Source organism: Labeo rohita, chromosome 2, assembly GCF_022985175.1.
Source record: "Labeo rohita strain BAU-BD-2019 chromosome 2, IGBB_LRoh.1.0, whole genome shotgun sequence".
NCBI lineage: Eukaryota > Metazoa > Chordata > Actinopteri > Cypriniformes > Cyprinidae > Labeo > Labeo rohita.
In genome coordinates this window covers 35,030,398-35,146,402 of record NC_066870.1, presented here as the reverse complement: position 1 = coordinate 35,146,402, position 116,005 = coordinate 35,030,398, and the positions used below count along the sequence as shown (strand labels likewise).

Sequence of the window (116,005 nt, the reverse complement as noted above, 5' to 3'; positions counted from 1 at the left end):
AGGACGGTGATACATTTTGCTGGGTCGACTGGAAGACACAATAGCCCTGTGACGTCGGCTAATATATACACACACATACTGTAGTCTAAAATAAAATAAAAGACAATAAAATAAATAAATACATATATTTTTTTTAACCAAATGTTTGTATAGAATTCATTCTAGGCTATTTAAAATATTTGTGTGTGTGTGTGTGTGTGTATGTGTATATATATATATATATATATATATATATATAATTCATTAATGTATTTAATATAGTTTATGCAGTAATAATTAATTCTTTTTTTTTTTATTTTAATATATCGAATGATTTATTTATTTATTTACCGATCAGTTATATGTGTTAAATATAAAAAATAATTTATTACCCTATCAATTATATGTATTAAATATAATATTTATAAATTATTTAATACACAATACTATATGTATTTATGTAATTAATTTAATTTAAATATATGTTATGTTTATTTATTTATTATATGTATTATATTTATATTTTATATATTACTGAATGTTTGTGTGTGTATGTATGTATGTATGTATATATCAATTATGTTTTAAAAATATTTTTTATAAATGTTATTAATATATATAGTTTAAATGTTTTATATAATATGCAATTATTTTATTAATTATTATGAATTATTTTTATATAATTTTTATATAAAATGAATGTTTCTATTTATTTATATATATTTGTATAAAATTCAGTATATTTAAAATATTTTATTTTACTGAAAATGTGTGTATATATGCATAGTTATATATATTTATTAATTGTACATTAAATATATTAATTATAAATGTATTTAATAGATAATAATAATGTTTTATATATTATGCAATTATTGTATTATTTTATTATTATTTAAATTTAATATATAATGAATGAGTATATAATGATATAATTAATTTATTTATTACCCTATCAGTTATGTGTATTAAATATAATATTTATAAATTATTTAATACACAATACTATATGTATTTATATATTTATGTAATTAATTTAATTTAAATATATATAATGAATGTTTATTTATTTATTTATTATAGGTATTATATTTTATATATTACTGAATGTTTGTGTGTGTATGTATGTATGTATCAATTATGTTTAAAAAATATTTTTTTATAAATGTTATTAATACATATAGTTTAAATGTTTTATACAATATGCAATTATTTTATTAATTATCATGAATTATTTTATATGATTTTTATATAAAATTAATGTTTCTATTTATTTATTTATTATTTTATAATGTAATACTACACACAGTTATAGTAAGTTTAAATATGTAATAAATATGGTAACACTTTACAATAAGTTCATTGGTTAACTACATTAGTTAAGATGAACTAAGAATAAACAATACTTCTGCATTTATTAATTACTTAATGTTAATTTCACTATTTACTAATGCATTATTAAAAAGTTGTGTTTGTTAACGTTAGTTAATGCACTGTGAACTAACATTAACGAAACATTAATACATAGTGTAATAAATGTATTGTTCATTGTTCGTTCATGTTAGTTAATACGTTAATGTTAACAAATGAGACCTTACTGTAAAGTGTTACCATATATATAAAAAGATATGTTTAGATTATTGCTATACTTTTAAATAGAGAATTTGTATATGTAATTTACATTGTTACATATAAAAATGTAAGGTATATAAACTTTATATATAAAATGTAATTTACATTTTATTTTTGTTTCATTTCTTTTCCTTTTTATTATTTTATTGATTTATTTATGTGCTAATATTTTGTGAGTTGCATTTTTTTTTTAACAGAAAACTTAACACTCAGCCGAGCTTAACACTGCAGGCCGTTCTCTGACATGCTCAGTTGTTGTGCAGAGCAGCTGTTCAGCCCCTCCCCCTCCTGTCAGAGTCTGCGGTCACGTGACTCACTTCCTGCATAAACAAAGCTTGCCTGGGCTTCATTCTGCCACTGGGTTGGACGGCAAAAATCCCTTTTAAAATGGCGCAAGCTGGAGTTTTCCTGGAGCACGACCAGTTCAACTGTTCCATATGTCTGGATGTCTTAAAGGACCCTGTGACGATTCCATGCGGACACAGCTATTGTAAAGGCTGCATTAAAGGCTACTGGGACCAGGACGACTATCTGGGGATTTATGGCTGTCCTCAGTGCAGGCAGAGCTTCGCTCCCAGACCCGTGCTGGGCAGAAACACAATGCTAGCTGATGTGGTGGAAAAACTGAAGAAGACGGGGCTGCACGCTGGACCCACCACACCGTCCGATCCCACCCAAGCCGAACCCGGGGATGTGGAGTGTGATGTTTGCTCTGGGACGAAAAACAAAGCCTTTAAATCCTGCCTGGTCTGTCTGGCGTCTTACTGCGAGACCCACCTTCAGCCCCACTACGAGTCTCCTGCCTTTCAGAAACACAAGCTGGTTTCTCCTTCGAAGAAGATACAAGAACAGATCTGCTCTCGACATGATAAACTCCTAGAGGTGTTTTGCCGCACGGATCAGCAGTGTATTTGTTACCTTTGTTTAACGGACGAACACAAAGGACACGACACTGTTCTAGCTACAGCGGAGATGAATGAGAAAAAGGTAATGTGGAAGACTGTTTCTAGAGTGTGAGTTTTGTGTTTTTTGAGTCAGTAGGACCATGACGTGTTATGTAACCTGTGTTTTTTCCCAGAATGCTCTGGCGGAGATGCAGAGGATTTCCCAGCAGAGGATTCAGGAGAGAGAGAAGGAGCTGGCCGACCTGAGACAGGCTACACAGATACTCACTGTGAGTGTGTGTTGCTCCTAAGAAACTTTACTGAAGTTTGCAACAAGGTCAATCAGTATCAGATTTTGTAAACATTTAGCTTTTCGATAATACTTTGTTAATTGGGGGCAGAAACCATAGCTGGCTGTATATATTTGTAATATATTTTAAAATATTTTAGATATTTTTTAAAATGTTTTTTAAAGAGGTCTCTTCTGCTCACCTAGCCTGCATTTATTTGTTCCAAAGTACAGCAAAAACAGTAAAATGTAAAATATTTTAACTGTTTTCCATTTAAACGTATTTTAAAATGTAATTTATTCCTGTGATCTCAAAGCAAATCATTCTAATATTCTGATTTGCTGCTCATTTTGTAACATTATAATTATTACATTATACATTGACATTATACATATGTATGTATATATATATATATATATATATATATATATATGTGTGTGTGTATATCATATATTATTTATCAAGGATGCATTAAATTGATCAAAAGTGACAATAAATGATGTTTTATTAACAAGGTTCGGGAGGAGCGCGTCAGATACCTAGCCTAATTAACACAACAGGAGTCCACTCAAGTCAATCAACGCTATGCATTCAAATACAGCTGACTTACCTCTATCCTTTTGACGGTTTATCAGCATCCCTCCACCACCCCATCTCCTCACTCCGAGTTCTCACTACACCTAAGGGGGGTTCTCTGGGTTCGGGCCATTCCCGAGCTCGGAGCCCTTCCCCGGACAGCACGCCAAACATGCATTACTATACTCCGGCTAATTACATGTAAGCGTGAACTCGTGAAAGACATTTATAATGTTACGAAGGATTTCTATTTTTTTTTAAATGCTGTTCTTTTTCCTTTTTGTTCATCAGATTTCTAATTTCTAATGTATTAAATTAGATATTAACACTTTAATTAAAGATGCATTAAACTGAACAAAAGTGACAAAGAGATTTATAATGTTACGAAAGATTTCTGTTTTTCGCTTTCTGTCCATCAAATTTCTAATATATTAAATTTGAGATTAGAAATTAACACTTTTATTAATTAGGGATGCATTAAATATACATTTATAATGTTACAAAAGATTTCTGTTTTCAAAAATGCTGTTTTTTTACTTTCTGTTTATCAAAATTCTAATATATTAAATTTAAAATTAGAAATTAACACTTACGAAAGATTTCTTTTTTTTTTTAATTACTTTCTGTTCATGGAAGAGTCCTGAAAAAATGTATCATGGTTTCCACAAAAATGTAAATAATAATAAATGTTTCTTGAGCAGCAAATCAGCATATTAGAATGATTTCTGCAGGATCGTGTGACACTAAAGACTGGAGTAATGACGCTAAAAAGTCAGATTTATATCACAGAAATAAATTACATTTTAAAATAAATTACAGTAGAAAACTATTTTAAATGATAATAATATTTAACCATATTAACATTTTAATCTAAGTCAAGACCTAGAGCAAGACCTCCTAGATCTAGACTAGACTAAACTAAAAGATTCAGATCTAAAGTAGACCACTTTAGTCCTAAATCCAGACCAAACTAAAATAATATTTAAAAATGCTAAACGTATTGCAATATTTATTTAAAATACTTTACCTCATTTTTAATAGTTTTATTTATTTTTTATCAAAAGCATTTTTTAAAAACAAAAAATGTCATATAAATCGACCCTTTTGCATTATAAACCAAATAATACACTCAAAATTCTATGCAAGTATCATACATATTTGTTCCATCTTTGACCCTGACCAAGGTCTCAGTTCTACACTATGGTCTCAAAGCGCAGGCTGTGTAAAAATTTCTGAATAGCTGTTTTTGCACTTTAGTTTCAGTAAATGTTCTCCTTGGATCAAGTTCAAAGTTTGAGCACGTTTGCGTAGTACATCAAACTCCAACTTCAAAAGAGCAATAAAAATCCTGTTTTCCGCCGCATGACCTCTTTAAAGCCAAGGTCACGCTTTATCATTTGGCTTTTGTCTCCTCTCAGCTCTCCGCACAGACGGCCCTCGAGGAGAGCGAGCGCATCTTCACAGAGCTGGTGTGCTCCATAGAGCGCCGGCGCACTGAAGTCAAGGAGCTGATCCGGGGTCAGGAGAGGGCGGCAGTGAGCCAAGCTGAAGCACTCCTTCAACAACTGGAGCAGGAGATAACAGAGCTGAAGAAAAGACACGGTGAATTAGGGGAGCTCTCGCAAACCGAGGACCATATCGCCTTCCTTCAGGTAATGCTGCTGGTTGTTCACAAATTTCTTTTTTCATTTAAAGTCTTAGGAGTGTCTTGGAGTTAAGTGCCTTGATCAAGGACACAGTGGTGATTAGATGATGAAGCACTTTTTTTGTAGTTTGAACCTAATCAGTGTTTTGGTGAACAGCTCAGATTTTCAACCACTTAAGAAGCTTTCACTCCATTGTCAAATTTAATTGTTAGACCGTACAGCTTCAATGTTAGAAGAAATAGTCCACCAAAGGAAGAAAACTGTCATTATTTTCTCACCTTCATGTTGTTTCAAACCTGTATGACCTTACTTCTTGATGCACAAAAGAAAAAGATCTTTTGTGAAACACAAAAGATGATATTTTGCACTGATTTTTCCACATCAAGAAAGCATATAGCAACCAAGGATAGTAAGGCACCATAAAAGCAGACTATTTTACTTTTGCTTCATGAAAGATTTTCTGGTAACACTTTACTTAAAGCATTTATTTATAATGAATTATAAAAGTAGTTTTAACTTATTAATAATGCCTTGCATTGTAGGATCCTATAAATAATTGTACTTGCGGTTATAATACATTATAATACTTACCTGTTCATTTTTACACGTTTAGAAAGTGCATTTATTATAATATTATGTTATTTTATAAACATTATAATGCATTTTAACTTTGGTTACAATTACTTATGCAGAGATCCATTTCATTAAAATGTACATTGTGATCATGATTTGCAATGCATTATACATAAAGACTTTTAAGCATAGGTTTTTGTGTTGTTGTTGCATTAAAAAATGGCTTTCTCAGAATTGCTGTTATATTGCTGTTAAGTTTATATCTGATAATTTTGAAAAAAAAAAAAAAAGCAACGTTACCTTAAAATTGCAAGATATAAACTCGGAAATGTAAGAAATTAAGTCAGCACTATCTGTTATAAGCTCACAGTTTTTTAGGTAAAAGGTCTAAATTAGAAGATGTAACGCAAAATTGTGAAATATAAACTTAAAATTGCAGTAAGAATTGTTATAAATGTACAATTCTGCATTAAAGTGAGTCACAAATGTGAGATATAAACTTTGAATTGCAAGAAATAATGTAAAAAAGACTGAACTGCACCTCAATAATGCAAAAAAAAAATGAGTCAGAGTTGTTATAAAAATGCAATTCTGAGAAAAAAAGTATAAATTATGAGATTTAACTTAATATTGTGAGGTACAGAATCGTTTTTTCCTCCATGACTGAAACAAGCTCTTTTGCACTTATTAAAAATGTTCACTTTTGGGTGACCAATTCCTTCAGATGTGACTCAAAATTGTGAGATATAACCTCGGAAATATAAGATATAAAATGAGAATTGTGAGCTGTGCACTTGCAGTTGTAAGGAAGAAGGTGTTACCACAAAACTGCAAGGTATAAACTTGGAGAATTTTATGTTTTGAACGCAATATTCTGAGAAAAAAGGGAACTTTTGGGTGACCACTTTCTGATGTAAGCATATGGTAAAGAAAGTCTCGTAGCAGACACGAAGTCTGAACCCACATTTGTCCTTTGGATTGCTTGGCCATCCTGCTCTTTATTGAGTTTCACATGGTGAACTTTAATTCAAAACTTCAAAGGACTCAAAGAGAGACACGGAATTGAGATTGCATCAGTTTCTGCTTTAATCTACCTTTGTGAACTGATACCAGTATCAGGAATAGTATTTTGCTTTCATACTGGTTTTGATTCATTAAAGTTTCAAGTCAGACCCTTTGCCTACAGCTAACAGTTGCTATTCAGTAATTCTGTCTTGTACTGTTGTTCTTGTGCAGAACTGCAGGTCTCTGTGTGCTCAGCCAGTGCCTGTTGACTTGCCAAACATTACGTCTGACCCAAACTTTGGATCCATGATGACGGCGCTGACAGAGTTCCAGGCCCTCCTCGAGGACGTCTGCCAGGGAGGATTTGTCAATATCTCAGAAAAAGGTGAACAGGCTTGCATTCGGAGACCTTTCAAGCCATTAAGGGCTAAATCAATATTTCATTGTACTGTGAAATTGCTCTGAATACCTGATCTAACCGTCCCGTTCTGCTTTCCAGTGAACCATGTTACTATTATTCAGAGCACCAGACCAAATGAGTCAGAGGCAAATGCAGGTAAGAGTCCATAAAATTAAAAATGCATTAAATGAAGTCTTGCATATAACATCTGTTTTGAAACCTAGCGAGCAACGTGTACATGAAGAATCTTTTAGTGAGCACTTCTTTAAAAAACCTGATTTTCTTCAAAAAAAAAAAATAAATAAATCTAAAGAACTTTTTTTCACAATAAAGAGACTTTTTTGGAATGAAAAAGTTCCATGAATGTTTTAGAATATTATTTTTAAGAGTGTTTGAAACACAATTCAAACTACTAATATTGTAATGTGCATAAAAATACATTGCACATTGTATTTTGTTATTAGATTGAACTGTTTGTATCTATACTTTTTAGTTTGTATCTATACTTTTTAAGTCAGGAGTGCACTTACTGTACTCTTCATATGTTTTGGTCTGTAATGTTTTAAAATGTTTTTAAAAGAAATGTCTTTTGCTCACCAAGGCTGCATTTACTTGTTAAAAATACAGTAAAAATAGTAATTTTGTGAAATGTTATTGCAATTTAAAATAGCTGTTTTTTTTTACTTTATTATACTTTAAAATGTAATTTATTTCTGTGATGCAAAGCTGAATTTTCAGCATCATCACTCCAGTCTTCAGTGTCACATGATCTTTCAGAAATCATTCTAATATGCTGATTTACTGCTTAAGAAACCTTTTTATATTATTGTCAATGCTGAAAACAGTTGTGCTATATTTTTTCAGGATTCTTTGAGAAATCTAAAATGCTATTAATGTGTCTTTGCGTGATGAAATTATGAATTTCCTAAAAATAAAAATAAATAATTATATATATATATATATATATATATATATATATATATTCCCCGAACTTACAATCAAATCAAACAACTCAATCTTGCTGAGAAAAACAAACTTTGCTCTCAGACATGACAAACAAACCCTCAAAAACACACACACTGCAACACAGTTTTACACACTGATGAGATCAATTCAAAACAATACTATTAAAACTGGTAATAAGTGTTGCTTGGAAAAAAAATTCACATGATGAACACAACAAATGTATGCATTTGCAAGTGTTTTAATCCTTAATTTATTGTACTGTAGAGTACAGCACAAAACAGCAAACAACAACAAAAATAATTATTCTGCCCTAGCATCCTGTCTGTGGTCTGGGACAGGCCAAAGAACCTCCTCAACATCACAGACTAAACTGGCCCTGGACAGGCAGCCAAACAGGGATGCTGATTTAAAAAGGACCGGATGAGATTCACAGTTACATTATAGTGGTCTGACAAAAAAAAACAAAAAACAAAAAAAACACAAGATAAAAAATACAAAGTCATTGTGAAATAGAAAAGAAAAATAAATATGGGCAAAAGCGAGATACAAATGAGAAAGTCCACTGTCAGAATTTCTCTTGTGTCGTCCTCTGTCTGTATGCTTTCCAGTTCAAGGTTCATGAGATGTTGAGATGTACGTTTGAGCAATTTCAGAGAACTGCTTTATCATTGGTTGATCTGTAGTCTCAACATTAGTGAAAGTCAATATTCACTTGAACAATTCATGGCAAATTTACAAAAAGTAGAACAGAAATGTGTAGAATATGCTTGACAGTTTATGACAACTAGATCAAAAATTTAGCATTTACTGTAAAGACATATACGGTGAGCTAATGACTTGATGTTTTGAGGGGTAAGACTATAGCACAGAGAACTATATACATGTAATACACTTTGAGCAACATGACAGTAGCAACTGATAATGTAGGAAACCGCAGACTAATCAGTTGCATAATCAGTTGCATGAACGTACCAATGCAAACGGTTCAAAAAAATTACACATTTTATGATGTGACTAGATGATTTAATACATGAGTCAGACAAAACTCTACAGACAAAATCCCTACATTACTCAGTGCTTACACCACGTGGTCATTTAGAAAGCACTAGCATTCAGTACTGTTCACTCAAGTCTGCAAAGACTGAGGTCAATTAGCATACAATTACCCAAGTGGAAACACTAGAAGTTTAAATTTATCACACACCAATCAGAATGGAGATGGAAATAAAAGGGCCAAAGTCAGCTTACAGTTTTTATCAGTCGCTTTGGTGCAGATCAGAAATGAAATTCTCAGAACTACTTGTTCAACCTCCACACCATCTAGTCACTTGTGCACATCATAAAATGTTTCTCCTTTTTTTGAACAAGTTGTGTTTGCTTTGGTACGTTTATGCCACTGATTAGTCTGCGGTTTCCTACATTATCAGTTGCTATTGTCATGTTGCTCAAAATATATTACATGTATATAGTTCTCTGTGCTATAGTCTTACCCCTCAAAACATCAAGTCATTAGCTCAACGTATATGTCTTTGCAGTAAATGCAACATTTTTGATCTAGTTGTCATAAACTGTCAAGCATATTTTCTACACATTTCTATTAGACTTTTTGTAAATTTGTCATGAATTATTCAAGTGAATATTGACTTTCACTAATGTAGAGACTACAGATCAACCAATGATAAAGCAGTTCTCTGATATTGCTCAAACGTACATCTCAACATCTCATGAACCTTCAACTGGAAAGCATACAGACAGAGGACGACACAAGAATTACAAATTCTGACAGTGCACTTTCTAATTTAGATTTCCGGCTTTGCCCATATTTCTTTTTCTTTTTATTTCACAATGACTTTGTAATGTTTTTTTGTCAGACCACAATCAATTCAATCAATATCCATACAGTAATGTGTAATTGTGTACAGTAATGTGACATCATTTATTTACCATGTTTAGGTCGTATTATATCAAAAGAATATGCCAAGAGTGAGGGTCAGAAAGACAGACAGAGGTCTACTTCAGTCATGACGTTTATGAAAGGGCGTTTCTGAACATAGGCCTGTCTGTCAGGAACATCAGTTTCAGGGCAGCTGCTACATCGCATTTACGTTAGTCATATTTAGGTTTTAGCCATACCTTAGCTTTTCCATCTCCACTTATGAATCTGCAATGTTTCCAGATGTTTTTATACACTTTTCGAATTTATGCATACAAACAACTGGATGGAAACATGAATAGGCCTACTGTTACATTATGTTGAGAATTTATATTATGCTGATTTAATTTAATTTTCATATTGTTCATTCTGTTAAAAAAATGTTTTATAAAAATAAATTGAATAAATAAATATTTTAAACAATTCAAGTTTGTACACGTTTTGAAACATTTGATAAAACTTAAATTTAAAATGAAAATGTAATCATTTTTTAAAAATATAAAGGACAAAATATGTTTGCAGTTACATATTAACAAGATCGTAGTCATTTATATTTAATAAAAACAAGAGTAACACAAAAAAATCTAACTTGTATTGTTGTGTTACTTTTGACCCTACTATGTGTTACTTCCGTCCCAACCAACGGGGTCGAAAGTAAAAATGTGTAACTTCTGTTCAAACTGAAATTATACTGAAGTGTTTCTACATGTGTACAAAATATCACCTGGTATTAATAGACCACACTTCTGAGTTATAGGCCGCAGCAAAAATATATGTCTACAACAATATTATGTTTTTCTGAAAAATAGTACTTTTGTCCCTGCTCTCCTCCAGTGATCCCAAGATTTTAAGTGACAGTGTATATATGCGTGTATGTATGTATATATAAAAATTTGAAACAGAGCCCTAATATGTAGATGATGTGTCAGTTGAATCGAATAAAATATTGTTAACACTTTATTGATGTTTTTAAACTACATGCTCTCAGTGCTAACAGGATGAATTGTTTGTTTCATAGCTTCAGCACCAGTCCTTGGTCAGCCTGTACAGACTCCTTTTACCATTAGCGTCCCGACAATTAGTGTGTTTCCATTCTCATCTTTTGGTGAGTATCAGGAAAGCTTTCAGCTTTTATTGTACAAACTGTAAAAAAAAAAAACATTTGTGTTAATATAAGTGAATTTCCTGTATTGATGTTTTAAAAGTTTTTTATTCATGTTTTGAAATATGCATTTCATTGTGTTTTAGTGTTGAATTAAAAATACCTCTACTTTTAATGTAAATTGTACTAGTACTAATCTTTCACTAATTTTATGGATATTTCTGTTAACCCTAAGATACAACAAAATGCAATGCAGAATTTAAAATACAGATAAAACGCCTGAAAAAATCAATACAGAAAATTACTTCATAACAATAAATACATTGTGCCTTAATTTTACAGATTTTTTTTTAAAGTGTCAAATGTTGACCATCTCTGAGCCCTTTATTTATGCATAGAGTAAATCATTGTTTTCTCATATTTTCTTTGCTTTTCAGGATCCAGATCAGCAGGTCCTCGTCAGAGAATGCCGCCGCGTAGAAGACGAAGGTAGCCTTAAGATCATCCTGAGAAACGCCTGAGAATTCACTCAAGAGGCCAAAGTTGGTTTCTGATAGTATTTTTTGGAACGTGTAAATTTTCAAACTAAAAAATACTGTACAGCTATATCACCCACAAACTCTTATTACTAAATAAGACAAATGTAAATGCAGATGCGTTTCAGTGTCTACCGTCCAAGTCTCAATGGTTTCAACTTTAAACTTATCTAACAATTACAGATGTGCTTGGAGTGAAACTTACAATATTGTGTGATCAAAACTTTTAAACTAATTACCTGTTGATTAAGCTATAATTATAGTATTTTCTTAAGTATTAATCATAGCATTATATAGAGTGTTATACTGGTGTAATTTATCAGTGCTTTACTCACTGGTGCTGTTTGTCTATTACAGAATTATTAAGGATGTTCATTTTAGCTTCATACTGTATGTTTGAATTGTATTTGTGTGTATTGAACGTTGTTTAATTGCAATTGTATTTTTAAAATTAGGGTGTTAAATACTTATTTTTCATATCATGAAAAATAAAGTTTCTTCCACACAGTTTGATAGCTCTGGTGGTCTACTGTGTAACCAAATGAATTTCACACACTCAAAAAAACTTTCATCATGGTTTACATATATATATATATATATACACACTGCTCTCCAAAAGTTTGGAAACGCCCTAGAAAAGTGGGGTTTCGGACAATATTGGCATGAATCCTTTTTAATTTGTCATAATTTCATTCAACTGATAAGGGACAACACAAACTACGAAAACATATTTTATTACATAAACAGTTTATATATAGAAAAAACTTACATTTTTGACTCATCAAAAAATCCACCATTAGCAGCTATTACAGCTCTACATAATCTGGGCCTAAATTCATTGTATTCTAAATTTAATTGGCAATCAATTGTTGAAGCTATTAAGGTGTGCTGACCCAAAAATCTTTTAAAAACCTGGGCCAAGTGACTTTGACATGTATATATTGCCATTATTATGTAATCAAAATGAAATTTATTATTGCTGGTCTTCAATGATAACGTCAAGTTAATGTATTTGCACCAAAAAAATGATTAGGATTTATGCTGATATCGTTCAAAACCACACTTTTCCAAACTTTTGGAGGGCAGTATATATATGTTTATGTATGTATATTTTTGAGTTGAGTTAATTACAAAGTTTTAGACATCTGACATGAATACAGAGATGACTATCACATGGTGGCTTACAAAGCAGGTTTATTTACACTAAAGCCGCTTTGTTTATTCTAAAGCAACTGTAAATATCACGTGACGTTAAACAACCCACAGTCATAATTACAGGCAGAGTTTATTTTTCCTGTGCAAATTGATTTTGCCTTTCATAACGATTTTGTGTAAATCTATGTAGCTCCAGATGTTCAATGACTGTTTCCCAGAAATTCTTCCTTTTAGTTGCTCAAATAATCAAGAACGTATGAAAAAAAAAAATGCTTTAATAAATATGAAATGCTGACAAAATAATCATAAAATTATGATTATTCTAAAAGTTAGAATTATGACAAAAAATGTAGTCATTAATTTAATTACTAAGCCATAATATAATACTAAGCCATAATAAAGCCATAATCAGCACCTAGAGACGACCTCTACAGCACTAAATGTCAGCGGAGACCACATAGACTAGATGAGCCCCAGAGACGGATGCCCCAGTGAAGACCTCGTCACCTACACGGCTGTCGGCATAGGACCACGGGACCTGGTGAGTCCTCTGTGTCTGGCCAGAGGAGAACTGGCCCCCCGACTGAGCCTGGTTTCTCCCAAGGTTTTTTTCTCCATTTGTCACCGATGGAGTTTTGGTTCTTTGCCGCTGTCGCCTCTGGCTTGCTTAGTTGCAGGGTTAGGGTCAATTCAGGAATGAACTCAACAATTCCAATTCAAAGAAGGAAATGGAATTGGAATTGGAATTCAACAACAATTACAGGAAACAGAGTTGGAATTGAATTGGAATTACAGGAAGTGGAATTTAATTCAGGGAAATTCCACTGAATTCCGTTTATTGCTGTTTCTGAGCATTTATTTGTGATTGCATTTAGAGACATAGATTTGAACTTTATTTATGATGCTTTACAAATACCAAGTAATGTATGAAATAGAGTTGATCAAATGCAAGTAAATAAAAATGAGAACTGTACAGTATGAATTAATAACTGAATGACAGTGGTGTTAAGTTTCCGGATGTACTATACATTCAATATATGATTACCACATAATATATGTCTCAACTCACAAAAAAAAGAGTCATGTTCATTCATGTGTTTCATTCACTTTTTATTGCTTTGAATTATCATCATTTCCTGAAAATTGTCATCGCTAAGATTGCATCTCTCAGGCCTAAATATCTCAAGTGGAATTGCATGCAATTCCAATTCCATTCCAGGAAGTGAATTGGAATTTACCATTCATTCTCAATTCAATTCATGAATGGCCCCAACCCTGCTTAGTTGGGGACACTTTCTCTTCACACGATATTGTATTTTATTTTATTGTATTTGATTAACTACCTTTACCTGAAAATTGAGTGTTTACTGTTGCCCTTTGCATTGTTGATGTACTATTTCCTATTTGATACTGTACAGCCGCCTTGTCACAATTCTGTATTGTTAAAGGCGGTATATAAATAAAGGTGATTTGATTTGATTAATGATATACACTCTCAGAAAAAAAGGTACAGTTCTGTGGCTGGGGCATCAAAAGTGAAAAGGTACATTTTTGTACCTTACCTACACCTAAACAGTACATATTAGTACCTTAAAGGTACATTTTAGTACTTTGGAAGTACATATTTGTACATTTTCACTTTGTACCTTAGGGTACCGCCCCACTGGCAGAACTGTACCTTTTCTTCCAACAGTGTATGTGATTCATGACTGGAATAGGCAAAATGGTTCACATTTGCATTGTTTGTGGTCTAACATGACCACCACATGAATATGGAATACAAAAACACTGAATTTTAAACATAAAATGTTTAAATAATGAGAAACAATAGTTGTATCTTCTGAAAGCAGAGACTTTCCTTGTTCTTTCAGTGCTTAAAACTCACAACGTGCTTCTGAAAATCATGAAGTAGATGAAAAAGCTCCATGTGAAGCTCATATAGGCGGAGCGTGTGTAAGAGTGGGAAAGGCCCAGGGGACTGAAGGCGGAAATGCCACTAAACTGGACAAAAATACCATTGCAGAAACGAAATAAATCTGTAAGGGCTCTACACTGCGACCATTTCAGTCGCATTTGCATTGGCTTGCTGACTGACTTCCGGACTCCTGCGAATTTTCATATCATAAACTACAAAGTGCAGGTGTGCCTACAGTGTAAGTAAGAGACTCATTTCACAGTGTATAAAGTTTCATGGATAGTTTTTTTTTTTTTTTTTTTTTTTTATTTTTGAGAATGCTTAAACTCGCGATAGATCAAAGTTAGTGATAATGTCGCTATATATCATTTGCATATAATTTATTCGCTCTTTGAATAATCAAATGAACGTTATAATCAATTTCTAATGTTTTTATTAAATTGTGATTCCGTTACATACAAATGTATTTCTCGTTAAAGCCTACATGTCTGGTTTTTGACTTAAAAGACGGGTTTATGGTGTTTGCAGGTAATAGATTTGGCTGCTTTTAGCCTGACCCTGGAGTTGATTTACCCTCACGCTGTTATTTTCTTGCATAAAAGCAAAAAAAAAAAAAAAACGTGTCCTCCAAACACAAGTGTTTGTGATTGGTTGCTCTAGGCTGTTTCGGCCTGAAACCCGATAAGCTTCCTTAGAGCAATACGTTCACGCCCAGTTTATACACAAATACCACTGTTTCGTTTTCTAGCTTTGTCCTGCCTTGGTGACCACCTTCACTCTCCTCTAACCGTGCACGTGTAAGAGAAAATGGCAGGAACGAATATCTCTGTGGATAAAGACCAGTTCTCTTGCTCAGTGTGTTTGGACGTGCTCAGGGAGCCGGTCACCATCCCCTGCGGACACAGTTATTGTATGGAGTGCATTAGAGGTTACTGGAGGAAATGCGAGTTGAAAGAGGAATACAGCTGCCCTCAGTGCCGACGCACCTTCAGCCCCAGACCTGCGCTGTATAAAAACACTATACTGGCTGAAATAGTAGAGAAACTAAAGAAAACCAGCATTCAAGATGCTGGTGGGAAAGCAGCGGATGCTGAATGTGACGTCTGCACCGGGAAGAAACATCGAGCTGTTAGGTTTTGTGTGAAATGCCAGGCTTTTTATTGTGAGATGCACCTGAAAGTTCACAATGAAAGAAATCGCGGCAGGACGCATCCTCTTGCTGAAGTGACAAAACAACCGCAAAAAAGGATGTGTTCGCGCCACAATAAGTGTCGGGATGTTTACTGCCGCACAGACCAACAATGTATTTGTAGTTTGTGCTTAAAAGACGGGCACAAGGGGCACAGCGTGGTGTCCGTGAAGGAGGAGAGGATGGAAATACAGGTAACAAAAACTGTAGCCAAATCTGTGAATTTCACAATGTAGCGTTCAAAGATGGCAGAATTCTCACATGCGTGGTTTTCAAACAGAAACATCTTGAGGAAGCGTTGAAGAAGTCAAAACAGAGGTGTAAGGAACGAGAGAAGGAACTCCGAGACATTGTAAAATACGTCAAGGTAGGCCTGCTGTCATTGTGTTGAAAGCATCACAACATGAGTTGACAGATTTCATGTTCCGGTTTGTTAACGTTGCGGTCTAGACCAAAAAATATTTAAATTTACTTAATCGGAATGAGGAAGTGCTTTTCCGACAAAGTAAATTTAAATATTTTTTGGTCCAACCCTGTCCCACACACACACACAAGTAAAAAGTTGTGTAATAAGTTGTGTAATTGTGTAATAAGTAATTTAGTAATTCTGTGTTTTATTGAAACCCACAATAATATCTTAAATATTAGTAAGCTTAATATATATAAAATCATAATTTATTGGGTACTTTCACTTAACTACATATAATGACTGGATCGCTCATTGCGTTCTAAACTGCCGTTAGGCAGTGAAGCCACCGGAAGTGTTCGATCCGCCATCTTACTTTTCCCTACCGACAAAGAGCACCATTGACTCACAGCTAAACCGCTGACCTAAAATCACCCGATTTTAAGCGTATCAGTCACTAGTTACAGACTAGTTTTTATAATATGTGTATGTAAATTAATTTTTACTTAAAACGTTATCTGCGATGTTTATCGTCTTTTCGGGCAGGATAACCGATGTTTTGAAATCGTTCAGGTGGGTTTGTCAGCTGCGCACTTACCGACACAGTTAACTGATCCAACACAAAATATATTTCTTTATGTAAGCAATTATGTAGGACATATTGAACATGAACTGACCTGATTTTGCCCAATTTCGTCAATGAAAATAGTCTGAAACAAAGCTGAGCCGCATCTCTATTCAAACACAGCTGTGTTTTGTTTATGAATGAACGTGCCTTTTAAACGAAGCTGAGTCATTGATTCAGTGATAAAATTAGTGACTTATTACCGCCATCTGCTGACAGTTTAATTTTTAAAGTTTCATTTTCATTTTATCTTTTATTTTATTTAAATCACTTGATATTTCTATATTCAGAATGTTATATTTGACATTTTTGTATTAACGTTTATTAACATTTATCTCAACATGAATAGTATGTATGCTGAATTAACAAACGTTTAAATCATTACCTGCTTCAAAATGATGTTAACGAAATAATTGTTGAAACATGCATTTAGCCTGTACGAATAAAAACACTATAACAAAACAGCATAAACAGTGATTTAGTGTGAGGCATATTATATATATACACAGCATAAATGTTTATTCAGATTTCAGAATGAGCATTTTGTCATTTGTAAACATGGTGAACGTCCGATGTTTGTCATGTTCATGATGTTCCCTACTGTAATGTATATTTTTAATAAGCAGAGGGAATTCCGGACATTAAACAAATGAACGTGTACATGCGTAGGACGTTTGCATTGTGAGAATGTACAGTGAGACGTCGGATATGAAAACGCTGACTTGTTAGGTGATGTTTTCTCATTAAAATCGTATAATTTTCTATTCATTCAATAGAATGTTTGCGAGTACTAGGGAATGGCAATATGGCGGCGCGGTGGCTTCACTTCTATGACGTCATGAGCTATCCAGTTCTCTATTATAGATCAGTGGGTACTTTCAATTGGGAGGTGGCTGTCCCAAACCCTAACCCCTAAATTTCAAATTATGAAAATGATCATAAAATTATGAATTTTTTTTTTTCCATTGTTGTTTTTAAAAGTATCTTTTTGATTCTTTTAAAGGGGTCATCGGATGCTAAGTTCACTTTTACATGTTGTTTAATGTGTGTTGGCAGTGTATGTACAAATCTACCCTATAATGATAAAAATCCATGCTGTGGTTTTTAATGGACGACTTGCACTGAGCCTCGTGATGTACTTCCGTTTTGAAATCGTAGGGCTCAGTTATTTCCGGTTATGTACATTTTCAATGCGCTGTAATCATGTAGTTGACTTAAATGTCTATTAAAATGAGATTTCGCGGGATGATTTCCAATTTGCAAATTTTCGGAGACGGGAGAAAACATATTCTGATAATTATTGCGTATAGAATTTTCCAAACTCAACGGAACGTGAAGTTTTAATGCAACATAAACCGATCTGAGAAAGCAGTGACTGGTAATCATACGTGATTGTTCACCACAGGGTGTCAGTGCTCTATAGTGACCTAATCGCGACGCTGCAGTTTGTGAAATCTGATGAATAAGATCATAATGAACCTTTATTTATCAGTATTAAATATGTTAGTCACTATTCTGTCATCATTTCACTGTATGTAGTCTAATGCCAAAATATGAGTATTCAATCATCGCATTGTCAGCGTGTTACTGTTAAAAATTATTTTAAGGTTTAACATCGTTAAATAAGGCAGTTACCGCACATTCATTCAGCCATTTTAAACAATAATAAGAGCGCCAAGGCACACAAACAAATTAGCCATGGTTTTACTACAAATAAAACCAAAAATTGCAATTGAAGTTAAACCATATAACAACAAATTCATCAGGTATGAATTATGATCAGTAAAAGAAAAATGCTGTCCATGAGAATGCGGCAGATTAGTGGGGACATGTATTTATTTATTATTCAGAATGCACATACCGAAGGGAAATATATTTGTAGTAACCTTTCAGCAGGTTGAATATGATTCATTTTAACGCAGAGAATATTATTAATTGTTTTTTTAAAGAAATACCAGCCCTAAAATGTAGTAATAATCTGCGTCCTCATGAGAAACTGTCTGTATGTAGGTGCGCTGAACGCTAACCGGAACCTCCCGAGCCCTAACAAGTAGAACGCGGAAGTAGTTGTGCAAGTAGTCCATTAATCTGTGAAAATAATATCCCCTTTTTCAAATCGAGCCATTCTCAGATGCCTGTCGGTGTGACGTCACACCCACAGAGGCCGCTCCCACCATAGTTGATTGACATGAGCGTCTTACCTCAGATCAGCTGTAACAGTCCGCCCTCTTTGTTTCAATGCCAAAGCAGGGATGTAAGTTAGACAAGAATATCTCTGATTGAGCGATTGAGGTGTTGTGTTGCTGGATGTAATAATGAACACAGTGTTCGTCATTTACTCCGACATCTGAGCCGCTGAAGATGCAGTAGATTACGTTTGTTTGTGAAGGGAACGCGCCTCCCGATCTACATATACCCGTCTATGTTCATGCAAATCATTCGTGATCCAGCTTCACTTACAGCTGAAGTGAATATAAGGGTTTTTTTTTTTATGAATCTTTACGATCGATCGTCTTTCCTAATAATGTGCTAGTTAGCAAGTTTTGCGGCTAAATGCGGCTAAAGTAAACAGGCTCGTCCCTCCACAGAGAGAAGAGAGGGGCGGGGCGAGCAGAGCTCATTTGCATTTAAAGCAGCCTCGACCAGAATGAGATGGTTTTTGCAGAGCTGATTTTGACAAGGTAAAAAGGGTGTTGTTTTACACAACCATTGGGAATTTTTAACCAAAGTATATTATAGACTTTTCATTAAGACCCTAAAGAATCATATCAACTTGTGGAAAATGGCCATCCAATGACCCCTTTAAAAAGTGAAGTTCAAAAAATAAATAAATAAAATTAGTGCGTACTGCGTAGTACAATTCGTGCCTTTCAGCCTGAGGTCGGCCAAACACATATTTGCTCACGTGAGGATGTTTTTATGCGTGTTAAGTACAAAGCCTGGTTTACTAACAAATTTACCATTCAAATGCATCGCGAATATGGACACATATAATTGGATTTATGCCTAATGAGAGAGGTAGGCTGCGTGAGAACAACGCATTTGCTTTCAGTTTTGCTTTAAATTAGCCTAATTCGTTTTGGCTTGTTTAGCAACTTACATATTTCATTCTTGTTTTGTTTCCCGAAAACCATTCAAAATAGCCTATAGGATAAGTATTGTGTTTATTGTTTGTACATTATAACATTTCGCTTTATTTACTGAAATTTATTAATAAAAAAAAATTATAAATGTAAAAATGTTGTGCTTATCTGTGTTTAATCTAAACTACAGGTAACGTTAATGTAGACCTACGTACCAGTAGCCAATCTAAATATGGTTTTATAATTTTAGGCTATATAGGCCTCATTACCCTCCACTGGATGTATGAGCTGAATGAGCAGCAATAATAAACTACATTTTGGTATTTTATAATGTGTAGTCATACTCCTGTGGATATTTTGGTGAAAGTAACTCAAAAGTAACTTAAACGTAGTGTAATACATTACAATTCAGAGACAGTAATTACTTTTAAAAGACAGTTACTAGTAATACATAATACATGTAATGCAATACATTTTGGAAGTAACTTGCCCAACACTGATGATCAGAAAATATTCCTGTAAAATGCATAAAAAAACAAACAGAAATGAAGGGATTAATCTCTAAAACCTAAAAGAGTCCAAAATATGAATTGGTGTGACTGTAACAGTGCAAACCTTTGCATATTTTGCATACAATCTTTGATATGTTAAAATAGCCCACATATCTAAATGCATAAGTGTAACAGTGCCAACCTTTGCATATTTTGCATACAGTCTTTAATAAGTAAAACACAATTTAAAAAAGTAAGTGTTCAAGTTTACTCAACTCAAATATCTACGTTTTTATGTAGTACAACTTAACATTTCATGTAGACTAAACTTAAAAATTTTAAAGCAGCACAAACACTTACTTTAAGTTGAAACAACTTTTTTTTTCTACAGTGAACATATCTAAATGCAGAACCAGAAGTAGATGTCCGAAAACATTGTTTGTATGTTTATATGTAGGGCTATACACAAAAGCATTTCTAGCCTTTTCATAAGTATATGCACCCCATCAAAAAAGTGTCCAATTTTTTGTGCATAATTTTGAGAAAATGTTAGTAACACTTTACAATAAGGTGTCATTTGTTAACATTACTTAATGTGTTAACTAACACAAACAAAAACTTACTACACTATTTATTAATCTTTGATAATGTTGGTTTATAAAAATACAGTTGTTCATTGTTTTTTCGTGTAGCTCAGAGTGCATTAACTAATGTTAACAAACTTGTGATTTTAATAATGCATAATAAATGCTAAAATTAAATTGAACTAAAATTAATAAATCATGTAGAAGTGTTGTTCATTCTTATGTTAACTAATGCAGTTAACTAAGGAACCTTTTTGTAAAGTGTTGTTTATATTCATATTGTTTAGTACCACAAAATGCCTTCAAAATACAAAATATTTATACACTAAAAAAAAAAAAACTTAAAAAAAGTTGTTTCAACTTAAGTGTTCGTGCTGCCTTAAGATTAGTCGACATGAAATGTTAAAGGAGAAGTCCACTTCCAGAACAACAATTTACAAATAATTTACTCACCCCCTTGTCATCCAAGATGTTCATGTCTTTCTGTCTTCAGTCGTAAAGAAATTATGGTTTTTGAGGAAAGCATTTCAGGATTTTTCTTCATATAATGGACTTCAATTGTGCCCCCGATTTTAAACTTCCAAAATGTAGTTTAAATGCAGCTTCAAAAGGCTCTAAACGATCCCAGCCGAGGAAGAAGGGTCTTATCTAGCAAAACGATCTGTCATTTTTGAAAATTAAAAATTTGTATACTTCTTAAGCACAAAAGCTTGTGTAGCACAGGCTCTGGGATGCGAGTTCACAACACTATACATACTATTGAATCACGTCTAAAGGTCACGAGTCTCGTTCAGCAAAATGAACAAATCTTTTTTTTATTTCATTTCATTCATTTTAGCAAAATATAATTAAAATGTTATGTGTTACTTCCCTAACACATCTACTGCTTACACAAACGTTCATCACACTACAAACAAGACACAAGTGTAATGGTATAAGAAACAGAAAAGATGAATTCATTGTTACCTGGGTCTTTAGTCTATGATTAGCTCACCTCATCTCTTATCTGACAAGCTTTCGGGTTTGAGTTGTTCATCACGTGACAGGTGAATTAATTCCAGTACAGAACCTAATAGGATGTTTCACATGCGCGACTGAATGAATCACTCCCCAAGATGACTCGTTCTTCCTGAGTCACATTAAAGATCCGTTCAAAATGAACAAATCATTCAAGAACGTGCATCCCAGAGCCTGTGCTACATGAGCTTTTATGCTTAAAAAGTATACAAATTTTTATTTTTCAAAAACAATGACCGATTGTTTCGCTAGATAAGACCCTTCTTCCTCGGCTGGGATCGTTTAGAGCCTTTTGAAGCTGCATTTAAACCACATTTTGGAAGTTCATAATCGGGGCACCAGTGAAGTCCATTATATGGAGAAAAATCCTGAAATGTTTTCCTCAAAAAACATAATTTCTATAGGACTAAAGACAGAAAGACATGAACATCTCGGATGACAAGGGGGTGAGTAAATTATTTGTAAATTGTTGTTCTGGAAGTGGACTTCTCCTTTAAGTTGTACTACAGCACGAACACATACTTTTTTTTTTTTTTTTTTAAGTTGAAACGATGTTTTTTTAAAGTTGTTTTTACAGTGTACTGTAAAAATCTAGAACATTAATTTAATTTAAAAAAAAATATATATATATATATATATATACATATATGGCATTCAGTCTTTCTAGACTGCAAACAGTATGAGTGTGACCCCTAAATTAACAAGGCCAGAGGGTTAAAACAGTGTATTTTCCATCATTGCAATAGCGTTCAGCACATGCAGTTGAGGACGACAGCGAAAAGATCTTCACCAGACTGCTGCGCTCCATCGAAAGAAAGCATACGGAGGTGAAAGAGCTGATCAGAGTTGAGGAAAGAACAGCTCTCAGCCAGACGGAGAAGCTTCTGGAACGCCTGAATCAACAGATAGTTGAACACAGGAGAGGAGAAGCCGAGCTAGAGGCGCTTTCAAACACTGAGGATCATATCCATTTCCTACAGGTGAAGTCCTGTGTCTGAAATACGAACTGAATTAGTTTATTTGTGCTGGAAGTTACGAAACTCAAATAATATGGAAACCACAGGGCCATGGTATAGCGTTCTCTTTGTTTAGGCTGTATAGGGGAATATAGGTCAGCGAATATAAAGGTGTGGGTTTGCTTACCTGCTATTCACTAACATGCTAGTTTTACCTGTCTGACTTACCTGTGCAGAACTATAAGACGCTCTGCGCTCCTCCTGACAGCGGGGGTCATCCCAGCATCGACATCCATCCGTATTTCTCTTTGCTGATATTGAGAAAAGCTGTTGCAGAGCTGAGAGATAAAGTCAACGAAGTCTGTGACAGAGAATTGACAAAGATCGAGGAATTAGGTGAGTGTAGAAACACAGATGTACAAGGTACACTGTAAAAAACAAAAAACACAATTTGTTGAGTCAGCTTAAAATAACTTGTTACCCTGCTGCCTTAAAATTTTAAGTTCAGTCAACTTAAATAAGTTTAGTCAACTTGAAATGGCAAGTTGTACTAAGCGACAACTTAGATATTTGTGTTTGTTAAACTTAAAAGGAAGGTAAGTAACCCAACTGCCTTAAAAATTCAAGTTCAATTAACTCAAGTATGTAACTTAGTACAACTTAACATTTCAAGTTGAATAAACGTTTTTTGAGTTGACTGAACTTAAAATTTTAAGGCAGCCAGGTCACAAATTATTTTAAGTTGACTCAAATTGTTTTTTACAGTGTAGTTGACTATGGTGGACTTGGAGTTACTGCTTAAATACTTGAAGGAATTGTGAACAAACACTTAAAATTATTTAATAATTTCACCAAACAACAAGTAATTAGACATTTAACACATTTAAAAATGTAATAATACATTATAAATATCACAAATGACAAATTAGACACTTAAAATATCACTTTATAATGTAAAATAATTAGGGCTGTCAAATGATTAATTGCATACAAAATAAAAGTTGCATTTGCCTGATATACGTGTGTGTACTGTGTGTAATTATTATGTCTATATATATAAATGCAAACACATTCATGTATATATTTAAGAAATATTTACAAGTATATGTATTTATTATAATTTGTATATCATTTATATTATATATAAATGAAAATATTTTGTACATAAATATTTCTCTTAAATATATACATTAATTTGTGTGTATTTTTATTTACATAATGATTGCACACAGCACACACACATATATGGCAAATTCAAACTTTTATTTTGTATGCGATTAATCCCGATTACTCGTTTGGCAGCACTAAAAATAATCTGTTTTATGATTGAATTATTAATTAAATGTTCATAATTCATTACTATTTTGCTGTTCTCTTGCAACTGTGAGTTTTTTTCTCACAATTCTGAGGAAAAGAAAAGGTCCAAATTGTGAGATATAAACAATTTAGAATTTTTTTTTTATCTTACAATTAAGTTTGTCTTGCAGTTATGACTTTTTCCCTCACAATTTTTTATATCACAATTTTGATTTTATATCTTACAATTTTGAGTTTACATCTCGCAATTCTAACTTTTTTCTCAGATTTGTGATTTTTTTTCCTCGCAATTGTAAGTTTGTAGGCTTTTGCCATTTTGACTATAATCTGTTTTATAACATAATTACTAATCATTATTAAATGTTCATAATTCTTTACAATTCATTAGAAAATGTAGTTAAATAACATGTAAAAACAAAAACTAAAAAATCCAAATAATAAATTATAAATATCACAAATATGACAAATAATTAGACATTTAAAATAATACTTAAAAATGAAAATGAAGTTCATAATTTATTACAAAAATGTAGTTAAATATAATAAATTATTTAAAAAAAATAAATGCCAGTCAGAGTTTAAGATAAAGAAAAGTACTTAGCAAATACCTAGAAGTTACAATTGTTCGTAACTGTATACTTTTTTAGATCCATAACTTAAAGCTTGCTGACTATGATCTTGGCGTATCATTAAAATAAATCAAAAATCAATCAATCAAAAAAAAAAACAAAAAAAAAAACGTTTAAAAAAATCAATTCACAAACTGACAAAAAAAAAAAATAGACAATTAAAATATATAAAAACTAAAATAAAAGGTTCATGAAAAAAAAATTCTAATAATAAATACCAGGCAAATTAAATGATCAAGAATAGTAACTATATAAAATAAATATATAGTAAAATGCAAGTGTATTTAAAATGCATTTTAAAAACTTATTTTTTTAAAGCGTTATGGTTAACCACCCTTTTGTGCATTTAGTTATTTGTTTTCCAAAATGACTTACATTCCCAAGATCGAATGACATTTGGAAGTATCATTAGAATAAATCAAGAAAATTTGAAATTATTTTGGGAAAGAAAATGTTTTAAAAAGATCAATTCACAAACTGACAAAAAGTAGACATTTAAAACAATATTTTAAAACTACAGTAAAAGATAAATGGAAAAACTATAAATATAAAAAATAATAAATTCTAATAATAAATACCAGGTAAATTAAATGATGAAGAAAAGTAACTGGTAAATATATAATAAAAGGCAAGTGAATTTAAAATGCAGTTTAAAAACGTACGTTTATTCACTACACTTAGCGTTATGGTTAACTACCCTTTTGAGCATATTTATTTGATTACCAAAATGATTTTCATTTCCAAATTAAACTGATTCGTTCATTTTTAAATGACATTTCCTACTCCTCCACACCTGATACCTGCTTCAAATAATACCAACGTCATCTGTTGATGCACAAATGTCTGTTGACAGCGGATACCCTTATATTTACAGTTGATGAAGAGCACGATCACTCAGCTGAAAACTCCCTGAGCTGTTCGTTGAACACTGATACAGGTACGGAGAGTTGCGTCCCTCCCAGCAAGTGAGTCATCAAACCGCATCAACCCACCCATGTTTACCAGTGTAAATCAAAACTCATATGACGTAACTCACCTTCCTGACCTTTTCCAGCCCATAGACATTTACAGCAGACTGAGCCGAGGACCAGAGGAGATTTCTTACAGTGTGAGTTTATTCTTGGGAAATTCTTTGACGAGACCAAAGACTTTACATATACAAAGACGGTACACTCATATTACTTACGAATGGGGAAAAAGTGTGATGCACAATATGGCGAAATAGTCCTTCTAAATAAAACAGCCAATGGCTAATTGTTTGTTAGATATGGAAGCCCATTTCTGCCACAGGATAAAATGAATAAATAAACAAAGCTAATTGCACCTTTTTTTCTCACAACTGAAAGTTTATTTCTCAAAATTCAGACTTTTCATCTTAGAATTATCTAAGATCTTTCATCTTAGAGTTTATATCTCACATTTCTAACCTCTTTTTTTCTCCTCAATTTTTTTCACAATTGTAAAATTGTGAACTGGCCATTGTGACCTAAAGTCAACTTTCTCACAATTCTGACCTTTCTTTTATTCAGAGTTGCAATTTTATTTCTCACAATTTTGAAATTATGACCTGAGAATTGTGATAAAGTGAACCGTGACTTTTTCTTATGATTTTGAATTTGTAGGCTTGCAATTTTGACTATTTCTTGCAGTTCTAACTCTTTTCTCAGAATTGTTTATATCTCGCAATTTATATCTTACAAATCTATTTTTTCCTCAGAATCCTGACTTTTTCACGCAACTACGAGTTTGGAGACTCTTGCAATTTTGACACTCTCGCAGTTCTAACTTTTTTTCTCAGAATCGCAACTTTTCTCACAATTGAGTTTGTAAGCTCTCGTAATTTTTACTGTTTTTCGCACTTCTAATTTTTTCTTAACTGTTTATATCTCACAATTTTGAGTTTACATCTTGCAATTATAACTCTTTTCTCAGGATTGTTTATATCTCACAATTCTGTTTTTTTTCTACAGATTTTTTACTTTTTTTGTGATTGTGAGTTTGAAGGCTCGCAATTTTGATTATTTCTCACAATTCTAATGTTTTGTCACAGAATTGTTTATATCCGACAACTGAGTTCATATCTCACAATTGAGTTTACATCTTACAATTCTATTTTTTTTTCTCAGAATTGTTTATATCTCACAATGTTTCATTTTTACATCTTGCAAAACTTTTTTTTCAGCATAGCGACTTCTTGCAATTGCGAGTTTATACAATTTTCACTATATCTCACAATTGTAACTTTTCTCAGAATTTAGCTCAATATTCTCACAATTTTTACAGTTTCTGGCACATCTAACTTTTTCTCAATTGTTTCTCACAATTGTGAGTTTACATCTTGCAATTATAACTTTTTTCTCAGAATCACAACCTCTTCCTCACAATTATGAGTTTGTAGGCTTTTTGCAATTTTGACTTCTCGCAATTGTAACTTTTTCTCAGAATTGCAAGATATAAACGAAATTGCAAGGTTGAAATTGTGAGATACCAACTTACAATTCTAAGAAAAAAAGTCAGAATTGTGAATGTTAGTTCACAATTGCGAGTTTAATCAATCGAAATTGCTAGATAAAACCTTAAAAAAAATTCTGAACAAAAGTCAGATGTTCAGTCACAATTACAAGTATATAACTTTCAATTACAAAATACCAACTCACAATTCTTAGAATTTAGAAAAATTCGGAATTGAGATAAAAAGTCACAATTACCTTTTTAAAATTTAATCTGTGGTGGAACAAGTGGCATGAGTTGCCTTAAAGGGACTTTAATGAGACTTCTTAGTAAGGTATCTTTTGTTTTTCAGACTGCTGTGATTTGACATTAGACCCAAACACCGCCAACTCTTTCCTCCGCCTGTCTGGAGACCGTACAGAGGTCACGACTGACCACGAGCCTCAGCCGTATCCCGATCACCCAGAGCGCTTCATCAGCTGGGCTCAAGTCTTGTGCACCGAAGGTCTGTCTGGACGTTGCTATTGGGAGGTGGAGCGGGGAGGCGGTGGAGCAGTTTCTATTGCCGTTTCCTACAAAACTGGAGGGAACATGGACCAAAAACTGGGATGCAGCTCAAAATCATGGAGCTTAGATTTTTCAGATTCTCTTTGTTTGTTCCGGCACAATAAGTTTAGTGTTGAAATACAAACTCCAGCTCCGCACAGAGTTGGCGTGTATCTCGATCACGGGGCTGGAACGCTGGCGTTTTATTGCATATCTCTGGCAGACGATACTATGGTTTTGCTGCATCGTGAGCAAACCACTTTCACTCAACCTCTCTATCCTGGTTTCTGGGTCGGACTTGGATGCACTTTGAAACTCTGTCGAACTTTCAGCTTTTCAGCTTAGTTACGCGTTCTCTGCTCTCATTTTGTTTCAACAAACAGTTCACCCAAAAATCAAAAGCATTTCATTTGCTCACCTTTGTGTTCTTCTCTTTTAGAGGCTAAACCGCCCATGCAACGTTATGAAAAGTAGCACTCTAACCTCAATATATCTTTTTGTTGGAATGACCATTTTCATTTTTGGGTGAGCTTGCCATTTAAATAAAAGAAAAAAAAAATGCTGCATATAATGGAAACTTATGTAAACCAGGACATGTATAAATCTCGTACAAATAAAGACAGTCAATGCAGTGAGTTGGTTTACGTGGCTGAACAGTTTAATGTAACCGTGAGATATAAAAGCAGCAGTAACCCAGTGTGAGGTGGTTTCTTTGAGGCGAGAGGCTCAGATCTTGTTGAAGGCAGCAATGTCGACACTCTGGACCTACAACATAGAGGAAAAAATGTAGTATTGGTCAATAAAAACATGGATATTTGTCCTAACAGTTTATAATCAAAGTGTGAAAAAAAAAAAAGGTCAAGAACACGTCCATTCATATTTAACACAACCATAATAAATTTGATTAGACAGATAAATTATATGAACTTTTTACATTCTAATTGATCTAATTTAATATTTACATTATTTTCAAGACAATTAAATAATTTTTTTCCTCACAATCTGTCCCTAATGATTTTATTACTTTTATTATAGTACTATAATGCAACAAATAAATGCATACAATTGCAAATATTAATAAACTATAAAATAATTTATTTTTATAAATATTTTTAAAAATCTTATTTATATATAATTTCATATAAATTTATATAATTGTTTTATTTTTTTTCATGGTAACTGTTCAGTTGTCCCTATAATATAATATTTTATAAAAATGTATTTTTATAAAAATGTATTAATTCAACATTATAAAAATCAGTATTTTACCACACATAAAGTAACTATAATAAACTATAAAATAAATTTCTTATCTAATTAATATAATGCAATTTAATATAAATTTATATACATTTCATTATTTTCACAGCAACTGTTCATTTGTCCTCATAATTTGTTGTTTTATAAAAATGTATTAATACATCATTATCAAATCTGTATTGTACAGCTACATAAAATAGCTATAATAAACTATAAAACATTTTTTTATTATTATTTTATTACATAGTGTCATTTAATATAAATTTAGATTATTTTATTTCATCATTTCATGGCAACTGTTCATTTGAACTCAATTTGTCCAATTTTATAAAAATGTATTAATAAATTATTATAAAAATCAATATCTTACTGCAATATAAAATAACAATAAAACTATAAAACCACTTTTATATTTTTTTTCTTTTAAATCTAATCAATATAAAAATAATAGTTTTAAAAAATAAATGTATATAATCGTTTTATTTCATTATTTTCACGGCAACGGTTCATTTGTCCTCATAATTTGTCCTCTATTTTTATAAAAATGTTGTATTAATATATCATTATAAAATCAGTATTTTACTGCAATATAAAGTAACTATAATAAACTACAAAATAACTTTTACAAATATTATCTCTCTCTACAACAATTATCTCTAATTTATTATTTTTTTCTAATTTTATAATGCGTTTTACCAAAATGTACACAATAACTATTAAAAAACAGTTTTTGCTTTTAAATGTACCATATATAATGCATAAACTAAGCCTATATTTGAGACCATGTCTGTGTTCTGTTTTTATTGCAATTTTTATATTTTTTTCATGATCATTTAACATTTAATTCAAGCTATTTCTTTATTTTTATAAAGTTAATTTTTCCTCATAAAATTTCATAAATTATTTTATTACAATTACTGTTAAGCAATGAATAATTAAATAAAAACACATTTCGCAACGTACACATTATTATAAAATATCAATATATGAAGCAATGTGGGGTGAAACGTGACTCAGGTTCAGCCAAAAACATTGTGCACTTACGTAGTCCTCAAATTTGGTGATCTCTTCTTCCAGAAGGTCTGTTCCCACTTTATCGTCTTCTACCACGCAGTTGATCTGCAGCTTTTTGATGCCGTAGCCGACAGGAACCAGCTTAGAAGCTCCCCACAGGAGGCCGTCCATCTGTACTGAGCGCACGCACTCCTCCAGCTTGGACATGTCAGTCTCGTCGTCCCACTGATCAATGAAAAATAATATTTGAAGCTGAGGAATTACTTGACATTTTCAAGTTTGTGAGTGCTGAAGGCATCTTACGGGTTTGACGTCCAGCAGGATGGAGGATTTGGCAATGAGGGCTGGTTTTTTGGCTTTCCTCTGGGCATATTCCTTCACCCTCTCTTCTTTGATACGCTCTGCCTCCTCATCTTCCTCATCACTGCCAAAGAGGTCAATGTCGTCGTCGTCGTCGTCGTCAGCACCGTTATGTTCCTCAACCTTGGGTTTCTGGACAGGAGCAGCCTTCAGATAATAAAACAATACCCAGGTTATGAATGATGGCTGAATTTGTTTAATACACAAAGGCGGCCTCATGATAACAGACTTATATAGATATCAAGATCTCACATCTACCTTTGTGACAGTAACAGTCTTTGCAGCCGGTGTCTGGCTCTTCTCCAGCACAGCCATTCTGGATTCCAGTTTAGACAGCATGGATCTCAGATCATCCACCACTGGTAAAGCAACAGCTTTATTAATCTCACACTGATCACGAGCAGCTACACAAACTAGATATTCAGCCAAAACTCAGTCATTCTCTGAGTCATCAACCACAAACCCTTCTGTGCTGCATTAATTTAATAATAAAAAACCCTAATAAAAATGGCACAGTGTCTTCTTAGTGTATTGGTCTACTTAGTTTTTATTAGTTTTATTTTTGGTTTTAATTATTTTAGAACAAGTTAAACACAATGAAAATGAAAAATAGCATAACATAAAATAAAAATGCCAAAATAAAATATAATAGCAGAAAATAAATTAAAATGGCATAAAATAAAATAAAATGGTATAAAAATAGATATAAAATGGCATCAAATAAAATGTAAAAAAGCCATAAAATAAAGTAAAACGGCATAAATACAATAATTGCATAAAATAAAATAAAATTGAATTAAAAAAAACAAAAACAAATCAAATGGCATAAAATGACAAAATAAAATAGGCAAAAAAAAGGTAGAAAAATATAAAACAGCATAAAAAAATAAAACAAAACAAAAGGCATAAAATAAAATAGTATAAAAAAATATATACAAAATGGCATAAAATAAAATGTAAATAAAAGCCATAAAATAAAATAAATAAAATGGCATAAAAAAAATAAAATGGCACAAATAAAATTAAAATTACATAAAATAAAATAGGCATAAAATGCCATAATAAAATGTCATAAAATAAAATGCTATAAAAATATAAAAGGGCATAAAAATAAATAAAACAAAAAAAAGGCACAAAATGGCATAAAAATATAAAAATGGCATTATTTTTATTTTATTTTTTATTTTTTTTAAATGGCATGAAATAAAATGTAAAATGTTTTTTAAAAAAATGCCTTAAATTAAATAAAATGGCATAAAATAAAAATGGCATAAAAAAAAAAAAAACAATGGCATAAAATATATATATTTTTTTAATAAAATTGCAAACATAAAATGACAAATTAAAATGGTATAACATAAAATGGCTTAAGCAGTAAACTGGCATTAAATAAATACAAAACAAAAGGCATAAAATAAAATGAAATGGTATAACCAAAATAAAAATAGCATAAAAAAAAAAAAAAAAAAAAAAAAAAAAAAACTGTAAAAAAAAAAAAAAAAAAAAAAAAAAAAACAGCAATTTCTTCTACATTATCTACAAGTTTTCTTGCGGACAAAATATTGTAGAGCTGAGCAGAGCATAACTAGAGGCAAGTATACTTATTTCCTAAAATTTTCTAAGGAAACCTCACACAACTTCTGAAAATCTGATCACAAACGGAACATTAGAAGTAAGAATGTTAATGCCACTAAAACACAACGCACATATTATGGTCTATCATGATGTTGAAATGTTTCACAAACTGTTGCCATTGAAATCTTACACTTATGTTAACTTCTCATATGAGTTTCAATGTCTTCTCTCTGATTGGCAGTTGCTAGATCAGTCCTCATTTGCATAAAGTTCACCTCATTTGTATAAGCCACATTGGATCGCCATCATTCATTGTGGCCAATATTGCATTCAACTGTCAACACCAATCGAGCCTTGCTGTCTAGATAGGCAACTCATTTGATTGTAAAACAGCCATCATGTCTGTCTCTTCTCTTACGTACCTTTGTGCAGATTCTTGTTGTCCAGCTCCAGACTCTTCAGACGAGAGACCAGCTCACTCTGATCCTCAGACTTACTGGCATTCTGACTCTGCAAATCAGATGGAGGAGAACTGAATCTTAGTGAATTACATCTCATAAAGATCTGACCGTAAAAAACAAACCATGCAGGGCTGCGACTGCAGACATGCCAAACAAAAGGTTCGTCAACCTCATTTAAAAACCACAGGAAATCACGTGAATGCATTTACAGCATGATATTGTTTGAAACACTGGAATAACATTTATTTTTCCTCTTTGCATGCAGTTTACTTTGGTGAAGGATAAAGCTTTAAACCACTGCATGAAAACTCATGCATAATATCCGTGTCCTTAAAAACACCAGTCACACGGAAAACAGGCCGTTTTGAAAGTATCAAACAGAAATGCGTGTATGATTCACGCTGCTCCAGGCTCTATTCACATGCTTTTCACACAGATGCAAGCTGAACCGCAGCACAGCACTTACGGTCTTCCTCTCCCGTGGTTTTTGAGCACGAGCGTGCCCTTTACTACCCTGTAGGGCGGTCTTCACCTGAGAGATTCACATTTAACCACCACAGCCAGAAAACAAATCAGAGAAAGAGACAGGTAAACTGATATGACAGCAACAGAGATTCGCTCCATTAAAATTCAAAGAAAGAAAGCGTTCAGAGAAGAGATGCATGCATGCATTAAATGTTTTTCATTGGCCCTCAGCTTTTTGCTTCACTTTAAATCTGTCCTTCAATGACTTTCATGTTGCTAAAACAAATTTGTGCAACCGTGCATAACCCAAAAATTACAATTTGCTTAAAATATACTCATCCTCAAGTCATGCAAGATGTAGAGGAGTTTGTTTATTCACCTGAACAGATTTGAAGAAATGTAGCATTCAATCACTTGCTAGAGCCCTATGATTTCCGCAATGCGGAAAACGCAGATGGAATCACGGAATCCAGTCATAAAAATGTAAATAAATAATGCAGAATGTCACGGAATTTGTCAAAGTTTGAATGAATTTATCAAAAGTAGGTCATTACGCTTAAATCAAACTGCAATATGGACTAGTATCTCTAAATATTACACAGCAAAAATACCATTTAAATGTGAATCCTGCATGTTCTGCGTGTCTCTGTTTTAATGAATGGAGCAGACGAGCGGTTTTGTTTAGTTTACTACACACACTGAAGCACACGTGACGCTCGTGGTGATTTCAGCATTTGACCGTTATATTTTAGGAAAACTAGCGTCATATCATACACACACAGAAATGTAAAGGCTGACACGGCAACCCGTCAAAATAAAAGTCTGGTTTAACTTGAAGACACTGTGCCAGAAATGTATTACTACTACTAAAATGAAACAAACATTATTTTTTAGGGTATGTAAAGGTAGACACGGCAACCCATCAAAATAAAAGTCTGGTTTAACTTGAAGACATTAACCTTATTTTTTGGGTATAAAAATCACACAACACTTCTTCCATGTTTTAATTTTAATGATAAATTCCCCTTTGTTTGCCAAAAATAACGTCTGCTTAATTTTCAATAAATAAAAGATAATTGAAATTTATGTTTTATGCCTTCATTTGATAACCAGAACATTTTAAATACACAACACAGATGTTCTGAGAGTAAAAAAAAAAAATAATAATAATTCATAAGGATATTTTAAGAATAAATCTGAATAAATTAATTATGCATTCAAATAAGACATGCTAAAACACAGAACTTGATAACAATAAAACATGGTGTCAAAAAAATAAAACATTTCATAGGACCCTAAACATGTCATTTTTGTTAAACCTTTATTAAATTAATGTGAAATTGTGTGTGAAGTTTTATGATTTTAATTGATTAGACATGCTTTTTGATTAATAAAATTTAAGAAAAAAATTTAAATGGAAAAAACGGAATCCAGAAAAATTAAAACAGAATTTGGGAAAAAATAAAACAGATTTTATAGGGCCCTAACTTGCTCACCAATGGATCCTCTGCAGTGAATGGGTGCCGTCAGAATGTCCAAACAGCTGATAACAACCATCGCAATACTCCACAAGTAATCCACACCACTCCAGTCCATTAATAACATCTAATGAAGCAAAAAGCTGCGTGTTTGTAAGAAACAAATCCACCAGTTTATAGTCTATAATACATAACGCTTCCTCCAACGATAATGTTAATCTCCTATTGTCCCGCATAGTTGTTTAGAACCATTTTGGACTGTTTTGGCTTGTAAACAGTGCTTGATTTGTGCATATTTCTCTCCTGATTCAGACAAGACAACTTTTTCACTGGAGGAAGCAATATTATGGATTGATGACTCATATTTTAGCCTGAAGCACCAAATCTGAAGTTTAAAATGTCTTAATGTTGGATTTGTTTCTTAAAAACATGCAGCTTTTTGTTTCATAAGACATTCATAAGATGTTAACTGATGGACTGGAGTGGTGTGGATTACTTGTGTATTATTGTGATGTTTTTATCAGCTGTTTAGACCCTCATTCTGACAGCACCCATTTACTCCACAGGATCCATTTGTGAGTAAGTGATGTAATGCTAAATTTCTCCAAATCTGTTCTGATGTAGAAACAAACTAATCTACATCTTGAATGGCCTGAAGATAAAAGATGTCTCTAGAGTTTCTCAAAATGCAAATAAATCTAAGCAAGCACTTGTTTGCGGTGTGGTCGTTGAGCTCTGCTTGCTTGAATGCAGAATATGTCATAAAAGCACAAACCACAAACACACACTAACATCCTCAGGCAACTGCACAGCAACCTGCTTCCTCTTACAATATTAATGATGACAGATGAACAAGACTGAGAACAACAGAGCACAGCACATGCATTGCAAAATGCACAGGCACATAAACAAAGACGTCATGCTGGGAAGGAGATGGAGCTAGACCTACTTGCACAACAAGACCGTCTGCTACAGCTAATTGCTTGTAGGTGCACACAGTGGATTATGTCAAATATTTGAGGTGAACTGATTTTTGGTCAATACATTTGTGGAGTTTTCTGAAGTGTCCAGTAAGCATATGATTTAACGATAAGGGAGGTGTCAAGTAACTGCTGACAGAAGAACCAAATAGTGCAGCATCTGTGGAAAAAAAAGACTGTGGGAGCTGCTGTCTGTTTTGGGAAATTTATGGAGCCTTTTAAGAAATCTGTGCATGTCGTTTTAGAAATGTACTTAAAATTGTCATGCCAATTGGATAAACCTTCAAAAATAAAACCAAATTGTGCAAAAAGAGTGCAGCACATCAGAAGTTCTATTCAGTCCGAAATGGTCAAAAAAAAAAAGAGCAAATTCAATAAATTTAATAATTCTATTCTCAAATGTGAAGGTCCATTCAAAACTATTCACATCCAGCATAATGCAAACTTTTATAAGTATCTGAGAATTGGATTTTAATCATCTAGGTGTTTTTATGAAAAAAAAAACAAATACCAATTTGTTTTCAACATACAGCAAGGCGGTACATTTTAATCACAATTTCTTTGCTGATAATATAAAATCAGAGAATATAGTGTATATTGTGATGATGCTGAAAGACAATCTTTTTAGGAAGACTGCACTTTTTTTTACATTTCATATTTTTAAGCAATTCATTTTTAATCGCCCAGTCTTAACTGACACTGATTGACCAGCAACATCAATATATTGAGCAATCAATTGGTCAATATTTGCAAATTATCAGCATTGACATATATAATATGTGATAAATGCACAACAACAAAATATTTTTTGTTTGCTTGAGTGGCCCAACATAGCATAATCAACTCAACCAATAGCATACATTTGGGGGAACATCACAACCAAACAAATTAATAAATAATTAGTGGTTAGAAATTACAGTTTGTGTTTGTACACCAAAAAAAAAGGTGTAGAATTTACTTACTGATGTATGAGTCACTTACACAGAAATTGCAAGTAACACACTGAATTAAACCTGAAATTTTAAAGTAGAAAGACTGAAAAAGTATTTGTGACCCTGGACCACAAAACCTTAAGTATTAATGTAGCAGTAGCTAAAAATACATTGCATTGGTCAAAATGATTGATTTTTCTTTAATGCCAAAAATCATTGGGATATTAAAGATCATGTTCCATGAAGATATTTTGTACATTTCTACTGTAAATATATCAAAATTTAATTTTTGTTTATTAATATGCATTGCTAAGAACATCATCTGGACAAATTTAAAAGTGATTTTCTCAATTAGTTTTTTTTTTGCACCCTCAGATTCCAGATTTTCAAATAGTTGTATCTCGGCCAAATATACAACTATTTATGTACAAACCATACATCAACAAAATGTGTACTTATTTAGCTTTCAGATGATGTATAAACCTCAATTTCAAAAAAAAATTAATTATGACTGGTTTTTTGGTCCAGGGTCACATTTGCTTGTACAACTCCTTTTCTTTGAAGCTTCAAAGGGATCAATCTTTAAAATCAGTGAAGATGTTTTAGCTCTTTTTTTAGTATTTTAGAAAAATTTTAAATAGTTTCAATAATTTCAGGTTTACATTTAAATTCAAAACTAAACATAAATTAATCCACCAAATCAGCCAACATTCCAAATCATTTTACAGCTCATAAATTGTGTACATGGGTTAGTAATCTCCATGTACAGTTTACTAATCCATAACTACAGCTGATTTTGTGTCTCCCTGCCAGGGTTGCAGAGGGTGTTCTGTAAACATGCTAAAATAGCACAGGGATATTTTTGGAGGGCGAGTGTTCGCACTGTAGCCTCAGTCTTGTGGGTGATCAGCAGCTGAACTAAAAACTGTCCTGTTAATTTCACCTCCAACTTGGTTAGAGCTTCATGAAGTAAATCAGCCCTTCAAACTGGTCCCATGCAGGACGATCACTCTAGTTAAATGCGCTTCACAAGTACTAATTCAGTATGCTCCAAAAATGAGTTGAGATTATAGATTTTTTTTCATATTTTGGGGGCAGTACTCACTCCGGCTAGGGATTGCTGGATATTCTGTCGGGCTTTAGCAATGTCCTGCAGGATGGCACTAGCATCTCTCTCCTGGAAGGGTACAGCGGGGTAAAAAGGCCCATGTCAAACAAACCAGCAAGAGGCAGAGAGTGAGCATGCAAGCAAGCAAGCAAGCAAACAAACAAACACAGGTGCATACAGAAGCGTTGTCAGTGCAGACTATTCAGCATGTGAGCGAAATGAAAAAGCAGACACCTGGAAAAACAGATGATAGAGGGACGTACAACAGCTGAGGAAATATGAACTCGTGCCTCGTGACTCTGTCACTTTCATTCATTAAGACAACTATCGGTTTGTGTGAAAACCCACATTAGGAAGTTTTAGACCCTCAAACTGTGCTTTGCTTTAACATCCGGGTCTGTAGGGGGCAGTACCTGAGATGTTTGAGGGATGCCGTTCACGCCCTCATAGAAGCGCCTCTCGGCCTCATCGTATCTGGACTTGTCAAACCAGATGTTTTCCTGGGCGAGTCCCTGAAGTCCACTCATTGTGATGCTAAGAACATAAAAAAAAAAAAAAAATGTTTGTGTGTCAAAGAGAAAACACAGAGCTTTAGAAAGACTCAAAGTACAAAAAATAAGAGTTCAAATGCAAGTCTTTCATTCATTTTTAATGCATTTCAATCAGGAGTGAGTGTGCAACCTTAAACATAAGCAAATATAAATCAAGCCGAGCAAGCAAAGCACCATCCATATATATACAAATACATACAATTTCCTCCACTATATTGCCACACATTATTGCATCAACTGGCTATCAGTAATAATTATAACAATTATAATTTGAATACAGAAATTATCATTAGAGATTTTTCCACATTCAAGCTTATTTTTTGCGAGTTAATACAATTAAAAGTTTTAGTTTGTATGTTGAATAACAAATTCAGTTTGTTTTTTTCTAAAATAACCATCTCTGAATCTCCAAAAGTTGAAGAAGTCTGTTCCCAGTTTGCACAAAGATGCCCGCCTTGTCTATTTTTAATGCACTGGGTCGCACAAGCTGTTTAATAATAAAATAAAATTTGAATAAAATGGGAAAAACAAAACTTACTGAACAAGTGTAAACTAACTAACTGCTGCTGACTTAATTATAGCTAGCTAACCTGAGAACAATGAACATATGTGACCCTGGACCACAAAACCAGTCATAAGTAGCATGGGTATATTTGTAGCAATAGCCAAAAATACATTATATGGGTCATGCCAAAAATCATTAGGATGTTAAGTAAAAAAGATCATGTTCCATGAAGATATTTTGTAAACTTCCTACCGTAAATATATCAAAACTTCATTATTGATTAGTAATATGCATTGCTAAGAACTTTAAACGTGATTTTCTCAATATATTGATTTTTTTCCACCCTCAGATTCCAGATTTTCAAATGCTGTCCTATCCTAACAAACCATACATTATTCAGCTTTCAGATGATGTATAAATCTCAATTTAAAACAAAATTGACTCTTATGACTGGTTTTGTGGTCTAAGGTCACATATAGATGTCATTACAAGCAAACAAGCGATGAAAAAAGTTACATGAACAATATATATGCTGACAAAATTTACTTGCAATATACCTACACTTATTGAAACAAATCTATTACCAGTTTATACAAACATCTGTTTTTCAATATAGTGTACATTTTCATACATTGAATCATTACTTAAAGGGACAGTTCAACCAAAAATAAAAAAAATCTGTCATTAATTACTCCTGCATCAAAGAAGAAATTACTGAATAAGGTCGTTATTTTACTTTTCTTTGTGCACAAAAAGTATTCTTATAGCTTCATAAAATTATGGTTTATCCACTGTCAATGTCACATGGACTAGTTTAAAAATCTCCTTACTACTTTCCTGGGCTTTGAATGTGGTAGTTGTGTTGCTGTCTATGCAGGATAAAAAAGCTCTCGGTTTTCATTAAAAATATCTTTATTTGTGTTCTGAAGATGAACAAAGGCCTTGCAGGTTTGGAACAAGATGAGGGTGAATAATTAATGACGTAATTTTCATTTTTGGGTAAACTATTCCTTTAAAGCAAGTGAAATTAGCATGATCAAAAGACTAGTATTTTTTGCATTAGTGAGTAAAATCTATTGTGAGATGCATTGCATCTTGTTTTCAAGCATGTGAAAGACCCCTTGTTGTGAACAAACCCTTCATTACTTATTCGTTCTGATCTAAGCATTTGATTCTTGCCATAAACAGGCCTTTACTGTTAAAGAAAGAATCAGTTTTTCAGGTTTTTTGCAAACAGAAAACACAAACTTTATGATGCAGGAAAAACTCTTGCGTTGTCCAGGTCTTGCATTCACATAGATTTTGTAAAACGGTTATTTGGATTGATTGTTAAAGTCCATTCAACCACTAAAACTTCCTTTTATTTATTTTTTGCTGACACGGGCTGCAGACAATGGGACGGGTTTTGCGTGCCAAAGCCTTCGGATTAGTTTCACACCATTTTCACAGCCATTGGTGACCAAGTTGAGGCTCTTGAAAGGTGAAAAATATTTAATACAATCCACAAACAACTCACAAAAAACACACCGTTCAATAAATGAGAAGGCAGTTCCTTAAAGTCAATTGTCCCATGCCCCTAAACTAGCCATACTTGTCCCTTTTCTGAGGGGCGCGTTCAGTCTCAGAGAAGACCCTCTTCCTGCTACTTTTTGGGGGGAGCTGCCGTTTGGGTTCAGATGAGGAGCGCTGGTGGGTCGAACCCCGCTGCAGTTGACGTGCTGCGTAAGAACGGGTGTATGTTTGGTTATCCTCTTCTTGCGGTTGCTGCGCACCGTTGCGTTTAGACCTGAAGACCAGGGTGCGGGGAATCCGATCTTTTGGGGAGGACGAAATCGGAGGTGTGCTACTGGTCCCTGCGCTCAACAACGACTGATAAGCGTCGTCGGCCTGCTCATATATGTTGCGGTTGAACCAAACCTTCTCTCCTCTAACGGCCTGAGAGGTTGGATCCTGATGCAAACGAGCTTCCTCTTCTGAACCTTGATTTTCAGATCGGGAGGAGCGAGTGCGTTTTCTCTTTCCGTCGTTTGAATTCGGCAGATTCCTTGTCTGTTCGTGTTTAGTTTCTTCTTTGGCTCGAGACCCACGCTGGTTCTCCATCCTCTAGCTCATTTACAGCATATAAGGAAAAACAAAAAAATAGGCAGATGCTGAAGAATTAGTCTGAGCTGATCTTACACATACTAAACGAGGGCAGAGGTGGAACAACCATGCGCATCCAGAAGCCTTGCAGAAGACGAAGAGTTCACGAGGGAAACGTTCCCATAGGGATTCATCAAGGGAACCAATAAAACTACTGGAAATTTTGAATTTAGTGTGAGTTTATTTTAATTTTGCCTGAGATTTTGTATATGCAGTCTGGTCGTCGAGCTGGTTGAAAATCAATGAAAATGTGACGATTCACGATTCGGTTGAGGTGTTAAACAAATCCAGATACAACTGGGAGTGGGGGTTTATATGAATGTATCTCTAAGGGGAACTGACTTTCTCCTTAAAATGTTTAGGTGGTATTTTCTTCTCTGTATAATGCATATTAGCGCTAACCAAGAAACCACTGTATTGCTGCTGCTCCATAGGCGCCACCTGCTGCCAGAGAGTGAATTTGCGATCTCATTCAGCCCATCTGCTGATTTTGTTTTGTGCAGATGTTTTATGTAATATAGTTTCACAAAGCTCAAGTTAGACTGTTCTGTTTTTGCTTCAAATTTCAAAATTATTAGGGATGCATGATATTATCGGACCGATATTGGAATCTGCCCGATAATGGCTTTAAATGTAAATATCGCCACTGGCCCAATATGAAAAAACTGATTCTGTAATTCTGATTAAATAAAGCATGAGTAATTGAATGTCATAAAATCATGAGTATGTTTTGATTTAATGGTCAGACGATACAGCTTAAAGAAAAAAATATAGATCACAAACATGAAATTAAATTATTACATATATATTGATTTATTCATTAATGGTGTAATATGTTACATTTTTTAAAACAAATTATGAGCTCTAATAGATTTTCAGAATGGACAACTTTTGCTTTAGACCATCTACAAATGTTAAATCTTAAAATAAAATGTTAAGGTTACCACTGCATCTTTCTGATAAAAAAACAAAAATGCAGCAATTGACATATAGTTTGTTTATAGTAATTTTCAAAGCTTCAATGTACTGTCATTATAAAAGAACTTCAGTATTGTTATTGTTTATTATTCTAACAAATAAGTTCTTGTTAAAAACTAACCAAAATTAAAAAATATTTTGCTTATAATTTCTGCACAGGAGAGACTTTGTGCCGTTTCCAAACAAAAGGAAATAATATCGGCAAAAAAACAATATTGTGCATCCCTAAAAAAAACCATACCTTGTTTATACGAAGAGATTTCTTTAATTTGTATTATTTATTTACCTGAGTTGGGATTTATTTTAAAATTTGAATTTTTGTTATTTGTGAGCCTGGAGCACAAAACCAGTCATAAGTCATCAACAATACAATGTATGGGTGAAAATTATAGATTTTTCTTTTATGCCAAAAATCATTATTAAGTAAAGATCATCTTTCATAAAGACATTCTGAAAATTTCCTACCGTAAATATATTAATTTTTGATTAATAATATTATTGCTAAGAACTTCATTTGGACAACTTTTTTTTTGCACCCTCAGGTTTCAGATTTTCAAATAGTTGTATCTCAGCCAAATATTGTCCTATCCTAACAATGGAAAGCTTATTTATTCAGCTTTCAGATGATTGACCCGTATGACTGGTTTTGTGGTCCAGGGTGACATTTGACATATTTCAATTTCACAAAGAAATATCCAGCCATGCAAGTTGACCAAAACAGAATAAACAAAAGTTTGCTTTTTGCCCATATCCAAAAAGTCACATAAAATTGTTGCCAACGCCTTAATATATTTAAAAATATATATATTCTGGCTTATTTTCAACTTGAAGCCTAAATATTGCATGTGCAACATGCAAAAATCAGTTTCTACCATACAAGAAAATAACAGTGAAAATGGAGCGAAGTCATGCCACAGTTTAAATTCAAACTAAATCCAAAACTTCTAAACCACCACTATTTTTTAGTCTAAGAATCCATCACACCGTTCACAAACACACCATGCGGTGCACTTCTAAACTCACCTGCTGAGGTGTTCAGAGAAAACAAGCGATGACAGGGCTTTTCACCTTCCCTTTAACAATGAGCATTCAACTATTAGGAGTGCTGTGAAATGAGCACCAAGTACTAACTTGTCTGACACCAACGGCCCACAAAAGACACACAGGGCCAGACTGACTAACAGGGCAAATAAGCACGAAATCACAATCCTATAAAAGCACTATTGGGAAATTTTCGCATGTCATCTACTGACAATGTGCAAATTAAAAAAAAGCAACGACCAAAGCAAACAACCAAGAGCAGCGCAAATTGCAACTATCACAGCCATGTCAGGTGCAAAATGGGTGTAGGCATTATTTTCTGGGTTGATATTCACATAAATTTACTGTTAGTAAATAGTGAAATATTGCATCTGAAAAGGAAACTCCTACAAATGCATATGCAATACGTTCAGCTGCAAAAATAACTAATTTATCACTATGTGTATTTAGCAAATCCTTACAGTTTTTTTTTTTTTTTTTTTTTTATTATTAAAAGAAGGATTGCACTGGCTTAAACTTTTAGTAAATCCGGCTCATAGAGTGTTGAATAAAAACAGCATAATTTCCATTAAGTCAAAATAATTAGTCAATAATCAGTTTTCATGAAAAGTTTGTGTATTTAGTTCATTGTCCAGTGCTGGAGACAAAAATGTCTCCAGAAAAAACACATTTGATATGACATAATGTGTTTAAAACAAATTAAATAAACTTTTATTGTTTGCCATCCCCTATTAAGAGGTCTTTTTTAATGCAAAGAGTGTAAACAAAATACTATTAATTTGTATTGCACATTCTTAAAATGCCATTAAATGTAGTTTGGTTTTTAAAATGTGGTGAAATGCATATCACCAAGTGAAATAGATGCACTTTTTATATGTGCAAATTTCAAAGGGGGAGTCACTGAGGCTGACCTGGCTTGTAGGACATGAAAAGCAAATAAACCTTAGTAACACGTCTAGCCCGGATTTAACCAGCAGAGACCTGTAGGTCAGGATTAGGTGACAAATACAGATCCGTTACAGATGCTTCATGTGACCAACCCTGTTTATGAACACATGAAACACAAACTACAACACTGAAACTTCATGTGTGCTGTCACTGTCAACTCCACATGCTTCATGAAAGTTTTATAAACTCACGAAACTCGTGAAACGTGAGTTTTAATTCACATCTAATAAACTGTATGAGTATGTAATGATGTGTTTGGAGCCTGATCAAGTTCAAGGTTTAAATTCTGCAGCGGATTAAACTCAAATGTGTTTCACACGCAGCCACGTGGCGCGACACGCGCAGCGGAACACTTCAGTTGTAACACGATATAAGTAAAATATGTTCACCACTATCGTGTTAGTGAAAACTAAAGTTTTACTTACTTTCGAAGAGTTTGATAAGTGACAAGCGGTTCGAGTTGAACTTCTCCACCGGACTCTCTATTACAGAAAGAGACTGAGGAAACCGGGTCGCACGCACTTATAGCTGACAGAGGGGTTTTCCGTTAAATGTCATTGTTCATATGGTACGATACAATACATGCCATACGATTTTAGCATTATAATATACGTAAAACATAATAAAGAGTTGATTTTAATGTTATACAATATGTAAAAATTGTACATACTAGAAAAATGTACAAGGATTTTATGAACGTCACCCCCGGAACAGAGATGGTACATTCAGTTACGTTGCAACGACACATTCCGTCCGAACAGCTGCACATTAATACGATTAATACGTACTCTATTATATCAAGCTATTATATCAAACAAAAACTAAAAATAGAAACTTTTCTACTAAAATTCTGACCTTTTTATTTTATTATGCTTATTATTATATTTTCTGTCTCTGTCACTTATATTAATAAATAAATAAAGTACGACTTACAACTACCGATAGGTGTTATTTAAGGACGACACTGAAACTCTGCATTATATATTTATCGTTATCATGCATTTAAAGTTATAATGCACACATGCATACTCCTGTATTTCTTTCGGATTTCCTAAAGTTTAGCTTCTACCAGGAGTGGGGTTCGAACCCACGAGGACATTTGTCCATTGGATCTTAAGTCCAACGCCTTAACCACTCGGCCATCCTGGTCTTCGGCACGCAGCACTGCAGCAGGTAGGGTCATTCTTGACGGGACCACGTGTCCGGGGTCAGTACTTTTACATGTTCATATCATTATTTATCCCAGGGCATGTCAGCAATAATATTGCATGTTTATAGTAGTTGTAGTCACATTTTTCCTGTGTCCTCAATATCCTGTGTCCTCAACATTAGCATCATCTTACTGATACAGTCTACATGAAATAAAGCTTTCACTTCCACAAAATTATAGTTTTCGTTTTGCATATCAGTTCTCATAAGCAGGCTACTTTGTTGTGCTTGTTATGGCTAATCCATTTACAGTCATTAAATACAGGAACAATCTTGCTTGACAAATGTTGGATCAAGTTTCTTGCTGAACAGGACAGTGTTGTCAGACTGTAAATATCTCTTTACTCCATGATTAAACACAAGAATCTATATAACCTCATTTCTATCAAGCAGATTCCACACAATGCCGTTTTTAATATAATTTGTTTGGTTATTAATTTTTTATTAATTAATTTTCAATCTCTCATTTTTGAATCTACTCCAGATTTCTTCCTGCCCTTTTATAATCTCTCAGAGCACAAACCTTCTACCAGGGGTGGAGTTGTAACCACAAAAACATTTGTTTATTAGATTTGAAACACAACACATTATCCACTCAGACATTCTAGTCTCATAAAGACACTAATATGCTCATATTCCAAATGCTGATGAAAACAAAATGGATAGGAAAATGATTAACCATAAAGCATCCGTAACTAGGATCACCATATTCTAGCTGCTTTCAATCAGAGCAGCTTCTTGGAGCAAGACCATCAGACAACAACTTTACCTTGTGTAACATGTTGTTCACATTCTGGATCAACTCAAGTCTGAGACTAAACCTCACACTAACCCCTGTTTTGAATGGCCTAAAGCTTCTACCAGGAGTGGGTGATAGATATGGACAAAGCAGGGTGGTTTTTCAGAGTGAAGACTACCTGGTATTCCTTTGACAACATTTTTATCTTGTGCAAACATTAAGCGTCACTATTAATCGCATTGTCAACTCTGTGGCTAAACCTTACATACAGTTTCAAGCAGTCTAAAGGTTCCACCAGGAGTGGGGTTTGAACCCACAAGGACATTTGTCCATTGGATCTTAAGTCCAACACCTTAACCACTCAGCCATCCAGGTTTGAAACTGACTCTTAGACGGTCATCTTTTGAACAGTAAACGTAGAACAAACGTAGTAAAGCTCCAGTTGGCCTCAACAAACCTGCCTGGGAGTTTCTAGTTTGCAAGACTTTGATTAGCTGATTCAGGTGTGGTTAATTCTGGTCTGAATTCTGCAGCAAAGTGGACCTCCAGGAACAGGACTGGACACTCCTGTTCTAGCTGATAGATATGGACAAAGCAGAGTGGCTTTTCAGAGTGTAGATTACCTGGTGTTCCTTTGACAACATTTTTTATCTTGTGCAAACATTAAGTGCCACTTATTACTATCACATTGTCAAGTTTGAGGCTAAACCTTACATACAGTTCCAAGCAGACTAAAGTTTCTACCAGGAGTGGGGTTCGAACCCACGTGGACATTAGTCCATTGGATCTTAAGTCTAACGCCTTAACCACTCGGCCATCCTGGTCACAACCTGGATCTTGGATGTTCCTCTTTCAAATCCAGAACAATGCTTAGTAAAATAATTAATCATAAAGTGTCCTTAACTAGGATCACCATGTTCTTGTTCAAGGGTGTCCAAACTGTCCTACAGTGTTAAGCTCCAGTTGGCCTTAACAAACCTCCCTGGGAGTTTCTAGTATTCCTAGTAAGACCTTGATTTGCTGGTTTAGTTGTTTAATTGGGGTTGAAGCTGAATTCTGCAGCAAAGTGGACACCCAGGAGCAGGATGGACACTCCTGTTCTAGCTGATAGATATGGACAAAGCAGAGTGGCTTTTCGGAGTGAAGACTACCTGGTATTCCTTTGACAACATTTTTATCTTGTGCAAACATGAAGTGCCACTATTAATCACATTGTCGAGTCTGAGGCTAAACCTTACATACAGTTTCAAGCAGTCTAAAGTTTCTACCAGGAGTGGGGTTCGAACCCACGTGGACATTTGTCCATTGGATCTTAAGTCCAACGCCTTAACCACTCGGCCATCCTGGTCGCAACCTGAAGCTTGGATGGTCATCTTTCAAACACAGAACAATGCGTAGCAAAATAGTTATTTATAAATGGCTTTTAGGGTCACCATGTTCTTGCTCAAGGGTGTCCAAACTTGGTTCTAAAGGGCCACTGTCATGCAGCGTTTACCTCCAATTGGCCTCAACAAACCTGCCTGGGAGTTTCTAGTTTGCAAGACCTTGATTAGCTGATTCAGGTGTGGTTAAATTGGGGTTGGAGCTGAATTCTGCAGCAAAGTGGACCTCCAGGAGCAGGACTGGACACTACTGATCTAGCTGATAGATATGGACAAAGCAGAGTGGTTTTTCAGAGTGAAGACTACCTGGTGTTCCTTTGACAACATTTTTATCTTGTGCAAACATTAAGCGTCACTATTAATCACACTGTCAAGTCTGAGGCTAAACCTTACATACAGTTCCAAGCAGACTAAAGTTTCTACCAGGAGTGGGGTTCGAACCCACGTGGACATTTGTCCATTGGATCTTAAGTCCAACGCCTTAACCACTCGGCCATCCTGGTCACAACCTGATCACAATCCAACCTGGTCACAGGTCACCCAGAACAATGCTTAGTAAAATAATTAATCATAAAGTGTCCTTAACTAGGATCACCATGTTCTTGCTCAGAGCTGTCCTGCAGTGTTTAAGACCAACTTGCCTCAAAACACCTGCCTGGAAGTTTTCATAGCAAGACCTTGATTAGCTAATTTAGGTGTTTAATTGGGGTTAGAGTTGAACTCTGCAGGACAGTAGCTCACTGGACACCCGTTTTAGCTGATTGATAGATATGGACAAAGCAGAGTGGCTTTTTGAAGTAACGTAAAAACAGGTACTCCTTTGACATCATTTTTGTTTTGTGGACATTTCTGCTCACATTATTGACAAGTCTGAGGCTAAACCTTACATATGATTTCAGGCAATCTAAAGCTTCCACCAAGAGTGGGGGTTGAACCCAAGTGGACATTTGTTCATTGAATTTCAAGTCTAACACCTTAACCACTCAACCATCCTGGTCCAAAACTGGCTGTTAGCTGGTCATCTTTCAAACATAGAACAATGCGTAGTACACTAGTAAATCATAAAGTGGCCTTTACTAGAATCACAATGTTCTAGCTCAGGGGTGTCCACACTTTGTCCTAAAGAGTTAAGCACCACCTTGCCTCAGCGCACCTGCCTGGAAGTTTCCTAGTAAGACCTTGATGAGCTGGCTCAGGTGTTGGGGTTGGAGCTGAACTGTGCATGACAGTGGCCATTCATAAGCATCACTGGACACCCCGGTTTTAGCTGAATGATAGATATGGACAAACCAGAGTAGCTTTTTGGACTGAAGTAAAACCAGGTATTCCTTTGACAACATTTTCATCTTGTGGACATTTTTGCTCACATTATTGACAAGTCTGAGGCTAAACCTTACATACAATTTTAAGCAGTCTAAAGTTTCTACGAGGAGTGGGATTTTAACTCACAAGGGCACTTGTCCATTAGATCTTAAATCCAACACCTTACCTACACAGCCATCCTGCTCTGAACAGGAAGCATTTTTTTGGAATGGCTTGAAATGAAAAGCTTTCCAGCCCACCCAGAACCATGTTATAAATGATATGTTCTGTTTGAGTTTTAAAATTTTTCTTCAAGAGTGTATAAATGTAGATCAATGAAAATAATCATAAAGTGTTCTTGACTTGTACAATGTTCCGTCTGATTGCTCTGGACAAAATGGCACTACTGTTTTGCATAATCTGGATTAAATCAAGTCTGAGGATAAACCTTACACACAGAATTGAGTGGTCTAAAGCTTCTACCAGGAGTGGGGTTTAATCTCACAAAGATATTCATCCTCTGGATCTTTAATCCAACACCTTAACCACTCAGCCGTCCTGGCCTGTTTCACAAGCCCATCATCAGTAAAACTTCCATTTTGAAATGCAATAAATAGGATCTTACTTTGAGCCACCTGCTGATATAACCAATGAACATCATGTCACCATTTATCAGTGAAAATAACTGATGTAATAAAGAGGTGCAAACGTTTTTATTAATTAGTAAATGTTAAAAAGTCAAATATCATACATGAAGCACAAAAATAATTATATATGACAAATGCGTATTAAATGTTGTTAGTTTGGTTTATGAAGCTTCTGACATTTTCTATTAGCTGCTTCCCTTTTACAAATAAGCACTTACTAAGCAACCATTTGACCTGTGCCAAGCATTCCTGCTGGAGATGGATGGCAAAATCACACAACATAACTTTAGTCATTAATTATACAAATTTAGGTAGAATTTAAATGCCTTTTTATGCATATTTGCTTTGATTTGATCCAAGTTGTGTAATCTCACTGTCTGTTCCACCAGAGATATTCAACAAGGAGTGAAAACTCTGCCAACCAACCTATGTGCCAACCAACCCGGCCTTCTTTACAAAATCCCTAGAAATGTTTCCACCAATGTTGTGTTCAATTATTCACATTTACCAGACGACATCTTCTCTCCCTCTGAAACATCTGCCCCTTTTAAAACCTAAAAATAGGTATTATCTCATAATAAATATTGTGCATTAAACATGCGTCTGTCTACAAAATCAAAAGTGACTCACCTCTACAAAAATCCACACATCTCTGAGACCAGCCGGATGCATTTCACAAACAGCTGCTCGTATGTTCATCTGTGAAATTGGGTTACACTTTAAAGTCAATCCGACTGTGCGCGGCGCACACGCGCATCAGTCAGAGAGGGAGCGATTGTGAATGTGACTTCAGTCTGTGAAGACTTAAGAGCGTGACTTCAAGAAGAGCAGATCACTCAGTGTGAGGAGTTACAGGGATATTCTGTGTTTTCCGGGTCTTCACACACTTTCGGCGTTAATATGACTGTTCTACACCTGTGTTTATTCGCGACTTTTTGGAGAGCTGTAAGTATTCCATGTTAAAAATTTCTGCGTATTGTATTTGTGCAGTGACCATTATATAAAACTAAAATATAATAGATTTCTTTCACGAACGGGACTTGTACTGTCGTTTTTAATTTCTTGCTCGGCTTTCTGCAAACAGTTTCCGAAGTGCATCTGGTAAAATACACTTTAAACGATGATAATATGGTTACGAATACGTCTCTTAATTGCAAAAATCCTAAGGCAATCATACTGGAATTTTTATAATGACATTAAACGTAGAAAAAAAGAAAAAAACAACAGCAACAACAACAAAAAAACGGTGCTTTCTTTCTTAGAGATATATACACTTTATTTGAACTATAACAATAGAACATTTTTTTTTTTTTTTTTGTCTAATAATATAGACAATTGTGACTTTATTTTGTCATATTGGGCAATAGAGATTAGAAGAATGACTTTTTTTAGAATCAGTTTACTGTTGCAGATTACTTTAAAAAGCGAACAATGTTGCTTGATGTGCATATGAATTCATATTTTTTTCCACATCAGGTGCATGCCATCCATCCAGATTGTGCTATTATTTCCCAGCTTATACAAGAACAAGAAATCTGCATCCAGACTAGGAAGAAAGAGATCAAGAACCAGTCCCAACAACCAGGTTGTGATGGCACCATCATATTGATTTAAAAGATACACCATGTATATACAGTGCGTATGCTCTGGTTCAGGTGGGGAGTTCATTGGTCGGCATGCAGCTGATCTATTCATGCTCAGCTTGGCCTAGTTAACTAAAGGTGATTATGTGCATTTGCCATGCGGAAATTGTAATCATGCTTCTTTAATTAAATATAGTATAGAAAAGAAAGGAAATGGTTTTCCGAGCAGACCTAGCATTTGCCCACATTAAAGCTGTAATTCTCAAATGGTTTTGTTAGAGAAAAAAGATTTAGAATTGCTTTCTTCTCCATTTTCCCAGCCAGTGTAAAGTTGGTTTCATTTTATTATTTGTTTTTATTGTTGTTTTCGACACTGTCAGCTCAGACTTTACATTTCTGGGTCACAACTTACCTTTTTTTTTAAATTTTGTTGTTTTACAAAAATAGTTCACCTTAAAATAGAAATTTGCTGAAAATGTACTGGCGCCATTTAAGATGTAGATGAGTTTGTTGCATGATAACAGCTTTGGAGATATTTAGTATTACATCACATGCTCACCAATGGATCCTCTGTGGGTGCCGTCAGAATGAGAGTCCAAACAGCTGATAAAAACATTACAATAAAGAAAGCTGCATGTTTGTATGAAGCAAATCCAACAAGACATTTTTAACGTTTAAACCATTGCTTCCAGCTAAAATACGAGTCCATAATGCATAATAATGCTTCTTCTAGTGAAAAAGCTCATCCCTTGTCATCCTCTCATATCTAAATCCCCTGACAAATTTGTTTAGAATGGTTTTGGACTGTTTTCATTGTGATCCATAGCCAGAAGCTTTATAAGATGTTAATTGATGGACTGGAGTGGTGTGGATTACTTGTGAATTATTGTTGTTTTTATCATCTGTTTGGACTGTCATTCTGACGGCACCCATTCACAGCAAAGGATCCATTGGTGAGCAAGTGATTTAATGCTAAACTTCTCCAAATCTGTTCCTATGAAGAAACAAACTCATCTACATATTGAATGGAAAAAAAAAGTTTTCAGCAAATCTAATTTTTGTGTGAACTATTCCTCTAAGAGAGCAATTCTTTAGAGTATTTTTTTTAATATAGATTATTACTAATAAGTGTTTTCCTTTATAATATATAAATTACAGACAGTCTGGGCACAGTTAAGCACTGTGGGAAATATCCCTGCAAAACCTTTAAGCAGTCAAGCATAATCTCTGAAGTGACTTGCAGAGTTATTATTAATCTGAAATGGGCTACTGATTACGTTCCTCCCCGAGACTTGTTTAAGTTCCATGAATAGATTTTTTTTTGAATGAGACTCATAAAACCAGACGGTTCGACCCACAGAACAGATGATAATAATGCTGTGTGGCAGCTTGAACCTCCGGAGATCTGTGTTCCTACAACTGAAAGAAGGAGATTGTGTAAAATGGTTTGCTTGCCATTTCCTGCAGTGCATGTTCAGATTTGAGCTTTCCTATTTAGTCAAGCTAAAATTCAACAATATTGTTATGCAAGTTAAGAAATCCATGCTGGTTTATAGAACATTTTCTATTCTCTTTTAAAATTCAACCTAAATTCAGATGAACAGGAAAGCTTCACTGCAGGATAAACAAGTGATTTGAAGCATTACAATTTAATCAGATTAATTACATAATTTGCCAATTAGTTAATCAAATTAATCCCACTTGTACATCTTGTACATCAACATTTGCAGAAAAAAATCCCCTAATGAAACTTTCACACATGACAAGTTCTTGTGTTCAGTCTGTAGCCTTTATAAATTACTGATCCATGTACACAGACTGTCTGTCTGACCGAATGTGACCTGTAGTCTTTGAAAGGACATGTTTTCCTCTCAGCAATGACATACAGGAACAAAAATGTCTATGTCCTTAAGATAAAATTAATTACTCTCTTAAAAAACAAACAGCCTGAAAAGTCATAAAAGAAACTTTATAAAAAATTTTTAATGATATAACCCCGGAGGGATGCATTTTAACAAATAGTATATTTGTAATAAATAAATACATAAAAAATATTTTATTAAATGAAAAATAAAATTATATTAATGAATAAAATGAAATCGCATTTTTAAAAAAGTAAAATAAATAAATAAATCGGCAAACAAACAAATAAAAACTCTAAATAAGGCTTTAAAGTTTGGCTGTTTGGCATAACCCTAGTATCCCCTGCTGGTAGAATCTGTAATCACACCATGGTTTTAAAGAATATCTTTATTGGCATTATCAGTAACTATTTCTGAAGGGTCTTAAAATGTGAAATAGATGTATTTTTATTTCACATTACAGCTCAGAAATAAGGCCCCATTAATTTCAGAAAGCATCTTCTAAATACTATCTATCATAATGCACATCTGCCCACTAAATCTGCTTAAAACTTGCAATTGCACAAACCATATTTATAAGTTAACTTGCAATGCAGTCATGCCCTGAATTAATTTGACCTTTTATGTTTTTTTCCCTCAAAGTATTGTCATACACCCAAACTGAATATAAAAAATTAATGTTGCTATAAATACCTGTTTGGCATCTAGGTCATTCTGCAGCAGAGGCTTTGAGTGTCTTAAAGGCGCTGATAGTATAACCTTTGCCATTCTTCATGAGTCTACTTGATTGTTCCCGATTTACATAACTGTAATAGACTGGAAGTTGTATTGCATGAATGCATGCAAATATTGATTCATATTGCTTACTGGCCTTTCAAAAGTGTATGCATGACTAGATCATAAATATTTAGAGACATCATAAGGGCACTGATAGTTGTCAAAAAGCTGTATTCAGTGTACTGTGTGATGGGGTCTGTATATGACTTTAGGCAGCAACCGGAATGAATGTTTTACATGGATGAGAACTGGAATGCAAGCGCCGTCCTGCACATGTTAGCATGACAAGAGACACCTGGATAAACTGTAAATGAACCTCCTGTCCATAAGATAATATCCATATGCACCAGTGCAGAACATATGTTTTTAACAGCTTATGTACGGCTGATTTAGACAGTGTCATAACGATTCCTCTGTGGTTCTCAGGATGTGGGACAGATTGGGACGGGATCCGCTGCTGGCATACAGCCAATACTGGACAACTCATTAATGTGTCCTGTTCAGACGTCTTCCAGCATATCTCTAACACTCAAGGTCAGACCTATCTATCTATCTGTCTATCTATCTGTCTGTATGTCTCTCTCTCTCTCACCTGTCATCCATCCATCCATCCACCCATATTTCCATACATCCTTCCGTCCCTATATCCACACATCCACATCATCCATCCACCCACCCATACATAGATCTATATATTAATCCATCCTTCCACCATCCATCCATTCTTCCATCCATCCCTACATCCATCCGTCCACCCATATCTCCATACATCTTTACATTCATCCATATATATGTATATGTTTATACAACCTTCCATCCAGCTCTATATCCACCCGTCCATCTATACATCTATCCAACCCACCCATCCATCCCTATGTATATCCATACATCCTTCCATCTATCCCTATATACACCCATCAATACATCCATCATCCCGATATTCATCCATAAAGCCACCCAGCATCCATCTATACATCCATCCATCCCTATATCCACCCATTCACTTATACATCCATCCATCTCTATATCTAATCCACCAATACATCCTTCCATCCATCCCTTTATACACCCATCCATCTATACGTTACCCATCATCCCCATATCCATTTATACATCCATCCATCCAACCCTATATCCACCCATTCATCTATACATCCATCCACCCATTCATCCATACCTATATCTATACATTCACCCACCCATCCATCCACCCATTTATTAATATATCCTCCCATCCATCCCTATATCCACCCATCCATCCATACAGCCACCCATCCAACCCTATATCCATCCATCCCAATATCATCCATCCTCTGTATATCCATATATCTATCCATCCATCCCTATATCTATACACCTCTATATCTATACATCCACCCACCCATCTATCCCTATATACACCCGTCAATACATCCATCCATCCCTATATCCATCCATACAGCCACCCACTCACCCATCCATCTATACATTCATCCCTATATCCACCCATCTATCTATACATCCACCCACCAATCCATCCACCCATTTATTCATATATCCTTCCATCCATCCCTATATACATCCATCTATATATATACATACGCAAGAGAGTTCACCCGAGAAGGTACAAAAACAGCCAAAGTCCAAACAATATCGGACGTTGGCCAGCTTGGTAGGGCTCGAGACTGGAAGTTGGTGGTAGATCTGAACCAAAGACTTCATTTTCCTTCTGAGATCGCCACAACAAACCTTAGACCAGACCTTGTGCTCTGGTCCTCCTCTCTCCACACTGTGTATATAATAGAGCTTACCGTTCCCTGGGAGGATGCTGTGGAGGAGGCATTTGAGCGCAAAAGCCTTAAGTACACAGAGCTGGCAGCTGATGCTGAGCAACGCGGATGGAAATCCAAGGTCTGCCCAGTGGAAGTCGGCTGCAGAGGCTTCGTGGGCAAGTCAACTATCAGGCTGCTTAAGGAATTGGGAGTGCAAGGTCAAATCTTACGCCGAACCATCAAAGCCCTATCAGGTGCAGCAGAAGAAGCAAGTCGATGGCTCTGGGTGAAAAGGGGAGACTCCAACTGGGCCCCTAATATTACCTGAGTCATTGAGGGGTTGAAAGCAGAGGGGGGCACACCTGGGACGCCAGGTGATGCCGATGAGCCCTCTGGAGGTGTCGTGGGCCTATCATCGAAACGCCAGAGAAGGAGGGTGCCCACCTGATGACCCCGATGAAGCAAAAACCCTCATTCTTATTCCACTCAATCACCATCATAGTAAGGAAATTTCATCGATGGATGCATTGTCGCCACTCATACCTCAGGTCCTAAAAATGGGATTGTTTCACCTAGTCCTAAAACATAACATCAATACATCCCTATATCCATCCATACATCCAGCCACTCATCCATCCATCAATACACCCAGCCCTATATATATATATATATATATATCCATACATCCTTCCATCCATCCCTATATCCACCCATCCATATATCCATCCATGACATTCATCCCTATATTCACGCATCAATCTATACATCCATCCATATATCCATTCATACAGCCACCTGCTCATTCATCCATCCATATTTCCATCTATCCAGTTATTCATATACCCCCCCAACCCAAACCAACCCCCCACCCCCCTCTCTTACTGTCTCTCTCTTTTCTCAGCCTCATTATCATTGCTGTCATCCTTTAATATTGAGCTGCTGTGACGGAGCTTCAGGCTCATGTCTGGTGAAAGGTTTGTCAAACAGCAGCAGATGAGTTGTATCTTGAGGGCTGGTGCGCAGTAACCGTGGCTAAAAGCTGTCACACTTCTAGTTTACAGTTAGAGGTTGTAATATTGTGCGGGTCAGCAGTCTTCACAATCATAGGGCTGTGATTCTGCTGAATATTTGAATATGCAGAAAGTCACAAAGCCCTAGAGATACTGGGATTCAGCTTGCACTGAGATGACCTGTATATATGTATGCACTCAAGAATGGATTTTTGCAGCAGGCTAAATTTTGTTAATTAAATTTGCTAATACAACACAATTTTGAGCTTTTTTTCACAGCTTAATTTAATGCAATACAAGCAATTTAAATTCATAAAATGGAAATGTACTTAATCCATTTGCACTGGGAATACATGAATAATGTGGCCATAACTGCATATATGGAAATACAAGGCGCAAAGATGTTAGGCAGAGATTTAGCGCTCTACTAAATTAAAATAGAGTTATTTAATTTTTTTCTTATTGCATGCCAGGAAAAAGCAAATGTTTGTAAAAAGCCGAAACTTCTGAGTGACCAGAGTTTGAACCCGGCTCAGTCCTTTCCATTTTCATTCTGTGTTGTAGGCATAAAATGAAAATCTTCATACAATGCATAATCATAATCATGATTCAGTTCAGACTGCAAACTCAGGTAAAATATTAAAAACTTTTTACCATGGTATAGATTCAGCAGCGGTGTTGTGGCAGCACTGAGAAGCTGTTATGTAAGCAAGATTAATCTTTAGTTTTTAAAATAGATATTGTCATCAAATGAAGATCACAATGAATGTAAAATGCCTACGCAATACCTTATACAACATTGAACTTTAACTCTTGTCAGCATTTCTGTTGACACTTGTCATTGCTGCTTACTTTGATGGCACACCGTGTTTCATAAAATGAATAAATGTTTGTGATGTTTTTTTTTTTCCAAATATGATTGTCTCCACCAGCAACAAAAAGCTAAAGTATTTTTATAATCCATTCACTTTCATCACAATTCTCTTTCAACAAGGAATTGTAACATCTGTGACTGCTCCTAAAAACTAAACATGAAAAATGAGCTGAACTGAAATGTTGGATTAATCTAGACTTAAATCCTCTCATGCTGACAGATCAGCATGCTCAGATGAGTAGACACTTACTGTACTGATAAATCTTAATCAGGTCAAATGCCATATATATAATTCTATATAATTCAAATAATACAAATTACATACAAAAATTACATATATATAAGCCTTATAGCCATATAAGCTTTATTCAGTACTTTATTTGTTGAAAGTTGTTTTAGTCAGAGTTGTAGTTGCTGGTCAGACTCTCTCACACTGTTGCTAAGGTTAAAGCAGGTGAAAGCGTGATGCACTTATGGAGGCTGAAGTAGGACACCTGTTATGTTCTGCCACAGGAAATGCATCTAGCAGCAGGTTTTGTCCCAGCTCTAGCGCTCATGTTTTCCCCCTAAGCATTCTCCAGGCATCTGTGGGTATTTTTGGAAGTGTTATGAAGTGGGAATTGTACTTACTGCTCTCTGAAATGAGGGCTGATCAGCAGGAGTCTGTAACAACTGACAAACTTGAGACCTATTTGGCACTCGAGCGTATGAAAGATTTTAATGACCGCTCATTATGTGATCAGGACAAAAGCCCTTTTACTGATTTTTTAAGTGCAGAAGCGTTCAGTGAAATTTTAGAAAGTCCCTTGGGGATGAATTCTGCAATGTTGTCATCTTTAAACTGTATGCTTTTTTTACGCGGCAGGTTTTATATACAGGAACTGCACGTCCAAAGGCTGGACTGACCCATATCCGCCGTATGAAGAGGCCTGTGCGTTTGAAGATGATTCAGAGTCTGGGAGTGTGGTGAATATTTTCCCATGCTACATGCATATTTGACAGCAACACTCATAAATCAATAAATATTTCTTGTGCATATAAGTTCAGTTAGATCAATGACTTCAAGTGCATGTTTTGTGTACTTGAACTTCCCATAATGACCACTAGTTGTCGCTGTTTTGTTTCCACATGATGCTTTGACTTCCTACTTTCAGTTCATTTGTTTCCTGTTGTCCTTTTTGAATATTAAAATAAAGAAATAAGTTAGTTCAAAACTAAGCAGGTTATTGACCTCTATGTTCATGCTGAAACAAAAGAGAATTTAAGAAAAAAGAATTTAAGTTTAAGTATTTTTCAAAGAATTTTACTATAGTCAGTTTTAATCAGGAGGTATTAGATATTGACATATAATGAAATATAAACCTCTTGAAATGGTTAAGCTTGACATGCTGTTTGTCTAGAGATGTGAACTACTTTTCTCTCAGACTTTGGTCTTTATTTTTCAGACACCTTACTTGTCAACTTTGAAACAGCTGTACACTGCTGGATATGCAACATCACTTATATCACTTATTACTGCAGTTATTATATTCACATGCTTCAGGTAAAGCTCTGTCACATTTATATAACACACCATCCTGTTTAATATTTGCTGAATGAAATTTAGATTTTTTCACATAATATACATAATATAAGTCTTGTATTATCCCTAGAACCCATGAACCTACATCCATTCTAAACAGTGAGAGAAAAATAATTATTTATTCATAAACTTATTATAACTTATGTTATTAATATAATGATTTTTTTTTTTCAAATTTTGTATATAATGACAAAAAAAAAAAAAAAACGAGAAAGGGTGAATGAAATTATCTGTAAATATTGTATAATATCTATAATATACACTGACCAAAATTATAAACGCAACACTTTTGTTTTTACCCCCATTTTTCATGAGCTGAACTCAAAGACCTAAGACTTTTTCTATGTACACAACAGGCCTATTTCTCTCAAATATTGTTTACAAATCTGTCTAAATCTGTGTTAGTGAGCACATCTCCTTTGCCGAAATAATTCATCCACCTCACAGGTGTGGAATATCAAGATGCTGAATAGACAGCATGATTATTGCACAGGTGTGCCTTAGGCTGGCCACAATAACAGGCCACTCTAAAATGTGCAGTTTTACTGTGTTGGGGGGGTCCGGGGAGGTCTGAAAACCAGGTGATTAGGTTGTTGACCAGTTGATCAGGTTGTTGATTGTGGCCTGTGGAATGTTGGTCCACTCCTCTTCAATGGCTGTGCGAAGTTGGATATTGGCAGTAAGTGGAACACATTGTTGTATGCGCCGATCCAGAGCATCCCAAACATGCACAATGGGTGACATGTCCGGTGAGTATGCTGGCCATGCAAAAACTGGGATGTTTTCAGCTTTCAGGAATTGTGTACAGATCCTTGCAACATGGGGCCGTGCATTATCATGCTGCAACATGAGGTGATGGTCGTGGATGAATGGCAAAACAATGGGCCTCAGGATCTCGGTATCTCTGTGCGTTCAAAATGCCATCAATAAAATGCACCTGTGTTCGTTGTCCATAACATTTGCCATAACCCCACCGCCACCATGGGCCACGTGATCCACAACGTTGACATCAGAAAACCGCTCACCCACACGACGCCATACACACTGTCTGCCATCTGCCCTGTACAGTGAAAACTGGGATTCATCCGTGAAGAGAACACCTCTCCAAAGTGCCAGACACCATCGAATGTGAGCATTTGTCCACTAAAGTCGGTTACGACGACGAACTGAAGTCAGGTCGAGACCCCGATGAGGACGACGAGACAGTTTGTGCAGAAATTCTTTGGTTATGCAAACCGATTGTTGCAGCAGCTGTCCGGGTGGCTGGTCTCAGACGATCTTGGAGGTGAAGATGCTGGATGTGGAAATCCTGGGCTGATGTGGTTACACGCGGTCTGCATTTGTGAGGCCATTTGGATGTACTGCCAAATTCTCTGAAACGCCTTTGGAGACGGCTTATGGTAGAGAAATGAACATTCAATTCATGGGCAACAGCTCTGGTGGACATTCCTGCAGTCAGCATGCCAATTGCCCACTCCTTCAAAACTTGCAACATCTATGGCATTGTGCTGTGTCATAAAACTGCACATTTTAGAGTGGCCTTTTATTTTATATAGGCATTTTGTGTACATAGAAAAAGTCTTAGATCTTTGAGTTCAGCTCATGAAAAATGGGGGCAAAAACAAAAGTGTTGCGTTTATAATTTGGGTCAGTGTATAACACCCATGATACTCTGTCATTACAGGAAGTTCCACTGCACCAGAAACTACATACACATCAATCTGTTTGTTTCCTTCATCTTGCGTGCGAGCGCAGTCTTCATTAAAGACGCCGTTCTGTTCTCAGATGAAACTCAGGATCACTGTTTAATGTCGACGGTGAGTGAGAGTCTGTGCAGCATACAGAAATCACAGAATTTCTCTTCATTTGTCTGTCGCTTTGGATAAAAGCATCTGCTAAATGGATAAATGTAAATGTAAGTGTCATTTCAATGTGAATGACTAAACTACCTATTAACCAGAAAAGAAATCTAAAATGTCACAGCATTAATTGAGTTCTTGCACTCTGAATCTACTTTAGAATTGGACTATAGTTGACTATTTTGCAGTAAATTTCATATGTATGTTGTAGCAAATCAATTGCATAGTTTTATATTGCATATTGTTTCTGATTTGATTACATTATTTGTCATGCTTTGTGGGATGTGTAGTCCCCAGTTATTATTATTATTATTTAATTTTCTTTGCATCAGATATCTCAGATATATAATTGGCTTGGTTTATTTACAATTTTCTATCACATAAATGGGAAATGAGAAGTTTGTTTAAATGAAATTATTAAACAAAAGTAATACTTTTATTAGTAATATTTATAATATTTATTAGTATCTATGTATTAATATTTTGACTTTTTGACTTTTGAATTTTTAAATTTTCAGTTTGCATTTTAGTTTTCAGTTTTAGTAATTTTAATATTATTTCAGTTAGTTGCCAAGACTGAATTTTTGAGCTGTTTTTAGCTTTTAACACTGCTATAAAAACAAAAAGATTAATAAATGCTGTATGTATTGTTCATTCTTAGTTCATGTTAACTTATGTAGTTAACTAATGTTACCTAATGAACCTTATTGTAAAGTGTTACCCAAAATATTAATAAAAATGATCATAATGATATAAAAATAACACTGATTCCTGTGCTGTTGATGGTTGTGCTCTGACTCTGTATTTGTGTTGTTGTTGTGATTCACAGGTGGCGTGTAAAACCGCTGTAACGTTTTTCCAGTTCTGCATCCTCACTAATTACTTCTGGCTGCTGGTGGAGGGGATGTACCTGCAGACGCTCCTCGCTCTCACCTTTGTCTCGCAGAGGAAGTACTTCTGGTGGTACATTCTAATAGGATGGGGTTGGTACATCCTGAAAAACAGATTTCAGGAGAAAGGCTGTATGTAATTAGATTAAAAGCCCAACATCAGCATCTGCCAAGATTAGAGAGGAACTATCAGCATACAAATATTAGCCGTTTGTGTCACATTATTGAGATGTCTTCTGAAAAGAATTAAATATTAAAAATCTGCGGGTTGTTTTTCTGTGCATTCAGAGAACGTGAGTATGCATTGTCTTTTTTGTCTGTTTTTTGTAGGTGTCCCATCAGTCGTGCTGATCGTGTGGGTGTTGACCAGACAATTCTACGATAACAGAGGGTTTGTCGCATATTCAAAATTAAACTTTATCATGAAACTGAATAAAACTGAGCCTATTTACTTTCTTAATGCACATTTGTCAATTGGTGCATATTATTCCAAAAAAGAACTCAGAAGAATTCAAAAATAACATTTGGCTTTTTTAAGCCCTACTGTACATATCAGCATTTTATCAGCAGTTTTATTTTTTGTGAATTAGTTTATTTAGTTTATTAATTTAATTAGTTTTATTTTTAGATTTTCTGGTTTGATTTCAGTTTGTGAAAGTTTTAGTAATTTTGTGTTTATCATTAATTTTAAATTCTTTATAATTTTAATATCAGTTTAAATTTTAGTTAAACTAAATGAAAATGAGAAATGTTTAATTTTTTTAGTAGTATTAGTCATTTTTGTGTTTTTGTCATTTTTGTTAGTTTTAATAGTTTTTTTTCAGTTTTAGTTATTTTAGTACATCGAGTTAAACAAAATAAAAAATAGAAATGCTGTTTTTTGTAGTTTTATTTTTTAATATGTATTTATCGTTTTTATTTCATTTCATTTTTAGTCTTATTTCAGTCATTTTTGTGGATTTTCACATTTTTTGAATAATTTTATTTTATTTCAGTTTCAGTTTCATTTAGTACATCAAGTTAAACTAAACAAAAATAATGTTTCTTTATTTTAGTATTTTATTTTTAAATATGTATTTATAGTTTTTGTTGATTTCCACATTTTTTTAAAAAATATTTTTATTTCAGTTTCAGTTTCATTTAGTACATCAAGTTAAGCTAAACAAAATAATGAATGTTTCTTTATTTTAGTAATTTTACTTTTAAATATGTATTTATAGTTTTCATTTGAATTAATTTTTAGTTTTATTTCAGTCATTTTTGTGGATTTCTTTATTTTTAAATGTGTATTCATAGTTTTTACTTCATTTAATTTCATGTTTAGTTTTAGTTATTTTGTAACTCATAACTAAATAAACATACATTAATTCATAAAATGGGTTGCAAATTCAATTTAATGTTATACAATAAATAATTTTCTTGTCGTATTTCTCATATTTGCAGATGCTGGGATGACACAGATAATATGAACATCTGGTGGATCATTAAAGGACCGATCACAGCATCCCTGTTTGTGAGTTATGATATTATTGCTGTATATTTTAAGATTGACAAAGTTCATCAGAGATATTAGATGTGGCATCTCCTGCTTTTCAGTTAGTAATCATCATCCTTTTCTGTCTGTTCATCTGTCAGGCCAATATCATCATCTTCCTAAATGTGATTCGGATCTTGGTTCAGAAATTAAAAAGTCCTGTTGGAGGCAATGACACGGGTCACTTCATGTGAGTCTAATATTAATGTGCAAGAAGTGCTGTAAATAAACCTTTTGGCAGCCCTGTTATTGCTGGGTGATTGGAGAAAAATTACCACTACAGTTTTTGCTGAAGTCAATTAAAAACTACATTTCGACACTGGAAACAAGAGTGTATGTCTGTGCATACAACATACACCGTTTAACAGTTTATGTAAGCTATGATTGTTCCAGATGAAACCAGGTTAGTGTAGAATCAGACAGATGGCATGCGTTAATGTGAGTGAAACGCATATCTGCATTTCTCTGCAATGTTTGTTCATTAGAATACGGCTATAAACTCTGCCAGGTTGTGCTTCATGCATAAATAATACTTATTTTGACAGTTCACGCTAGGGTGAGTTCCTATTTTAGCTTTTGTTGTTCTGTCTTAATACCTGAATCTCTAGATAATGTGATGTATATGCAAAGACGAAGAGAAATCACATTTAGCCCATTATGCAGAAGCTTATTCGTTTCTGAAAGGACAGATCTGTCTTGCAAATTTGATTTTGTGCCGTTTAACTTTATATTGGCTCTAGGCCTGACCTTGCAACCCCAGCATTTATGAACGCACTAACTTTTGGTTCTGTACACACTGATTTTTCATGATTTTCTTTGACAATTCAATTTTTTCAAATTATCCCAATTTATTTAATAGCATTACTGTGCCTTTAAGAGTTATATATATATATATATTCTTTAAATAACTTTAAAGAGCATCTCCAGAAAAACATTACATGCAAATTATTATATATAATAATATTATAAATAAAATAAATAACTTATAAATAAAATATTATAAATACTCAATAAAAATTATAATAAATACACTGAAACATTTTTAAGTAGATAGAAGCAGAAACCTTATTCAAAACATTTCTAACATTGTTTTAAGTATATGTCACATATATATTACTTATTAACAATTGTTTTTTTTGTGAAATGATCCCTTTAAAATGTGCTTGCCTGTGCAAAATGCCACAAATTTCTGACAATTGACAGATTTTTTGCGTTGAAATACATTCATCTTTGTTTGATGCATGTTACAAATAATGCACTCATCTTAAATTAAATAAATTACCAAGATGATACAGATATAATATGTCTAGTAGCTGTTTTACAAACTGTTTGTGTGAAGGCATGAATTCTGATTCATGATCACATTTGATCATCACACAGGAGACTGGCTAAGTCCACCTTGTTTCTGATTCCTCTGTTTGGGATGCACTACACTCTGTTTGCCTTCCTACCAGAAAACACAGGGGAAATAGTCCGGTTTTACATTGAACTGGGCCTGGGGTCTTTCCAGGTACAGATGAATTAATTTCTTTATGCAGAAATGATCTGCTCAGTAACTGTTTACACATTCCATAATATGAAAATATCTGATTGTATTCCTGAAAGTTTTTTGTTGTTGTTGTTGTTTCTCCAGGGTTTTGTGGTGGCACTACTTTACTGTTTTCTCAATGGAGATGTAAGTATTTTCATAATGGAAACATTCCACGAAATATTGCAACTCAACAGTGTTTTTTTTTTCCCCCTTAAGAAAATGTGCAAAAATGTGATACTGGATGGTTGCAAGGGCATTGCTTATGCAATTACTACTGGGTTTTGAGTGTTTTACCAGCTTTGTAGTTGGTGTTTGGGTGGTTGCATTTTACCCCAGGTCAAAAATGAGCACTTTTAAGTCTCTACAGCAAATCTTTCCTATCACAGAAAGAGTTTTTTTCCCCACCAGGTGAAAATCGAAAGTCTGATCACTTGGAAAAGCAATAAAACACCTCAACAAGTGGCATGAATTGAGCAGTCATTCATGTCCATACACAAATGGTGTCAGACGAGTTATCTAGAAAACTACAGTATACTTCATAATATTACGTTTTAAGTGATTAACCTAACCCTAAAGGCTAAAAAATGCTGTTTTTTCATGCACCTGTCAAGTGTGAGTCTGTTATAGCATATTATCTATTTGTGTCAGTAGATTTCAATTACAATACATAATTTAAAGGCTGTTTTCTCAAAATGACTTTTTTTCCTACATTAAGCCATAAATCTCCACTTCAGTAGCACTTACCCACACCTAACTTCACATTTTTATTCCTGTCTATATCCTGAAGGTGTTTACAGAGGGATTTGTTCATATATAATTTGCTTGATTTTATAGATTTTATTTCCCAAAGAATTGTAATATATATATATCAAAAAAACAAAACAAAACAAAACAAAACAAAGCAAGAATTTAAAATCTGACTGCATCCAGTGTTTAGATTTTTGTACTAGAAATTTATGCAAATTAGCATATTCATTAACATTTCATTAAATAATGCCTCGTTTGCATATTTAAACCTAACATTTTAGACCAAAAAAATGTGTGCAATTATCAGTGTATTATTAGTTATCATATTAAATTTTATATGCTAGATGCTTAGCAACAGAATGGCTTACTTCATATTCACAAATTTTAAACAGTCACGGAAACACTCTGCATTGTATATCCGGTAGTTTTAGCGCTTGGGCAGAAAATAAGTCAGCTTGTGACGGAAAACACGAAAAATTGGAGTGAAGGAAAAACTTTAATTCTCACCTTTATAGTTACAAAAGTCCATTCGGGAAAAACCTGTTAGCAGAATGTGCAACGCTAGAGCCGTTAGGTAAACAGGTCACGTGCTGCGTTCGTCCAATCAGTGACACTGACTCCGCAAATAAGAACTTTAACCCGGGGTTTAGGAATGTACAGTGAAATGCCATTTAATGAATACCCAGGATTAACTCGAGGTGAATTATGAACAGATTAAAACGTGAAGCAAGATAGCAGAGGTTTTCTTTTACCTGAGGTTCGAGGTTCAGCATATTAACTATTTAGAAGTGTGTTCTAAAATAAGCACAAAATCTTTTCCAGACTGTAAACTGGGGCAAAAATCTGGGCAAAAGGTTGTGTAATATATCAGGCTTAAGTATGAGAGGTACTAGTCTTTCAATGTGGTGCTTTCAAAGCAACCTTTCAAAATGTACTAACACAATAAGTACACTTTAGATATAATATCTAGAGTAAATAAAGCTTTCTATCTGAGAGTGTAGCATGCAATATAACCATTTGATATGTATGTATTGTCACTGAGGTGAGTGTGTCTTTCTCTTTCAGGTACAAGCTGAGTTGAAACGCAGGTTATGGACGTGGCAGACCCAGACTCATCTGAGCCCCAGTAAAAAGCGTCAGGTCACTGTTACTCAGTTCATGATGCATGACTCCACTCATTCACAGACTGCCGTCTGCAATGGCTACATCACTTCTGTGTGAACACACCTGGATGATGCAGGTGGAAAAACTTGATAAAGACTTCAAGAGCTTAACGTTCGGCTCCGGAGGTCGTTCAAGGGAAACAGGTCTTGTATGACATTATTAATGTCTTGCTGCAAATACCTCAGAGTTATGGTTTTGTTAGAGTTCGGTTAACATGTTGATGCCATACAAATGTTTGAAAACAGATTTGCAGGTGGCAAATCTACAAGCAGATTGTGACACAGCGTGTGGAGGTTTGATGAAAGTACTGATTTGATTAGGGCCCAGTAATAAAATGCTTAATTAATATTTGAAAATTCTGGTATATTATGCAAAAGATATATTCAAACTTTTTTACATCCTCATTCCATCCAAGTGCTGAGCTAGATGCAGTAAACTGCAAAAGTAACACGATTAATATTCATCAGTTTGGAAGCATTTAATTTTAAAGTGATTAATTTGTTATTGCTGATGATGCTGGTGATGCATCCCAACATAAAATATACAGGATGCAGATTGGAATTTTCTTGCTTTTTATAGCTGCTTTTAACGGGAACATTTTCGAACAACTTTAAGTATTGATGGAAACGGAACAACACTGCTTTTCAGCAGCAAATAGATGTATTTAAGTGACCTCATTCATCAGATTTTCATGCTACAATATGTACGCTGTGGGGTCAGTAAGATTTTTAATTTTTTTTGAAGGCTGCATTTATTTAATATAAAATGCAGCATAAACAATAAATATTATTACTACTTAAAATAACTGTTATCTATTTGAATATATTTTAAAAATTAATTTTTTCCTGTGATCCAAGGCTGAATTTTCAGCATCATTACTCCAGTCTTCAGCGTCACAAGATCCTTCAGAAATCATTCTGATATGCTGATTTGTTGCTTAAGAAACATGTCTTATTATTATCTTATTATCATGAATTGCTGATGAAAAGAACAACTTTTATTTTGAAAAAAATATTTTGTAACATTATAAATGTCACGTTTGATGAATTTATAGTATCCTTGTTTAATAAATGTATTAATTTCTTAAAAAAAAAATCTTACTAACCCAAAACTTTTGTATGTCTGCAGACATTACAGCTGAATACCAATAACTGGAGCAATCAAACTGCAAAATTAATGTAAAATAACATGCAGGATAGCACTGAAAGGAATTTTCAGCTAGTTATGTTGTACAATTTATGTTGTAATATTACACTGAGCACAATGTTTACAGTTTATAAATTCTATTGTACTGTATATGTTATACTAATTACTTTATTTTAACTTTGTACCCTGTTTAGAGATGCTGACAGTTCATTTCTGTCTCTGGACACTGTTTTTGTTTTCTATTAAATATTTATTAGATCAAATTACAGCTATTTTTTTTTATATTTAACAATGATGTTAAATCTCTATTTCTCTCTCACTCACTTAAAAACGACACATATAGAAAGAACAACATAAAGTCCAGAAATTCAAGAGTTGTTTGTCAAGAATGGAACTCAGACACGTACAAAAATGTTCACAGGTCAAACATGGACATCATCTCTACATCAAAGCAGAAGAAACAGCAGGCAGCTTTACAGAGCAGCTGAATGTACGATACAGTTGTTGTCCGGGTGTTACATTCAGATTGAAATGAGTTAGTCCACAATATGAAGACATCTCAAAGACACAATGAAACATGTCAGACCTACACGAGAGACACATAAAATCTCCCACTGATCTCCTCCTTCCTCAAATATACAGCGCTCAAATATACAATCAAATAAAAAGCGTCACCTACTGGCAGGCAGATGTATTACAAGCACAAGAAAACACCTCTGTAACAGCTTTGAGACATGGTCGTTACCTTCTGAGCTCACGCTCAGAATGACGGCTGGTGTCAAGAACATAGAAAGCAGCAAAAAATCTGTCTCTTTTTTTGTCTTTTTTTCATGCAGTTATATCTAGAAAGAGCCACAGAGGGAGTTCGGCCCCTCATATATCCAAACACATATGAAGCTGTAAGGTCACGTAATCCAAGCAACATCTGACGCTCTCCGTTAGGATTTCACAATTTATTTCTACAGACAAGTTCACTATCACTGAGAGCCTGTTCAAGATCATTACTATTTACAGGTTGAAAAATAAAAACTATACGAAAATTGAGAAAGCTCAAACAAATATAGATTTTTGTCATCACTGGTGAGAATTTATGCCATATTTATCCACCTTTTTCTTTAACGCAGAAGTAAGCCTATGGTCGAGATTTCTGCTATAGAGAAATAACGAGAAGAACAACAGTGTGCAGTAAACCAAAAAACTTTACACTACAAACAAGTGTACTCATAATTAAAACAATACGTTAAAATAATATGGTAAAACACACCAATTTGCAATATCAAGCAGCAAAAGCAGCCGTTTTGTACAGCTAAAAATAGCTTGACACGGATGAGACCGGAAGCCGGACCCATAAATTTACAAATGACCACGCCCACTATTACGGGAAGAAAAACGTGGATAGCCAAAGTGTTTAATTCCTGCTCCAAAGAGCGGATTTGCAAAACAATGACTACCCTCGTCCGCCATTGGCCACAAAATAATAATTAAAAAAAAACAGTCCCGCCCCAAACTCACGCCATTGCAGTTTGTGATGCTCAAACCAAACAAGTTTTTATAGCACCAAAGAGCCACAGTGTCTAGACTGCTACAAATTACTTTACAATGGTCTCTGCATATTAACCTCAAAACGTATTTTACATCAGAAATATTTTTTTTAAAGAAAGCCAATCTGTTATAACTAATTGCGTGAGGGGGCGGGGCTATGTTTAATCCGGCCAATGAAAGGTGAGGGACGTTCGAAACCTACTGTCATTATTTTTGCATTTTCGTTTGCTGAAGATGGTAGCACACAAATTACACACTTCAAATTCAAAATAACCAAGGGGGAAACGTATACATTTTCCACATTATTTGTGCGATCTACACGACCATCACTTTACTGTACATTTCAATAATCACCTCGACTCTGCTTCCATATAATACACCGACAACTATGAGCTGCAACAAAAGCATATTGCATTTCAAAATTGGCACAGAAGTTTTACATACATCGTTGGTACTTTATGACCGCAAGTGCTGACTAAAGAGAGAGTGCTGGTACATCCATCATTTACTGGCACATGTGCGTCTTTAACGTATATGGAGAATTTACACTCACGGCAGAGAATAATACTGTACTGGAAATAAACAACACCTTTAGCACAGACTGTTGCCACTTTGTACACTGATGCACGTTGTTTTCACGATCAAACATGTAAAAAACTAATAAGAACTAATTATGATTGTCAGTCGGTGGTGCAGTAAATTTGGTTGGATTCATAGATTGACATCAGATATTGTACTTGTAAAGGGTTGGGGGTTAACTGGCTTTCAAGTATTAAAAGTTTTCACTCCAAAATGAATTAAAATCTGTCATCATTTACTTATCTTTATGCCATTTAATTTTGTAACTTTAGTTGCAAAGTTTACATACACCTTGCAAAATCTGCAAAATGTTAACTATTTAACCAAAATAAGAGGGATCATACAAAATGCATGTTATTTCGTATGTAGTAGTGACCTGGATAAGACATTTCGCATAAAAAAAAAATGTTTGCATATAGTCAACAAGAGAAAATAATTGAGTTTATAAAAATTACACTGTTCAAAAGTTTGCATACGCTTGATTCTTAATACTGTGTTGTTGCCTGAAATATTTTTGTTTTTAGTGATAGTTGTTCAAGAGTCCCTTGTTTGCCCTTGGACAACTGAGGGACTCGTATGCAACTATTACAGAAGGTTCAAACGCTTACTGATGCTTCAGAAGAAAACACAATGCATTAAAAGCCAGGGGGTGAAAACTTTTTGAATTTGAAGATCAGGGTAAATGTAACTTATTTTGTCTTCTGGGAAACATGTATGTATCTTCTGTACTTTCTGTATCTTTCTGTATCTTCTGTACATTCAGTACTGAATGAAAAAAAAAGAGATTTAGGCAAAATAAGAAACATGTACACATCCTTATTCTGTTCAAAAGTGTTCACCCCCCAACCCTTAATACATTGTTTTTCCCTCAGTTGTCCTCAGTGTGAAAAGATGGATCTCAAAATCATACAGTCATTCTTGGAAATAAACAAAAATTCAAATAAACAAAAATTCTTTAAAAAAAAAAAACGGAATTTGTGGGACCTGAAGGATTTTCCTGAAGAACAGCAAGCAGTTTAACTGTTCAGGGCAAACAAGGGCCTCATTAACAACTATCACAAAACAAAACAAAACAAAACAAAACAAAAAACAAAACCAACAACAACAAGATAACAACACAGTATTAAGAATTAAGCATATGTCAAATTTTGAACAGGGTCATTTTTATAAATTCAACTATTATTTTCTCTTGTGGACTATATGTAAACCTCTTTTATGGAAAATTTCTTATTCAAGTCAGTATTAAATAAAAAATAACATGCATTTTTGTACAATCCCTCTTATTTTGGTAAAATAATAAATATTTGCAGAGGAGTTCTGCAAAAAAACATTCTGCAAGGAGTATGTAAACTTTTGACTTCAACTGTAAGTGATCACAGGCTGTCAAGCTTTAAACAAGAACAAAAAAAAGCAGCATGAAAGTTGTTCAAATGATACTAAAATCATGCTTTTTGTCATTTTGGAGCTTAACATACTGTACTTTTTCATTCTAAGAGTGCAAACATTTTAAAAAAATCAGGTTTGGTATGACATGAAGGTGAGTACATTAAGACAGAATCAACATTTTTGGGTGAATTTTCCCTTTTAACACCTTCACATCTCACTCAAATGTCTCTTTCCTCTCACAGTTGAACATGTCAGCCCTAAAGCATTTATAACGCACCTGATAGTAACTTAATGGCATTGATTTACGCATCTCAAAGCTCTAAAAATGTCTATATGCACTCTAAAAGTGTGAATATATTCCTACTATGTAGACTGTAAAAGCAACACTGAGTTTGTTAAACTACAATACTAAATGACTAATAATTAAACCAATACTGTATGGCACTGGTTGTTTAGAATAGATCCATCAAAGCTATTTTTGTGACCATCAGGCACTTCAGAATAAATCACTGTGGAATCGCCTCCTCGCTCCAGTAATTGTTTACAGAACTGTTTTTTGACAATCCTTGATTTGCTGATATTGGCTCTGCGTAGTTATAAACCATTCGCATGACAATAAGAAAACACTGGTCAAAAGCTAAATCACAAAACCATAACAACATTTACATATAATCTAAATTCATGAGTCATTCATAAGTCTTTATATTGTTGACATACTCTGTACTTACGGCTGATTGTAAAAAAATACGTTTTACAATCTCTCTGTGGAGAACATTGAATCAAATACACAGCATTTGAACGAGCAACACGAAGTCTGTACATTTTCTTTTATAGTGTACTTCTGATAAACACAGTAGCTTGCAGATACTTAAATAGTCATGTTTTGGCACTTTATGTTATTATATTTTATCATTAACACTGAAATGTAACCCGTCTCTCTCTGATATCCGATTTACACTTAAACTAGAAAGCAATGTGCTGTTGGCTTGACAGAAATGAATGGATTGATGTTTCTCTGACTACATTCTAACCACCAACCGTTCACATTCTCTATGGCTCAAAATGCAAAATAAAAATTCACTCCACTAATTTCCGCCGCGATCTCGTTTTGGCATCGGGGTTGGAATCACACAGCCCCTGTTCTGCATTATTATCGATTAAAAATAACATTCTCTTATGCTTGTATTGTTGTTTACTCGTTAATTAGAAAGCCTTCAAAAAGTTGCGTTATGGTCAAAAAGCTTCCTAACCTGAATTGCAACTTTTAAGCTCAAAACTGTTTTGGCACTATAAATATTTCCCTGGACAAATCGTTTCTAATAGGTGACACGTTGTTTGGAATCTTTAAATACTATCCAGAGATTTCATGAATAATTAATAGTTCTTCTCTAATTGTGATTGGTCGGCCCTACTGCAGGTGAAGAGGGTGAGTTGGAGGGCGGGGCTTATGGACAGATGGGCCAATCAGGCGCTCAGGTTGGCAGGTTGAGGTTGACCGTCTCGGCCAGAGGGCTGGACATGCGTATCTGTGAGCTGCTCTTGCTGAGGATGGACAGCTGCGTCCCCCCGTTCACCCCACTGCTCGCTAGCGAAGGGTGACGCTGCTGCTTCAGGTCCACAGCAAAGTACCTGTTCACCGTCCAACTCCTCCATTTCCTCTTTATCTCCGACTGCACCTTTAGGGAGAAACTTGAAAAGGTCATTTTTTAATGTACTCAGCTGTAAAGGTGCACGCGTTCTCCACCAGTCCACGCTTTGTCTCATGCTTCACACCATGTCCAAGCCAGATGTGACACACTTGTGGACACAGAAAGCTAAATATTGCACAAAATAATAGCCAGTCAAAACATATTTGATGTTTTATGTTTAGACCAATAGAGACAAAGCAACACGCGGCATAATCTGAAAACCATGCCCACAGGAAGGAAGACAATCCAACACTCTCCAGTGACTTTGTATTGCGAGAAGCTGCCTCCGTAAGTCCATTTCTGACTTATAACAAAAAACAGAACATGTCTAAAAGCTGTTATGTTACAAGGTATACAGTAAACAAGCTAAAAATCCCAGAACTATAAGCAGTCGACCCAAAAAATGAGCGTTTAAGGACACAAAAGTAGAGCGCAACATGCGCAACACCCCCTGGAGGGAGACTTAATCGCAACAGGAAGCAATCATTATTTTTAACCATGTCAAAGGATTATTTCACCACCCTATGTAAACCTGAGAGGAGGAGATGTATTGAGAAACTAAATTTTATTGGTATATGTCAGTGCTCCTTTTCCCAAATTAACGGCTTAACGTGAAATACACTGACTATTCACAACTATTTGTGTCCTTAAACATTAATTTTCTGGGTCGACAGCTTATCAAAACATAGTTCTGGGTTTTTTAGCTTGTTTACTGTACACATTGTCACATAGCAACTTTTAGACATTGTTCTGTTTATTGTTATATGTCAGAAATGACAAGGAGGCAGGAGCATTGGAGCGTTGTGGGTGTGCCCTAAATGTGCTCTGTCTCTATGAGATTCCATTGTGGGCGGGGCTACTTAGAGCAATGCAACACAAAATATGTCTTGTTGCAATGTGCAGTTGCCTCATTATTATGTGAATTATTCCTTTAACTGATTGCTTTAACAGAATAATTGCTAAACTGATTGTTTATCACTTAATCGCATCACATCTAGCCAGGACATGGTCAAAATTTTTTACGTAGCAAAGTTGATTGCATGCATTTGAGAATATCAAAACAAAAGTTCTTACCTCTCCATTCAGAAAGCAATACAGCACGGCCACCACAAACCCCTGTGGAGAGTTAAAGAGAATATTTAATTTTAAGTACTTTAAGTACAGTTAAGAAGTTTGGTAGAAATCAATACTGGTATTCAGCAAGGATGCATTAAATTTATTAAAAGTGACAGCATAATGTCACAACAGACATGTTTTAAACACTGATAATAAGAATTTTTCAAAAACAGCAAATTCTGAAGGATCATGTGACTAAAGACTGGAGTAATGGCTGCTGAAAATTCAGCTTTGCATCACAGAAATAAATTACATTTTAATGTATACTCAAATATTAACCAGCTTTTAAAATTGCAAAAATATTCAAAATTTTACTGTATTTTTTGATCAAATAAATGCAGCCCTGGTGAGCTGAAGAGATCTATTTATTTAATCAAGCTCCAAAACCTAGTGAGCTGCAAAGAAGAAAAGTCTGAAAAGTGTACTGTGTTAATATGAAGGGTTTTTACCTGTATTTTGGAATACTCATTGCATAGTGCTTTAGGGTTAAATTTAACAGAAAATGTATTGGTAATTTTCTGCTATAACATTATCCATTATGTGCCTTGCTGTCTACATAGGCAACTACCTTCTAAGGCAGCATAATAATAAAAACATGACACAGTAAGTAAAAATTGAATGAACTGAAACACTCTACATAGGCAGCAATTCTCAAAAGTAGAGTGAAAACTAGAGTTGACTGCAAGTTGTAACATAAGCATGCTGTGAAGCTAATGACTTCAAACAAATACGTCATACTTACACAAATACTGGTTGTATATTTTAATACAGAACTGGATACTCTTCAATACTGAATAAAATATGCTTTCTTTGAATTCTATCTTTTCACTAGGATTTTGGCAATGCATTCTGAAATCTAATCCACAAAATCTTATATTCTGGCAGCATTTAATATTAATGCCCAGTGTTCTTGCATTGGGATTGCACCTACTGTATGATGCCAGTTCTGGCAGCTCACTAGTTTGGAACAGAGAAATAGCATCCACAATATAGCACTAAAGTTGCTACTATGAAAACTGACGCTCAGTACCTGGAAGGAGCCCAGGCCCAGCTCAAAGACCAGTCGTTCCCGCTTGCTGAAATCCTCTGGGGAGAAGGCAAAAACAGTGTAGTGGATTCCAAACAGAGGGATGAGGAGCAGGGTGGAGCGCGCCAGACGCCTGTCAACACACAGCACAGACACCAGCGCTTCAGACAGGCTGATTGAATCTCTCAACATGTCAACAGACAGTTTCTGTAATACACTGGAGATCAAAGCCCTTCACAACAAATCCTACTCCACAGGAAAGAAAGTCTCTATTGTTTCTCCCAGATAGCAGAAGAGCAAATGGAGACCTTCTCAGATGCTTCTCCTGAGCAAGATCCCAATAATCTCACATGTGTCTTCTCTAGACTTTGAGAAGAGATTTCAACAATGTCTGGGTGTGCTTTTCTGAAATAACTAAAGTCTAAAGTCTAGCCTAAGATATGAAATCATAGTCAGAAATATCGATTTTTTCAAACAAAACAGTTTATTAAAACGTAGACAAAATACTAAAAAGAATTATGTCAATAACCAAAACTACTTTTCAAGTGATTAACAGCTGTGCTATAGTTCACCATGTTTTGGCTCCAAAATCTGCTTCCAAAAAAAATTCAAAAATTCAAAAATTTGAAAAAAAAAAAAAAAAAAAAACAATCAAAATCCAGTTACTCAAATTTACTTTGTGCATGAATAACACTGTTTCAATTTGTTTTTAAAAATATTTAAACAAATATTCTAGTAAATATTATGTGAAATAAAAATTATTATTATTAATAAAATGAAACTTACATTTTATTTTAAAAATTAAATTAAATTATCCTTTACAAACCTATATCGATCAACCACTACTGCCATGCCCTGTTTTGGTCTCAGCAGGGCCCTTGGCCAAGACCAAGACTAACTGCTCAGCCACCTAAACCAGATTGGACCAGCCTGAACAACGAGTTCAAAAAAAAAAGAGGCAACTTTAGGATAGATTTTCCAGCAGGTAAAACATCCTCTCCTGTAAAAGTCCTGTAGCATGTGTTAATTTCCCATAGAATGCAACTGATAGAAATCCATTTAAAAATGAGTGCAAAGTACTGTAAATCACTTTGGATGAAAGCATCTACCAAATGTGTACATGTAATAAGAGTACAGACAACATTCACAGCCTTTTTTTCTTAATGGATCTTTAAAAATGAAAAAAATGCACATTTGTTGGCCAACACAGACGAAGATGCACACGCGCGTTCGCACGAACACACACACTTACAGCGTGATGGTAGAAAGCTCTGACATCCTGCACGAATGCTGGGCGGCCTGTGTGGGCTCACTGAAGCATTTCTGTGCACAGCTGCTAAACACGACAAAGACAACAAACACTCTTTAGGACAGAACACACACACACACACACACACACACACACTCACGAAACTGACCACACAACAGACACCAAAACCGACAGACCTCAAGGACCTCTAATAGCTCAAGCACATACTTTGCATGATACTGTTTTCCATGCAATTAGACTAAAAGGGGAATGAAGCTTTCAAGCTTCAAAAAAAAAAAAAAAAAAGCAAAAAACAGTCCGAACGTCTTGTGCTCTAGATTATTTAGGCTATTTAGACTGCTTGTCCAGAAAAAATAATGTTTTATATTTCACTGCTACAGAAGCCAAAAAATCCCAAACACAACAATGATTCCATCTATCTCAGAATCAGCACACAACAGATTTACTGAACATAAACAGCAACCACTCACACAACAACTAAAAATAAACAGATCCAAGATGTTCATGTCTTTCTTTCTTCAGCCATAAAGAAATTATGTTTTTGAGGGAAACATTTCAGGATTTTTCTCCATATAATGGACTGATATGGTGGCCCGATTTTGAACTTCCAAAATGCAGTTTAAATGCGGCTTCAAACGATCCCAAATGCGGTTGTAAATGATTCCAGCCGAGGAAGAAGGGTCTTATCTAGCGAAACGATCGATTATTTTCTTTAAAATAATACAATGTATATACTTTTTTTATGTCAAACGCTCATCTTGTCTCACTCCGCCTTAACTGTTTTTTTCCTGTTCATGACAGTTAGGGTATGTCGAAAAACTCCCATCTCATGTTCTCCCTTAACTTCAAAATCGTCCTATATCGCTGTTTTACCTTTTTTGTTGTGGGTGTTTGATCTTCTTTGCATGTTCACTTGGCAAACAATGTGTCGGTACTTCTGCAGTGATGTAGGATGATTTTGAAATGATTGTTGAAGTTGAGCGAGAAAATACGATTGGAGTTTTTTGACAAACCTAACTGTCTTGAGGCAGAATACACAGTTCAGGCAGAGCAAGACAAGATGAGCGTTTGAGATTAAAAAATATTTAAATTGTATTTTTTAAATGAAAATAACCGATCGCTCCACTAGCTAAGACCCTTCTTCCTCAGCTGGGATCGTTTACAACCACATTTGGGATCGTTTGAAGCCGCATTTAAACTGCATTTTGGAAGTTCAGAAACGGGGCACCATACCAGTCCATTATATGGAGAAAAATCCTGAATGTTTGACTCAAAAAAACATAATTTCTTTACGGCTGAAGAAAAAAAGACAAGAACATCTTGGATGACAAGGGGGTGAGTACATTATCTGTAAATTTTTGTTCTGGAAGTGGACTTCTCCTTTAATCACACATTCTGTTGTTACATCCCAATTACAGTTTTACAAATTTTGATGGAAATTCCAAATCGCAATCAGAGACTGTTACAACTTGAAATGAAAATCCTGTATGCATTCAAAATGATTGCTTCCGTTTATCACAGTTATCACGTTCTAGGAATGTTAGTTTTTGGTTACAAAATAAAACCCGTAAAAAAAAAAAAAATAGAGTCAACTTAAAATAATTTGTTACCTGGCTGTCTTAAAATTTTAAGTTTAGTCAACTCAAATAAGTTTGCAACTTGAAATGTTACTAAGTGACAACTAATTATTTTAAGCTGAAGCAACAATTTTTTAAAAAAATTTTTTACACAAAAAACTCTTTGCAAGGTTAGTTTTTATTTACAAAATGTACAGAACATTCCAAGAATGTTATTAATTAGTTTAAAAAAACAGGAAACCATATGGCTACAAAATAAAACCTAAAAATAACCATTAGATAACATTCTTTCTAGATTCTATTTAGGTTGTCATAAAAAAAAAAAACTCCCAGCAACATGAGTTTTTCATTGATTTTTGACTAAATCATTTGTTATGAAATGTTCTGGCAAAGGTTAGATTTCAGATACAAAACCTACCGAGCATTTTCTAGAAAGTTATTTGATTCCTAAAAACAGCGAAACAGGAACCACATGCCGAAGAGAACGTTCTGTGTTTGCTTGGATACTATCAAGACTTTCATTTCAGCCAACATCATGTGATACATCATATCGACTAATCAGACACAACACAACAACTGCACTCTGTTTCCATGGAGACTGGGACTAACATACTCACAGGTAGATGCTGGACTCGTTCCCGCCAATGTCTGGAGACTGCAGCTTCTGCACCAGGATTATGATGATTCCAATGAAGAGGACGAAATTAATCTGAAAGGAAATGTACGCATTTATTATAATATGCAATATGGCCCCATTCAAATACATAAATTAATTTATATGTTTTATTTATCGATATTTTAGTTCTAAAAACACACCACCACAAATATTTCTTGGCTTACCATGATCGATGCCACAACGGGTCCCTTGATCACCCACCAGAGGGCAGTGTTATCATTCATGTCCCAGCAACTGCAGAAACACAATTGATTTGCTGTAAGAAGCTTTGCTGCTATTGGTCGGCTAGTTCATGTGATTTATATGCTAAGATTTCAGAATGATAAACTGCATGCTTTTGAAAGAAAATAGCATTTGGCGTGTGCCAGATGCCTTACTGCATTTGCCTAAATGTGCAATATACGACAGCACACAGTGCCTGGAAAATTGTGTCACACAATGCAACGTGCTTGAATCAAAATTGACTATTTTTCTAACCCTGTTTAAAGCCTGACATATGAAATAATGGTAACACTTTATTTTATGGTTTCTTAACTAGTTGCTTATTAGCATGCATATTACTAGAATATTAGCCATTTATTAGTACTAATTAAGTGCATATTAATGCCTTATTCTACATTACCTTATTCTACATCCCTAATCCTACCCAATACCTAAACTTAACAACTACCTTACTATTAATAAGCAGCAAATTAGGAATTTATTGAGGGAAAAATCATAGTTACTGGTGAATAAATGTTCTCTATTTTAAAGTGTTACTGTATTTTTTGTTGAGTATCATAATTGATACACTACCAGTCAAAAGATTTTTAATGTTTTTTAAAGAAGTCTTTTCTGCTCACCAAGTCTGCAATCATTTGATCCAAAATACAGCAAACACAGTAATATTGTAAAATATTTTTACTATTTAAAATAACTGCTTTCTATCTGAAAATATTTTAAAATGTAATTTATTCCTGTGATCATACCTTTAGTTAGCAAGAATGCTTTAAACTGATCAAAAGTGATGGCAAATACATTTACAATGTTACAAAAGATTTCTATTTCAGATAAATGCTGTTCTTCTGAACTTTATATTCATCAGAGAAACCTGAAAAAATTCTACTCAGCTGTTTTTAACACAACAATAATAATAAATGTTTTTTGAGCAGCAAATCAGAATATTAGAATGATTTTTGAAGGATAATAAGCTTTGAAATCACAGGAATAAATTACATTTTAAAATATATTCAAATAGAAAACAGTTGTTTCAAATAGTAAAAATATTTCAAAATTGTACTGTTTTTGCTGTACTGTGGATCAAATAAATACAGGCTTTGTGAGCAGAAGACACTTCTTTAAGAAACATTACTGTTTCTTACTGTTGAAAAGCTTTTCACTAGTAGTGTACATCAGGCGTTTATGGCTCATATAGTATTATATAGTGAGAATATTGAGCTCATATTCAAGAAGGAAAATCACCCCAATGTTTTTCAGAGGCCCAAACATTTGGTGCATTTGCTGATATTTATATGTCCAAAAAGTAAGATGAAATTCTGATAGCTTGTAATGTAAATGAATGAGATTTTTATAACAGTATACTACTTTCACGAAATGCATATCAGTTGTCTTTCTGTATCTCTCAATAATATGTCTTAGTATGACATTCAAATGATCAGTTTTATGATGAAAGCTCTGTAGTTTTTATTGTCTTTTCTTTTTAAATATATCTGTATTGTTGCATACTTAAAAAAAGAAAGTATGTATTCCTTTCCAAACACAGTCTCATTCTAGTGACACCAAAGTTCAGTGCCAGCATATGTGTAGGTATTAAAGCAACAAATACAGTGTAGCATTTTTTGTTTATGCAGCATTGCACATACCCAGAATCATCGAAACGAAGGCGCAGAACGGCCCATATGGTCACACAAATGGTGGGCGTTCCTGAAAGCGCGAGAGAAAGAGGAAATTTGTCAGACCTCGAAGCTGTTCTCCAATGCATTTACACCATCAATATGAATGTATTACATATGCCAGCACAACAAATCACATCATAAAGAGCCAGTGGCCAGTTAATACACACACGCCACACTTCATTTCCCTCCATATCTATGACTGTGACACATAATCAATCATAAACAATCCATTTTCCTAAGATGCATCACTGTGACATACCCCAGCCGATGATGGTGTACCAGTAGAAGTAGCGTCTCTCGGGAAAGAAGGTTTCCACCAGGAGCGTGAAGAGATAGAGACCTTCGATGAAGAGCCAGAAGTAGTTTGACATCACACAGTAGTGGAAGAAGACCATCACCGCCTTACACCCCACCTGGAAACAGAAAAACACATTTAGGTTTGTTTAAAATCCAATGGATCGTGTTAGCAAACCATCTTACTGTGCATTCACAGCAGTGAATGTGGTCTACCAGGTAGTTCAGCTAATCAACCAATCCTAGTGACCATCTTAAACCAGCTATAAGCAACTGAATACATGATCCATCCTTTCATTTGTCAGACTGCATGTGCATTTCCATTCAGAATTTCTGGCCCGCCGTGTATCAGAACACCCTAAAGTCTTTAACCATGTTCATCAATTACCCTCTGATCCAATTCGGTGCTAAGTGATGTCATTAGCATGGCCTCTGATTGGCTGGGGGAAAGCGCTCAGAGCCCTCATTCAGGTGTATAATGAGAGCGCGCACGTTTTTATAAGCTATTCATATGCTAATATGGAAATAATGGAATATTTCCAGAGCGCGCTGAAATCGGCTTCGCGATAATTACGGCTGTTTGTCAGGCACAGACGGGGGAAACAAGAACGTGTTGCTGCTGAATGTCGGGCGAAGCCTTGAACGTAAACGGATGGAGTTATTATTAGTCTCTGGATTTCACATGCAAATAGCATCCAGCCAAACTCCGGCCCTACTAACAGCTTCCGCTTGTGGGTGATTTACTGTGAAAGCAAAGCCTATAGAGACACTTTAAACCACACACACACCCACACACACACACACATACAAAACTATACACAGATTAAAAACAAATTGTTTTACATGCTGATAGTACCAAGAAATATTTAAAGTAGTTAAATAAATAAATATTGAAAGAAATAAAGTATTCACAGAATTTTTGAAGAGAAACACACACACTCACACACACATACTATTAAAAATGTGTGTGTGTGTGTTTCTCTTCAAAAATTCTGTGTGTGTGTATACATATATATATATATATATATATATACATAGTTTTTTATTGTTTCTATTAGTATTAGTATATTTATTACATAGCGTGTATAATAAATATTATATAATCTGTATTACAAATATATAATATAATTAAATATTTAAATAGTTTTTTGTGTTTTTATTAGTATTGGTATATTTAGTATGTAGTGGTATTATGTTATATATTTTAAAAAATCTTATATATATATATATATATATATACACGTTTATGCATAAACCTAAAAAATTGCATATTTTAAATAAATAAATAAATGCATTTTGAAAGAAATATTGTATTTACAGAATTGTTGCTGTTAATAAAACATTTCTACAATGCATTGGTAACTAAACACACACACATTTTTAATACTAGCATTTTTTACTAGTGTTAGTTTATGTTGTACATAGTGTTATTATGATATATATTATACAGTAAAGCTGTATTACAAAAATATATATAATATAATATAACATTGTAAATTGTTTTTTATTGTTTTATTGGTATATTTAGTATTTAGTGGTATAATGTTATATATTATATAATAAAATATGCATTAAATTATATATATATATATATATATATATGTTTATATATTTGAAAATAAAGGAAAAAATGAATGAATGAATAAATAAATACATTTTGAAAGAAATATTGTTTTCACAGAATTATTGCTGTTAATAAAATATTTCTGCAATGCATCGATAACTAAACACACATACACACAAGTTTTTAATCTCAGTATTTTTTATAATATAATATAATATAATATAATTTAATATAATATAATATTTTAAATAATTTATTATTAGTATTGGTATATTTATTATTTAGTGGTATAATTTTATATATTATATAATAAAATATGCATTTACATATATATATATATATATATATATATATAAAAGAAAGAAATGAATGAATAAATAAATAAATGCAATTTAAAAGTAATATTATATTGTATTCACAGAAGTTTTGCTTAATAAAATATTTGTACAATGCATTGGCAACTGAAACACACACACACACATTAGGTTTCTGTGAATTGTGGTGACTTTCCATAGACTTCCATTGTTTTCATACTGACCCAACTAATATTTAACATATCATAGCACAGCATAAACAAGAACACACACACACACAATAAAATATGTATTACAAATAAACTATGCAAAACATATTAATTTCTTCAGCCACAAAACTAAAAAATGTAGTGGCGCTTTAATCCAAAACAACATGTGCATTACTCACAGTATGAACGAAGCAGTGGTCGCTGTCCTCCTCTGCGTACAGGACCCCATCTTTAATGAACACAGAGATGGCTCTCAGGATGAAGGACACAAACAGGTTCATGTGGATGAAGTTCCTGGTGCAGTGAAGTTTCCTGTTGACGAATGTTCAAAGGCTTTATTACGTTGATGTTGGGAGATTGAAATTCTAATGTGTTTGGGTGGGCAGCTGAGGGTCTGTATCAATGTGCAAACACTCATCAATGTTTCTTTGAAGCCCTCGGCATCTTATCATAATTTACATCATACACAGCTTCTTCAGATCACTCTATTTGGATTCTAGGTACTTTAAAGCACCACTACATAGACGCTTCTCTAAAGAACTAAAGAAAACAAAGTACTCGAAAAGCTTCTTCATTTGCATCAGGCTGTAAAATCCTTTTTCATTGTAATTGGGAAACTACTAAAACAAATGATATTTTGCATGAAGAAAATGAAGTCTGTGCAAGTGATTAGTATGCATGTCGAAATGCAGTTAGTATTTCTTGTAAAATAGTCTTTATTCTTAACATACTCAGCTCACTGTCAATAAAGGAGCAAAAAGCAACATGGTAATACCATGTTTTGACATGCATCATGTACTTAGAATTTCATTAGTATATATGCAGTGATGAGTCTGCTTTAATCTGACCTGAAGCGGCACAGAATGACCATAGCTGTGGTCAGAGACACCAGAGACGTGCTGTAGCCCACCGTATAGAGAGCCTTCACAGACGCATAGAACATGTCCTTGGGACAGGAAGAGAAAACTACATTAGTCTTGGTTAGCAGAAAATACTTGTTTATGTCTTGAAATTCTATCTTGCATATTCTCTAACTATTCTGACTTCTCTTAAAATTCTGTGGAAAAGTCAGATATAAACTGAGAGATGTTAACTTGTAATTGAAAGATTTAAAACTTGCAGTTGCGAGACGAAAAGTCAGAAATGTAAGACATTAACTTGCAATTGTGAGAAAAAAGTCAGAATTGTGTAAATTGTGACAAGTTTGTTTCCACCAAGGAATACAAAAATGAAGAAAAAGGTAATTGCAACATTTTTTTAATCTCAAAATTCCAACTTTTTTTTTTAATAACAGAATTGCAAGTTTATACACTAACACTGTTAAGTTATAAGCGTGCAATTACAAGTTAACATCTAGTTTATATCTTGCAATTCTGACTTTTTCACAAAATTGTGAGACCAAAAGTCACAAATTGCCTTTTTCCATTTATTTTTTCATTGTCGTAAAAAAACTGGTCACTATTCTGACAATTCTGACTTCATTCTTGCAATTGCGAGTTTGTATCTCATAATTCTTGTCATTACGTAAAAATACGAAATTAGAACTATTTTAAGTTCATTCAAAAATGAAAATTCTGTCATTAATTATTCACCCCTGTGTCTTTCGAAACCCGTAAGACCTTTGTTCATCTTCGGAGCACAAATTAAAATATTTTTTATGAAATAAGAGACTTTCTGACCTTGCATAGACAGCAACGCAACCACCATATTCAGGGAACAGAAAGGTAGTAAAGACATCATTAAAATAGTCCATGTGACATCAGTGGTTCAATTGTTGAATAAAGTGGTTATGTTTGTTTTCTTTACAAAAAGTATTCTTGTAGCTTCATAACATTACGATTGAACTACTGATGTCACATGGACTTTTTTTAACAATGTCCTTACTACCTTTCTAGACCTGGCAAGTTTCAGTTGCATTGCTGTCTATGCAGGGTCAGAAAGCTCTCGGATGTCATCAAAAATATCTTAATTTGTGTTCCAAAGATGAAGGTCCTATGTGTTTGGAATGACATGAGGGTGAGTAAAAGTGACAGAATTTTAATTTTTGGGTGAACTATCCCTTTAAGAATCGGCCACTTCAACTTGAATTTTGGGGGGCCTTTATAATGACTATGATCTCCTAAATGACTATGGCAGTTATGACCCTCATATTCTCTCAGTATGTAGTTGTTCTGAGCTTGTCTCTAGATGATTTATATAATTATTAGTTCAGTTACATGAGATACTCACGGGCTTGGTTGTGTTGTCACCAATCATACAGGCATCAACATAGTGTGGATACGGTTCAGACCAACCGAACTCCGTACAGTTTCTGCTGATCTTGCCGAGCCCTGAAAATCAGCCAGGCAACAAGCAGAACAACGATAAATCGAATGTGTTTCCTGTTTTTAAAGATACTGTAAGCAGCTACTGCGATATGCTGCTGTCAGCAGAACTGCAAGAACAAAAGCATACATACATCACACGTACATTTATAATGACTTGAGATTTCATGTAAAGCCTAACGTGCAGTGTTTCTGTGTGCTCTCAGGCTGATTTAAAGCCTGCTTCAATATTGTTGAAGTTAAATCTGACTTGCACCGTAAATAAGGACAAAACACTGACTAGAAAATACATTTTTTTTAAATTAAAAAGTCAAACCTTTTTGGACAGTAAGATTTTGAATGTTTTTAAAGAAGTCTCTTCTGCTCACCAAGCCTGCAATGATTTGACCCAAAGTACAGAAAAAACAGTAAAATCTTGAAATATTTTTACTATTTAAAATAACTGCTTTCAATCTGAATATATTTTAAAATTTAATTTATTCCTGTGATTTCAAAGCTGAATTTTTAGCATTATTACATTATTCTAATATTCTGATTTGCTGCTCAAAAACATTATTATTATTATTATTATTATTATTATTATGTTGAAAACAGCTAAGTATAATTTCTTTCAGGTTTCTTTGATGAACGAATAGTTCAGAAGAACAGCATTTATCTGAAATAGAAATCTTTTTTAACATTATAAATGTCTTTATCATCACTTTTGATGACAGGAATAAATTATAATTTAAAATATATTTAAATAGAAAACAGGTATTTTAAATTGTAAATATATTTCACAATTTTACAGTTTTTACTGCATTTTTAATCAAACTACTAAAGTAAAAATATTTCAAAATTTTACTGTTTTTTTCTGTACTTTGGATCAAATGCAGACCTTTAAAAAACATTAAAAATCTTTCTTGTTCAAAAACTTTTGACTGGTAGTGTAGCCTCAGTTTCATCCCAAAATTGATCCCCGTCTGCATATTTCTTAAATAATTTCTGACATTCTTGCTATGTGAGATTCTCCAGTTTTGTTGTTGACGGACAATCTGAAGCGTGAGCTGTACAAGCTCCGCCCTCTTCTGGAAAGGGGGCTGAAGCAGCAGCTCATTTGCATTTAAAGGTACACACACGAAAACAGCTTGTTTTTGCACAGTGTCTCTCACCTTCCTCTGGACTATTAAACTCGAAGAGCTCGGGACAGTTGACCTCCACGACCTCACCGACACTGGCCGCCTTCCAGCAGGTCAGATTATCCCACTCCCACGGACACTCTGAAAACAACACAGCCGTCCTCACATTAGTACGCCGCACATCTCAAAGCAACTAGTTCATTTTACCAGAGATTTGAAGCCTTTTTGTTTTAGACATGCACCACTGTATTATTTTGATCTTCCTTCCTTTCTAAGATTATCACTTGAGAAGACACCAAGGTGAGCTTGACTGTGACCAGCAGGGGGCGTCAGCAGCAGTTTCTTCCCAAGAACTTCAACATGATCAATAGTGGTGATATGGATCAGAATCCATCACTTTCACAATTGCATCTGACTCCTGGTTTCCCTCAGCTCATTATAGAAATGATTCTGGAATTAATTACTGAAATATCTCTCACTCAGTCTGGTGGTAATGAGCACATTGATGCAGAAGATAAATGAAAGAATGTGGAGATGCTTGATGTTGTCGTGAACTGTGGGCAGATTTAAATTTCAAATAGATTGTCTATTTTTGTTTATTAACATGGAATTTCAGTGTCCACTGATAGACTGTATGATACATTCTTTTGTTCTGTTTTAAATACATAAATAAATAAATATTTTTCTAAACAAGTTCTAGAAATAAATACTATTTAGTCCCAATATAAACACTATAAATGCAAACTAGCTAAAAACTAATAAATAATAAATAAATGCTATCAAATCTTAAGTTGAACATGATAAATACAAAAAAATAAATAAATACATAATTTGCTAAATAAATTCTATAAATAAATACTATTGAGTCTCAATATGAACACTATAAATGCAAAGTAATAAAAACTAATAAATATATAAAATAATTGCTACCAAGTCTCAAGTTAAACACTAAATACAAACGAAATAAAAACAAATAAATGAATATAATGAATAAGTATATGCAAAAACTATAGATGCAAAAACTAACAAATAAATAAATAAATAAATAAATGCTATCAACGCTCACGTTTAATGCTGTAAATACAAACTAAATAAAATCTAACCAATAAATAAGTAAATATTTTTCTAAACAAGTTCTAGAAATAAATACTGTTGAGTCCCAATATGAACACTATAAATGCAAACTAGCTAAAAACTAATAAATAAATAAATAAATAAATGCTATCAAGTCTTAAGTTGAACACAATAAATACAAACTAATAAATAAATAAATAATTTTCTAAATAAATTCTATGAATAAATACTATTGAGTCTCAATGTGAACACTATAAATGCAAAGTAAATAAAAATAAATAAATAAATCAACTCTCAAGTTAAACACTAAATACAAACTAAATAAAAAGTAATGATTAAATAAATTAATTAATTGATTAATTAATAATCTTCAAAATAAATTCTATAAATAAATACTATCAAGTCTCAATCTAAACACTATAAATGCAAACTAAGTAAAAACTAACAAATAAATAAATCAATAAATGAATGCTATTAAGCCTCAAGTTGAACACTATAAATACAAACTAAAAAATAAAAAAATAAAAAAATAATTTTCTAAATAAATTCTATAATTAAATACTATTGAGTCTCAATATAAACACTATAAATACAAACTAAATAAAAAGTAATAAATAAATAAATAAATAAATGCTATTAAAGCCTCAAGTTGAACACTATAAATATAAACTAAAAATAAATAAATAAATAATTTTCTAAATAAATTCTATAAATAAATACTGAGTCTCAATATGAACACTATAAATACGAACTTAATAAAAACTACTAAGTATAAAGAATAAATACTACCCAAATTCTATTAATAAATTATATGAATAAATACTACCAACTTTCAATATGAACAATATAAATGCAAACTAAATTAAATTAAAGACTTAATAAATTCTAGAAATAAATACAATATGAAAACTATAAACAAACTAAATAAAAACTACTACGTGAATGAATGAATGAATAAACAAAAGTTCAAATAAAAAATAAAACAATAATAAACAAATAAGATTAATAAATATTATTAAATCTCAAAACTATCAGTATAAATACAATCTAACTAAGTGAATAAATAAATGCATATGAAACCTAAATAAAAACGAACAAACAAACTAATTAATAATTAAATGAATGAATCAATGCCATACAGCTTCATTTTATGTTCTCTTTGACTTTGTTACATTTGAATCATAACTGAAGCAACATTTTAGCAATCATTTTCCTCTGGGAACTCTCTGAGGAAAAATAACATTTCTCTGCAGCTCATTTCACAGAATTGATCACTGAAACAATAACATAATTCATCAACATGTGCTCAGAAGCTTTGCTAACTCACAGGAAGGAATGAAGTCATAGTTACTTTGGCCGAGAGCCTGATTAACTAGACGCTGTACATTTAGTTTGATTAAAGTCTCTAGAGCGACGTTCGGTTTCTCCGCCGGCAGCCTGTCTGCTCTTTCTAGCTCGAGTGAATATGCGAAGTGAAGGTGGAGAGCAGTAGGTTTCGTCTGTCTGGTGACGCGTGCTCTCTCTCACAGATCTCAAATCGGTCCGGACACAAAGCCAATTATCTGAAAGGCCAAACGAGAGATCTCTAAACCAGCGGGAGAAAGCGAGAGAGATGGAGAAACGGCGAACTAACCAGACGCAGATAAAAGTGTTCATACTGACAGAATATTGACTCTCTGAATCATTTCTACTTGCAAACAGCTTCAGATGAACACATGTGCTCAGACTGACTCACTGCTATAAAGGTCATTGCTAGATGGTAATCAGATTTATGGGTGAGATTTTGCCATTTGGACTCAAAGACTAATCAAAGTGTGACGTCGCTGATGCGTCAGGAGCCCTGAGGATGCATGGCTGATCTAGCGTAAACATCATTACAGCTTCATTCATAATACAGAACATTCTGAAACAGATACACAAGTACAGAATATGCTACGTTAGAATACAAACACGCTATGCTTAGTACTTTTAATTGAAATAAAGCTGAAGTAAAATGAAACAAAATAAATTATAGATGAATTTTTTTTCATGAAAACTGAAATAATCATAATAAATCTAAACCAAAATAAATGTAAGCTATATACAATATTTTAGAGAAATAAAAACTAATTAAAATTACAAAATCGACTTTTAATCGAAAAGAAAATTAAAATCGAATTCAAAATATGAGTAAATATCGTAATATATAATGAAACTGTAATAGTATATGTGTTACTAAAACATCACTGTAACACGAGCTCATTATTTTGCATGTTTAATTCAATATTTATCATGTTTGAAATAAGATTTGATCATCTTTTTAAAGATTTTTTATTTATTTTTTTATTTTTTAAATATTTTTAGAATTTAAATAAAATGTATAATTAAGTTTAAAATGACAATTAATGTAATAAAAAATTTATTAAAATTATTTAATAAAAAAAATAATAAAACATATTTTAATTTTTATTAATCATTATATATTTTTTAAATAAAGTCTCCAACAGAATCAATAACTGTAGAACAATTATACAGAATTATTATACATACATATATATATATATATATATATATATATATATATATATATATATATATATATATATGTATACATATATATATATATATATATATATAGAATTTTAAGTTTTTATGCTTACCAAGGCTAAAATAATTTGATAAAAAAATTCCATTAAAACAGTGATATTAAGAAATTTAATTATAATTTAAAAACTATTTTAATATATTTTACAATGTATATTATTCCTGTGATGGAAAATCCTTATTAAAAATATTAATATTAATAAGACTGTCACACAAGCTCATTATTTTGCATGTTTAATTCAATATGTGGAGTCCAGTTATGTCTTTTTATTTAATTATTTTAAATAAATATAAAAATAAAATAAATTATTTTAAATTTAGAATAAAATTTTAAATGAAACTAATGTAATAAAAAATATGTATTCAAATGTATTTAATTAAAAATGTATATTAAAAAATATTTTTATTTTTATTAATCATTATATATATTTTAATAAAGTCTCTCCAGCAGAATCAATGACTTATACAAATCATACAAATGCAAAATAATTTTCTAGATACGTTTTTAATATATTTTTTGAGTCTGTTATGGTCACCAAGGCTTAGTTTATTTGCTAAAAAAAATCTGTAAAAACAGTGAACAAAACTATTTTAATAAATTTTTTTAATATTTATTAAAACTAAAAATATAATTCAAAGTTTAAAGTATTAATAATATAATAAATATTATTAGTATTATAAACATTATATTATTATATATTACTACACACACATATATATATATATATATATATATATATATATTAATATATAGGATTGTATTGTAATAATATATTAATATTACAACTATTAATCATAAAATATTATAATATTATAAATGTGTAATAAAACTATAATAGCAAATGATTAACAAAGAGAGAGAGAGAGAGAGAGAGAGAGAGAGAGAGAGAGAGAGAGAGAGAGAGAATGTGAGGGTGCAAAAAAAAATCAAAATACTGAGAAAATCGCCTTTAAAGCTGTCCAAATGAAGTTCTTAACAATGCATATTACTAATCAAACATTAAGTTCTGATATATTTACAGTAGGAAATTTATAAAATATCTTCACAGAATATGATCTTTATTTAATATCCTAATGATTTTTGGCATAAAATAAAATTGATAATGTATTGTTGTATTGTTGGCCATTGCTACAAATATACCCGTGTGACCCTTTGTGGTCCAGGGTCACAAATTACCTTTTTGCAGTCCAATCAAATAATGAATCAATACGAAAATCATAAAAATTGCAGCTGATACTGCTTCCTTTTGTGAACAGACAGCACTAGTGATGTAAAAGCTCGGTGATTATTCAAATCCGTGTTATTTTGCTTACGCTCATGTTCTAAATGACACTAGTATCGCTCTCGCTCGCTTCCTCTTTTGTCTCCATTTCTCTCCCACACACTTTTGCTTTTTCTGTCTGCATCTGTCAATCTCTTTCTTTCCCCCTTCTTGCAAACGTGGCTGTTTTATTTCCGGCTGAATGATTTTCTGTCTGCGCAGCGATGAACCTGCTGTGCTTTAAGGAACGAGAGAGGACGAGGATCAATGAGGAAGATGTAAACAGGCTCAATACAGAGGTCATTCCTCCAAAAAACTCCCAGTATTTGAACACTAAAGTTGCAAGCAAAATGGTCATTGCGTCACATGCATAAAATATCGAACCAATAGCACAAGCACACATTTGGGATGTTTGTCAGGTCATGTCAATAAATCAAATGCATTAAAAGATATGAACTGCAGGTCTCTGTGCTCAGAATGACCTTGAGTTCAGTAAAACAATATTTCGCAGCTACTGTACAACACCATCATTCCCCACCAAGAGCTTTGAGTTTAACAAGGTCTTCAATTACTGTCGTTTTAATGGTTTTCAGATATCTTGAAACTGACGCCTAATTCTCTGCTGGTAAGCATGTTGCTCTCCGTTGCGGTTGAGGATACTATTGTCGTCTAATTAGCTTAACCTCCCCCAGAGGATGCTGATTGGACGACTAAAATTTGCCAAGAATTTAATGGCTTTGAAGTGAGGCTGAAAGAGAAGATAGCTGAACACACATAGCTAGACATTTTACCTCCTTTTACATTAAATTTGTTAAATATTTTGCACTTTGCAGTGCATTTTCAGTTTAAAACAGCTGGGGAAAACAGCTATGCCATTATATACTATATATATGCCATTATATACATTATATAGCATACATGCTCACCAAGGCTCCAATTATTTGATTAAAAATACAGTAAAAACAGTAATATTGTGAAATATTTTTACTATTTAAAATAACTATTTTCTTTTTAAATATATTGTAAAATGTAATTTATTTTTGTGCTGCAAATAATAATTTTCAGCATCATTACTGCAGTCTTCAGTGTCACATGATCCCTCAGGAATCATTCTAACATGCTGATTTGCTGCTCAAGAAACATTTAAGATTATTGTAAATGCTTGTGCTGGTTAAAATTTTATTTATTTAAAAATTAATTTAATTAAAATATATTTTATTAAAATATATATACAATCAATATATATATATATATATATATGTATATATATATATATATATATATATTTTTTTTTTTATAAAGTCTCTCCAGCAGAATCAATAACTGCAGAACAATTATACAAAATCATTACACAAATGCACTCATTCAAAGAGGGGTCATTCAATTCTTTCTTTCTTTCTTTCTTTTGTTATGCTCACCAAAGCTAAATTAATTAGATGAAAATACAGTAAAAACAGTGATATTGAGAAATATCATTACAGTTTAAGAACTTTTAATAAAAATAATAAAAAAGCTAATTCAAAATATTTATAATATAATAATACAATATATATATATATGTAGTGAAATATTTTTACAGTTTAAAATAACTGTTTTCTATTTGAATATATTTTAAAACGTATTTTTTTGTGATGCAAAGATTAATTTTCAGCAACATTACCCCAGTCTTTAGTGTCACATGAACCCTCAGAAATGTAATTTTAATTTTATGCTGATTTGCTGCTCAAGAAACATTTCTCATTATTATAAATGCTGAAAGCAGTTGTGCTGATTAATATTTAATTGAATTAAAATTTAATTAAATTAAAATATTTACTAAAAAAAATATATAAAAAATATTTTTATTTTGTATTGTTTTTTTATAAAGTCTTTCCAACAGAATCAATAACTGCACTGAAGAACTAAAAAAATATACAAATGCACTCATTTAAAAGGGGTCATTCAATTAATTTTTTAAAAGTTTTGCTCATAAAGGATAAATTAATTTGATAAAAATGCAGTAATATCAGTTATATTGAGAAATATAGATACAGTTTAAAAGCTGTTTTAATATATTCTAAAATGTACATTATTACAGATGGAAAACCTTTATTAAAAATAAAAAGCTCATTCAAAATATTTATAATTTTATTTAATTAATTAATAGTATAAATATTCTATTATATATATATATATATATATATATATATATATATATATATATATACACACACAATAATGTTGTGAAATGTTTGTACTATCTAAAATAACTGCTTTCTGTTTGAATATATTTTAAAATGTAATTTATTCCTGTGATAAAAGTTGAATTTTCAGCATCATTACTCCAGTCTTCAGTGTCACATGATTCTTCAGAAATCATTCTAATATGCTGATTTGCTGCTCAAGAAACATTTCTGATTATTACAAATGCTGAAAACAGTTGTGCCAATTAATATTTTTGCAGAAACCATGATGCATTTTCATTTCCAGGATTATCTGATTCATAAAAAGTTCAAAAGAACAGCATTATTACATTACATGCTGAATAAGAGTACTAATTTCTTTCAAAAAATAAAAACATCATGTAATATATGACTTAACTGTGCATTTTAATTCACCTTGAATAAAAGTATTCATTTCTTTCTTACTGAGTCCAAACCTTTGAAAGGCAGTGTATATTTAAAACTTCTGTACTACTCGAGAAAGTCTAAAGAGAACCATTACAAACCATCACATCCACTCACTGCTAAAAAAACAAATTAATCAAACCAGTCTAAAATGAATTGCCTTTTAAAATAAATCTCTACTTACTCATGATTTCTGAACAGAAAATGTATGTCTGCTCTTAAAAGAATAACAACGACAATAACAGTCAAAGCACAAGGCACAGCACTACACCAACACATCTGGTTTTTGCACTGAAATTTCACATGTAAAACTTTTACCGTTCAGTGAACTCGGCCCCAAGTGTGTTTCTAGCAACTCAAGCTGTTTTACACCTTATAATCTGTTATTTTCTGCTCCAAACAGTCAGAACTATCTAGAGTGTCCTTGAGGCTGCAAACACATGAGTCAGAGTCAAAGTGCTTTCTCTCCAACTTCCTCTCGGCCCATTTATCCACATCGCGCTGGATGAGTCCTCCAGCTCTCACAAAAATAACTTCTCTTCTCTGTAATTGCTGACAGGTGTCACAGCCCTGCTTCCTGTTTACCACAATACCTGAATACCTCTATAGGGGACGGATGACACATTTAGTACATGCCGAGCGAAACGAACCCAATGAACGCAAGTCCTAGTTAACTGAGTGCTTATATTGAGATGCCGGGAGAGATGGAGAATCATGAATCATAATGAAAGCAAGATGGGAAGGACAGAATGGAAAACACGCTACATTGTAACAGTTCCGAATCATTTCCATGAATTGAACCAATGAATCAGTTAAATGATTCAGCAGTTCTTTGATGGTTGCTGACATCCACGTCTGGCATAGTACATGCTCTTGCACAGTCCAATAAAGCCATATGGATGCAAACATTTCAGTTTTCTAATGTGTTTCAATAATAAGGGTGTTTGTGTCATGTATCCCAGTTCGGTTTGAGAAAATATAAAGTCACTTGAATATATTTTACAGTTACATTACTGTTCAGAAATTTGGGGTCAGTGAAGTCACAAAAATGAATACTTTTATACAGCAAGGATGCATTGAATTAAGCAAAAGTGACACTACAGGCATTTATAATGTTTCAAAAGAATACTATTTCAAATAAATGCTGTTCACATTTTACACTGTAATATTCTACTATTTAAACACGCTTCTTAAAGCAAATCAGCATATTAGAATGATTTCTGAAAGATCATGTGACACTGAACTGAGTAATGATAGTGAAAATTCAACTTTGCATCTCAGGAATAAATTACATTTTAAAATATATTCAAATAGAGAGCAGTTATTTTAAACTGTAATAATATTTCACAATTTTACTGTTTTTACTGTATTTTCAATCTGATAAATGCAGCCTTGGTGAGACTTTTTTTAAGAACAAAATCTTTGTGCATGATTTAATAAAGTTACATTTATTAAAACTATTAATTTTTTCTAATAAGCTATTAAAGTAGCTTATATTTTTCAACATCAGTGGAAATCTGTTCACAAAAACGCTTGTGAATCAGACGTGCAAATAAGGCAGCTCTCACTGTTTTGATACAGATTGAAAATTACTCTAGAAAGGAAAAAAATTATAATTTTTTCTCAGGCACACTAAGGCTTCAATTGTTTGATTAAAAATACAGAAAAAAAAAATTAAAAATTGTGAAATATTTGTACAATTTAAAATAACAGTTTTTTATGTAAATACATTTTAAAACGTAATTTATTTTTGTGATGTAACAATGAATTTTCGGCATCATTACTCCAGTCTTCAGTGTCACATGATCCTTCAGAAATCATTCTAATATGCTGATTTGCTGCTCAAGAAACATAAATGCTCACTAATCTTCAACTGTTTGATTAAAAATACAAAAAAACAGTCACATTGTGAAATATTTTTACAATTTAAAATAATTGTTTTCTATTTGAATATATTTTAAAACATATTTATTTTTGTGATACAAAGATGAATTTTTGACACCATTACTCCAGTCTTCAGTGTCCATAAGGAATCAATTTAATATGCTGATTTGCTGCTCAAAAAACATAAATTGAATCTGATAAATGCAGCCTTGGTGAAATTCCTTTCAAAATTAAAATCTTATCTACCCCAGATTTTAGATACTTAAAGGTTTTGCATGACTTAATAAAGTTATATTTATTAAAACAGTTTTTTCCTAATCAGCTATTAATGTAATTTATATTTTTCCCCATTAGTCAAAATCTGTTCACAAAAATGCTCTATCAGCTCATTCGTCAGTTCATTGTGAATCTGAGGTGCAAAAGGGGCGGCTCTCTCTTGATGCAGTTAGATTGAAAATTACTTTAGAAAGGAAAAATTGATTACTTTATTCTTATGCTCACTAAGGCTTCAATTGTTTGATTAAAAATAAAGAAAAAACTGTAAAATTGTGAAATATTTTTACAATTTAAAATAACTGTTTTCTATTTTAACATATTTTAAAATGCAATTTATTTTTGCGATGCAATTATGAATTTTCAGCATCATTACTCCAGTCTTCAGTGTCACATGATCCTTCAGAAATTTGCTGCTCAAGAAACATTTATGGTTATTATAAATTTAATCTGATAAATGCAGCCTTGGCGAGAGTTCTTTCAAAATCTTATCACCCCCAGACTTTAGACACTAAAAGGTTTTGCATGATTTATTAAAGTTATACTTATCAAAACTTCTTTTTTTTAATTTCAGCTACTGAAGTAACTTATATTTTGCCCCATCAGTCAAAAGCCTTGTTTACAAAAATCCTCTCACTATCAGCTCACTCATCAGTTCACGGTTTATTGTGAATCAGACATGTGCAAAAGAGGCAAAAGAGAAACTCTCACTGTTTTGATGCAGCTAGATTGAAAATGACTCTAGAGAGGGAAAACTTTAGCTGTTATCATTTCATGTCCATCTTTCACACTGAAATTGGAAGAACAAACGCACTGGATTACATAACAGAATTCCATACACTTCTTGTACACAGATGTACACTTCACATTCTGCCACATTTGCTCATGCATGTACTCTGTATACATACTACACTATATATACTAGACACTATACATGAGCTCTCACTTACCAAACTTTTCATCATCTTTGGGGTTGTGCAACGCGATTCGTTCCGAGCATCTCTCCTGCTCACGTTTGATGACGCAGTTGGAGATCTCTGAATGTATGGGCCACATCTGGATCAACGAACAGATAAAAAATGTAAATAAACCAAAACAACACAAAAGCAGGGCAAATAAACAGCAGTAGCGCACAGGATGAATTCACGCCACAAAACCACCAAAACATTTCCACTAACAACTTGCCTGTTTATAAACAAGATGAAAAATCGACCTGTGAAATCTGTGCTGGTCCCATCTATTTACCCCTCTGGGGGTAAATATAAAACTTCCACAAATTTTATTTTTTATAGAAGACGTGGTATTTCTTTCTTTTCCATCAGAAGGGTTTGTTATTGCATTGGATTGAATGTCCATCTCTGTAAAAATCCAGTTAAAACTAGTTGTCCTAAAAAAGAGCTACCAAGTTTCAAAACCAGCCTGACCCATATGACCTGGTTTCCACATCCAGCCAAATGTCTGCAACCATCTGCAGTGAATGGCTACCGTCAGAGTGAGAGTCCAAACAGCTAATAAAAAACATCACAATAATCCACAACACTCCAGTCCATCAATTAACAGTTTGTGAAGTGAAAAGCTTGTGTTTGCAAGAAACAAATCCATCATTAAGATGTTTTAACTTTAAATGCTTTCTCCAGCGAAAAAGTTGTCTCTTCTGAATCAGGAGAGAAATATGCACAGATTAAAGGAGAAGTCCACTTCCAGAACAACAATTTACAGATTATGTATTCACCCCCTTGTCATCCAAGATGTTCATGTCTTTCTTTCTTCAGTCGTAAAGAAACATTTCTGGATTTTTCTCCTTATAATGGACTGATATGATGCCCCGATTTTGAAACTCCAAAATGCAGTTTAAATGCGGTTGTAAACGATCCCAGCCGAGGAAGAATCTAGCAAATTATCTAGCAAAATAATTGGTTATTTTCATAAAAATAATACAATTTATATACTTTTTAATGTCAAACGCTCGTCTTGTCTTACTCTGCCTGAACTGTTTTTGTTCCGGGTCATGACAGTTAGGGTATGTCGAAAAACTCCCATCTCATGTTCTCCCTCAACTTCAAAATCACCCTATATTGCTGTTTTACCTTTTTTGTTAGGGGTGTTTGATCTTCCTTGCATGTTCACTTGCAAAGTACAGACTGGGCGATGTAGGATGATTTTGAAATGATTTTTGAAGTTGAGGGAGAAAATATGATTGTAATTTTTCGACATACCCTAACTGTCTTGAGTCAGAATACACAGAGTTCTTTGAGAGCAAGACAAGATGAGTGTTTCAGATTAAAAGCTATTTAAACTATATTTTTTAAATGAAAAAAACCTATCGTTTCGCTAGATAAGACCCTTCTTCCTCGACTGGGATCTTTTACAGCCGCATTTGGGATTGTTTGAAGCCACATTTAACTGCATTTTGGAAGTTCAAAATCAGGGCATCATATCAGTCCATTATATGGAGAAAAATGCTGAAATGTTTTCCTCAAAAAACACAATTTCTTTACAACTGAAGAAAGAAAGACATGAACATCTTGGATGGCAAGAGGGTGAGTACATTATATGTAAATTGTTGTTCTGGAAGTGGACTTTAAGCACTGTTTACAAGTGAAAACAGTCCAAAACAGTTCTAAACACATATAATGGTAGGAAATGTTAGTATGCATTATGGATTGATATTTTCACCAAAAGCAATGGTTTGAAGTTAAAACGTCTTATTGACGAATTTGTTTCTTACAAACATGCAGCTTTTCACTTCACAAGATGTTAACTGATGGACTGGAGTGGTGTGGATTACTTGTGGATTATTGTGATGTGTTTATCAGCTGTTTGGACTCTCATTATGATGGCACCCATTCACAGCAGAGGATCCACTGGTGAGCAAATAAGTAATGCTAAATTTCTCCAAATCTGTTAAAGGAACAAATTCATTTTGGACAGCCAGGTTTAGTAAATATTCATTTTGGGGTAAAATCCACACCACTTCAGTCTATCAATTAACATCCTGTGAAGCCAAAAGCTGCATGTTTGTAAGAAACAAACCTGTCAATAAGACATTTTAACTTCAAACCATTGCTTCTGGTTAAAATATGCGTTCATAATGCATAATAACATTTCCTCCAGTGAAAAAGTCATACCAAAATCTACCAATATATGTGTTTAGAACTGTTTTGGACTGTTTTCACTTGTAAACAGTGATTAATTTGTGCATATTTGGACTGTACAACGATTTTAAACCAAGTCATATGGGTAAGGCTGGTTTTGAAACTTGGTAGCTCTTTTTTGTATTTTTACAGAGATGGACATTCAGTCCAACACAATAACTAACCCTTCTGATGGAAAAGACAGAAATAATATATCTTCTATAACATATTCCTTTAAATTGTATAGAAAGGTGTTGAGCTGAGGTTTCGTGAACACACTTCTGTTGCCGAATCATTTTAACGTGCATATGCGAACAAATGAGGTGTCAAAAATGCTAAACAAAGATTTGCCCTTAATAGGGTGTGAATTAGACAGCACAATTGACGGGGATCAATTTAAATCTATTATAAAGTGGCAAATAATGACATTACGTCATGCACTGTCCATTGATCCTAATGCAAAGCATTTGAGCAGCCAACTGTTGCTATGGTTACCTCCTCCTGCAACTTACTGAAAATACACACTCTGGGTAACTTGTAATCTAATGTTTGTGGTTACTGAAATCTTATGTGAAAGTCCCAACATTTCTTATGTAAAACGAATCCTTTAATAGTTCACATATATACATATATTGACCTCTCTACAACCTTTTGTTTTGCCGTCCTTTGAGACATTCAGACCTTAATTAGAAGGGTCAGGGGTCAGACCTCAAAATCGCCAATCTAAAACGATCCTGTCTGCAGTCTGGATTCAAATGAAAATAAATCATTCTCAGAAACACAAATACTTTAATGAGTAATGGTTCCCTTTTCGTTGCTGCTGACCACACTGTGCCATCTGGATTCTGTGAATCTAGTGTATTTATAGACTTAAATATTAGATGTTAATTTGACTCAGTATATCATTATTTTTACTTAATATGTCAATAAATACATGCATGTAAAATACTGTGCTTTTGCCTTTAAAACTGAGAAAAAAATACACACGCACAACCATTTTTTACCAGTGTGAATAACAAATCTAAAGAACCTTTTTTACACTATAAACACTTTTTTTGTGCAACTGAAATGTCACAGATCTCAATCTGGCCTTGAGATCTGGCCTATCCATATTCATTTTATAGCTCTATAACTTTAAGAGAAACAAAGTTGATATCTCAGTCAAATTACATGCTAGTCCTATAAGATCACTATGTGAGCAAGTTTTTTCAATGAACTTATTACGCAAATCAAAAAAATCTTCGTTTCCACCATTCAAGCAGCTTTTCTCTTTAATTTGATTCAAGATAAGATGCTCTTGTTTATTATCTCAATGTAAGGTAATTACCAAGAACTAACATGACCTTTATCACACAACAGTTATCATGAAACTTCAGGATGTGTTTTTCTTCTTAAAAGTCAACCTTTCAGATATGCTTTGAAACTTTACATAAAACTTTCTTAGTTAATCTTAGTTAACTACATAAGTTAACGCAAACTAACAATTCGTCTAAAGCATTAATTAATCATAGTTAATGTTAATTTCAACATGTATTAATATATTTTCCAAATCAAAATGTGTATCTTTTAATATTTTATTAATGAACTTGAGCTAACATAAATTAACAATGAACAAAAAAAAAGGGGAAAAAAAAAAAGTAAACTATGATAAATGCGCTTTGGGAAGTAACTAAAATAAGTTAAAACACTAAAATTATTGAAAATAAACTGGAAAATTGAAATGAGTAAAAACTAAAACTGAAATGTACTAATACATTTTTTTTTAATCAAAACTTCTATTTGTTAAAATTATTTAATGAACCTAAGCTAACATGAACTAACAATGAACAGGTGTATTTTTATTAACTAACATTAACAAAAATTCATGAATACTGTAAGAAATGTTTTGCTAGTTGTTGGTTAATGCTAGTTAATGCACTAACTAAGGTTAACTAAAGAAGGTTATTGTAAAGTGCTACAAAAAAAAAAAAAAAAAGAAAAGAAGGAAAAAAAGAATAAAAAAAGAAAAAAAACTATGATGAATGCTGCTAGTAAAAATAAAAATAAAAATGACAAAAGCAGAAAAATTACTAAAGTTTGGAAAATATAAAACTATAGCAGTATATAAAATAATAATAAATCAACACTTGTGGTTTGAAGGCTTTTGTGGATGGCTGCTTAAAGTCTCTGTTCTCTAAATATGGCTGTTTTATCATCTACCAGGCAAAATCATGATACCCAGTATTTAATAACGAGGTTTAGAGGTGATTCTTGCCTTATCAAATTTCAATGGTTACATTTGTACAATATATTCATGTGAAAACAGGCCGAAAGCACACAAATGCATGCCTGTCTCTGCTCTTACCAGGCTAATGATGAGGAAGAGGACGAGGAAGGTCTCTCTTGTCATGTGTCTATGCATTCTGCTCACAATTGTTCCCCGAGATCTCACACACAACCTCATAAAGCCTAAAAGAGAAGGAACATTGTTTTAAAACACAAACACACAGAGACACACTGAGCTGCTTCAGTACTACTGGCCACATCATAATATACTGCAGCAGAGTGGCTGATGCTCAGTCTGGACCCACAACAACACCGAATCACCCTTACATTCTTTATTATATACAATCCCATCCGAAATAATCAAATCTCTGATCGCTGAAGTGCGCAGGGCCGAAGCGCAGGGAGGGGCGAGTGGGCAGGGGTTTACGGGAAATGTGTGTCGGCCAGATTTACTGATCCACAGCGAATCTAAGGAGGTAAAAAATCCTTTAAGATGAGACCTGCGCAAGGACAGCGAACGGTCTCCGAGCCCCCGCCGTCTTACTCATCTTTATTAGATCCCAAAAAAGGATGAATCACAGTGAATAAAACACACACATAGAATGAACGAGTAGTGATTCAGCTGCATCCAACTGCAGAACTCATAAACTGCATGATCAGAAAAACAAGATTCAGTGTTTTCCTCAAAATGAACCTGTGATGATGGCTTCACATTCAATGCAACTCTCAAGTCTAGAAATGCCAATTTCAGTAGAAAATGCTCATTTAAATGTTTTTCATGCAGATTCTCTCTCCTCTCCGTGCTATTTTTGCATGCCTTGTGGGATGCAAACAAACAGGCACTTCAAGGATAGAAAGACAGTTGAGTGTCAATCAAACAGAAGGTTTTTTTATGGATGCAAAACACACACTGTGGCTCTGATAACCATCATAATGAGAAGCACAGGGCTGAACGTGGCTGTTTCTGAATGGGCTCTGTGCTCTTGAACAGCATCTGGCAACAATAACAACGGTCATTTAACATTGTATGTTCTTGTGTATTTTTATACCACTAATGCTATTGTGATCTACTGTATTGCTACATTAATTCCATTAACGGTGAGGCATGTTTTCCACAGCACGGTAACACAAAGAGAAAAGCATCACCTTTTCAGCACCTAATGAACTGAAATGACTGAATATGTTTCATAACATTGCAAGGTCAAAGTGTAAGGCTTCTGGATAAATTGGAGGTCATTACTATACATGCAATAAATCAGATTCAACCTGAGGCAATCATTTGAATGGGAATATACAGTGGTTGGGTTTGTTTTGCATGAATGTGAAGGCAGCTTTAATGTGTGCTGTGACTCACTGCATGCCTTCATATTCACTGCAGAAATCTGGATTGATTTACTGATGATGGTGTGAGGCGTTAGAGTGAGACAACAGACCTAATGCACGAGAGAAACCATCAGAACTGGCTGATTATTGGCTTTACACAGCTGCTTTTTCTTTGCCTCCGTTTGCCTCAGGAGTCAGTGCATAGGATCATATTTCCCCCCAAAAGATAAAAATGCATAATGTTATTTGCATTATTTTTAGTACAATTCAACCTATTTTCTCCATAGTTTTCACATGTTTAACTTTTGAGGTTTGGCTGTAATTCTCATTCTTAATAATGGTCCTCATTAGATTCTCATTACTGTAATAGAGTAATGAAATCATCCTGTCTGGTCAGTTAATTTTTATTAAAACCAGTAGGCTTAAAAGCTAATACAACAAATACTACTACTAATATTAGTGTTTAAATAATACAGAATTATTTTCTACATTACAGTCAATGGAAACGTGATGAAAATATGTATGCACATATAATTTTCGGGGGAAATGTGACATTATGTACAAGCTTTATGAGATTCACCCATTTACAGCTCATGCTGAACAACGATTTGCGGCAAACGTGTTTTTGGATGCATTTTTAAAGTGATAATATGGATCAATCGGTACATTATAACCCTCAAATCATCTTCAAATTACAGAACTGAGCATATATCCAACAAAGCACAGCCTAAATAATCTCTGCGGTCTCTAAAGATTCACTCATCTTGTATTAATAATTAATCCGTCCATAGAAACACGCGTGAAGCGAATGAGAAACACGCCGTTGACTATAGTGCATTGTGAGCGGAGGTCGCCCGCATTCAATGTATGGCTGTAGCGCTCAATGACTGAAGAAACGCGAAGAAGAAGCGCAAACTCACCATCACAGAAGGACTCGCGATATAATCCCTCGTCTTCGTTGTCACGTCTGCAAATGGACGGTTCGCTTTGTGCACCTGCGATTTCAACTTTGTCATCCGCGTCTCACATCGACAGACTGGAGTAATGAAGGTCTGTGGAGCACTGGAGGAGCGTGAGAGTGAAGAGCGCGCGCGTGTGTGTGTGGTGATTCCCTCACTGCTGCCGACAATCACCTGCACTGACAGACCAGCATCACAGAACACCATTCACATTATTAAACAATCACACGCTATTATCATTCAACCGTCATTCACCAACAGCTAACATTTCAGAATTTTTTACCAATTGGCATTATGCATTCAATGCATTTTTGTCTTTCTCTGACTTGTGAGATTCTAATTGTGGTTTATAATCCATTAACTAGTAATCAATCCTACCATTATTCATCACTAACATTGCTCTCCAGCACTGAACATCACCATTTACCATCGTTGCAACAAAAGTGAACACTATAAAAAAACAGCAAATTGTATTATGCATTCAATGCATTTTCTTGTCTTTATTTATTTTGTGAGTTTCTAATGGTGGTTTATAATCTATTAACTAGTGATCAATCCTACCATTATTCATCACTAATACTGCTCTCCAGCACTGAACATCACCATTTACCATCGCTGCAACAAAAGTGAACACTATAAAAAAACAGCAAATTGTATTATGCATTCAATGCATTTTCTTGTCTTTGTTTATTTTGTGAGTTTCTAATGGTGGTTTATAATCTATAAACTAGTGATCAATCCTACCATTATTTATCACTAATACTGCTCTCCAGCACTGAACATCACCATTTACCATCATTGCAACAAAAGTTAACACTATAAAAAAACAGCAAATTGTATTATGCATTCAATGCATTTTCTTGTCTTTATTTATTTTGTGAGTTTCTAATGGTGGTTTATAATCTATTAACTAGTGATCAATCCTACCATTATTCATCACTAATACTGCTTTCCAGCACTGAGCATCACTTATTTAAATAAACCATCATTATTTACCATCACTGCACCAAAATTGAACATTTTTTTTCACCAATTCCTATTATGCATTCAATGCATTTTCTTGTCTTTGTTTATTTTGTGAGTTTCTAATGGTGGTTTATAATCTATTAACTAGTGATCAATCCTACCATTATTCATCACTAATACTGCTCTCCAGCACTGAACATCACCATTTACCATCATTGCAACAAAAGTTAACACTATAAAAAAACATTTTTTTTCACCAAATTGTATTATGCATTCAATGCATTTTCTTGTCTTTATTTATTTTGTGAGTTTCTAATGGTGGTTTATAATCTATTAACTAGTGATCAATCCTACCATTATTCATCACTAATACTGCTCTCCAGCACTGAGCATCACTTATTTAAATAAACTCCGAACCATCATTATTTACCATCACTGCACCAAAATTGAACATTTTTTTTCACCAATTCCTATTATGCATTCAATGCATTTTCTTGTCTTTGTTTATTTTGTGAGTTTCTAATTGTGGTTTACAGTATATAATCCAGTGAACAATCCTACCATTATTAATCACTAATATTGCTCTCCAGCACTGAGCATCAATTATATAAATAAACCCTGAACCATCGTTTACCATTACGGCACCAAAAGTGAACACTTTTTTCACCAATTCCTATTATGCATTTTCTTGTCTTTGTTTAGTTTGTGAGTTTGTAATAGTGGTTTGCAAGCTATTAACTAGTGAACAATCCCACCATTATTCATCACTAATTCTGCTTGCCAAGTCTGAACATTAGTTGCATAAATACACCATCACTCACCATTATTTATCATCATTCACTAACAGTGAACGTCACGATTTTTCATCAATTTACATTATGCATTCAATGCATTTTCTTGTATTTCTTTGACTTGAGTTTTTAATCCTAATGTATATTAATTCAACCATTAGTCATTGCTTGTCCATTATCATTCATTAACCATCATTCATTGCTTGTCAACACTGAACATCATTTATATAAACAAAACATCATTCACCAGCACTAAACACTGATCACTTTTTCACCAATCAAAATACAATTTCTTTTAAAGCTGTTTTGCAAATTTCTTTGTGGTTTATAATCTATTAACTAGTGATTAATCCTACCATTATTTATCACTAATATTCCTCTCCAGCACTGAGCATCACTTATATAAATAAACCCTGAACCATCATTATTTACCATTACTGCACCAAAAGTGAACACTTTTTTCATCAATTCCTATTATGCATTCAATGCATTTTCTTTTCTTTGTTTATTTTGTGAGTTTCTAATTGTGGTTTACAGTATATAATCTAGTGAACAATCCTACAATTAGTCATCATTAATACTGCTCGCCAACACTGAAAAGTACTTGCATAAATAAACCATCACTCACCATTACTTACCATAATTTACCATTTACCAATTTTTCACCAGTTCTTATCTTTCTTTGATTTATGAGTTTTTATTCCTGGTTCATAATCTGTTAACGATTAACCAAAACCATTATTCATCACTAATATCGCTAGTCAACACTGAACATCATTTTTATAAACAAAACATCACTCACTGTTATTTACCATCATTCACCAACACTATACACTCATCACTTTTTCACCAGTCTAAATATTTCTTTGAAAACTGTTTTCTGAGTTTCTTTGTGGTTTATAATACATTAGCTAGTGATCAATCCTCCCATTATATCACTTATATTGCTTTCCAACACTGAACATCACTTACATAAATAAACCCTGAATCACTATTGTTTACCATCATTGCACCAAATGTGTACACTGTTTTAAAAACATCACCAATTTGTATTATGCATTTAATGCATTTTATTGTCAGCCTTTATTTTAAGAGTTTCTAATGTTGGATTGCAAACTATCCTACCATTACTCATCACTATTATTGCTTGCCAACACTGATCATCATCTGCATAAATAAACCATCACTCACTGCTATGTATCATCATTCACCAACAGTGAATTTTCACCAATTTACATAATGCATTCCATGCATTTACTTTTTTTTTATTTGTGTTTTTAATCTAATCTGGGTTTATAATCTATTAACTAGTGATCAACATTATTTACCATCATTCACCAACAATAAACACTAATCACTTTTTCACCAATCTAAGTACAATTTCTGTAAAAACTGTTTTGTGAGTTTCTTATTGTGGTTTATAATTCATTATTCAGCATCACTAACACTGCTCTCCAAAACTGAACATTAATTACTTAAACATGCCATGACTCACTATTATTTACCATCTTTCTCACTAATCAACACTAATCTTTTTTACCAATCTAAGTATGATTCTTTTGAAAACTGTTTTGTGAGTTTCTTTTTGTGGTTTACCATCATTCACCAAAAGTGAACACTTTTCAGAAATGGGCATGATTATTGTGGTGTAGAATCCAAATAACTAGTGTTCAAACCTACAATTATTCATCATCACTAACATTGCTCTGTAACACTGAACACCTTTCATATTACTAAACCATCACTCACCATTATTTATGTGAATAAAGTAAAGTGAATACTTCACACTTTGTCTCCAACTAGCATTATGCATTCAGTGCATTTCTTGTCTTTTTTGTCATGGTTTATAATCCATTAACTAGTGAACAATCCTTCCATTATTTACAACGACTAATATTGCTAATGAACATGCTAATAAACCATTACTTATTATTTACCATCATTCACCAACACTGAACACTATTCACAATTTTTTACCAGTTGGCATTATGCATAATCTCCCATTATTTATAAACGCTAACACTGATTTCCAACACTAAACATCATTTATATGAATAAAACATCACTCACCATTATTTACCATCAGTCACCAAAAGTGAACACCTCACAATTTTTTTATGAATTGGCATAATGCTTTCAATGCATTTTCTTAACTTTTCCTTGTTTTGTGAGTTTATAACCATGGTTTATAATCCATTTACTAGTGAACAATCCTGCATCATTTATCATACCTAATACAGCTGTCCAACACTGAACATCATTTATATAAATAAACCATTATTTGCCATAATTCACCATCACTGAACCATCATTCACAAACAGTTACCATTTCACATTTTTTCACCAAATAGCATTATGCATTCAATGCATTTTTGTCTTTTGTTTTATGAGTCTCTAATTGTGATTTTTAATCAATTAACTAGTAAACCATCACTTACTATTATTTACCATCATTCACCAATAGTGAACAAATGCTATTCACAGTTTTTCACCAATCTGCATAATGCATTCACTGCAGTTTATTTAATGACTATGTTGTCCAATAACTAGTAATCAGATCATCATTGTTCACCATCACACACCATTATTCACCATCCTTCACCATCACTGAACCATCTACAACCAGCAATAAACATTCTCAACTATTGCTCATCATCATTAACCAATTTTTAAACCATCACTTCTCAAAAATTATCACATAATGCACTCCTATCCAAATCAATGAACCATCACTCACCGTTATTATCACTGAAGATCACTTACCATCATTCACATGCAATCATTGACACCTGTGAATGGTTATACAACACAGTTGAAGCAAAAATCATTTTTATGCTGTCTTACGATAAGTTAACTTGTATTAGTTTCCATACTTCTATATAAGTAAATATAACAGGAACAGTCTCTATATGTGCTTTCCTACCAACACAAGGGCCTACTGTACATAATACGACAAATACAGATTGTTGCAGTGCAGGTTTGCGTTGTGTGAGGTCTAGTTTAAGGAGTCTTGAGGTTTCTTTTGAAAGTGGCTGATGTGTGAGCTGGAATTCGTTCCACCACTGAGGCCAAGAATTAAGAAGCTGTACAATCTGGACAAGCAGGAATCCATCATGTGGAGAGAAGCAGAGCAGATCACAGCGGTCCGGCTGGGCTTTACTGTCTCTGATCAGTCATAAGAGAATGTTGTCTTCTTTAAGTTCTGTCAAGCTGTGCTGGTGTCAAAGATTCTCTCGGTCACTGCCTCTCTAACCGTGGAAAAAAATTCAGCATGCACTACTGTTCAAAAGTTCAGGGTTAAGAATTTTTAAAATAGAAATTAATACTTCAGCAAGGATGCATTCAACTGGTCAAAAGTGACAGTAAAGACATTTATAATGTTCTGTTTTAAATAAATGCTAAATAAATGCTTTCTATTCATCAAAAAGTCCTGCAACAATGTATTATGGTTTCAAACTGTTTTCAACAATTATAATAATAAGAAGAAATCAAATCAGCATATTAGAATGATTTCTGAAGGATCATGTGACACTGAAGACTGGAGTAATGATGCTGAAAATTCAGCTTTGCATCACAGGAATAAATTACATTTTAAAATATGATCATATAGAAAACAGCTATTTTAAAAAGTAATAATATTTCACAATTTTACCATTTTTTTCTGTATTCTTAATCAAATGAATGCAACCTTGATGAGCATAAAAGTCTTCTTTCAAAAACATCAAAAAATCTCACCAACTCCAAACTGTTAAATGGTAGCATATATAGACTGTGAAACATGCAGGAAAGAAAAATCACAAATCTTTAATATTGAAACGGTTTATAGACAGCAAGTGTATTCAGTTAAAACAAATGTACCTTTGTTAGGGTCTCCTGCTTCTCAGATTTTTCTCTGGACACCAGTAAACTTAGCTGAGTCTTGAGGCTTCGGTGGGTTAAAAAATAACAAGTCATCCCCTGAAACAAAACCAGATGAGAAACAATCATCTAGATTTTCATAAGTCTGCAATGAAAAGAATTTAAGATGGACCATTTTATAGCACCATTGCTGTTCGTCAACAATTTGCAACTATTTTTATCCCTCCTAACAAATTTTAGTAGAAACATCTGAGCCAATGTTAACATCCATTAAAAGAGCATTCTTTAAGCAATAAATGTTCCTCTGGAAGTATCTGTTTCAAGTCAGATTCAAGGAGCAGATTAAATTTAATAGTTCACCCAAAAAAGAAAATACACATAAAAGAAGAAACAAAATGGTTTTAGAATGACAAGAGGGTGAGTACATAATGACAAAATTGTCATTAAAATCTCTAAAGGTTATAGTTTCCATTTTTAGTTTTTCCTGTCAGTTCTCTCTGTAAGCACAGAAACCAGTCTCTTCAGGTTTTTGTCTTGTAATCAGCAAAATAACAAAAACCAACTGCTTTCGCCCCGGCCGCATGACCTGTGCAATGAAATACAATGCTGGAGATGACAGTGCATTCAGAGCTCACGGCAGGAGCATCACCCCACAACCCAGTGTCCTGCTGGGATCTGTTCTCCATCATTTATACTGTCTGAAATGAGGTGAGGGGGATGAAACTAACTCACCACAACTGAAGAAAGGTGAACATATGCAGGAACACAGAGAAAAGACGCCGCTTAACATGAAGAGTGCTGTGGTTATGACCCAGTGCATCCAATGCAGCATGGCAGGATGTTTTTTGAAATTTTTCATGACTCAAGCACAAACTAGGGTTTGAAACATTAAATTAATTCCAGTAAATGGAACAAAATGCTTAAACATGATCATTAATCGAAATGCAGTAGCAATACAGATTTGTGACTTTATTATTTCAGTCACCATAATATATATATATATATATGACTTCATAAATATGACTTCATAAATATTAAATAATTATATTTTTACTATTTAATGAACAAATATCTGTTTACTATTTATGACATCAAAACATATTAAAGAAATGTATATTTTAGTCTTTTAAACATATTCAAAACATATTAATAAATAAATTCTTTACTATTTATGATTTATGACATTAAATTATATTAAAGAAATATAGATAGATAAAAGATATTGATATATAAACATTTGTTACTTTTTAATATTTCTTCAAAAATATCTATTATTATTATATTACAATTACTTTTATGATTTTTACATTAAATTATTATATTGATATAAATATTTGTCACTTTTTATTATTTCTTCAGAAAATATACAATTATAATAATAATTATTATTATATTCCGATTACGTTTTATGATGCTAAATTATATTAAAGATATATAGATAAAAGATGCTAATATATGAATATTTATTACTTTTTAATATTTCTTAAAAAAAATAATTATTATTATATTCCGATTACATTTTATGACATTATATTCAAAATATATAGATAGATAAAAGATACTGATATATGAATATTTATTACTTTTTAATATTTCTTTGAAAATATTTATTATTACTTTATTATTATTATTACAATTGCTAGTATGATTTATGACATTAAAATGTATTAAAGATATATAAATAAAATATATTGATATATAAATATCTGTTACTTTTTCATATTTCTTCAGAAAAAACAATGTATATATTATTATTATTATGTAACAATTAAGTTTTATGACATTGAAATATATTAAAGATATATAGATAGACAAAATATAATGACATACAAATATTTGTTACTTTTTAATTTTTATTCAAAAATAAATAATAATAATATTATTAAATAATAATATCAAATAATAATATCAATAATAAAAAAATATATTATTATTATTATTATATTACTGGAGGTGGAGCAAGTTAAAATCACCACTTTCGTACATGTGCTAGATTAATTTATCTAACGTATCTAATGGTTATCAATACAAAAAAAAAAGAAAAAAAAAAACATTAAACAATTAAATTAAATTAAATTAAAAAAATAAAATAAAACCATTAAAAAATGTAGGACCAAAGTGTAGTATATTCCTGGAAAGTGCTATTTTTACATCAGAATGTGCTCAACAGATGGGAAAACATCTCCAGATCAATAGCCGCTGAAGTGTTTCCATGGCAAAAAAAAGAGGAAAAAAGAAAAAAACACTCCATTTCCTGTCGAACACCAGCAGGTTGAGAGAGACGTCTCTTAATTGAAGACCTCACCAGAATCAGATGTCCTTCACCATCAGAGCACTATATGGTTTGATAAAGCCTGTGCTCATCAGCATCACAAACAGTGCTCTCATTATTTTGAAGAATGCATCAGAATTTTAAATTGAGGGGTTTTTTTTATGTCTAATTTTCCTGTATTGTTCCACAGCCTCTTCGCTGCATCCTCGTGGCTCTGCAGACGTCTCAAACAGAGCGGGTGCCTCATTCGGGGCCCTGAGCGCCGCTATCGCCATGGTGATTTGGCGGTGACGCAGAGCAGATAGATACTTGAAGGGTTGAGCGCTGAACTCCTGCGGCCCCCTGTGAAGAGCGCGCCGTGGGGAGGCGAACGGAAGGACTCGATAACGGCCATCAACATCCACTCTCATTAAGAGGAGGAGAGCACTGGCGCTCACACGTGTGAGACGATGCCAATCGAAAAAGAGTTCACTGCAATAAAGTCTGTCAATGGACTCCAGAAACACAATACAGCTTCATCTCTGAGAGTGAAAAGCACATGTGGTACATGTGGATGCATTAAATTGATCAAAGATGACAGTACAGACATAAAATATTTCCATTTGAAATCAGGGCTGTTCTTTTGAATCATTAAAAATGTTTAATGCTTTCCACAGAAAAATACTAAGCAGCACAACTGTTTTTAACACTGATCATAATAAGAAATGTTTCAAATCAGCATATTAGAATGATTTATGAAGGCTCATATGACACTGAAGACTGGAAATTTAGCTTTGCATTACAGAAATAAATTACATTTTAAAATATATTCACATAGAAAACTGTTGTTTTAAACTGAAATAATATTTCACAATTTTACTGTATTTTTGATCAAATAAATGCAGCCTTGGTGAGTCTTCTTTTAAATCTTAGTGACCCCAAATGTAATGTAAAACTTGATGTAAACATTATACCAAATCTCTATTTAGTGTCAAGATACTGTTTTTATTAAATATGTGGTTACATAAGTCAGAAATAGGGCCCTATGAAATATTTTATTTTCTCCCAGATTAATTTTTTGTTTCCGATTTTATATATATATATATATATATATATATATATGTGTGTGTGTATGTATCAAAAAGCATATCTAATTAATTAAAACCATGAAACTTAAACAATTTAATAGCAATTAATTAAAATTTAAACAAAACATTTTTAACATTTAACATTTTAAGGCCTATAAATTACATTTTTGTTGTTTAAATTTAACAAATTGTGTTTTTCATTAATTTATCTTCCAATACCATCTGATTAAATTGTAATAATCAAAAGCATCTCTAATTAATAGATTATATATACCAAAAAGCATATCTAATTATATCTAATAATCTAATCATGAAACTTTTGATTAATTTAACAGCAATTATTTAAATTGAAACAAAAATTACATTTTTAAGGCCTATAAATTATTTTATAAACAAAATTTTTGTTGTTTAAATTGAACAAATTATTAATTATTCATTCATTAATCTTCCAATGTAATAGTTTGATTATGTTTAAATAACCAAAAGCATCTTAATCGTGATTAATCACATACAAAATAAAAGTTTGAGTTTGCCAAATAAATGTGTGTGTACTGTGTGCAATTATTATGTATATATAAATACACACAAATGAATGTATATATTTAAGAGAAATATGTTAAGTACTAAATATTTTTATTTATATATATAATATAAATTATATAAAAATTATAATGAATACATACACTTGTAAAAATCATAAATATAAACATGAATGTGTTTGTATTTACATATACATAATTACACACATATATTTGGCAAACTTTTATTTTGTATGCGATTATCCGTTTATATATATATATATATATATATAAACAAATATATATTTGTTAATATTCCTTAAAAATTATGTTTTAATAATAACTTTATTGTTTGTAGTAGTAGTAGTAACTTTTATTTTGACATGTTGCTGTAAAGACCTTTACATTTCTGTTTGTATATGATATGACATTGTCTCAAATGAAATGGTAAAATACTCACAAAGTGACTCTCAGAGCAGTTCTAGACCACTTACGTAACTTAGTGATTGCTTTGGGGATGTGAAGAGACTTTGAACCAGCATAACACAAAATGTTTTTGAACCAAATCTCCAACCCTGCCTTTAACTAATTTTAACTAACTTACCCAGCAAGTTTCTCTTCAAACTGTTGCTCTGCTTTGCCATTAGTTGATCTGAAAAAGAAAAGAATTAGAGAAAATTAGCTTCTATTTTTTGCTTTGAATATGAGATTGCAATTAAATGCTAAGAGCTTTCAAAACATTTGTGCTTACACACTTGCATAAAGCCTTCCGGGCCTTAACATCTGTTTTATAGGCAGCATTATAAGGCACACTCACAGCCTAGATACAAAGTTTTTAGTTCACTCACAATTTGTCTGTTATTTGTTTGTTTGGTCTAGACTGTGCAACATCAACTTATCAAGGCCAGTCAAGTACTTTGTGTACTGGACAAGGTGTGTTTTAGTACAGCTGAATTTAGAAGGCAGTTGCCTGTGTAATCGGCAGATTTTGGCACCAAGCCTGATGCACGTCAGGGCAAAGCCTCCCTCATGTCCAGGCTGCGAATCTTTTTGCAATTCAGGCTCACAGCAATTTGTGTGTTTCATTTTGTTCCATTTGTCTTTGACAGGCCCCTTCCACAGCCGTCTGGCAGCGAGAGCCGACTGACACGCAAAAGAATAACTTTGTGAAAAGCTTTTCTCCTATAATTACAGCATGTATGAAACGAATGACACACACAGGCACATGATTGACACGTGTCATTGTGTTTTCACTCTTTTCAGCGCTTAAAAGAAGTCGTTTCACAATATAGTGTCAGCAGGGTATGCGTTTTAATTTTTTTTATATATGTAAGAAATGAGAAACTGAATACAAGGCAAACTGAAAAAGGATATATGTATATAATGCATATGTATGTATGTATATACAAATATGTATCTATGTAGGTATATATATACACACATGGGGCATGCAGTGCTATGCATATTTAAAGGAGAAGTCCACTTCCAAAACAAAGATTCACATATAATATACTCACCGCCCTGTCATCCAAGATGTTCATGTCTTTCTTTGTTCAGTCGTAAAGTAATTATGTTTCTTGAGGAAAACATTTCAGCATTTTTTCTCCACATAATGGACTGCTATGGTGCCCCAAATTTTGAACCTCCAAAATGCAGTTATAATGCAGCTTCAACAATCCCAAATGCGGTTGTAAATGATCCCAGCCAAGGAAGAAGGGTCTTGTCTAGCAATTTTTATTTTCATAAAAATACTACAATTTATATAATTTTTAATGTCAAACCCTCGTCTTGTCTTACTCTGCATGGACAGTTTTTTTTCTGGTTCATGACAGTTAGTTTTTCCCTCAACTTTAAAATTCATCCTATATCGCTGTTTTACTTTTGTTAAGGGTGTTTGATCTTCTTTGCATGTTCACTTTGCAAAGACTGGGTCTGTACTTCTGCAGCAATGTAGGATGATTTTGAAATGATTTTTGAAGTTGAGGGAGAAAATACTATTGGAGTTTTTCGACATACCCTAACCAGAATACACAGTTCAGGGAGAGAAATGCAAGATAAGCGTTTGAGATTAAGAAGTATTTAAATTGTACTTTTTAATGAAAATAACCAATCGTTTCGCTAGATAAGACCTTTTGAGGTCAAAAGTTTACTTAGACCTTGCAGAATCTGCAAAATGTTAATTATTTTACCAAAAATAGAGGAGTCATACAAAATGCATGTTATTTTTTATTTAGTACTGACCTGAATAAGATTTCACATAAAAGACATTTACATATAGTCCACAAGAGAAAATAATAGTTGAATTTATAAAAAAATACCCTGTTCAAGTTTACATATGCTTGATTCTTAATACTTTGTTATTACCTGAATGATCCACAGCTGTGTTTTTTTGTTTTGTTTTCTTTAGTGATAGTTGTTCATGAGTCCCTTGTTTGTCCTGAACAAACAGTTAAACTGCCCGCTGTCCTTCATAAAAAACCTTCAGGTCCCACAAATTCTTTGGGTTTTAGCATATTTGTGTGTTTGAAGCCTTTCCAGTAATGACTGTACGATTTTGAGATCCAGTCAGTACTAAATAAAAAATAACATGCATTTTGTATGATCCTCTTATTTTGGTAAAAGAATGAACACCCCTCCCCAGTAAAATTCTGTTATATAGAGATATTTTCCACCATGCAATCAATTCCTGATTCCTGATGAATAAAAATCAAGTCTCACTGGGAAAATTTCCCTCAGTTCTTATTGTTTCCTTGCTCCTTATTTCTGGGAAATGTCACATTACTTCAGTAAAGCGGAGTGCGATTGCAGGTTTATCTTTGCTTCAGAACATTGTGTGCACATGTCCAGTCTTTCAGGATGAAAATACTTCCGTCAGGAAAAAAAAAATGCAAGATGTTTTGTGTGGGAGGAGTATTTCAATGGCATCCAGCTGAGATGATTGCGAGATTCTGAGAGGTTCTAAAACTCTGAATACAGACTTCACCATATAACGCCATACAGCAATATTCCCACATTGTCTGGCTGTTTCTGTAAGCACTCTTAAAAAATGCAATGGTCCCTAGTTAATGCTGTACCCCCCAAAATATCAGTCATGTAAATAGTTGCTCTCATGTGAACAACTATTTACCAAAAGCACAAAACTATAGCAGCTGGTGGTGATCTCCCATGTCGCTGTGGTCTGGCAGGGAAATGTCTCCTTAGAAATGTCTCTTTGAGCCTAATCAAGGTCAGATTTTCAGTTTACCGTCTGGATCCAAGTTTAAGTCACGTGGCCTATAGGATTTATGTTCATCAAAAGCCTCAATTCATATGGGACAG

The 116,005-nt window shown here is 33.5% G+C and overlaps 5 protein-coding genes, 1 long non-coding RNA gene and 5 other non-coding genes across 21 annotated transcripts; 3 read left to right on the top strand and 8 right to left on the bottom strand.

The window, feature by feature from the left end:
- The first annotated feature begins 1,911 nt into the window (after positions 1-1,911).
- On the top strand, positions 1,912-12,030 carry ftr67 (finTRIM family, member 67). Its single transcript, XM_051127718.1, has 7 exons — positions 1,912-2,598; positions 2,690-2,785; positions 4,780-5,013; positions 6,817-6,970; positions 7,085-7,141; positions 10,903-10,989; positions 11,424-12,030. Exons 1-7 carry the CDS (start codon positions 1,999-2,001, stop codon positions 11,477-11,479), a joined length of 1,284 nt encoding a protein of 427 aa, XP_050983675.1. The 5' UTR covers positions 1,912-1,998; the 3' UTR covers positions 11,480-12,030.
- Positions 12,031-14,719: 2,689 nt separating this feature from the next.
- On the top strand, positions 14,720-28,359 carry ftr87 (finTRIM family, member 87). Its single transcript, XM_051127704.1, has 8 exons — positions 14,720-14,830; positions 15,341-15,975; positions 16,062-16,148; positions 22,734-22,967; positions 23,180-23,339; positions 25,764-25,826; positions 25,944-25,997; positions 27,693-28,359. Exons 2-8 carry the CDS (start codon positions 15,400-15,402, stop codon positions 28,229-28,231), a joined length of 1,713 nt encoding a protein of 570 aa, XP_050983661.1. The 5' UTR covers positions 14,720-14,830; positions 15,341-15,399; the 3' UTR covers positions 28,232-28,359.
- A 163-nt stretch (positions 28,360-28,522) lies between these two features.
- Positions 28,523-44,211, bottom strand: eef1da (eukaryotic translation elongation factor 1 delta a (guanine nucleotide exchange protein)). Of its 7 annotated transcripts, XM_051127730.1 has the most exons (10): positions 44,110-44,203; positions 42,719-42,768; positions 37,933-38,053; positions 37,517-37,588; positions 33,023-33,088; positions 32,518-32,605; positions 30,779-30,879; positions 30,464-30,667; positions 30,191-30,385; positions 28,523-28,651 (listed from the first exon to the last, which is right to left on the bottom strand). In XM_051127730.1, exons 3-10 carry the CDS (start codon positions 38,044-38,046, stop codon positions 28,613-28,615), a joined length of 879 nt encoding a protein of 292 aa, XP_050983687.1. In that variant the 5' UTR covers positions 38,047-38,053; positions 42,719-42,768; positions 44,110-44,203; the 3' UTR covers positions 28,523-28,612. The 7 variants fall into 7 exon arrangements, with proteins under 7 accessions (XP_050983687.1, XP_050983695.1, XP_050983703.1 ...); XM_051127738.1 differs by lacking the exon at positions 42,719-42,768 and having other exon boundaries at positions 44,110-44,211; XM_051127746.1 differs by lacking the exon at positions 33,023-33,088 and having other exon boundaries at positions 44,110-44,202.
- A 539-nt stretch (positions 44,212-44,750) lies between these two features.
- Positions 44,751-44,833, bottom strand: trnal-uaa (transfer RNA leucine (anticodon UAA)). Its single transcript has one exon. It is a non-coding gene; the product is annotated as a tRNA-Leu (tRNA).
- Positions 44,834-45,924: 1,091 nt separating this feature from the next.
- Positions 45,925-46,007, bottom strand: trnal-uaa (transfer RNA leucine (anticodon UAA)). Its single transcript has one exon. It is a non-coding gene; the product is annotated as a tRNA-Leu (tRNA).
- Positions 46,008-46,373: 366 nt separating this feature from the next.
- trnal-uaa (transfer RNA leucine (anticodon UAA)) lies at positions 46,374-46,456 on the bottom strand. Its single transcript has one exon. It is a non-coding gene; the product is annotated as a tRNA-Leu (tRNA).
- Positions 46,457-46,897: 441 nt separating this feature from the next.
- Positions 46,898-46,980, bottom strand: trnal-uaa (transfer RNA leucine (anticodon UAA)). The gene has a single exon. It is a non-coding gene; the product is annotated as a tRNA-Leu (tRNA).
- A 454-nt stretch (positions 46,981-47,434) lies between these two features.
- Positions 47,435-47,517, bottom strand: trnal-uaa (transfer RNA leucine (anticodon UAA)). Its single transcript has one exon. It is a non-coding gene; the product is annotated as a tRNA-Leu (tRNA).
- Positions 47,518-49,599: 2,082 nt separating this feature from the next.
- On the top strand, positions 49,600-67,458 carry ghrhra (growth hormone releasing hormone receptor a). Its single transcript, XM_051130337.1, has 13 exons — positions 49,600-49,908; positions 50,440-50,548; positions 53,612-53,719; positions 57,686-57,786; positions 58,266-58,363; positions 60,087-60,219; positions 61,091-61,244; positions 61,482-61,542; positions 62,595-62,664; positions 62,787-62,875; positions 64,066-64,195; positions 64,319-64,360; positions 66,029-67,458. Exons 1-13 carry the CDS (start codon positions 49,864-49,866, stop codon positions 66,182-66,184), a joined length of 1,296 nt encoding a protein of 431 aa, XP_050986294.1. The 5' UTR covers positions 49,600-49,863; the 3' UTR covers positions 66,185-67,458.
- A 169-nt stretch (positions 67,459-67,627) lies between these two features.
- adcyap1r1a (adenylate cyclase activating polypeptide 1a (pituitary) receptor type I) lies at positions 67,628-104,162 on the bottom strand. 4 transcript variants are annotated; one of them, XM_051130312.1, is made up of 15 exons: positions 103,177-104,162; positions 101,013-101,116; positions 96,485-96,590; positions 85,886-85,993; positions 84,640-84,740; positions 83,259-83,356; positions 82,590-82,722; positions 80,289-80,442; positions 79,997-80,057; positions 78,299-78,368; positions 78,076-78,167; positions 75,864-75,947; positions 74,615-74,744; positions 73,543-73,584; positions 67,628-72,469 (listed from the first exon to the last, which is right to left on the bottom strand). In XM_051130312.1, the coding sequence occupies exons 2-15, from the start codon at positions 101,109-101,111 to the stop codon at positions 72,245-72,247; spliced, it is 1,503 nt and encodes a 500-aa protein (XP_050986269.1). In that variant the 5' UTR covers positions 101,112-101,116; positions 103,177-104,162; the 3' UTR covers positions 67,628-72,244. The 4 variants fall into 4 exon arrangements, with proteins under 4 accessions (XP_050986269.1, XP_050986270.1, XP_050986272.1 ...); XM_051130313.1 differs by having other exon boundaries at positions 67,628-72,456; positions 103,177-104,155; XM_051130315.1 differs by lacking the exon at positions 75,864-75,947 and having other exon boundaries at positions 103,177-104,151.
- A 314-nt stretch (positions 104,163-104,476) lies between these two features.
- Positions 104,477-113,577, bottom strand: LOC127155173 (uncharacterized). 2 transcript variants are annotated; one of them, XR_007825540.1, is made up of 3 exons: positions 113,443-113,577; positions 113,292-113,339; positions 104,477-108,929 (listed from the first exon to the last, which is right to left on the bottom strand). It is a non-coding gene; the product is annotated as an uncharacterized LOC127155173 (long non-coding RNA). The 2 variants fall into 2 exon arrangements; XR_007825541.1 differs by having other exon boundaries at positions 113,439-113,507.
- Positions 113,578-116,005: the final 2,428 nt, after the last annotated feature.

Excerpts from the sequence above, each read along its gene's own strand:
- ftr67 (XM_051127718.1), top strand. The coding sequence starts at position 1,999 with ATGGCGCAAGCTGGAGTTTTCCTGGAGCACGACCAGTTCAACTGTTCC. Across the intron at positions 5,014-6,816 it reads ACCATATCGCCTTCCTTCAG|AACTGCAGGTCTCTGTGTGC; the intron begins GTAATGCTGCTG and ends GTTCTTGTGCAG. Across the intron at positions 6,971-7,084 it reads TGTCAATATCTCAGAAAAAG|TGAACCATGTTACTATTATT; the intron begins GTGAACAGGCTT and ends TCTGCTTTCCAG.
- ftr87 (XM_051127704.1), top strand. The coding sequence starts at position 15,400 with ATGGCAGGAACGAATATCTCTGTGGATAAAGACCAGTTCTCTTGCTCA. Across the intron at positions 15,976-16,061 it reads AGGAGAGGATGGAAATACAG|AAACATCTTGAGGAAGCGTT; the intron begins GTAACAAAAACT and ends GTTTTCAAACAG. Across the intron at positions 25,827-25,943 it reads TTCGTTGAACACTGATACAG|CCCATAGACATTTACAGCAG; the intron begins GTACGGAGAGTT and ends GACCTTTTCCAG.
- eef1da (XM_051127738.1), bottom strand. The coding sequence starts at position 38,046 with ATGAGTGGACTTCAGGGACTCGCCCAGGAAAACATCTGGTTTGACAAG. Across the intron at positions 33,089-37,516 it reads TCCAGCAATCCCTAGCCGGA|GTGAAGACCGCCCTACAGGG; the intron begins GTGAGTACTGCC and ends TGAATCTCTCAG. Across the intron at positions 32,606-33,022 it reads AACCACGGGAGAGGAAGACC|AGTCAGAATGCCAGTAAGTC; the intron begins GTAAGTGCTGTG and ends TCTGATTTGCAG.
- ghrhra (XM_051130337.1), top strand. The coding sequence starts at position 49,864 with ATGACTGTTCTACACCTGTGTTTATTCGCGACTTTTTGGAGAGCT. Across the intron at positions 58,364-60,086 it reads ATTATATTCACATGCTTCAG|GAAGTTCCACTGCACCAGAA; the intron begins GTAAAGCTCTGT and ends CTGTCATTACAG. Across the intron at positions 62,876-64,065 it reads AATGACACGGGTCACTTCAT|GAGACTGGCTAAGTCCACCT; the intron begins GTGAGTCTAATA and ends ATCATCACACAG.
- adcyap1r1a (XM_051130312.1), bottom strand. The coding sequence starts at position 101,111 with ATGAGGTTGTGTGTGAGATCTCGGGGAACAATTGTGAGCAGAATGCAT. Across the intron at positions 85,994-96,484 it reads CAAAGATGATGAAAAGTTTG|AGTGTCCGTGGGAGTGGGAT; the intron begins GTAAGTGAGAGC and ends TGTTGTTTTCAG. Across the intron at positions 84,741-85,885 it reads GTTTAATAGTCCAGAGGAAG|GGCTCGGCAAGATCAGCAGA; the intron begins GTGAGAGACACT and ends GCTGATTTTCAG.